This window comes from Erinaceus europaeus, chromosome 3 (assembly GCF_950295315.1).
Source record: "Erinaceus europaeus chromosome 3, mEriEur2.1, whole genome shotgun sequence".
Lineage (NCBI taxonomy): Eukaryota > Metazoa > Chordata > Mammalia > Eulipotyphla > Erinaceidae > Erinaceus > Erinaceus europaeus.
In genome coordinates this window covers 45,314,126-45,456,693 of record NC_080164.1, presented here as the reverse complement: position 1 = coordinate 45,456,693, position 142,568 = coordinate 45,314,126, and the positions used below count along the sequence as shown (strand labels likewise).

Here is a 142,568-nt window from a genome sequence, read left to right as displayed (position 1 = left end):
TTTATATATATTTATTTTTCCCTTCTTGTTGCCCTTGTTTTTTTCTATTGTAGTTATTATTTGTTGTTGATGTCATCATTGTTAAATAGGACAGAGAGAAATAGAGAAAAGAGGGGAAGACAGAGAGGGAGACAAAGATAGACACCTGCAGACCTGCTTCACCACCTGTGAAGCGACTCCCCTGCAGGTGGGGGGCCAGAGGCTCGAACTGACATCCTTACGATGGTCCTTGCGCTTTTTGCCACCTGCGCTTAACCCGCTGTGCTACCACCGACTCCCATCAGTTATATTTTAAATTATTAGTTCACGTACCCTAACACATCAGAAGATGAGTTATTTTATGTGTTATTTTCTTTTGAATAGTTGTTCTGCTCAGGTGTCTAGTTATTTAAGTCTATGAGCTCATATGACACCATACAATCATAATATTATTGATAATCTAAAATTATTATTATTATTATTATGAGAAAAATACAGACAGAGAGACCAAAGAACCACTCAGCTCTGACTCATGGTGATGCTGGGGATTGGACCTGAAACCCTGGAGCTGAGGGAATAAAAATCTTTTTGCATAACTATTATACTGACTCCCCTACCAACCCCATACAATTCTAACTGCTCCAACTGACAGTGAATTTGATGAATGCCTGAATGTCAAATACTTGTTTATGTCAGCGCTGTGAGCACAAAACAGTGAGAGAAGGAGCCCTAAGGATAAAACTTCAGGTAATCACCCATTTGTCCTTACCTCACCATACAGTTTCTTAAGTCAAGGACTCAACATAGATCCCAAGGAGAAGCAGGATTGGGAGGTCTTTCTGAACTGTGTCTCGCCAGCCCTGAGGATGTAGAAGATAAACGCATGAGGCCTGTCAGTTGCCAATGACTTTCTTCCAACTTCCCCAGAAAGATCTGCATTCTGCTCTAATCTAAGGCTTATGGAACAGTTTCCCAGAATCATGGAGTACACAATGGATGTCCCAAGGCAACAAGGCAAAAGCATGACAATCCAAATTAAAATAATTGTTTGTACAAAATTAGACTAATCCACTATAGACCAGAGCTGAGCAGTGCTCTGGTGTCTCTCTATCTCTGATTAAAAAATATTTGGTCGAGACCCTGGCTCCTCATCTGCAGGGGAGTCACTTCACAAGCGATGAAGCAGGTCTGCAGGTGTCTATAAAAATAATAATAATTATTATTATTATATATATATTTGGGCTGGGGAGATAGCATTATAGTTATGGAAAAAAACTCATACTGTACAGCAAACCATAACAAAGGGACTTTTCAAAGTTAACCCAATTAACAAATAAAGTGATGATAATATTAACTATCGATTGTCTTTTTGAACCCTAAGACAGCAGGAACCTCACATCTTCACTATAGAGCCCCTACTTCCCCCAGTCCTGGAACCCTTGGATAGGGCCCACTTTCCTGTATGCATCTCCCAATCCAAACCAAATATTGCATCCGCCGATCACAACCTAACCAAAGCAACGATTGCCACCTCAATATGCTTCACCTCAGACTGTATCCAGAGACTTCACGTGTGGAATGACAACCCTTCAACTTCATTACTCGGGTGAGACCTTTCCTTTTATAGTACACTCTAATTTCATCTCAGGTAGTTCACTTTCTAACAAAGTCCCATAATCTAGATATACACCAGTTTTTGTGAGAGAGAGCTTATGTGCACACGTATCCATAAACTACTGCAAAATATATACCTGAAAGCAGAAGTACACTAGAGTTTGCAGTGAGTACCTCCCTAACACTTCCTCTCCACTATTCCAAGCTTGGGATCCATGATTGCTCAACAAATTGTTTGGCTTCATATGTTAACTCTCTTTTCAATCACCAGGTTCCAGATGCCACCAGGATGCTGGCCAGGCTTCCCTGGATTGAAGACCCCACCAATGTGTCCTGGAGCTCAGCTTCCCCAGAGACACACCTTACTAGGGAAAGAGAGAGGCAGACTGGGAGTATGGACCGACCAGTCAACGCCCATGTTCAGCGGGGAAGCAATTACAGAAGCCAGACCTTCTACCTTCTGCAACCCTCAACGACCCTGGGTCCATGCTCCCAGAGGGCTAGAGAATGGGAAAGCTACCATGGGAGGGGGGGGATTATGGGGATTGGGTGGTGGGAATTGTGTGGAGTTGTACCCCTTCTACCTTATGTTTTTGTTCACTAATCCTTTCTTAAATAAAAAATTTAAAAAAAAACTCATATCTGAGGTTCTAAGGTCCCAGGTTCAATCCCCAACATTACCATATACCAGAGCTGAGCACTAAGTAAATAAAGCTAGACTGACTGACTACCTTCACCTTGTTACAGATTTTAATATCAAAGTTGTTAGGGGACGTTCCAGAATATTTCAGAATGCACAGGGCCCTGTTTTTTCTTATAACTCATTAGGGAAATAGTGATCTATAGTGCTCACTGCTGTCACGTGAGTACAATTTCTCATCTCCCTGTGATAGATGTCAGCGCAGCACTCCCATCACCAGCTGAAGGTGGTTCACTGGATTGCCAGTGCTGTCTCAGCTCCCTCCCACCCCAGAGTCCTAGGGTATGCAGTACACAATACCCAGTCCAAGTTTCAACCCGTGTTTTCCTTTTCTTTTTTTTAATTTTTTAATATTTTATTTATTTACTTATTTTCCCTTTTGTTGCCCTTGTTTATTTTATTGTTGTTGTAGTTATTATTGTTGTTGTTACTGATGTCATCATTGTTAAATAGGACAGAGAAATGGAGAAAGGAGGGGAAGACAGAGAGGGGGAGAGAAAGATAGACACCTGCAGACCTGCTTCACCACCTGTGAAGTGACTCTCCTGCAGGTGGGGAGCCGGGGGCTCAAACCGGGATCCTTACGCCGGTCCTTGGGCTTCACGCCACATGCACTTTACCCGCTGCGCTACCGCCGGACTCTTTTTCATTTTATTTTATTTTTTTTATTGTTATTTTTTTCTACCAGAGCACAGCTCAGATCTGGCTTATGGTGGTGCAGGGGATTGAGCCTGGCACTTTGAAGCCTCAGGAATAAGAATCTCTTTTCTTTTCTTTCTTTTTCTTTTTAATTTTTTAATATTTATTTATTTTCCCTTTTGTTATCCTTGTTTTTATTGTTGTTGTAGTTATTATTGTTGTAGTTATTGATGTCGTTGTCAGATAGGACAGAGAGAAATCGAGAGAGGAGGGGAAGACAGAGGGGGAGAGAAAGATACCTGCATACCTGCTTCACCGCCTATGAAGCGACTCCCCTGCAGGTGGGGAGCCAGGGGCTCGAACCAGGATCCTTATGCCGGTTCTTACTCTTCACGCCACGTGCACTTAACCCACTGCACTACCGCCCCACTCCCCGGGTCTCTTTTTATAACCATTATGCTATTTACCGGGATGCATTGGATCAACCTTCTAGTGGTGCATCCCGTGAGTACCCATTTATTGGGGAAACTGACGATCCTTCCTAGCCGACTGAATCCACATGGATCCCAGTCACTTTCTTTTTTTTTAATATTTATTTTATTTATTTATTCCCTTTTGTTGCCCTTGTTGTTTTATTGTTGTAGTTATTATTGTTGTTGTCGTTGTTGGATAGGACAGAGAGAAATGGAGAGAGGAGGGGAAGACAGAGAGGAGGAGAGAAAGATAGACGCCTGCAGACCTGCTTCACCGCCTGTGAAGCGACTCTCCTGCAGGTGGGGAGCCGGGGTTCGAACCGGGATCCTTATGCTGGTCCTTGTGCTTTGCGCCACCTGCGCTTAACCCGCTGCGCTACAGCCCGACTCCCAGTCACTTTCAAAGCCAGCAACAAGCAGACATCAGGCTCAACCTGACGCTGTTGACTGGCTACGGAAGAAGGGCAAACGCTAGAAGAAGAATGCTATTTACCCATGCCAAGAGTTTTCCTTTTTTTTTTTTTCTTTCTCCACCAGAGTTATCAGTGGGACTCTGTCACCTGTTTCTCACCAGTGGCCTGCGCTGGTTGGGGGCAACACGCCACCGCAGGGAAACCGGTGGTGTGGGTGAGCTCACAAGAAAGGCACAAACCTCCGGGTGTGCTTCAGAGACACAGCTCGTTTATTGTACGGCGGGCAGTTAATTAATATACTGTGGTTTAGGGAAGGGGAAGTAGTAGCGATCCAATCACAGAGCCACACCTCAGACCACCCCACATCATGCCGGTAGCATAAGACCATATATGTCCCTAACAGGCCACACTCTTAATCATGAGTTAAGGAACTTGTGATGAGGGAGTCTCCGCCCCCCAAGTCTGGAATCTAGGTGCTATCTTGGGTCCACATGGTCGAGAAGGGACTTGAGAAGGGACTCGCCTACAGCCTCTCTTGGGAAAGGCTCTGGGTCTACCCTCTCAAGACTCGATATAGAGATGATAGGCCTTGACCCAGAAGTGGGTGGGGGTGTCAATCTCTCCCACAGGACTCATTGATCCTAGCAACTTTGTTCTCTTTTTTTCACTGATGGAGGGTGACAGAGAGAGAAAGAAAGGGAGAGGGATGAAGATGAGTGATACCTGTAGCACTGCTCCACCATTCATGGTTATATAACCTGCATACCCTGTAGGTGAGGGCTGGGTGCTTGAACATGGGCCCTTGAGCGTGTCAGTGTATACATGCGCTCAACCAGGTGCACCATTCTAGCCATCTTTCCTTGTTTTTTTTTAATATTTATTTATTCTCTTTTGTTGCCTTTGTTGTTTTATTGTTGTAATTATTATTGTTGTTGTGATTGATGTCGTTGTTGTTGGACAGGACAAAGAGAAATGGAGAGAGGAGGGGAAGACAGAGAGGGGGAGAGAAAGACAGACACCTGCAGACCTGCTTCACTGCCTGTGAACCGGTATCCTTACTCCAGTCCTTGAGCTTTGCACCATATGTGCTTAACCTGCTGCGCTACCACCTGACTCCCCTTTCCTTGTTTCTTAATGCCCACCTACAGGGTCAGAGAGATAGCATAATGATTATAGAAAAAAAAAGTTTTACAAGAAGGTAAAGGTACTGAACAGTTGTGAGGAGGATAGCTAAGTAATTAGGACTGGGACAGAGAATTTAAGCTGTGGGGCTGGGCAGTGGCGTAACCAGTTAAGCGAACATGCCACCAGGCACAAGGACATGGTTCAAGACCCCACTCCCCACCTTCAGGAGGTCTGCTTAATGAGCACTGAAGCAGGTCTGCAGGTGTTTTTCTCTATCTTTCCTCCCTCTCAATTTCTCTCTGTCCTGCCAAATAAAAATAGAAAGGGGAGAGACAGAGAGAAAAAAAATTAAGCTGTCACACTTGATAACATTGTCACACTTGATTTTTAAGCCACATGACATTTTTAAGTTAATAAATCATCTCAAACACATGCACAAAGTGTCTCACCTTCAGGTTTTGGGAACCTGATGCCTTGATGAGTACAATATCATCTGTGGTATCTCAGTTTATTGAAAATCCCCCTCCAATTTCACAATTCATTTTTTAAAAAGCCACTTCCTACATTAATTTTCTCTTTCCATTACAACAAGAAGGTCTTCTCTCTCTTGCCTCTGAATTCTCAGCTCATGGGGATGGGGGGATGGGAAAACAAATGTAAGGTCCTAACTACTTTCAAAGCATAACTTCCCTGCTCAATCACTTATTTGACCTTAAGGAATGGTATTTTGTGTTGTAACAGGCCAAGTATCCAAAATGCCAAGTTCATTTTACATAATTTTCACTCACACAAGCCCTTATAAATATGCTCTGGTAGCCATTGTCCACCATAATCCTGGCCAGAGCACCAGGAGCCCGTGCTCAGATAAGTCAGTGGTCACAGGCCTTTTGGTCCAATATTGCACATAGAACAAACCTAAGAAACATAAACCAACTGTCCAACATGCCCAGGCTTAGGGTGAAAGCCACAGCTTTTGACTCCTTTCTGTGGCTGTTCTGGAGAATGATCCTCAGAGAAGGAGATCCTTCACATCAGACAGAACTGGGGGCTCAGGAAGGTCTGTCATCCTCCTGAGCATTAGGGGTCCCACCTCAACTTCTACCCTGACATGTCTCTTATTACTATGTTTATCTGTTTGATTGAAGGCAATGATTGCCCTTTATTTAAGCTGACATACATAGTACTGATTTCGTGAAAGACCTTATCTCTGGGAGCCCACCAAAATGTAGGATGGAGGGGCCAGGTGGTGGCGCAGCTGGTTTAACACACACATTACAGTGCACAAGGACCCTGGTTCAAGGCCCTGGTTCCCACCTGCAGGGGAAAAGCTTCACAAGTGGTGAAGCAGGGCTGCAGGTACCTCTCTGTCTTGCTCTCTTTCTCTCAATTTCTCTGTCTCTATCCAATAATAAATGAAATATATATATTTTTAAATGAAATGCAAGAGGGGTGCTCAAGAGAAAGACGGGTGCAGCCTGTACCAGATGCATGTCAGAACTGCCTCTTACATCTCTCTTCCTAAGAAATGCCCAGCTGGTGGGCTCCTATAGGCCTGTCAAACCACACTCCTCCTATGCCACTGGGTGCTCGCTAACCCTCCTTGTACATCTTTGTATTTCATAATCACATCTATTCTCTCCTTTGGCTCTCCCTGAATCGTTTGCGTGTGCGTGTGCCTGTGTGTGGCGCGAAGCCCAAGGACCGACATAAGGTTCCCGGTGCGAGCCCCCGGCTCCCCACCTGCAGGGGAGTTGCTTCACAAGCAGTGAAGCTGGTCTGCAGGTGTCTATCTTTCTCTCCCCCTCTCTGTCTTCCCGTCCTCTCTCCATTTCTCTTTGTCCTATCTAACAATGACGACATCAATAACAACAACAATAATAACTGCAACAATTTAAAAAGGGGCAACAAAAGGGAAAATAAATGAAATGTTTTAAAAATGGCCTCTAATCACTAAAAGGAGGATAGTGATGTCAAGCTGGGGGGAGGGGAGAGAAGGGAGCAGCTGGGATTTGGGGTTGCCACTGTCTACGACAGCAAAGTGGGTTTTTTTATTATCCTTGTACCCCTTGTTACTCCTGATTGATTTATCAGGATTACAGCATGCCCCATGGCGCTGGTCACAGCTGTCTGGGGTTTCAGTTCTGCCCCTCCCCACTTCCTCGGGAAGGACAAGCTAGAGACAGTGGGCTCCTGCTCTGCTTTACGAGAAATGGGAAGCGCTATCAGCTTCTGGGGCCTCGCCTCCCTTGCAGTCATTTCGCCATCCCCACCTCGGGTCCTTTCTCTGGACCCTGAGCCGCGAGAAAGGCAGGGGTGACTCCGAGCACTTGCCTAGCGCGCAGAGCGCATGCGCGAGGCAGTGGTCTTGGGCGAAGCCGGTTTGTGGCTGTAAGGTCGTGGCCGGCAGGGGGCAGCACGAGGCCGCTTCCCTGGAGATGGCGACAAGCTCGCGGTGCTGTGGATGCCTGAGAGTTGAGGGCAGAAGAGAAGCGCTGCCCAGGCGCCAGATAAAATTGGAGGAGCAGGGCTGTGGCGTTAGCTTGCAAGCCGGGCTCGTGTCCCAACACCCAGGACTGAGTCGTGTGATTGAGGAAACAGGCTTTTCCCTGAGACCGAAAGAATCTCAGGCCCAAGCTGAGGAGATAGATGCATAGTTGGTTATGCAAAAAAAAAAAAAAGTAATTTAAGTCCCATCTTTATCTAGTGGTTTGGGACAAGTTATCTATCAAGTCTGAGTCTGAGCACCTCTGTCTAAATGGGAGGAGCAGGGCCCACCTCACTAAGTCGTTATTGAGCTCAAAAGCACATGTCAGTGCTTAATAAGTCATAACCCACGCAAGGAAGGCATGAAGCTCTACCCCCAGAGCCACCTCTCAGACTCCCAGCACTTTTCTTTCTTTTTTTTTTTAAGTCATATATATTTTTCTTGTTGACCTTGGTTTTTTATTGTTGTTGTAGTTATTTTTGTTGTTGTTTATGTCATCGTTGTTGGATAGTACAGAGAGAAATCGAGAGAGGAGGGAAAGACAGGCGGGGGGAAGATAGACACCTGCAGACCTGCTTCACCTTCTGTTAAAGGATCCTACTGCAGGTGGGGAGCCGGGGCCTGGAACCGGATCCTTACTGGGGTCCTTGCACTGCGCATCACATGCGCTTAACCCGCGGGGCTACCGCCAGACTGCCCTTTCTTTCCTTCTTTCTTTCTTTCTTTTTAACAAACAGTTTTTAATGATTTTTTTAATTTATGTATTTATTCCCTTTTGTTGCCCTTGTTGTTTTATTGTTGTAGTTATTATTGTTGTTATTGATGGCGTCATTGTTGGATAGGACAGAGAGAAATGGAGAGAGGACGGGAAGACAGAGAGGGGGAGAGAAAGATAGACACCTGCAGACCTGCCTCACCGCTTGTGAAGCGGCTCCCCTGCAGGTGGGGAGCTGGGGGCTTGAACCAGGATCTTTATGTCAGTAGTTGCGCTTTGCAGCACCTGCACTTAACCCGCTGAACTACCACTCGACTCCCTCTTTCTTTTTTTTTTTTAATATATATTTTACTTATTTTAATGAGGGGAAAGAGAGATACACCAGAACACTGCTCAGCTTTGGTTTATGGTAGTGCTGAGGACTGAACCTGGGACCTCAGAGATGAAGATTTCTAAGTATTTTTGTATGATCTTTATGCTGCCTCCCCAGTCTCTCTGGTCTCCACAACCGACTTTAGTACGTTGCATGTGAATAGATACACTGTCTTCAACTGTGCATTTTAGCTTAAAGGCACCACTTCTAGGCATCTATCAAAAGAAATCCCACCATACATGCACAAATGTGCGTGATGATTGTGAGACCATTTCTTTGTACTAGTGAAACCTCTGAGAGCACCCCCGGTGCCCATGAGCAACAGAAACCAACTGTCTATGGATCAGCCAAGATGTGGACTTGCTGTGCAGCTGATAAAAAGGTTTCAGGGGGAAAGCAGTGGTGCACCTGGTTAAGCACACATATTACACTGTGTAAGGACCCAGGTTCAAGCCCCTGGTATCATTTTCCCACCTGCAGGGGGAAAGCTTCACCAGTGGTGAAGCAGGGCTGCAGGTGTCTCTCTCTCCCAACTCTCTGTCCTTTTTTTTTTTAATATTTATTTTATTTATTTCCTTTTTGTTGCCTTTGTTGGGGTTTTTTTTGTAGTTATTATTGTTATTGCTGTCATCATTGTTGGATAGGACAGAGAGACATGGAGAGAGGAGGGAAAGACAGAAAGGGGAGAGAAAGACAGACACCTGCAGACCTGCTTCACCGCCTGTGAAGTGACTCTTCTGCTGGTGGGGAGCCGGGGGCTTGAACCGGGATCCTTACACCAGTCCTTGGGCTTTGTACCACCTGCGCTTAACCCACTACGCTACTTCCTGACTCCCCTCTCTGTCCTTTTTTTAAAAAGATTTCCAGGAGCTAGGTGCCAATGCATCCAGTAGAGCACACATATGGCCATCTACAAAGACCTGGGCTCAGCTGAGTCAAAGGGATATATGCACCCCCATGTTCATAAGGGCTTTATTCACAATAGCAAAAACTTGGAAACAACCAAAATGCCTTCAACAGATGACTGGATAAAAATGTTATGGGACATAAAGTCATGGGATATTACTCAGCAATAAAAAGGTGATATTGTGTCCTTTGGGATAAAGTGGATGGGATTGGAGAAGAATATGCTTAGTGAAGCAAGTAAGGAGGTGAAGGACAACTACAGACTGGTTTCACTCATATGTGGAATATAGAGAACTGAACATTTCAATGAAGGGGGGTAGTCAACCCATATCTAAGACTGTGGGAGAACTACAGTGGTTACTTATTTGGCGTGGGGACAGGGACACAGACCTTCAGTGATGGGAGTGGTGAGAAAAAGAAAACTATACTATAAACCATTAACCCCTCAATAAAAAATAGATAGGTAGATAGATAGATAGATAAAAACAAAGAAAAAAACCTGGGTTTAAGGCCCCAGTCCCTACCTTCAGGGGGAAACTTCTTGAGCAATGACACAGTGCTGCAGGTATCTCTTTTTCTCTCTCCCTAACTCTCCTTCTCTCAATTTCTTTCTGTCCTATCAAATAAAATAATTAATTAATTATTTTTTAAAGAATAATATAATTTAAAAAACTATTTCCAATGCATTTTAACTGGAGAGAGGAAAGGAGTCATAGAGCAATATGAAGAATCAGGCGACACCAGCACTTGGGAAGATGCTGAAGATAGCTATTAATCAGAGATATGGGATTTTAACATTAAAAATATCCCTTGAGGGCAGGGGTAGTTAGCATAATGGTTATGCAAACAAGTTCTCATGTGTGAGGCTCCAAAGCCCCAGGTTCAATCCCCTCAGAGCTGAACAGTGCTCTGGTAAAAAAAAAAAAAGAAAGAAAGAAAGAAAGAAAGAAAGAAAAGAAAAGAAGAGGAAAATCCCCCGATACCTAGCAGACTGACAAAAATAATAAGAGTGGGCAATGCAAAGTAGAAGGGAGAGGAGGGGATGTAGAGATTCCAAAACTCCTGTGTGCTGCTGGTGAGTACAGAGTGAGCTGCCATTCTGGACAGTTAGCTGTCAATGTTTAGGCAAGTTACACGTTTTCACACCATGTGACTCAGAAATTAACATCTGGGTATAAATCCCAAAGGCAATACTCACAGGTGTGTAAGGAACCCTATAGGAGGATGTTCACTGTGACATTATTTGAAGTGACAGGGGAGACAAAACCACCTGCATGTCTTTCCCTGGCAGAGCAGACAATTAAGTGAGCTCACACCATGGAGAGTTAAATAGCATTCAGAAGCAACAGATTCACACAGAGTAACAAGGATGGGATACATATCCCATCTTGAAAAATGCAGCCAAATGCCATTAGCTGGGGTTCAGAAAGGTATCTGCACTAAGTACTGTTGTATCACAGTGACCCAGTGCTGGACCCAAGAAGGGAGACTCAGTGGCAAGGTGTTAGGTGTTTAAAACCCAACCAAGAAGGATCCCCACATCTGGGTGAGGGCAAGTAGAGATAAGAAAGCAATAGGAAATTGGTTACACATTGGAAGAACAGTCAGATAAGCATTTTGAGGACACTGGAGAGAAGGTAGTCACAAATACAGAAAAAGAGAGTGGGTATCGGTGCACCTGGTTGACATTACAGTACTCAAGGACTCAGGTTCAAGCCCCACCCCTGCCCCACCCCCACCCCACCCCCACCCCAGGTCCCCACCACAAGGGGGAAACTTCATGAGCAGTGAAACAATACTGTAAGTCTCTCTCTCTCTACCTCCCCCTTCCCTCTCGATTTCACTGTCTCTATTCAAAATAAATAAATAAATACAATACAATACAATACAACACAATATTTCTAAATACAGAAAAGAAAAAAAAAAACCACAAAGAGATCTGTGATGTTAGGCTGGAATTAAAAATTATTGGTGTGAACTCTCAGTTCTCACTAAATGTAAATGTGTATGATAGATATATACAGAGATTCCATGGTCCTGTCCAATAGAATGGTCTTATAACTGTGAATCCCAAAGGCAATAGTCATAGCTAGGACCTCAGCTTTAGTTCTAAATAACCTTGTCTACAAAAAGTATCAGAATTCCTTGGGGGAAGTGGGATTTGGAATTAGAGAATGGGAAGATACAAAGTGAAACTGAAGCTTGTTGGGCTAGAAGATAAGAAAATGTTCCAAAAAATCATGGAAATATGACAATAGGAAACAAGAATTTTTGACAAGGTACTAAGACAATTCTATTAGGAAAGAATAATCTTTTCAACAAAGAGTGCTAACATAACTGGATATCAACCCTTCCCTCACATATACACAAAAAGTAACTCAAAATGAATCAAAGACTTAAATTAAAATCTGAAGTCATAAACCTCTTAGGTAGGTTATCAAGATAACTCACCTGGATAGTCACGCACTGGAGGAAGTTTTGGTGCTCTGGTATCTCCCCCTCTCTCCCTGTCTCTAGGTCTCTGTCTCTGATGCTCCATCTGAAAAAAATTGGTTCAGAGTGGTGAAGTCTCAGTGACAATAACTAACTAAATAAATAAAGTTCTCAGATGAAAACATGGGGCCAGTGGAACAGCATAGTGGTTATGCAAGACAGTTTCATTCCTGAGCAGTGTTCTGGTCTTTCTGTTGCTCTCATTAAAGTAAAATAGGGAAGGGGGCAGATAAACTTAAAAACATTCTCCTAAGGAGGGGGGGAGGTGGAGTAGGGAGCCAATCATGAAAGATCCTGCTTTGGGTCAGTAAAATAACTCACCTGGCTAGTATACTTGCCTTGCCATGCGGCACCCAGGCTCAAGTTCAGCCCCACTGCACTGGAGGATGCTTCAGTGCTGTGATGTCTTTCCCTCTCCCTATCTGAAAAAGTCAGCCTGTAGAGGTGAAACTTCAGTCGAAAGAGAGAGAGAGAGAGAGGAAAGAAGGGGAAAGAGAGATCATGTTTTGTATGATTCCATTTATATGAAATGTCTAAGGTGGGCAAAGCTATACAGATATAAAATAGATTGATAGTTGCCAAGAATTTGGAGGGCCTGGGAGGGCTGGGAGTAAGTAGCTATATATTCTGAGATTTCTTTTTGGTATAATAAAATGTTCTAAAATTGATAGTAGGGATGGCTGTAGTTTTTTTTTAATTTTTTTATATTAATTTATTTTCCTTTTTGTCGCCCTTGCTGTTTTTTATTATTGTTGTAGTTATTGTTGTTGTTGTTATTGATGTCGTCGTTGCTGGATAGGACAGAGAGAAATGGAAAGAGGAGGGGAAGGCAGAGGGGGAGAGAAAGAGAGACACCTGCAGACCTGCTTCTGCTTCACCGCCTGTGAAGTGACTCCCCTGCAGGTGGGGAGCGCGCGGTGGGGGGGGGGGGTTCGAACCGGGATCCTTAGTCGGTCCTTGCGCTTTGTGCCACCTGTGCTTAACCTGCTGTGCTACCTCCTGGCTGTATAGTTCTATGAATCTACTAAAAAAAAGTCATTGAATTGTATACTTCAAACAGGTGAAGCATACATTATGTGAAGTATATCCTAATGAAGCTGTTATCAAAAAAGGACATAAGCTAACTCTAAGAAATTCTTCTGAAGGGCTGAGCAGTGGTGCATTTGGTAGAGCGCACAAGTTACCATGCACAGGAACCCAGGTTTAAGTCCCCACCTGCAGTGCCCCTTCTCTCTCAATTTCTCTGTCCAATCAAATATAAGAAAAAATAAAAATAAACTCTCTTAAGGGCTGTGAAGACATCTTAATGGTTATGCAAATTATTTTCATGCCTGAGGGTTTGAACTCTTAGGTTCATTCCTCAGCAACACCATAAATCAGAGCAGAGCAGTACTCTGAGAAAAGTAAATAAATAAATAAACTCTTCTGAGTGCATCTGACACAATTTACAAAGTAAATAATGACAGTAAAAGTAAAGTTGTAACAAACTGAATATAATAGAAATCCATGTGGCTTTTATTTTATGAAAAGCACTATATACAGTCCCAAATTCCTCATTAAACAGGAAGAAATGTAGTAACATTTGCTACTAAATGTAGAAACTTCACTGAAATGATCAGAGTTAACATCACCTGTATGAGCTCAATCAAAATCATGCCCCACCTGATAGGATACATGAGAAGAATTCAGTGTCACTTCAGTAATCTTCCTGCCAAACAAATATAAACTGAACTGAATCATTAATAAATATCAGACATACCCACACTGACAAACACACATAAATAATGGACCATGGAGATCAAGAACAGGAACTGTCACAGATTAAAGGAGACACATAATCTCAGCTAGACCCCTTTATTAGAGGAATATTGTCAGGACAATTATGGAAACTTAATGAGGTCTGAGGCATTGGTGGGGATAACATCAACTTTCTGTTATTGATGACTGCATTGTGACTATATGTAAGAATGTCCTTGTTTGTTGGTAGTGCCAAAATAAAACATGTCACTAATTAAGACTCCAGTGGATCCAGGGTAGGAACAGTGCCTGTTACTGCCCTTGACATTTTTCTATAAGTTTCAGATTGTTTAAAATAAGAAACCATAGTGTGTACAAAATAACCTGACCATATTCTTCAAAAACACCTACTTCAAAATTAAATGAAATAAAAATAAAGACGAAGGAAAAACTGATGAACTGTTTCAAACTGAAGGAGATAAACAAAACTTTGAAAACTAAACATACTAGTATTAAATTAGGTCCTGGATCAGTAAAATACATAAAGGAAATTACTGGGACAACTAGCAAATTTTAACACAATCTGAAGATTATAAATATCATTCTTTCAATGTTAAATTTCCCAAATTTAGATCATTGCACTGTGCTCATGTATTGATTGCACTATTAGAAAAGTCATGACAGATTTTTGCAACAAAAACATTAAAAAAGTACATCATGACAACCCAATAGTTAAAGAGTTTTCCTTCTTAGGGAAAACACATTGAGGTACTTGAGACAAAAGGACCTGGTATCTGGCACTTATTATAAAGTCTTTCATTAACAAGTTTACAAATGCATAAAGAATGATAAAGCAAACACAGCTAAAAAAAAACTGCATATAATAGACTTTCTTGAACTATTCTTGCAACCTTTCTGTAAATTATTTAAAATAAAGGGTTTTTTTTTCTTTTTTCTTTTTTTTTTTTTTGTTACGAGAGTAATTACTGAAGCTTGGTGCCTGATGACAGCTGCACTTTCTCATGGTCTTCTTTCTTTCTTTTTTGATAGAAGATGAGACAGAAAGAGACGGAGAAGTTGAGAGGAACAGAAAGCAGGATAGATTCCTGCAGCACTGCTCTACCATTCTTGAAACCCTTTCCCCCCACTGAAAGTGGAGATAAGGAGTTTGAAACCCGCTGTACCACCACCTGGTCCCTAAAAATAAAGTATTTAATGATATGAAATATGAAACACAATATACATGAACTTAAGACACAATGTATTTTCTGAGAGAATATAAACAAATATATATACATATATTTTTTTTAAACACAACCTAGTGATTTCTTTTTTGGATATGGAAGGAGCATGGGGTTATGTCAGTGATAGAGGATGGATTTTTTTTTTTAATTCTTTTAAGACGAGAGGAGCTGGGGAACAATTGTCAAATTTTTTATCTCATACATCTGAGAAACAAAGGTGGGGTAGGAGTAGAGGCAAGTATGAAAGGGAAAATAACAGGGGCTGGATGATACAACTGGTTAAGTGCACACATTACCATGCATAAGGACCCAGGTTCAAGCCCCTGATGCCTAACTGCAAGGGGAAAGTTTCATAAGGGGTGAAACACAGCTATGGGTGTCTTTCTGTCTCTCTCTCCCTGTCTCATCCTCCCTCTCAATTACTCTCTGTCCTATCAAATAAAATAAAGTTTAAATTTAAAAAAGAAAGGGAAAATATCAGATATGCACTGCTTCATGGTTTACCATTAGATGTGGGCACGGTTTGAACTATTTTGTGATATAAATATACTCATGTATTATTTTTTGCATTGTTTAACTAGAGGAGATGATGAACTATTCACATTATCTAGATGGCTATTAATGACAGTGGTATGGAATCAGGAAGTAGAGCTGCCTTAGGTTCATAAAAGAATCTAGACAAAGTGGTGTCTCTATCTCTGTGTCTCTCTAGCTCTCTCAGTTTAAAAGAGAGAAAGAGAGTCATATTTGTAGACTTGGGAGAAGGTCATAGTCTATTAAGGTTTTGAATGGTATTTTCCAGAGACAGAGAGTCATTGTTGCAGAGAGCATGTAAATAGTTTGCATATGCAACATTTTAACATTTTAGCATTAAGAAATGGGACTTGTCTACACTTCAGTCTGACAACAGAAATTTAATTAAAGATGTGTAAGCTCCTTTTCATTGAAACATTTAAAACAACAGTGTTTGTGTGAACGTGCTTCTACTAATAGAGTGACTGTTTTAGATTACGCCCTCCCTAATTCCTTTCTCCCCCAGCCTTTCTTTCTCCCCTTCTCTGGGAGTGCTGGTGGAGGGGAACCAATCTCTATAGACATTTCCTATGTTTGAAGACCTGCTCTCTACAATGCAACACCCAAGGTGACCCGAAAAAGATAGCCTGTGCAAATCACTTTATTTTTTAAGTAATTCTTTTTTGTTGTTACCAGAGCACTGTTCAGCTCTGGCTTATATGGTGCTGGTGATTGAATTTAGGACTTTGGAGCCTCAGGCATGAGAGTCCGTTTGCATGATCATTATGCTATCTACCCTCCGCAAGTAATTCTTTTTTATTATTATTATTGTTCTTTTCTTTCGTCTCCTTTTTTTTTTTTTTTTATTGCCACCAGGGTTATAGCTGGGGTTCGGTGCCTGCACTACGAATCCACTGCTCCCGGAGGCTATTTTCCCCCCTTTTGTTGCCCTTGTTATTTTATTGTTGTTGCGGTTGTTATTGTTGTTATTGTGGTTGTCATTGTTGGATAGGACAGAGAGAAATGGAGAGGGGAGGGGAGACAGAGTAGAGGAGAGAAAGATAAACATCTGCAGACCTACTTCACTGCCCGACTCTTTTTTTATTATTATTTTTAACCAGAGTACTGCTCAACAATCTGGCTTAGGGTAGTATGGGGAATTGAACCTGGGACTTTGGAGCCTCAGACTTAATTCTCTTTGCATAAACATTATCCTATCTCCCTTGCCAGAAAATGGCTTTAGAAAGCAGTTGAAAATACACTAAGAACAATGAAAATACCCCTATCCTGAAGAACCAGTAAAGAGCCTGCAGAAATAATTCTTCTCAAAGGTGAGAATTATATATTTGTAGATTGTTTTTCCTTCCTTTCTTTCTTTTATATTTTAAATATTTTTATTATATTTACTTATTTATTTATTCCCTTTTGTTGCCCTTGTTGTTCTTTATTGTTGTAGTTATTGTTGTTGTCGTTGTTGGATAGAACAGAGTGAAGAGGAGGGGGGGAAGACAGAGAGGGGGAGAGAAAGATAGACACTTACAGACCTGCTTCACTGCCTGTGAAGCAACCCCCTGTAGGTAGGGAGCCGGTGGCTCAAACCCAAATCCTTACACTGGTCCTTGGGTCCTTGCGCTGAGCTACAGCCTTTTTAAATAAAAAAAGACTACCTCTTTTTTATTTATTTATTTTTTAACAGAGCACTGCACAACTCTGGCTTATAGCCAGGATTGAACCTGGAACAGGAAGTTTCAGGCATGAAAGTCTGTTTACAGAACCATTATGCTATCTCCCTTTGTTAGAACTTGATTTTAATGCAACGAAAAAAAAAAGTTAAAAAAAAAACTAGACATGCCAGAACATCAAACAACTGAATATCAAAGTTGATGATACAGTCATCTAATAGAATATTACTCAGCCACTGAGAAGTGTGGTTATGAGAATCAGAAAACATGACATCTTTTCTTTCACTTTCTGCATAAGCAATATTTATTTGTATGACTTTTATCTTTTTACTTATTTTTTTACTGATTTAATAATGACCATATTATAAGAGGGGTACTATTCCACACAATTCCCAATACCAGCGATCTGTATCCCATCCCCTCCCTTTGAAATCTTTCCTATTCTTTATCCCTCTGGAACATGGACCCACGATCATTACGGGGTGCAGAAGGTGAGAGATCTGGCTTCTGTAATAGTTTCTTGGCTGGACATGGGCACTGAGTAGGGCTGTGGGGAGGTTGGGTTCCAGGACACAGCCCCTGCCTGGGGAAGTCAGGTTGGCGCACATGACACCATTTTTTATTATCACCAGGGTTATTGCTCAGTGTCAGTGTCTATACATTATGTATCCAACCGATCTGCAAGGCCATTATTTTTTTCTTTCTTTTTATTTTCATCTTCCTCCTCCTTCTACTCTCTCTCTCTCAGATAAAAACAGAGAAATTGAGAGAGAAGATTAGTTTTTCTTTTTTCCCCTTTCTCGTTTTTTATAGGGACAGAAATTAAGAGGGAAAGAAGGAAATAAACAGGGAGAAAGAGAAATATCTACAAAACTGCTTTACCATTTGTGAAGCTTCCTCCCCAGCGGCTCTCTGTACTCTACTAAAATGCATACTTATCGTAACCAAATGATGCAGACCACACATACGGGGGGGGGAGGGGGCTGAGTTTTTTAGCAAAAAAAGCATGGGTGAATTTAAGTGTAAACTGGTTTTTTTTTTCCTTCTTTTAATTATAGTATGGCTATTCCAACCGAATGAACAGTAGGGTCTGAGCGATAAGTAAGAGGAGTCTGGGCTTGATTTAAAACCATCTGAAAACTGAAAGACGTCTTTTCAGCTTGAAAATCCTTTGTAATGAAAGCTGCCAGCACCTTGATAAGCCAAATAGGTGCTGGAGGCCAGGTATAGGGTGCCCGGGGAATTCCAGAACAAGGCCCGGGTTCCCGGGATGGGCCTAGACTAGCTCGCAGGCCTCCTGGTCCGCTCCCCCAGGGCTCCGCACTCAGTAGAGGTCAAGGCTGGCAGACCCCGGGGGGCTGAGATTTCCCCAAGGATCTGGCCCTCCTAGAGACCTTTCCTGGAGAAGCCCGCACTCCCAACACCGAGCAGCCTGCCTGCAGGTCGAATTAAGGGGCTGGAGGGCGGGGGACTTGGAGAACTGGGTGGGGGTGGAGAAAACAACCCCGCGCGGGACCCGGCGCTTTGTTTCACCGCGCGGATGCACATACACACACACGCACAGGCACGCACGCCCGGGGGTCCCCGAGGCAATGGCGGGGGGCAACCAGGGGAGCTCGCTTGGCCTCCTCAAGCGGGTGCACCAGGCCGCACTGCCCTCCTCCCGGAGGACGCGAAGGCGAACGGCCCATGCCGGGAGAGGCTGCGAAGGTCTCCCGCCAGGGAGTGTCGCAACGTGGGGACTCGGGAGACCACGACGGGGGCGAAAGCGGGGCCACCCTCATCGGGCCCATCAGTTCAATGGGACTTGAGCTCACCCCCCCACCCCAAAGCAAGCGATTCCGAGAGTTGCTCCCTCCCTCCCCATCCTGCGCTTTCCCTGGCTTTGCTGTGCGCGGAGGCCCGGAGCTCTTTGGATAGAAAGAGCGACATTCAAGTGACATGGAAATGCTTCCTTATAATCTCATTCCCCGACGAGAAATTCCTGTGTGGGTCACAGAACGCCATACAAACCCTCACCACACTTCTTCGCTCCCCATCCTCCCAGCTCCCCCTCCACACAACCACCCTGCAGGGCTCAGAGGGTGCGGGTCGTGGTTATTTTACACCCGGCGGTGCGGCGCGACCACACTGCAGGCAGCAGAGGACTGCGCGGGCGGCAAGGCCGGCTCTCGGCCAGAAACTCCTCTGCACTGTGTTCTACGCAGTTTACTGAAATATATATATATTTCCATAAGAGATATCCTGCCGTGCCAGGAAGGGGGTGGAGCGGTGCTTGTTTCAAAGCAAGAAAAGAGGGAGAGTTTAGAATCTGACTGTAAAGAAGGGAACCGGGTTCCGGAGGTGCACACTCGCCAACGCGCAGCCCGAGCTCGGAGCTTCTGCTCTTTATTAAAACGGGACCCGCGCGGACGCCCGGGCCATCCCCAGCGCTCGCTGCCGGACCCCGAAGCCCCGGGTCGCAGGCGTCCTCTGTCCAGGTCCGCAAAGGCCTCGGCCTTCCCAGCGATTTCCGCCCTGGGGCCTCCGGCTGGGCTCTCCAGCCCCGCCGCGACCGCCTGTCCCCGCGTTCGTCCCGGGGCGGCCCGAAACCCGCCTCCACTCGGGACCTTGACCTCGCCGCCACACTTAGCTCTCCCTGACCTGCTTTTGAACCCGCTAATCCCGCCCCGAATTCTCGCCCCGCGGCGATCCTTCGCGCTGGCCCTGGCGGGCACACTAATTCCAGCTGACTCGCCGCCCCGCCTCTTCGCGTCTCCCGGCAAGGCTCCCACCAACAGCCCGCTTCTCCCCAGCCCAGGCGCGATGCTCTCGGGCCCTGTCTCTTGCATTATCTCCTTCCTTTGCATTACCTTACTCTAATTCCTTAAAAAAAAAAAAAAAAAAACTATCAGACACAAAAAGATCCAAAACGCAGGTAATACACATGTACACCTGGAGGTGCTGGGAGGTTGCAGCACAGAGCCAGGGTGGCTGCTGGTGATGTGACTTCATTCCGACTTTTAGGGGTAAGAGATTAAAGTCTGAGACTGAGGTGCACGTAGGGGCTTTTGCATTTGGGACTGAAAGTCTGGACAGCCACCTGTTTTTTTTATTTTATCTATTATTACTATTATTATTTACATTATTATATATATTTCCAGAGTACTGGTACGTTGGTGCTGGGAGTTGAACCACCTTTTGTGTTCTCCAACACGAAAGCCTTTTTTCATAATCATTATGCTGTCTCCTCAGTCCTATTTCTATAATAAGATTATAAGTATATAATTGTTCGCACTGTTTAGAGTCTCCCCAACCCTTACACACACACACACACACACACACACACACACACTTTTAAAAAAATAATAAAGCATCATTTGAAAAAGAAGACATTTGTGCATGGTATATTACACTCAAAAATGCAAATTTATACATACACAAACACCCCTAAGGCATCAGTCCACAGGCAGGTCCGCTTGCCTGTTTTCTTCAGTTCTGTTGACCAAACTCAATTCAAGGCAGCTTTGTGGCCCTTGGTTAATCACAGTATGCTGAGACTGCACATAAGAGTCTCGTTCAGAAGAATTATTTTCAGAGGCAGTTTTCCAGGGCTTAGTCAACAGCTGCTGGTATGTGTAGCTCCATAAACTATCAGGCGCAGCAGCCAGCCCATTGACTTGCTCGGAGACCTGGCCCCTGTAGGAAATTTGACTGTCCAAGGCAGGTTAACTGTCCCTGGGGCGAAGCCTCTCCTGCTGGGATCCAGGTCTGTTTGTTTCATCAGGTCTGGTACATAGTATTAGATGGATAAATATCTGTGAGGTACAGTTGACCATAAATATTTGCTGAGTGAAGGTTTCCAAAAAGTATACATCAGCTCCTGAAGAATCTTTCCCAGTAGGTAGAAATTCCAGGTGACATCTCTGGGTAAGGGGACAGGTCCCTGTGGGAAGAGTTGAGGAGTTCCCAGAATTCCCAGAGACCCAACAGTTACCCCAGTGCAGACTGCCAGGGACCTCTCACCATTCCATTTTCTTTTAAAATATTTACTTATTTACTTATTTATGCGAAGAGAGAACCAGAGTAGCACTGGAAATCAAACTTGGAATGTCATGCTTGAGAGTTTAACAATTTATTCACTGTGCCACCTCCCTCCTGGGCCACACCATTCGATTTCTATAGTCCTTGCCCAGAGGCAGAGAGTGGAGAATTCCTCCATTTGCCTAGTCAGAGCCTTGCACCTGGGTAACCTCTTTTCTACAGCGACTGTCAAACATGCAATGAACAGTCCTAGAGTGTCCTCTCTGCACCAGCCTAGCTCAGGGACATGGAAACCCCAACCAGAGGCCAAGCACACCACCAGAACCAGCATTCCAGGAGAATAGATGCCAAAGGATTGAATTTACTCAGTTTTTCCTTGTAGGGAGTTGGGGATGGGGAGGGCAGAAGACAGTGCCAGCTTATTTGGTGTGCAAAAAATAAATAGATAAGTGGGTAGGGAGAGCACCTACATGAAATTCCTATGCCCAACCTCCAGCCACACAAACTATCACTTCTTTTGTGTATATGTGTGTGTTGTAAGTGACTTGATAGTGATTCACCAGATTAGAAGATAACAAGGTTATCATTCCACACCAAACCCACCACCAAACTTCTGTGCCTCCACCCCCATGATAGCCAGCATAGTTCACCAAAGTCTTGGAGACAAGTTGGCTGTCTTTTTTTTTTTTTTTTGCAAGCTCATATGTTTCTATTTCCTATATTCCACATATAAGCAAAGCAATATAGTGGTTGTCTTTCACCTCCTTATTTACTCCACTAACCATAACCCAAGTCCAGTTCCATTCATTTTGTCCTGAAGGACACAATATCATCATTTTTTTTAAATCTTTTTTTATATTTATTTTATTTATTTATTCCCTTTTGTTGCCCTTGTTGTTTTATTGTTGTAGTTATTGTTGTTGTTGTTGTTGTTGTTGGATAGGACAGAGAGAAATGGAGAGAGGAGGGGAAGACAGAGAGGAGGAGAGAAAGACAGACACCTGCAGACCTGCTTCACCACCTGTGAAGCGACTCCCCTGCAGGTGGGGAGCCGGGGTTCGAACCGGGATCCTTATGCCGGTCCTTGTGCTTTGCGCCACCTGCGCTTAGCCCGCTGCACTACAGCCCGACTCCCCAATATCATCATTTTTTATTGCAAAGCAGTATTCTGTGGAGTATATATCCCATAACTCCCTTCCTTCTTTCTCTCTCTCTCTCTCTCTCTCTCTCTCTAGCTCTCTCTAGCTCTCTCTCTCTCTCTCTATTGCCTTCAGGGTTATCACTGGGGCTCAGTGCCTGCACTTTGAATCCACTGCTCCTGGTTGCCATTTTTTCGATTTTTGGGGTAGGACAGAGAGAAATTGAGAGGGGAGGGGAAGACCTGCTTCACTGCTTGTGAAGGGACACCCCTGCAGGTAGGGAGCCAGGGGCTTGAACTCAGATCCTTGTGCAGGTGCTTACACTTTATACTATGTGCACCACCCCCAGTCCCCCATAACTTCTTTTTTTAAAGTTTTTATTTTTATTTTATTATTATATTTATTTATTGTATAGAGATAGCCAAAAACCCCGGGGTGGGGGGGAAGATAGAGAGAAAGAGACACCTTCAGCACTACTTTACTACTCACAAAGCTTTCCCCCTGTAGGTGGGGATGAGGGCTCAAACCCAGGTCCTTGCATATGTAAAGTGAGCTCAACATGTGGGTGCACCAACACCTAGCCCCATCCCATAATGTCTTTATGCAGTCTCCTGTCATAGGCATTTAGGCTTGCTTCTATTCCTTGGCTTAAATAGTCACTTCTTGAGACTGTTGATCTCAACACCCAGAGGTGAGGACTTAGGACCTTGAATGTAAAGAGTTACTTCCAATGAAGCCAATACCAAAAGGAGCCTTTGTACACTGTAAGTCACTGTGAGCAAGCTCTTTGAGGCACAAGGTCTGCAAGGAAAATAGCACAGCCACCACTGATAGAAGCATGGAAATGGACTAGTATAATGGTTACACACACACACACACACACACACACACACACACACATACACGCCTTTTATGCCTGATGTACTAAAAAGGTCCCAAGTTCATTTCCCCACATTGTCATAAGGCAGAACTGATCAGTGCTCAGGAGAGAGGGGGGGAATGGAGAGTGAGAGAGAAGGAAGGGAAGAAAGATGGAGGGAGGAGGGAGGGAGGAAGAGAAAGAAGGGAGAGAAGAAAGGAGGGAGGGAAGGAAGGCAGGAAGGAAGGAAGGGAGGAAAGAGACACTCTACCATGCACAGGGGCCCCAAAACTCAAGCTGCCAACCTCCACATGGGAGCACCATACAAAGAGGAAGATTTGCCAGTGGTGGAGTGTGTTGTAGTGTCACTCCTCTCTGTGCCCCACCAGCCACTGCCAGCTAGCTCACTCTCTTTCTTTAAAAAGGAAAATAGGGAAAGAAGAAAAGAAGGAAGAAAGGATGGAAGGGAAGGAGGGAGAAAGAAAAGGAAACAGAAAAAGGAGAAAAGAAAAAAATGAAACAAAGCACCTCTCCAAACCTCTTCTAACAAACAACATTGGAAACCTAGTGACTCATTTCCATCCTGACACTCCACAAATCAAAAAGGTGAGTACAAATGACCAGAAAGCAGCTCCAGCTCTCTCTAGGGTGTCTGGTGAGAAGTGGAGGTGGGTGCCTGAGCAAGCAAGGTTCAGAACCCTTTCATTTTATGGGCAGTGGCTGCTTGTGTTGTTGTTGCTTCTGCATCCCTGAGTTGTGCCATCCCTGGACTGGGAAGGGGAGAGGTTGAGCTGGGGCTGGGAGGACAGAGGCAGGAAAAGCTGGGCAGTACCCTGAGCTGGGTGACAGAGACTAGCCTTGCTGACCAATATGGCTTTGGAGATATGGACAGTACAGGATAGAACTACAGACTCTTATCCTGTGGTTTGGGCAGCCAGTCATGTTTCTCCCACACCCTTACCCCTACTCCTTCCAAATCTAGACCAGAAAACCTACCCAGTCCCCTCTGACTTCATCAGCCCAGATCTTCCATATTATCCACTCACAGGAGGAAGGGGACCAGTTAGTGTTACCTGTGTGCTTTCTTCCTAATCTCTCCTGGGCCACTCTGTAAACATGCTCTCTCCCTCTCTGGTTTAGCCCCAAAATGGTACACATTCCTTCCTCCTGCATAAAATGCTCTACTCAAAATAGTTACCCTCATAGAAACTCTATAAGTTTGATATTAACATTACCTCCCCATTTAATAGGTGAGGCCACTGAGGCTTAGAGGTAACACAACCTATTAGCAATTGCCTATTAGCTGCCATATTGCCAGCTGAGCAATCCAAGCAAGGCATGCATCCACACTCCTACACAGATAAGGTGGAGATTACCCGAATGTCTATCAATAAGGAAAGGATAAATAAGTGTGGGGTGGTCATACAATAGAATTCTCATCATCCATACTAAGGAATGAAGTACTGATCTTTCTATGACACGTCTTGAAGCACTGCTAAGAGAAAGACATCAAACGTTGTCACCTATTCTTGCCTTTAGGTTCCTGATTATTAAACAATTTGTTCTGCTTTATATCTTTTTCAACCACCAATTTCCAGATGTTACCATGACACCAATCTGACTTCCCTGGGCAAAGGACCTCACCAATATGTCCTAGAACCTTGCCTCCCCAGAGCCAACCCCACTAGAGAAAGAGAAAAACCTGCTGGGAGTATGGATCGACCTGCCAAAGCCCATGTTCAGCAGAGAAGCAGTTATAGAAGCCAGACCTCCCACCTTCTGCACCCCATAATGATCCTGGGTCCATGCTCCCAGAGGGATAAAGAACAGGAAAGCTTTCAAGGGAAGGGATGGGATACAGAGTTCTGGTGGAGAGAATTGTATGGAATTTTACCCCTCTTAACCTATGGTATTATCAATATTTCCTTCTTATAAATACATTTTTTCAAATGTTGTCACTGGGGAGTCGGGCGGTAGCACAGCGGGTTTAGTGCAGGTGGCACAAGCAAGGACCAGTATAAGGATCCCGGTTCGAGCCCCCGGCTCTCCACCTGCAGGGTAGTCACTTCACAAGTGGTGAAGCAGGTCTGCAAGTATCTATCTTTCTCTCCCCCTCTCTGTCTATCCCTCCTCTCTCCATTTCTCTCTGTCCTATCCTATAACAACATCAATAATACCTACAACAATAAAACAACAAAGGCAACAAAAGGGAATAAATAAATAAATATATTTTTTAAAATGTTGTAATCTAGTACATGACTCCACAAACAGCAAACACCCAGACAGGTAAATAAATCCATGGAGATAGAGAGTAGATTGGTGGCATGAAGGGCCGAGAGACCTTGGGGAGATGGGGCATTGAGGATAATAGCTAGACATAGAGGTTTCTGTTGGTTTCTGTTGGTTTAGTGTCTACTTTAGTGATGATTTCTTTCTTTTCTTCCATTTTTTAAATGGAGGAAAGTACAAAATGCATCAATGCCAAAGAATGTTTTCCATACTCACTAACATATGGTGATTAATATAAATTTAAGAATATACAGATAAGCCTCAAAAAAAGATACTACGACGTTTCTTTCAACCTAAGATAACGGAAAGGCTCCTTATGTTTTGTATGTATGTCTGTGCATGTGCTATATATTTTAGTCAGTCTGTGAAAATACTAAAAATCATTACAGTACACACTGTGAATTGTGTGATACATGAATGAAGCTGCTACCCCAGTAATTTACACAGCTCTTTCTAGTCACAGACAGCCCACCTTCTGCAACTGGGTTCCTAAAGACTAGGTTTCTTTCTCCACAAAGGCTACCAGCTCCCTGAGAAGGCATGGTGGCCCTCAAGCTAAGTTCCCTCTCCAGCTGTGCTGTTGCTGTGCTGGGTTCGTGAGCCCCCTCCCCCCCACACACATACACACAGTAAGTAGAGTGAAGGAGAAAGAAGAGACTTCACCATGGCAGGATCCACGGCCAGCACCTGGACTTAAGTCCACACAGAAGCAGGATGGTCTCAGTTTACTCTTCTACAAAATGGGACACCTGAGTCTCCACACTAAAGACTGTTGTGTGACTATTTCCTGAAAGTTCAAGTCCAGCGCAGCTTCAAGTACTTAGTCATGTGTTTCTAGAAACAAAGGAAAGGTTAATTGATTTAAGGGAACATCCGGATTCCCTAGATCATCAGAATGTGCTATTTTGTTTGTTATGAAGAAAAATTTTAAAAGATTCTCTTAAGATTCTGGAGTCTCTTCTATAGTTTAAAGTATGAGCCTGGAAGGACAATTATTAAATGAAAGTAAAATTGGGCTCTCCTGACCCAGTTTGGAAAGAACTGAAAAGACAAAACAAGGAGCTCTTACTCTCTTTCACAATTAAATAATGTACACAGAGAGGGGGAGACAACACATGGTTATGCAAAAGATTTTCATACCTGAGACTCTGAAGTTCACTACCCAGCACCATGATAAGCCAGAGCTGAGCAGTGCTCTGGTAAATAAGTCAATAAATAGAAATGTATAGAGATAGAGCAAGTGTGAGGCCCTGAGTTATGTGTTATGTCCCGTGTGTGTGTGTGTGTGTGTGTGTGTGTGTGTGTGTCCTCCCCTGTCTTCCTTTATCTATCTTATTTAAAGTTATCTTTTTTTTTTGTATTTTTAATAGGACAGAGAGAAATCGAGAGAGGAGGGGAAGACAGAGAGGGGGAGAGAAGAATAGACACCTGCAGACCTGCTTTGCCACTTGTGAAGCAAACCCCCTGTAGGTGGGGAGCTGGGGGCTTGAATGTGATCCTAATGCTGGTCTTTGTTTCATGCCATGTGTGCTTAACCAGCTGCACCACCGCCTGGCGCCCTATTTAAAGTATTTTTAAGGAAAGGATGAAAAATAGTAAGGGCTTGTACAAGAGAATGAGAGAAGGAAGATGGGAAGAAAGGATGGAGAGAAACTGAAATGGATGCCCAAGGGGCCAGGTGGGAAGAAATGTGCAAGGGAGGGAGAAAGACCAGAGAACCAGAAGGTGAAAAGGAGACAAAAACAAAAGGCTAGGGTATAGAAATCATGGGGGCTGGGGATGGATGACAAGGAAGATTGACAGAAAACTACTAAGGGGACAAGGAGCTAGAAACCATGAAAGTTTGGGGATGGGAATTCTGTCTGGAGAAAAACAAACTAGAAGAATAGATGGCCAGAACCAGAGGCCCCACATCTTCCTCCAGGATTCTGGGGACACCCATCCCCTCCCTGGCTGCAGACTGGGACTCTAGTCTTGCCCAAGCAGCTGCTTCCTCTCTCATTTCCCTGTGATCTCTTCCCAGGAAAATCTTGTGTTCCAGGAGTGGAGTGAGTTTTGGGGATCAGGTTAGACATGTGTGCATTTGAGTCCAGTTGGGTATTGCTCCAGCCTGTTCATCCTCTGTAAGTTTTGCCCCCTAAGTTGCCCCCCACCCATCTTCCAGATCTCACCACTGCTTGCTTTCATTATCTACCCTGAGAAAGACAGACTGAAAGAGATAAAGACAGGCACCTGCAGATCTGTTTCCCCCTACAGGTGGGGAATGGGATTCAAACCTGGATCCTTGAGCATCATAACATGTGAGCTCAACTAGGTGTGTCACTGCCCAGCCCCCAAAACAACCAGTTTTCATTATCTGAATCACCTATGCTCCAGACACTCACTCCTACTTTCTTTCATCAGGTGATGCCTACTTCCCCCACTCTCATACTAGTTGAGGGGTTCCCAAGTAGGTCTCCCCCCAAAAAAAAAACACCTTTCAAATATCAGGATTCTGATGTGAATGTGGCTTGAAGTCATTCCTGTAACCAAGCACACATAATACTTAATTTCTCCAGAAGATTTAGCACCTTTGCCTCATCCCTTAGTGTTCAGAGTAGACCAAAGGCCCTAACAATAAAGGATAAGGCAAGGAATCAATCCAGACCTTCTGAGTCTCTAGACTCCAAGGGACACAAAAGAGAGAGGGCTAGTAGCCAAAGAGACAGAGAAACCCAGAGAACAATATGAAGGAAGCAGATGCCTTAAAAAGTGCCTAAAGCAGGTGCAAGATCCCTCCAGACTGTGCCAGAGCACCTGTAAGATACAGAAGAAAGAAAAAACAAACAGTAAGACACAGGGCTGCTCCCCCTCCCCGGAGGCTCAGGTTTTGGACACTAGAAGAGGACACTGAAGGTTCCTGTCAGAGCTGAGAGGCAGCAAGCCCAGGAAAGGGGAGGACAGGCTCCAGAACAAGGTCTAGGGAGCACCTGGGGTATCCCAGGATTTGCCCCCCTAATGTGCATCTTGACTCCCCTAGAACCAGCACAGACTGTACATTTCTGATCCTGGAGGGTGTGGAAGGGAGGAGTGCTATTTACTCATTGCAGCTTCAACATTGGATAAGCCAAGTCCACCCACCCTGAACCAACAAATGAGAAGTTTGAGTTCCGTTCCAGCAGAAAGACTAGAACAGGTTCATGGCAGGGGTGTGTGTGGGGGAGTGCTAACAAATCTATTGGAATGAGGGAGTTAGCATAGAGGCTGTTAGGCAAATAGATTTTCATGCCTGGGGCATCCAAGATCCCAGGTTCAGTCCTCAAATCACCATACGCCAGAGTTGAGCAGTGTTCTGGTAAAATAAATAAAGTGAAAATATAGACATAAAAAACAACTGGGGGCAGAGGTAGATAGCATAATGGCTATGCAGAGACTCACATGCCTGAGGCTCTAAAGTCCCAAGTTCAATCCACTGCACCACTATAAGCAGTGCTCTGGTTATAAAAAAAAAATTTTTTTTAAATAACCAACTGGAACTGGACAGTGATGGATGATGCAGCAGGGGAAGTCAGAGAGAGAGAGAGGACCAAGTCTCTTCCCCCAGCTCCAGCTGATCCTGGAAGAAACCCTCTTCAGGCCATCCTAAAGAGCATCTGAAATGACTGGTGCATCCACTGTGAGCTAAGGGACTGCACCAAGGGAATTCCTCACTGTGAGCCCCGTGTGGATTCCAGCCCAGGATGCAACAGATTGCAGCACTAGGCCCGCTCTTCTAGAAAAGCTACAGATTCTGGGAGAATTAGTATTAGAATTCTCGTGTCCTGGGAAGGAAACAGATACACCGAGAGATTCAATGAGGCATCTGACTTCCGTGCCCGGTGCCCAATCCCAAAGTCTGAATTTTGTCTACATTGAAGCCCGAACTGGGGGTCAGAATCACTGAGAAAGCAGCTTAGGTCATTATTCTCTCCCCCAATATGGTATCTCCCCTTTCACTCGCCCCCATCCTACAAAAGGTGGGAATGGAGCAGATGGGGAAATTGGGGACTTTCTGGGTTTGAGACAATCAGATCGGAATGACGGTGGAGGATGGGAAGAGTGTGTGGAGAAGCAGTTGCAGAACTCTGATCTCCAGTCCCACATGCAAGGGAATACGCACCAGGCGGATTCTGGGCTTCAGAGCTGAGCTTCTCGCTTTCCCAGAGCCGGCGCCCACACCTGCGGATGCTAGCACCCAACCAAGTGGCCACGACACATGCCTTCACCTCTTGGTCCCAGGCACAGACATGAGAGCAACTTTCCCCACCCAGTACCCGCGGGAGGGCGCCCAGCAGGCCTAGGTGGGAGTCCCGCACCCCCCCCCCCCAACGACCTGCAGTCATTGCCCTGACAATGAGTTCCTGGAGGGGCAGAAAGGCGAGGCTGCATGGGGTTTGAGTGCAGCCCAGGCTCGGGATCTGCCTACTGAGTTCTCCTCTAGGCCAGAGCCAGGGCGGGGCGCAGATGGCATTCAGCCCTGTCTATGGCGGCTAGCAGAATCCCAGGCGCGTATTCCTGGCCGGGCCTGAGAAGGGGAGAGCCAGGACTCCGCCTGAGCGAACCCCAAGAAGAGTGTGGGGAAAGGGGAAAGGCGCTGGTGTGTGCGTGGGGGGGCGGGGAAGAGGCTGGCCGCTTCCTCCCGGGCTCCCCCGCTGCGGGAGAAGGAGAGAAGGCCCCAGATTCCCCGCCAGGCTCCGGGCTTCTAGGGACTACGGGTCGGGTAGGGTCGCCGCCTCTCTCCCGGGTTAGCTCCACCTGCAACCCCCAGACACATCTCTGGACCCAGAAGAGTTACCCGCACAGAAAAGGCGCGGGGTTAGAACTGTAGACCCAAATCTGGGCTGGGCTGGGTTCAGCAGGTGCTGTTCCAGTGTCCTTTGAACTGTAACATGGGCCTTCCTACCAGAAGTCAGAGGAAGAACCAACCCCTGGTTGGGAAGGTTCTAATCAATGGGGTTACTTTCTGTTGGGAATGTTTCAATGCAAAAGTGCCTTGCTCAAATAATAAAAAGAATTAAACAGGGTTTGCATACCTAAGACCACAAAGATGCCAGGTTCAATTCCAGGCACAACTATGAGCCAGAGATGAGTGGTGATCTGGTGTATGTCCCTCGCTGGCTACTAAAATAAATAAATATGTTTTTAAATCACCAAATAGGACTGGACCACCTTAAGCCAGAGTGGAGCAGTATTCTGGTCTCTAACTCGTGTGTGTGTGTGTGTGTGTGTGTGTGTGTGTGTGTGTGTGTGCGCGCGTGTGTTTAGAGGGGAAGAGGAAATGCTGAGCAGAGTGCCCTAACTCTTCAGAGTGTCACTGAGGAGGCCAGAGCCCCCTGGACATCTGGGGGGAGGTATGATGATGGTGTTGCTGCCTACCACTACCACTGTTTCCTCTTTCACGCCGAGGCAGATGCGGGACCCCCCCCCCCCCCACTCTGCCTTACTGTCTAAGGCTCCCTGGCCTTGTTCGCCCAGGGGCGCCGCGCAGTCTGCGGTCTGCCCTGGAGAGTGTGCGCTCATCTCAGGGTATGGAGCTGAACCTCTGTCCCAGGGCCCGAACCCTTTCTCCACCATGCGCCGCAACCCCAGCAAAGCCAACCTCCGAGTTTTCTCTGCTCGGCGTCGTCGGGGTCGCCTTCCTGGAGCACTTGGATCATTGATCCCGCCGAAATCTCTGGGCCAAGGAGCGAGCCTCCCCGGGGACTGAGAGGGAAGGAAGGGCTGCGGCTGGAAGTTGGGGGAGGAGTTGACAAACCTTCGGCGAAAATGGGGAACGTTGCTCTGCGCCTGAGTGCGGCCCCCACTTAGCTGTGCCTGGTTCCGAGTGGGCCTGGGCCAAGGCTGGAAGCGCGGGGCTCTAGCCCAAACCCCTAGCTCAACCACCTAGCGCCCTGCTGGGAAGCAAGGAGCTCGGGTCTCTGGTCCAATCGGCGGGGAGGGGTGGAGCTGCGAGCGGGTAGGGGAGGGGCGGTGACCAGGGGCGGGGAGAGCGGGCCTAGTCCAGCTGGGGCGGGTCAGGCGGTGGCTCAGGCGGCGGCGGCGGCGGCGTCCGCGGCGGTGGCGAGGGCATGGGCGATGGGGGCGCGGAACGCGACCGCGGTCCTGCGCACCGAGAGTCTCGGGGCGGGCGCTGCAGGGACCGCGGCGGGCCGGACGATCCCGGCGTTGAAGCCCGCAGCCGCAGCCCGAAAGAAATTGCCGGGACCTCCGCCTCTAGCCCCGCGGGCACCAGGGACAGTGGCGCCGACAACGATGGGCAGCTGGGACGCGGCGAGGCGGACCACTGCCGCCGCATCCTGGTACGAGGTAAGCGGACAGCTGGTGGCCCTGGCCCACTAGTCCCCCCACCCTGCCCCTCCTCGGGCCTCCCACCTCCCCGTAGCCTTCCTCCCCAGTTCCTGTGTTCATTCATTCAGTCATCGCCCAGTCATTCGTTCCGCAAATGCTATTTGGAGCATCTATTGTGTGTTGGACACTGAGCCGAGTGCAGGGACAAAGCGGCCAAAGCCATTGAAGAGACCCGCATCTCACCGCCTCGCCGTCCTAGGACTCACCCACCGGCCCCTCGCCCCGGGCCCCGCCCAGCCAGTTACAACGCCCGGGGCCCAGGGGGAAGCGCGGTGCGAGAGCCGGGTCCCTGCGGCTTGGAGGCGAGCGCCAGCGTGCTCGGCTGGCTCTGGATGCGGGGGACCCGCGTACGGCACCGCTGGGGGAAAAGGCCGCGGCTCCCCGGCCTCCCGCCCAGCCGAGTGTCTAGTTCCCCGCGGCTCTGACTGCACCGGCTCCCACTTGCTGGTGGCGCCTGGCCCCAGCGCCTCTCTCCCCGCGCGGCCTGCGCTTGGCCGGGTCTCCACGCGCCTCGTCTTCCCACTGGCCCTTTGCCTTCTGCTCTTCTTTCCTGGTTATTTCTCTCCGCCGAGCTCTCCGTCACATCGGTCTTCCCTACCAGCTCCCCTCAACTCCTTTCTGCAGGACTAAGGCTCCCCGGACCCCCCAACTCCAACCTGAACTCAGTCTCCGGTCTCCAATTTCCCGGATTCAGCCCTCGTCGGAGAGATGAAAGAAGAAAGGGATTTACAGGGTCTTAGCTGGTTCCTAAACCTGAGGTCCGCTTCTCCCACCATCCGCAAGCTCTGGAGCCCAGACCCGGAGTCCCAGCATCCACAAGCCGCTCGTGGGTAGCGATTTACCTGGCCTTTTCTGCCGATTCGCTCGCACAGCTTCCACTATGCCCTGCTCCTGCCTTTACTGTCAAGCCGCGAGGCTTCGGGCTCCTACAACCTGAACAGGTATTCTGAGCTTCTTGGGAAGAAAGAGCCAACCGAGGTCACTCCAGAGAGAGGATCCCAAACTGAATTGGACTGCTCACACGCAGAATCGAACGAGGCCTGGGCCAACCCCAACTCTCTGCAGCCACTGGGTGCGGGTGGCTCCGGGAATCAGAAAACGGAGCGAGAGTAGCAGGTAAAGGTGGCCCAAAGTGAAGGTGGCAGGTGCATGGACCCTAATCTGCAAAAAGCACTCCTGAAATCCAGTGTAGCCTCCAAGAGAGGGGATACCCGCCGCTATTTTAAGGTGCAGGCCTTTGTCAGGTTATTTGTAATACTGTGTGTGTGTGTGTGTGTGTGTGTGTGTATAGTTGTGTTCTCAATCCTCTTGGGCACCTGAGGTTAAATTAGACCCCCACTCAGAAGTGCACCCAGGGGGTGCAAAGCATTAATAGCTAGGTTGGAGTTTATTAAAGATATCTGCAGGGCTTCCAGAAATGGATAAACAAGCCCCATAAGCCCAATACAGTCCCCGATTAAGGGCTTCCAATCCTTGCTTGTGACATTCATCACCTCACACCCCATCTGCGGTTAGGCATTTCCTTCTTCCTGGACGCCCATGAGTACTATGCTCACTTACCACCCCCTTGCTCTACTAACCCTCCATGTAAATTAAATTAATCTTGAAATATAGAGATGTTAGTTAAATACCTTTTTGATGTAGATTCCTAAATTTTACCTTACCTAAAAGCTAAGTCCGCTGAAGAGGGACCCACCCACACTAGCAATCCACAGTCATGTAGAGACAAACCCTGATTGTGTGTAGCAAAGTTTGCATTTACTGCTAGAAAGGTTATTTTTTAAATAAAAGCCACATAGAGATGTACAGTGACACGTTTACATCTGTACTGTGTAATTGGAACTATAATCTAGAAAACATACAGAATGCATTTATGCACTAACAAGAAATGAAGGGTAGGAAGAGCCATCATAAACCCCTGTGCTGTGATCCGGGAGGTGGCACAGTGATACAGCTTTGGACTCTCAAGCATGAGGTCCTGTGTTTGATCCCCGGCAGCACATGTGCCAGAGTGATGTCTGGTTCTTACTCTCTCCTCCTATCTTTCTCATTAATAAATAAATAAATAAAATCTTTTAAAAAATAATAGATCCCTGTGCCCTTTTCTCTTTAATGACAGGGAGGTTAGTAAGACCTGGAGAAAGATGTTATCTACTAATCCCTCCTCAGAGTCACCTGCATTTCTCTGGATCTATTGCAACCCAGAATAGAGTTGCTGACGAATGAGGGACCCTGGACAACTATGGGGACATCTAGTACCTTGGCCCTAGAACAATATTGTTCCAGACAAGTGGGAAAATACACTTTCCCCTTGCTATCCCAGGGCAATTCTCCCAAAGCACTTTTTGGGGAAAGCATAAAAAGGTGGAAGGGAGGTGTTTACCACTACAGTGGTGAGGCTGCTGGTAGATGAGGATGCTGGGAAAGAGACACAACTTCTCTGTCTTGCCCTACTCTGTTTTTTGTCCACTTTGTACTTGCTTGAGGGCACTGCCCCAGTATCACAGGTCTGCTGGTGGGAGTCCTACAGTACAAAGGAGTAAGAAGAAAGTTTGGGTGGTGGAATTAAGCAAATATAATTTAGAATATTGCTTACCATCCTTTGACCTTGAACCAGTTTCTTTGCCTTGCTATGGCTAGTCTCGTATGCAAAGAAATTCACAGCTCTTACCTTGAAGGGCTGTGCTAAGGGTCAGAAGTGAGGTCTGTGAAACCACAAACTCTCAGGAAGCTGCTATTGAAAGAAGAGAGGAGGGGAGAGCGGGTTGTGATTATGGCAATAGATTCATTCCTGAGGTTCCAAAGCCCTATCTTCTATCTCCTGTAACACCAAAAACAAGAGCTGAGCAGTGCTCTGATTAAAGAAAGAAAGGAAGAAAGAAAGAAGAGAAAAGAAAAGAGGGGGGCAGGTGGTGGCACATCTCATAAGAGCACATGTTACGATGCACTAGGATCAGGTTCAAGTCTCTGGTCCCCACCTGCAGGGGGAAGCTTCACCAGAGGTGAAGTAGTATTGCAGGTGTCTTCCCTTTCTCTCTCTATCTCTGTCTCCCCTTCTGCTATCTCTATCAACAAAAGAAAAAATAAATAAGAGAGAGTTCAGCGGTATCTTCAAATCACTTCTGGCAGGTGGGGCTGTGTACCTCCTTCCACAAGCCTTTTCCCCATTCACCCCCCCCCCACACACACACACATCTCCTTTCTGCCCTGGGCTGGGAGACAGAACATGGAGGTGAGCAGCCAAGGAGGAGCTGATGAGAAGAGGACCAGCCCATTTTGAAAGTCTCATGGTATGGTCCTTCCCTGTCCCCTCAGAGGAACCCTCGGTCCACCAATGACTCAAGTTTCTGGCTGTCTCTATGAAATGCCACTGGGCAGGAAGCCAATGAGTCTGATTTTGCTGCATCCCCCAACTCAAAATGGAGGCCGCTTCATGCCACACAGAGACACAAGCAAGGCCACCCAGATGTCAGACATGTGTTCAGAGTACACCCTGCTCACCCACAGAGCACAAGACCTAGGCTCCCACAAAGATCACAGGACCTTGCCCTGGGCCTCACACTCCCTCATAAACAGCCCCTTGCCGGGGGCATAGAGATTCTTTTGTTTCATATTTGAAAAGAACACCAACCCAATGGCAGGAGACAGAAGGAAAAGGCAACCCCCCCACCCCTGTCATCATCGCTCCAAGGTCTCTCCCTAAGACACACCCCAGGATTCAGTGGGATAACTTACCACACAAATTTTCTATGACCTCACCATTTTGGCTTGCACCCAAACACCCAGATGCACCTACTGGATTTCCAAATCAACCACACTCAACAGGCCACACGGATAGAGCCAGAACTGACCATCAGCCTGCAGCTTCTACAGTCCCCACTCACCCCAAGCAGTCCCTCCAGCTTGCAGGTTTCAACACCTCATCCATTCAGGCTGCACTCACTGCTTGGACTGTGGTGAATCAGATCCCAGAGCCAGAGAGCACCCCAGCATTGGAATTCTGACCCTGCTCTCAGTCTGGCTTTGCATGTTTCTGACTACAAACAAGAAGACAGGATAACTGTGCTCTGTGTGATGCCTTGGCAAAGAGAATGGCTGCTCACTCATGCACAGGAGCTCAGTTGAGAGCTTTGTTGGATGAATGCATGGAGGACTTGTAGAAGCTGGACAATTTCCCCTGTCGGTGTGTCTGTGTGTTGGGGGGAGGAGTGGGGGCATTGAACTTAATGGGATCCAGCCCCTTGGAGCACCTATGGGCACTGCTAGACCCTCGCCTTCCAGAATCAGGCATATCTGCATCCCTATAAACACAAGGTGGACCTGCACTAGTACTCCCAGACCTGGGCCGAGGCAGTTTCTGGGTTAGAGCTGGGAGTGGCCTATGGGGCAGATTCCCACCCTCCTTCTAGATCTGGGTGCAGCTCCCACTGGAGCATGCTCACCTTCTACTGGGATTTCCAGCAATCACTGGAGCCAGAACCATGCAGGCCTTGTCACACAGGTCGGTGGAGCACCACTACACACATAGAGATGGCTTCACGGCAGATGTTTGGTTGGAATGAGTACGGTGTCGTGGTGTCGTGAGTTCCTGTTGTTTGGGCTCTGGATCTACAATAGAACCGGAGAAAGCCTCAACCTCCGAGTCTGTTAATACATGCATTTATCCCAGAACCAGCCCACGAAGTGACAGCAGAAACATCTGAATAGATGATACAGGATATTACCATATGGTATTTATATATTTTCCATTTAACTTTTGGAGTTGGCGGTGGGGAAAGGGGCATTAGATTTCTTTATAAATTTTATGTGATTGATTGGTTTTATGTTTTTCCTTTGTTGTTGTTTGTTTGTTTGGGGGTGCTTATTTGGTTTTATGTTTTGTTTTGCCTGGGAGAACCCACATTCTCATTAGAGACTATGTAGTTCCCTCTCATTTTTGGTCTTTATTTTTGCCTTTAGATGCATGCCCTCCCCCAACCTCCACCACCCCATGCACACACAGAAGCAGACCAGCAGCCAAATGTGTCTTGTTTGAAGTGTCCAACTTCATTTTCAGAGAATTGTGCCTCTTGCGTTTTCATGTGATGTTTGTCTCTCCAGGTTGAGCACAAGTGCTCGATTTATACTTGCTGCCAGAGCATTGCATACACGCACGTGCACACACACACCCCTCCAGAGTTGGAGCTTCCAGGTCTCCCTCAGGTGATGACAGGGTGTGCCCTTCCTTCAGAGCTTGAAGTGGTAAATGGCTAGAAGGGAGGATGTGGGTCTCCGCGTGGTATGTGTCCTTGGCCTGTGTGTTCTGGCAACAAATATATTTGAAACTGAGCTGGTTTTGCACTAACTGTAGGGAATGAAGATGTCACTGACTCTGGTTAGCACTAAGCCAGTTTTACAGTTTTGTCCCTATTTGCTCAATTCCTTTGCCAACTCTTTCAGTGGTGGCAGGGTGGGGAGGGTATGTGTATGAAGTTGCCTTCTATTTTATTTGCATAATATGAAACAAAGACTGGCCTGACTCTCCCTGGAGAGTACATAGCTGGTAGCTGAGCATTGGTTCATTTTGCTGGGTTCTATATCCCAGCTTGATAAACTAATGGGGCACCCACCCACCTACTAAAATGAGAGGTTGGTTGAGGGGGTCTCCACCAGGCACTGAAATGGATAGGAAAAGGTGGCAGCACCAGAGTCAGCTGTCTGGACTATAAAGCTGAAGAGTGGGCAGAGGGAGAAAGCCAAGAGTGCAGGGGTGAGGGTGAAGGAGAGACTGTCGTTGGTTCCTCTGCAAAGGCCTCTCTGGAACCATCTCTCTGGCCTTTCCCCACTCACTGACCGATTAATTCCATGAGCATCAATGAGCACCTACTATATGCCTGAACAACCCAGTTGGGGCTGAAGAACAAGGACTTCGGAGGCTGTTAAGTTCAAAGGAAGCAGCTTTCCAAAACCGGGTGCTTTTGACCTACACTCCTATTGTTAAGCAGGAGGCTGTCAAAGCACTCACCCAATCCACTTGATCCCCCAAGTGTGCTCTTAGCACACAATAGGCACTCGGTAAGTACTTAGCGAATGAATGGAAGGTGACAAAATCATCAGCATTGTTTATTTCACAATGCATCGGTGACACCCTTTCCTAGGAGATAGTCTGTTCCAGAAAGATGACTTTTTTTTTTTACATTACAAAGTCATTCCTAATATAAAATAGTGATGATGCCAGGACACAGAATAATTATTAAAATGCAGAGTTGACATCACTATGATTTTGTGCAAGCCACTGTTTGGAGAACTAATGAAATACAAAGTCTTAAAACCCTCAAATGTATTTCACTGTATTCATTGTATTTCATTTTTTTTAATTTTAATTTAATTGCCACCAGGTTTATTGCTGGGGCTTTATGCCTAAACAACAAATCCACTACTCCCGGTGGTGGCCATTCTCTCTCTCTCTCTTTCTCTCTCTCTCTCCCTCTCTCTCCTTCTTTATCTTTTATTTGGTAGGACAGAGAAATTCAAAGGAGAGGAAAAGAAAGGCACACACTTGCAGACCTGTTTCACCAGTTGTGAAGCTTCCCTCCTGCAGGTGTGGACGGGGACTTGAACCTGGGTTCTTAAGCACTCAACCTGTAACCTGTGCACTCAACCTGGTACACCACCTTGCAGGCCCTCCCAGTGTTCCTTTTACCATTTAGCTGGATCCCCAGGACTGCCTAGAAGCTGGGCCTAGCAGGAATTTGGGGGTCAAGGGTGAGGGGTGTAGGACCCTCACTGAAGTCACAATTTGTTCTACCTTTTGCTTTTCTGGAGCACACAAAAGCTACCTGCCCAGCTTCCCACCTAGGAGGAACCCTGCCCCCCACCCCCCAGGGGTGGAAGTTAAACATACTCAACGCAGACTGGTAGAGAGGATTTACATTCAAAAAGAATTGTAATCCATGCTAAACAAACAAACAAACAAACAAACCTTTGGTGTCAGTTTCCAGAAATAGTCACCTCCCTAAATGTTGATGTCCTTTTTGGAGTTTTCCCCCAGGCTCCAATACAAATGTTAACAATGGTTAATTAGCAACCCCCCCACCCTTTTAAATTTCTTTTAAATTAATAGGTAGGCATCATCTGTTGGACTCATGTCACTGTATTCTGTAACTGTAAAATATTCCTTTGGCTGGAGAGAGCCAGATTCCCCCAACTTTTGAAAGGGCATTCTGATTAATTTTATCTAATATAAATTCTAAAATACACTTTGAAAGGTACAGGTCTTTGCACACTTGTTTTTTGTTTTCATGGAATAAATTCCTGGCAGTCCGAAGATTTACACACCGGGGGGCTGCGTTCATGGCTGCCCTGGGAGACGCCCTGTACTCGGTATGCCCCCACCCCTCAAAAAAAAAAAAAGATTAAAAAAAAAAAAAAGGCTTACACACCAAAATTGTTAAATGTGCTTTTGTTAATTGTGAAATCAGCATTTAATCCATATGATTCAAACATCAAAAATAAATGCAGTTCTTGTTTTAAATACACAGTGAAAAATCTCCTATCCCTGTCCTTAGTTTTCCAACTTCCCCTTGCTCAGAGCTAACCATTTTTATTGCTTTCTAGTATGTTCTTTCAGATTATTTTATGCTTTGCAAGTCAGTGTACTCATGTTCTTTTTCTTGCTTTTTATTTTCACTCATATAGCAGCATTTCTTTTCTTTCTTTCTTCCTTCCTTTCTCTTTTTCTTTCATTTTTCTGTCAGAGCACTCACTGTTCAGCTAGCTCTGGCTTATGGTGGTTCGGGATTGAACCTGTGAGCTCATAGCTTCTGGCATAATAGTCTTATGCATAACTATTATGCTATTTCCCTGGCCCTTAATATAGTTTTGTTACCTTTTATTTTCACTAGCCAATGTATTCTGGGGTGTCAAGGACAACAGCAACTACTTCTCCCCCCCCACACACTTCTTCTTCTGTACAGATGTACAGTATTTCATTTATATGGCTTGGATGGACTCTACCTGTATATTATGTAACTCATGCCCTATTAGTATACGTTTAGCTTTTTTTTTCTTCTTCTTTGTTATCATGATAGACAGTGTGCAAAAAAATTTTTTTCTTTGGTCATTTTCACATGTATAGGTAAGGAAAATTCCTAAAACTCAATCCGTGAGTCTCAGGGAGTCTGTTTATAATTTGAAAGGTAAACTGAAGTGCCCTCCCTCCATTAGATGGCAGCCCTGTCCAGCAATGCCTGAGTATTTGTTTCTCCACATCTTACCATCACATTTATATTCTGTAGCTTGATAATTCTGCCAACTTGTGCTTTGGCATAAAACTGTTCAGCCGTTTATAACCAGCCTAGCTTTGCTCTCTCCCCACAGTAGATGATTCATACTGTTTTTACTTTTACCAATTTTCAGGATGATAAGTGAGATCTCATTGGCATTTTAGTTGTTGTTTTCTCTGTTAGTGAAGATGAACAGACTTTCATATTTATTGGGTAGTTTTATTTCTTCTCCTATTACCTATTTTTATTTGGCCAATTTTAATTTTCAAATATCCCCTTGCTTACAGATTGGCAAATGCTATGTAGATATAGTTACTATTCCATATTGATGTTTCGAATGTATGCTATAAAGTTTGAGTTCATAATAGATCTTAATTTTCATGCCTTTTATTTCCTGAAGTATAAAATATTCTTCTAATTATAAAGACGATCCATACTGCTTGATATTTTGAAAGTGAAAGTAAAAAGTTCTTCCAATCCTTGTTCCCAAAAAAGAGAACAAAAAATGTCACCTAACTTTCCATAGTAATTGAAAATAACATAATTATGAAAGCTATAAATTAGAGACGAGATCAGGCATGTTCAGGGTGGTATGGCCATAAACTAAAGCTATAAATTACAAAAGTGGACTTCTGCAAATGCTTTGTTCATTTAATTAACATTTATGTAACTCTGTTTATCTTGAACTACCTCATTCTTTTCAGCAGTTTTTTAGCATTGCATTATGCAGATGTACTATAATTAATTTAGCCTGTTGTCTATTGGTGAATATTAAATCTGCTTCCAAGTTTTTATTGTTGTGGTGATGGTGATGGCATTTTTTTCTTTTATTACATCAATGCCCCAGTAAGCATCTTCCATCCTAATTTGAAGATATTTTTAAAAGAATATTTATCTTATTTATTTATTTTCATTTACCAGAGCACTGCTCAGCTCTGGCTTATGGTGGTGTGGGGGATTGAACCTGGGACTTTGAAGCCTCAGGCATGACAGTCTGTTTGCATAACCATTATGCTGTCTACCCTCCACCTTGAAGAGATGTTTTTTAAAAGTCTCATTTTTAAAAAAGATTTTATTTATTTATTTATTAATGAGAAACATAGGAGGAGAGAGAAAGAGCCAAACATCACTCTGGTACATGTGCTGCTGGGGATTGAACTCAGGACCTCATGCTTGAGAGTCCGATGCTTTATCCACTGTACCACCTCCCGGACCACTAAAAGCCTCATTTTATGAGACAATATGAGACATGTGGGTCATTTTATTGTTGTTAATTTCTTGGTTATGATAACAGTCTTGTGGTTGTTTATTAAAAGGGGTCAAACTTTTTAGAGTTCGTACAGAAAAATTTGTGAATGAAATAATTTTACATCTAGTATTTGTTTAAAATGATAATGTCTCAGAAGAAATTATTGTTTCTGAGCTATAATCATTGAAATCGGGATAGATATATCAGGACCCATTATACTATTTTCTCATTCTGCATACTTGAAAGTTCTCGTAATAAAATATTTAAAATGTAAACATGACTTCATATATATATTTGGCATAAGTATAATTATACGATAAATTTCTAGAAGTGAAACCTTAAAATCTAAACACATACACTTAAAAGTGTATTTAGTGGTCCAGGAGGTGGTACAGTGGATAAAGTTGCTGGGATAGCCTGAGGGTACTTCTTCCCGAACAAGTGCTCTCTGGGTTGGAGAGAACTCAACTGGAGCCAATCTAGGCTGCTGCATGGGAGAGGGATCAGGAACTTATGCCAGGCTAACGTAGCAGGAGATACACTCTGGAACTCTAGAAGCAGGAAAGCAATTCCAAGTGTGTTTACTCAGAAAAGCAGCTTGTATATCTACTAGCCAAGTAGGGTGGAAACAGGATGTGACATAGGAGGGTGGAGCAAAAAGAGATTGGTGAAAATCAGGGTATGGCGCATCCCGTGAGTACCCATTCATTGCGGAAACTGACGATCCTTCCTAGCCGACTGAATCCACATGGATCCCAGTCACTTTCAAAGCCAGCAACAAGCTCATGACAGCTTTCAACCTGACCTGTTGACTGGCTACTGAAAAAGGGCAAACGCTAGAAGAAGAAGAAGGGTGTGGCAAGGAGAGGGGGCGGAGCAAAAGAGAGTATGAACCAACAGGATTAAACCAATGCCCTGGAAGCAGGTCAGTGCTTAGTTAACAGTGGTTTATATAAATAGAATACAGTGTTAAGCAGGGGATATTAAACCAATGAAACAGAAGGGGTTTTAGAAGCAGAATTAGAAGCATAACAACATAAAGTGTTGGATTCTCAAGCTCTGAGGTCCCCAGTTCAAATCCCGGCAGCACATATACCTGAGTGATGTCTGGTTCTTTCTCTCCTCCTGTCTCTCTCATTAATAAATAAGTAAAATATATATTTTTTAAAAGTGTTATTTAAAAGTGATTTTTATGCTAAAATGCACTATTACATTATATTCCCAGCAACTAAATGGAAATGTATTTTCTCATCAACTAGAATATACTTGATCTTTTAGAATGAAATATATATTTTTTAATTTTTTAATATTTATTTATTCCCTTATGTTGCCCTTGTTGTTTTATTGTTGTGGTTATTATTGTTGTCATCATTGTTGGATTGGACAGAGAGAAATGGAAAGAGGAGGGGAAGACAGAGAGGGAGAGAGAAAGATAGACACCTGTAGACTTGCTTCACCACTTGTGAAGCGACTCCCCTACAGGAAGGGAGCCGGGGGCTCGAAACCGGGATCCTTATGCCGGTCCTTGCGCCTTGTGGCTTGCACCACTTGCGCTTAACCAAAATGAAATATATATTTTTAAATATTTATTTATTCCCTTTTGTTGCCCTTGTTGTTTTTTTTATTGTTGTTGTAGTTATTATTTTTGTTGTTATTGATGTTGTCACTGTTAAGATAGGACAGAGAGAAATGGAGAGAGGAGGGGAAGACAGAGAAGGGGAGAGAAAGATAGACACCTGCAGACCTGCTTCACCGCTTATGAAGTGACTCCCCTGCAGGTGGGGAGCAGGGGGCTCAAACCAGAATTCTTCTGCTGCTCTTTCACTTTGTGCCACCTGTGCTTAACCTGCTGTGCTACCACCCAACTCCCAGAATGAAATATTTTTAAAGAAATATTAATTTGGGCAGGGGAGATTCAAAATGGCTAAGCAAAAGACTTTCATGCCTGAGGCTCCGAGGTGCCAGGTTCAATCCCCCACACTACCACCAATAAGCACGTCTTTGATGAGAGAAATACAAATTAAAACTATGGTGAGATATCATCTCACACTTGAGAGAAAGGCTTATGTCAACAAACCAGGAAATAACAGGTATTGGAGAGGTTGTGCAGAAAAGGAAACTCTGTTTCACTGCTGGTGAAAATGCAAACTGGTACAGTCCCTTTGGAAGACTGTATGGAGAGTCCTTAAATAAAAATGGAAGTAACTTATGGCCCAGCATTTATCTTAGGCATTTATCTAGTAGATACTCAATCACTAATTAGAAGGGACATATGCACCCCTATGTTCATAGCTGCATTATTCACAACAGCCAAAGAGTGGAAGCAACCTAAATGTTCATCATCAGATGACTGGCTAAAGATGTTATGGGATATACATTCCATGGAATACTACTATGCAATCAGAAATATAGTATTGTATCCTTTTGGACAAAATGGATGAAACTGGAAGTGATTATGCTTAGCGAAATAAGAGGAGAAAGAGAACTACCAGATGGTTTCACTTATATGTGGAATCTACAGATATGATTTACATGAACTTGCCAAAACCAAAAAAAAAAAATCAAACCAAATAGATGCAAGCAAACTGTTAGTAAGACTTATAAGAACTATGGTGGTTATCTTTGGGAGGTGGGAGCGTGGGGATACAAAACTTTGGTGGTGGGTGTGATGTGGAACTATCCATTGTAATCTTACAATCTTGTAACAAACTATTAGTAACAGATACAATTAAAACAAAATAATAGCAGGAGTGGAGTGAGAGAGATCCGGAGCATCACTCTAGTACATTCAGTGGTAGGGACTAAAATTGAGACCTTATTCTTTTTTTTATATATATATATAATATTTTATTTTATTTATTTATTCCCTTTTGTTGCCCTTGTTCTTTTATTGTTGTAGTTATTATTGTTGTTGTCGTTGTTGGATAGGACAGAGAGAAATGGAGAGAGATGGGGAAGACAGAGAGGAGGAGAGAAAGATAGACACCTGCAGACCTGCTTCACCGCCTGTGAAGCGACTCCCCTGCAGGTGGGGAGCCGGGGTTCGAACCGGAATCCTTATGCCGGTCTTTGTGCTTTGCGCCACCTGCGCTTAATCTGCTGTGCTACAGCCCGACTCCCCAGACCTTATTCTTAAAAGTCCAATGCTTTATCTACTGCATCACCTCCAGGACCACAAGAGTGCATTCTTTTTCAAATTAAAAAAAACTTCTTTTATTAGTGTTTTATTTACTAGTGAAGTTAAGCATATTTTCATATTTCCTTTCTTGTGAACATTTTCTTTTTTTTGTCTTTTGTTTTTCTCTTACAGTTATAAACAATATTTAAGACATTTCACTAATGGTTTGTTTTGTTTTCTTAGGGTTATAAATGGTATTTACATATAGAAGAAATTATGGTTTTTTATTTTTATTTATTAATGAGAAAGATAGGAGGAGAGAGTCAGACGTCACTCTGGTACATGTGCGCTGGGACCGAACTCAGGACCTCATGCTTGAGAGTCCAGCACTTTATCCACTGTGCCACCTCCCAGACCACTGATTTTTTTTCTGTCATGTGCTGAAAACATCCCCAGATCATTTTCATTTTTTAAAGAATGTTTTTTTGTAATATTTTATTTATTTTAATGAGAGAGAGAGAGAGAAAGACACCGAGAGAAAGACCAGAGCACTGCTCAGATCTGGCTTAAGATGGTACTGGGGATTAAATTTGGGACCTCAGAGTCTCAGTCATGAAAGTCTTTTACAGAACCATTATGCTGTCTCCCCAGCCCTTTTTTCGTTTTTTTTTTTAAATTTTTCTGCTTTGGGTTTTTTATTTGTTTATTTTTATTTTTTTTTCTTAATGTAGCTATAGGGAATGAATTCAGAGCTTCCTACATCCCTTATGTCACTGTTGAGAGCATCTCAGGTCCATTTTTCTTTTTTTTAGAAAGTGGGGGAGAGAACCTCAGCACTACTGCATCATCCATGATTCATGTAAATCTCAGGGTGCTGTTCATGGTGTTCCTACATAGTGCTGAGACTCAGACCCAGGGGCTGGTGCATGGTGAGGCAAGCTATCTCCCAGCCCCTGAACTTAAATTTAAATTCTTTTTTTAAAAAATCTTTATTTATTTGGTTGGATAGAGACAAAAATTGAGAGGGAAGGGGGTGATAAAGAGGGAGAGAGACAGAGAGACACCTGCAGCACTGCTTCACCACTTGTGAAGATTTTCCCCTGCAGGTGGGGGCCAGGGGCTCGAACCTGGGTCCTTGCACACTGTAACATGTGTGCTCAACCAGGTGCGACACCACCTGGCCCCTTCAAATTCTTTTTTTTTTTTATCTTTATTTATTATCACTTAGAGACAGAGAAATTTAGATGGGAGAGGGAGATAGAGAAGGAGAGAGGCAGAGAGACACCTGCAGCCCTGCTTCACCACTCACGAAGCTTTCCTCCTGCAGGTGGGGACCAGGGGCTTAAACCTGGGTCCTTGCGCACTGTAATGTGTGCTCTTAACCAGGTGCATCACCACCTGGCCCCAAATTATTTTTTTTAAATATTTATTTATTTATTTATTTATTCCCTTTTGTTGCCCTTGTTGTAGTTATTATTGTTGTTATTGATGTCGTCGTTGTTAGATAGGACAGAGAGAAATCAAGAGAGGAGGGGAAGACATAGAGGGGGAGAGAAGGATATATCTGACACCTGCAGACCTGCTTCACCACCTGTGAAGCGACTCCCCTGCAGATGGGGTGCCGGGGGCTCAGACCAAGATCCTTACACCCGTCCTTTGCACTTCGCACCATGTTATTTTGCTCATTTCTTTATCCACAGATCCTAGAAGTGTTTGATACATACCAGGTGCTTATTAAATATAGTGAATGGTTGATTAAATACAGTGCTTTTATTTCCATAAATGGCATTGTGCTATACATTATCGTTATTATTATTCTAAAATTTATTTTCTTTCAGTTGATGTAAATCCACATAGATATTGCTCATTCTTTCCAATTGCTACATGTGATTTTAGGAAAAAAGAGCAGAAAGTGCACTAAAACGTGTTCAACCACTTCCCTTGTGGGGAGCATTGAGGATGCTTTCAGTTTTGCAGTATTTGGAACAATGCTGCAGCAAATGTCTACATCTACTTTGAAGCACAAAAGCCTGTGCTTTTCTAGATCAATACCTACTAAAATAAAATTACTAGGGCAAATATTATATGCATCTTTAATCTTGATAAACGCAACCGTAAACTGCTGTGACAATATATGGTCACTGTCAGTGAGTGGGAGTACTGATTCCCCTACTTGCCTTATTAACCATCAACTAATGTCTTTCCAATCTTATGGAAGAGAAATGATTATCCATTATTGCTTGAACTCACATTATCCTGATTACTGTGGCCTGAGCTCATCTTTTCATGTTTATTAACTATTTGGATATCTTTTTCTGTGAATAGCCCAACTAAATTACTTCACCATTTTTACTACTAGACTACTTTCCATTTAAGAATAATTTATTGTTGCATTTTATATGTTCTCGATGTTATTTGCCACTTTAAAATTATTTAATTTTTTTTTATTTATTGAGAGGAAAGGGGAAGATAGAGAGGGAGCAAGAAAGAGAAATCTGCAGGTCGCTTCAATACTTAAGAAGCTTTCCTCCTGCAGGTGGGAATCAGAGGTTTGAACCTGGGTTCTTGCACATGGCAATGTGTACACTCTACCAGGTGCCTCGCTGTTCAGCCCCTTATTTGCCTTTCTGGAAAGTATTTTCTGTGATCCGGGGGCGGGGAGAGGGTGTTGTTCAGTAATCCTGCACAGGACTTGTATGAATGAGGTCCTGAGTTTGATCCTCAGCATCAGAAAAACCAGAGTGATGTTCTTGTATCCCCCCCCTCCCCTTTAAAATTTTACCTGGAGTAGGTAGAGTTCTGGACTTGAAAACACAAGCCTCTCAGTTTGATACCTAGCATTGTATATGTCAGAATGCTGCTCTGGTTCATTCTCTTTCTTAATAAATAAAGATCCTCCTCCCCCTTTCTGACTGTCTACAAGCGCATTAAAGTCAGGAGGAAGATGGCCTACCTGCACGCTGTCCGAGGGGCATTTATGATGGGCGGGTGTTTGACCTGACCACGCCCCCCCACTAGGCTCCACCCGGTTTCTCCCACCTGACCCAACCCACCTGTGAGGAACCTCCATCAGTCAGGATTTAGCCTGTCAGGCACCCAATGGAAGAGGGAGTCCGCTCTGCCAGCAAGCACATCGTGGCGCCCCCTGGAGGCCGCTCTAATATCACATCCTTGAGTTAAGTAGCTCCTCCCCAAAAGAGAAGGGCGGAAGCCAAGAAGAGATTTTTTTTTTAACTTTTTTTTTTATATTTATTTTATTTATTTTTCCCTTTTGTTGCCCTTGTTGGAAGAGATTGTTTTGAACCCAAAATGGTACACCGATATTTAAGAAGGAAAACGAATCCGAACAGTTGCGATTGAAAGAATCAATAAGTCTTAAGCCTTATGTTTCTCCAATGTTACGCTCGCTTGCCTAGCTTTACGAATATTGCTTTGTTTTCTGTTTATGCATAGCCTTGATTTGCCGCCCATCTCCATGCATACAATCAGGCCACTAAGGTAAGAGTCTGCTGTATAGTGTTGAGAGCGTGTGTAGTGCTGCATCTTATGACAAGGGGACCGACAAAGCTGGGATGTCAGGAAAACGAGCAAAAGGGACGAAATTACTTTTGGTGGGAGCCCAGAGTAAGGCAGAGGCTCTGCTCACAGGGCTGGCGGTCCGGTGTGTGGTGGGGGGAGGTGGACGGGCGAGTGAGCAGAGGGGGTCTTGTGTCTTGTGCTGGTGAAGTGTGTTTATTTCCATGGATAATGCCCGCAAGTCTGCCAAGAAGACAGGTGGTCTTGGAGTTCCGAGTCTTGTCACATCCCCTCCTAGGAGACTATTCCTTCCAATGTTTTATTAAAACACCAAAAACCCAAAACAAAATAAATAAATAAATATCCCTTCCCCTCTTGATTTCTCTCTGTCTCTATCCAGTAAATAAATGAAATATTTTATTATCATTTTTTAATCCTTATTTATTTATTTATTTATTTGATAGAAACAGCCAGAAATTGAGAGGAAGGGGAGTGTAGAGAGGGAGAGACAGAGAGACACCTACAGCCCTGCTTCACCACTTATGAAGCTTTCCTCCTGCCGTGGGGATATATAAAATATTTTTAAAATAATGAAATATCACGGTCCAGGAGGCAGCATGGTGGATAAAGCGTTAGACTCTCAAGCCTGAGTGCAATCCCCAGCAGCATATGTACCAGAATGATATCTAGTTCTTTCTCGCTCTCCTATCTTTCTCATGAATGAATAAATAAAATCTTTTTAAAAAAAAAAAAAAGGATGAAATATCTTTAAATGATGACTTGAAGATCTGGTACACGATGGTGGAAAAGGACCTAAGTTGGGGGGAGAGTATTTTGCAGATACTTATCATGATGAGATGAGAATGTGTACCTATATGTCAACAACTGTACTATAAACCATTAATGGGGGCCATGTGGTGGTGACACACCTGGTTAAGCGCATACATTACAGTGTGCAAGGATCTGGGTTCAAGCCCCTGGTCCCCACCAACAGGGGGAAGCTTCACAAGTGGTGAAGCAGGGCTGCAGATGTCTCTTTTTCTCTTTCCCTCTCCATGTCCCCCTTCCTCTCAATTTCTGACTCTCTATCAAATAAATAAAGATTAAAAAACTATTAAACCCCATATATATACAGAGCATCACACCAGCATGTGCCTTGAACTGGGACTTTACCTATGTAAGTCCTACACTGTAGCCACTGAACCACTTCTTCAGTCATTAGAATGCTTCTCCTCATAAATTCAACTTACTATAAATACATGTGAGTTTACTTATGTACTTTTTATTTCTTATCACCAGGGTTTCACTGCTCCTGGCCAACTGTTTCAAGAGAGGGAACAACTGCAGAACTGAGACTTCCAGGGACCAGATGGTGGCGCACATGTTGAGGATGCACAAGGACCTGGGTTTAAGCCCCCTGCGGGGGGAAAGCTTTGCAAGTAGTGAAGCAGGGCTGTGTCTCTCTGTCTCACTCTCTCTCTATCTCCCCCTTCCCTCTTAGCTTCTGGCTGTCTCTATTTAATAAATAATTAATTAATTTAATTATTAAATAATTAATTTTAAATAAATAAAGACAAATATATATATATGAACTGAGGCTTCCTCCCATGCACGTGTGTACCAGTGACTCGGACCTGAGTTGTGCACATGGCAAAACAGGCACCTTACCAAGTGAGCTATCTCACCTGTCAGAGACCCTTGAATCCTTCTCTGTGTCTGTCATACAACAGGTATTCAGTGAGTGTTTGCTGATTGAGTCAGCAAATGCTTTGGCCCAAAATCAAGCCTGGCAGTAATGCCAGCTATCACAAATAAATGTGAGCAGCCATGGCCACTAATGCTTCTGACCATGCTGCAAACTCTCCCAAGAGTGTTGTTTCTGAGAGGATTTTATAATTTATTTTTATTTGTGATTAATAGCTGGTTACAATATTTTAAAAATATTTTTGCTCTTTTAGTTTTCTATTACCTTTTATTTATTTATTGGATAGAGACAGCCAGAAATTGAGAGAGGGGGGAGATAAAGAGAGATAGAGACAGAGAGAGAGACACCTGAAACATAGTTTTACCACACATAAAGCTTTCCACCTACAGGTGGGAACCGGGGGCTTGAACCTAGGTCCTTGTGCATTGTAACATGTGTGCCACCATCCATGCCCCTGGTTATAATATTTTAATATTACAGTGTTGGTATGCTTCTAATTCTACTTCTAAAAACCTCTTCTGTTTCATTTGGTTTAATCCCCCCTGCTTAACACTATTCTATTTACATAACCACTTCATTCTATTTACATAACCGCTGTTAACAAGCACCACCCTCCCTCCAGGGCATTGGTGGTTCAGTGGTAGAATTCTTGCCTGCTCCGCCCCCTCTCCTTGTCATACCCTGATTTTCACCAGTCACTTTTCTCTCCACCCTCTCTGCATCGCATCCTGTTCCCACCCTACTGGGCTAGTATATTTATAAGGACAAGATTGTAGTTTTAGTTTAGCTTAGCTTGGTATAGATTTCGCTGCGTCCTGCATGAATAAAGAGATACTGCGTACAACCCAGCCATGAGTCCCGGGTCATCTGTTACCCACCTGTGAAGCCAGCCTGGCGAAAACAACATATGGCGCCTACAACGTGGGACCGGACCTGCGCAACTCCCAGATAAGTGAAGACTTTGCCTACCTATGCACTATGGTCTTCTCTTCTGAATACGAAGAGGTTTGCCAAAGCCCCTACTGTTTCATCATGAGACAGTTACTCTGTCTCTGGAACATTTTGCTCTGGGCCACACTTTGTTTCCCTGACCGGGAACTTTGGTTTCTTGTGACCCTAATCATAGAGCTTGGGAGATGCACTGAGATTTCTCCTTGGACTTTCTGGATTCCCTCTCCCATGTTTCCTGAAGAAAAGGACTACATTTTGCTCTGGGCCACAATTTGGTTCTTTATGACCGTGATCGTAGACCTTGGGATATGCATGGGGATTTCCCCTGGGACTTTCTGGACTTCTCGCATGTTTCCCATGGAGAAGGTCTACTCTAATTTGAGGAGCGTTCTCCAGTACCCTGGTAGTCCCCAAGAATGGAGACACGTGGTTAGTTCTACTCTCCTGATTGGATTCTTTCTTCGATGGGAAGACACTTTTAAAAGTAGATGCCTGAAACAGTACAGCAGGAACAGTCAGAAGCACCCTAAATGGAATTTTGAAGAGCTTTTTGGACTAGGATGCCCTCCGGGGACTCATGATACTACATGGTGAGATCTGCATAATCTGGTTCAAGTTGCGTTTAGTAAGAGAGTGATTTGAATGACTGAATTTTTGCTTGACATTGACTTAAAAAAAAAAAAAGCTAGACACAGCCATGATTTCTAGAGACATCCAAAAACAATACAAAAAATTGTTTTTTCCCTCCTTTGATTTCTTTTTTTATGTCTTGGCATAAATCTGAAATGTTTAATCCTGAAACGGTATGAGTTATGGGTGGGGCAGATAGTGCAATGATTATGTTAATTATTCTCATGCCTGAGGCTTCTACCGTGGTTCTTCTGTTTACCTTTCCACATTTTATTGAGTTTAAACTGTTTAAACAATCCTTAAAATCATACTAGAAAGGACTTCCAATTATAATGGAGTTATCAATTATAGTAAACTTTTAATCTGTTACAAGTTTTGTTTGACAAGTAAGTGAATTTCTGCTGTCAAGTCTTCACATGAAAAAGCATCTACTCAAATGGAATTCCCAGAAATCCATTTGGACCCCTGTTCTCTGACATTGCCCACAAGATGGAATGACTACAACACACCCCCGGAAACCAATGATGTGACCTGGCACGACCTGAAGAAACAGATTCACAGACTCCAAAGCTCACTCTCTACAGAAAAGCAGAATTCTGGTGGCCGACATTTCCCATTGAGACAAACATGCAGCGTTTCATCTCTTGGCATTTTCTTCTGTGGTCAGCTACTTTGGACTGACACCTCCATCGGACCTTCTGGTACACTCTGCTGTGTTTCTCAAAGACTAACTTCAGCCAGTTGCCTTGAGACTTTATAGGCCATGTTCCCTTGCCTGCAGGCTCTGCCCCCAGAGTCAGAAAACTTCCCCTCTTTATTAGGTTATGCCCACAGAGGTAGGAAACGCCTTTTGAGGCAAGAGATGCCCCCAGAGGCATGAAGCGCTCCCAGAGGCAAGAAATACCCTTTCACCTGTTAGGCCTTGCCCTTTGAGGCAAGAAACGTTCCCCTTGGCATCACACTGGTTATTGCTGCTCGTCTATTTTGTTTTCCATGTCTTATGCCAGTTCTTTTGAAAACGCCTGTACGATATAGGTTTCTGTTCACCCCACAATCCTGATACTATGGCCATTAGTTAAAAAGAAAGGGGGAATTGTTGGTATGCTTCTAATTCTACTTCTAAAAACCTCTTCTGTTTCATTTGGTTTAATCCCCCCTGCTTAACACTATTCTATTTACATAACCACTGCATTCTATTTACATAACCTCTGTTAACAAGCACCACCCTCCCTCCAGGGCATTGGTGGTTCAGTGGTAGAATTCTTGCCTGCTCCGCCCCCTCTCCTTGTCATACCCTGATTTTCACCAGTCACTTTTCTCTCCACCCTCTCTACATCACATCCTGTTTACACCCTACTTGGCAAGTATATATAAAGACAGCATTGTTAGTTAGTTTAGTTTAGCTTAGCTTGGTATAGATTTCGCTGCATCCTGCATGAATAAAGAGATACTGCGTGCAACCCAGCCATGAGTCCTGGGTCGTCTGTTACCCGCCCGTGAAGCCAGCCCAGCAAAAACAACATTACAGTGTATATAACTCCACACTGTACCCACCACCAAAAGTTCTGTGTCCCTGTGGGAAGGTGTCTTGATCTGCACTGCTTGAATTGATAAACTTTTCTTTCTTTTCTTTTCTTCCTTCCTTCCTTCTTTCCTCCCTTCTTTCTTTAATCTTTTTTTTTAAGATTTATTTTATTTTTGTGGTCCAGGAGGTGGCACAGTAGATAAAGTACTGGAATTTCAAGCATGAAGTCCCAAGTTCAATCCCTAGAAGCACAGGTACCAGAGTGATGTCTGGTTCTTTCTCTCTTTCCTATCTTTCTCATTAATAAATAAAATATTTTTCAAAAGATTTATCTTTTTTATTTTTACATTTTATTAGGAGATTAATGACTTGCAGTACAGTTATTGACTCATGGATACCATCCCTCATCTCCCACAAGTATCTAGAAAGCACTCTCATAGGTCATTTTATACCATCATGCACCACGACTCTAAAGCCCTCACAGCACATTCTCTTCCCTCCTTTCCCAGACTCCTTTGCTTTGGTGAAATATACCAAACCCAGTCCAAGTTTCACTTTGTATTTTCCCTTTCTGTTCTTGTTTTTATTTTTATTTTATTTATTTATTTATTATTAGACATAGACAGAGAGAAATTGAGGGGAGGGAGATATAGGTAGGGAAAGAGACAGAGAGATACTTGCAATCCTTCTTCACCACTCATGAAACTTTCTCCCTACAGGTGGGAACCAGGGGCTTGAACTTGAATCCTTGAGCATTGTAATGTGTGTGTTTAACCAGATGTGCCACCACCTGGCCCTTTTGGTTCTTTTTTTTTTTTTTTTAAGTCTTGCCTATGAGTGAGATCATCCATATTCAGCCTTCTCCTTTAGGCTTATTACACTTAACATGATTCCTTTAAGCTCCATCCAAGATGAAGCAAAGAGGACTTCATTTTTTTTAACTGATGAGTAGTATTCCATTGTGTGTATATATTATCACAACTTGTTTAGCCACTCACTCACCTGTTGTTGGACTCCTGGATTGTGTCCAAGTTTAGGCTATTACAAATTGTGTTGCTGGGCCCCACATAGGACCCTGCCCTCAACTTGGATCAACAATGGTAGAGAATGTTCCATCCTCCGAAGGGAGGATGGACAACGTACTCTATGCTACACCTGAGGAAGATGGGTCGATATTGGGGCAGCTTGGAATGTCCTACTCATGACCACAGGATGTGAGCTCAGATCTACAGGGATGCAGAGATCACACAGGCTCCTAAGCTAAATATGGGCCAGAGACCAAATCAAATTGATAGGGTTTACAGTCAACAATATTTATACCCCTCCTCCATATTAGGGAGCTACTCTCTTCCCTGATCAAGCTTTCTGGTACTTTTTACAGCCATGACATCACCTCCCCAGACAGTAACTTGGATCCACATGCATATCAGATTTCAGGCTCAGAGAAAAAAAAAAAAACAGTATAGCTACAGGCCCTTTGAAATATAACTAAAATCTGCCTACTAGCTATATACAAAATGGAGGAACCCCCAACACTTCATCTGTACTATTCCAGCCTTTAGGTCCATGATTGGTCAACACTGTGTTTGGCTTTGTATGTTAACTCTCTTTGCAGCCACCAGGTTCCAGATGCCAGCATGATGCCGACCAGACTTCCCAGGACAGACAACACCACCAATGCATCCTGGAGCTCTGCTTCCCCAGAGCCCCACCCCACTAGGGAAAGAGAGAGGCAGACTGGGAGTATGGATTGACCAGTCAACGCCCATATTCCACAGGGAAGCAATTACAGAAGCCAGACCTTCCACCTTCTGCATCCCACAATGACCTTGGGTCCATACTCCCAGAGGGATAAAGAATAGGAAAGCTATCAGGGGAGGGGATGGGATGAGGAGTTCTGGTGGTAGGAATTGTGTGGAGTTGTACCCTTCTTATACTATGGTTTTGTTAATGTCTCCTTTTTAAAATAAATTTTAAAAAGTAAAAAAAAAAACAAATTGTGCTGTTATGAACACAGATCTTTTCAGATAGTTGTGGTGTTTCCTATGGGCACATGCCCAAGTTTGTTTTTTTGTTTGTTTGTTTGTTAATGGAAGAGGGGGAGGAGAACCAGAGCAGTGCTCTGACATTTGTGATGTCACGGATTGACCTCAGGGTCTCATACTTGGGAATCTAGTACCAGAATCAATATATCTCCTATTGACATTGTTCTCTCTGTGATGGTAAATTACTGTTCAACTAGCTTCACTGTTATCAATGGCACATGCTGGGAGCAATCTGGCAAATGCTGCAGAATATAATGTTGCATACTTTCCTGCTCTGATTTTGCAAATCAAATCATATAATGATTATTTTGAGTATCAGAGTGTGTGATTTAAATATGTATTGTTCTGTTTGTCACCAGGAATATTTGTGGTTTTTTAAAATTTTTTTTTATATTTATTTATTCTCTTTTGTTGCCCTTGTTGTTTTTATTGTTGTTGTAGTTATTTTGTTGTTGTTGTTGATGTTGTTGTTGTTGGATAGGACAGAGAGAAAAGGAGAGAGGAGGGGGAGAGAAAGATAGACACCTGCAGGCCTGCTTCACTGCCTGTGAAGCGACTCCCCTGCAGGTGGGGAGCCAGAGGCTCGAACCGAACCAGGATCCTTACTCTGGTCCTTGCGTTGTGCGCCACGTGCGCTTAACCCACTGCGCTACCACCCGACTCCCAGAATCTTTGTTTTTATACCATCAATGAAAAGGAAGCAAATCTGGAAAACAGCAAAGGAAGTCAGGAAATCAGGCACTATTTCACTTATCTGAAAGAGAAGAGGAAAAAGAAAGGGCACCTGGAAATAGAAATAGATGTAGGTATGACTTAAAAAGGAAGTGAAGGCCAGACCACAGGTGGAAATATATATATATATATATATATATATATATATATATATATATATATATATATATGGCAGGGGAGATAACATAATGGTTATGCAAACAGTCTATCATGCCTGAGGCTTCCAAGTCCCAGGTTCAATTCCCCAAACCACTATAAGCCAGAGCTGAGCAGTGCTCTGAAAAAAAATATATAGATATAGATATAGACAGATATAAAGTCAATCTATATCTGTGACCTTTGGAGAACTACTACAGTTTCCACTAGAAGTGGATTGTATGGAAAGATACCCCTATTATATGAAAATTTTATAAATCACTAATAAAACAAATAATAAGAACAACTATGGATGGTTTTTGCCTTTCAGCCAAAACCATATGTATAATATATGAAATCAAGATGGAGATACAGAGAGAAAGAGAGAGAGAGAGAGACCTGTAGCACTGCCTCACCACTTAAGAAGATTTCCTCCTGCAGGAGGGAACTGGGGACTTGAATCTAGGTTCTTGTGCTTTATAGAATTGAGTGTGCCATCCCCAGCCCCATATATGCTTATGCTGAACACTTTGTTGCTGTCACCAAGTCTTTAAGTGGGAATATATGCTGAATGTGGGCTTCAAGCTTTTTGACATCTAAGTGGGATAAAAAGAAAAAAGAGAGAGAGACTGTGCACAGCAGGCCTTAGCAAGTTGGTATAGTGGCAGTGGACCTTGGTTCCTCCTAGGCAGTCTAACCCCCCAAATTGTCTTCTACCCCACACCATCTAGCCTTTTCACAAACCCCAAGAAGGTCTGTGAACAGACTTCTGACCCATGATGTGCCCCCTATGCCCCTCACACACACACAAAGAGGACTTAGGACCTGCCTTTAGAACATGAGTCTACTAAGCCCTACCTGACTGACCGCATTCAGGCCCCTTTTCCTCTGCACTTGGAGAATTCATGTATCATTTCTATGTGTCCTTATTCTCCTGAGGAAACAGATTTCTAGCTGGGTCAGAGGAGCTCCTTTTTGTCCAGGCCAAGATGACAGAACCGACATCTGTGCTGAGGCCCCTGCACTTCTATATATCCATTAGATGCAATGCACTGCATTGGATTGTTAAGAAGAGAGTGAGCAACCTGTTAGAGGTCACAGAGTGGGGTCTAGGCCTGGAGATCTCCCCACTCCATCATACTGCTTCCTATTAAAATGCATGTTGGGGTGACCTAGGAAGTGGCTCAGTGAATAAAGTATTGGACTCTCAAGTATGAGGTGCTGAGTTCAATCCCTGGCATCACCTTGTGTCAGAATGGTACTCTGGTTCTCTTTCTCATTAATAAACAAATAAATGAGGTGGGAAGTAGTGCACCCAGTCAAGTACACATTGCCATGCATAAGGACCCAGACTCAAGGCCCTGGTTCCTATCTGCAGAAGGAAAGCTTTATGATCAGTAGAGCAGGGCTGCAGATGTCTCTTTCTCTTCCTTTCTCTATCTCCCCCTGCCCTCTCAATTTCTCCCTGTCATATCAAATAAAAGAAAGGAAGGACTGGGGAAGATAGCATAGTGGTAATGCAAATAGACTTTCATGCCTGAGGCACCAAAGGTCTCAGGTTCAATTCCCAGCACCACCATAAACCAGAGCAGTGCTCTCTGGTAAGGAAAAAGAATGAGAAGAAAGAGAAAAAGGAGAAGAAGAAATTAAAGTATATATATATATTTTTAAACCCTCTGAACTGCAACAAGTAAAATAAACTGGGAGTCGGACGGTAGCACAGCAGATTAAGTGCAGGTGGCACAAAAGTACAAGGACCGGGTAAGGATCATGGTTCGAGCCCCCGGCTCCCCACCTGCAAAGGAGTCGCTTCACAGGCAGTGAAGCAAGTCTGCAGGTGTCTGTCTTTCTCTCCCCTTCTTTATCATCCCCTCCTCTCTCCATTTCTCTCCGTCCTACCCAACAAAGACGACATCAACAACAACAGCAATAATAATAACTACAACAATAAAACAACAAGGGCAACAAAAGGGATTAAATAAATAAAAATATTTTAAAGTAAAATAAATTAAATTAATTAATTAAAAAAATAAAAGCTTGTTGGTAGCCTAACTCCTTGATAGTTAGCTAACAACCTGCCTTATTTTGTGGCTCCCCTAGATGCCAAAGGGACCATCCGGGAAATTGTCCTTCCTAAGGGCCTGGACCTGGACCGGCCCAAGAGGACCCGAACATCCTTCACAGCTGAGCAGTTGTACCGCCTGGAGATGGAGTTCCAGCGCTGCCAGTATGTGGTGGGCCGGGAGCGCACTGAGCTGGCCCGCCAGCTAAACCTTTCTGAGACCCAGGTAAGAGAGCAGGTCAGGAGGCTCTGGGAACCTTGCTCTGGGAACTCCTTGGGGCACAAGGCTCAGCTTTGAAGGAGTTTTGACATGTATTGGGGTGAGTAGCAGGCAAACAAGAGGCCATCAGTATGGTGCCAGGAGAGATGCAGATTCTTAGGACCGGGAGAAGGAAAATGGGAGGGGGAGGTGGGAATTCAGGACTCATCAGGTGTATTGCATGGAATGTTGGGAAGAAGACAGAGAAATAAGAAGGGGGCCACATAAGATGCAGCAAGTGGAGAGGAAGATACTGGTGGAGAGGAGTCTGCAGGAAGGGATGGCAAGGGGTTGGATTGGTAAGAACAGATTCAGGGCAGAGGTAAGACATTGTAAATTATTGATAGATTCAGGGCCCTCATTTACTTTTTTTTTTTTTCCTCCCAGAGGAGCTCTGGCTTATGGTGGTGCTGGGGATTGAACCTGAGACCTCTGGTGCCTCAGGCATGAAAGTCTTTTTGCATAACCACGATGCTGTCTCCTCAGCCCTAATTAACTCTGAGACCTTTGTTCCTTTTCCTTTCACTACCCTCAGACTTTTCCTAGCATCAGAGAGTCAGAAAGAAAAGGTCTGAACACCCTCTTCACTCAAGAAAACATTTAAAAGACGAAAAGTTTATTTGATCTGAAGAGAGACCAGAGTATAGGGCTTAGCATTAAAAAACACTTTTTAAAAAAGTATCTTTGTTTATTGGATAGAGAAATTTAAAGGGAAGGGGGAAACAGCGAGGGAGAGAGAAAGACATCTGCAGTACTGCTTCACCACTTATAAAGCTTTCCCCCTGTAAGTCGGGACCAGGGACTCAAACATGGGTCCTTGCACATTGTAACATGTGCACCACCACTGACCCCCTCCCCATTTTTGTTCCCACCAGGGTTTGATGTCTACATGACTCCACTGTTCCTGGTGGCTATTTCTTTGACAGAGGGTGAGAAACAGAGATAGAGAAATAGGGAGAAAGAAACGAAGAGACCTACAGCACTGTTGCCCTGCTCCTAGAGCGTCCCCCCACTGCAGGTGAAGACCAAGGACTTGAACCCATCTCCTTACACACAGTAACAATGTATGCTTTACAGGGTAAGCCACCATCCAGTCCCAGGCTTAGCATTTTAACGCAGGAAAACACCTGTCAGTTCATCACCTACTCCACGTGGACGGAGGTATTTCAAGATGGTGATGATGATGATATGTATTTGATACACATATAAGCCAAGGCACTGATCTAAGTGCTTTGCATCTGCTAACTCAATAGTTCTTACATACCTTTTATTTATTTATTTATTATTGGATACAGACATAGAGAACTTGAGAAGGGAGGAGGAGATAGTGAGTGAGAGAGACACCTGCAGCACTGCTTCATCACCTGTGAAGTTTCCCCCCTCCAAGTAGGGACCAGTGGCTTAAACCTGGGTCCTTGTGCATTGTAAAGTGTATGCTTAACTGGTTTCACCACTGCCTGGCCCCTATTAACTCAATAGTTCTTCCAGACAATCCTATGTTGTTGATACCTGTGTCTATTCCATTTTACAAATGAGGCAAGGTTATGTCCAAGGTTAGACAACTAGTAAATTCCAGAGCTGAACAGCCATCTTGTATCTTGTCAAAGAATAACTCAAACGATGCTGAGGTTAGCCACAGCTCTAGCAGTTCAATCTCATACAATCAGTAAGTTAACCCAAGCAACAGCCCAAGTAGAGTCTTTACAGGGCAGAGGAGAGGAGGGAGAATGTGAGGAAGCACAGTCTGGGAGAACATGCTTGCTTCCTGGGGAGGGTGAGAGAGTGTGGGCGGCATCCCCTGGCACCACAACAGCCTCCCTCTCTGGGGACATCTCCCTCACCCCCACCCTTCCCCCAGTCTTACAATATAACAAATAATGTAAGGCCTACCTAATATGTATTGAGAGCATCCTGTATACTGGGCGCTGCTCCGTGCTCCTTCTCATTTAATCCTCACCAACACTTTGTGGGCTAAGGTTTTCCGTCTGACACCAAATATGTGGTTTTTTCCAACACCAAAAGCAGCCAACGGTGTCCAACAATGCATTCAATTCAGTTCTAACACCAACTCCTGAAATTAGCACAGACCTTATCTTCCAGTTTAAGGGCTCAGTTCCATGGGACAGTCCCCCATTAGATGTCAGTTGCAAGTCCAAGGATCAGCCATACTGCTGACCAATGATAACCAATAATATCTGTGACCCTTGAGATTGTACAGTGGCCAGAGTAGTGGACTTGCAAGCATGAAGTCCCAAGTTTGATCCCTGGCATTGCAAATGTCAGAGATGATATTCTGGTTCTCTCTCCCCTCCTTCATAAATAAACACATCTTTTCAAGATTTAATTATTTAAAGAGAGAATGAGAAGAGAGACCAGAGCCTTGGTCTAGTCATATATGTTGACAAAGCTTAAACCTGGAGACTAAAGTTTGCAAAGCATTCACTCTACCTGTGGAACTGTCTCCCTAGTCACTGTTCTTTCTTTCTCTTTTTTTCTCTCTCTCTTTCTTTCTTTCTTTTTCCAGAGCACTGCTCAGCTCTGGTCTATGGTGGTACAGGGAATTGAACCTGGGACTTAGGAACCTCAGGCATGAGAGTCTCCTTGAATAACCATTATGCTATCCACCCCTGCCTACCACTGTTATTTCTGCTTTAAAGAGAATGAAAGTGGAAAGCACTATTAAATTAAATTAAATTAAATTAAATTAAATTAAATAACTTGCTTAAAAATGTATTGGCCCTAGGAACCCTCCTGCACTGCTGGTGGCAATGTCAATTGGTTCAGCCTCTGTGGAGAACAGTCTGGAGAATTCTCAGAAGGCTAGAAATGGATCTACCCTATGACCCTGCAATTCCTCTCCTGGGGATAGATCCTAAGGAACCCAACACACCCATTCAAAAAGATCTGTGTACACATATGTTCTTGGCAGCACAATTTGTAATAGCCAAATCCTGGAAGCAACCCAGGTATCCAACCACAGATGAGTGGCTGAGCAAGTTGTGGTATATATACACAATGGAATACTACTCAGCTGTAAAAAATGGTGACTTCACCGTTTTCAGCTGATCTTGGATGGACCTTGAAAAAATAATGTTGAGTGAAATAAGTCAGAAACAGAAGGTTGAATATGGGATGATCTCACTATCAGGCAAAAGTTGAAAAACAAGATCAGAAAAGAAAACACAAGTAGAACCTGAAATGGAATTGGCATATTGCACCCAAGTAGAAGACTCTGGGGTGGGTGGGTGGGGAGAGTACAGGTCCATGAAGGATGATAAATGACATAGTGGGGGTTGTATTGTTAAATAGGAAACTGGGGAATGTTATGCATGGACAAACTATTGTATTTACTGTTGAATGTAAAACATGAATTCCCCAATAAAGAAATAAATTTTTAAAAAAATGTATTGGCCCAGAGGGTGGCTCAGTGGCAGAGCACAGGACTTGAATGCATGAGGTCCTGAGTCTGACCCCTTTTTTTTTCCCTCCAGGGTTATCACTGGGGCTCAGTGCTACAAATCCACTGCTCTTGGCAGCCATCTTTCCCCCCGTTGTTATTATTGAATAGGACAGAGAGAAACTGAGAGAGGAGGGGAAGACAGAGGGGAGAGAGAAACATAGACACCTGCAGACCTGCTTCACCACTTGTGAAGCAAACCCCCTGCAGGTGGGGAGCCGGGGGCTTGAACCGGGATCCTCGCACTGGTCCTTTCACTTCTATCTATGTGTTCTTAACCTGGTGCACTACTGGCCCCCCTGAGTTTGATTCTTCATACCAAATATACCAGAGTGATACTCTGGCTGCCACACTCCTTGTCTCTCAGTAAATAATTCTTTTTTCTTTTTTTCAGATATAGGAAGAGAGACAGAAAGGGAGAGAAAGAGAGTCACCACAGCATGGCTCATAAGGCTTCCCCTTTGTGTTGCATACTCAAGTGGTGGCCAGGGGCCCAAACGCAGGTCCTTGTGCATGGCAAAGTGTACAGTCTACTGGGTGAGCTATCTCTCAGGACCCTTCAAGAAAATTTGTTTATTTGTGTTTATTGCCACCATGGTTATCACTGGGGCTCGGTACAGCCACGACAAATCCACTGCTGGTAGCCTTTTAATTTTTTTTTTTTTTCTGTTTTATTTGCCAGGACAGAGAGACATTGAGAGGGGAGGGAGACACATAGAGGAAGAGAGAAAGATAGACATCCGCAAACCAGATTTACCACTTGTGAAGCTTTCACCCTACAGGTGGGGAATGTAGACTCGAACCCAGGTCCTTGTACATGATAATGAGTGCATTCAACCGGGTGTACCACCACCTGGCCCCTCTTTTTTTTTTTTTTTTAAATCAATTTAGTGGCCAGGAAAATAGCTCAGCTGGTGGAGCACAGGACTTACATGCCTGGGACTCTTAGTTTAACCCTCTCCCCAGATGGCACTGGAATGGTGCTCTGGCCTTCCTTTTGTGAAACTTGATCTCATATTAAATAAATAAATAATGAAATAGTAGGGTCTTTCTGACTTATCTGAAAGCCTTGACCAAAGCTCTTCTGTGGAAAACAACAAGAGACTGATTCAAGTCTGCTTAGGTAATAGATAAACTCATAGAGGATTAAAAAGGAGTGACAGCATCTTGTAGAAATCCAAGAACAGACCTCCCAGGAGAGAACAAAAGATGGAGGTACATATACCTGCGTGTACATGTAACATGTACATGCCCATCTGGCTGCGGAGGAAAGATGAGAGGCAACTCTGTAACTTCCTTACATGATGGAACTGGGGAGCTTTTCCAGGGCCAGCTGAAAGTAATCAACCAAGCCCCAGTCATACTGACAGGATGAAGACTTAGCTTGGATAAAAACAGCTCAGCGTTTCAGCAACTGTCCTGAGCTCCACACCCATTGCCTCAGCTAGATGATTTCTTCTAGAACAGAGTTTGTTTGTTTTTGGTTTTGTTTTTCTGCCAAGGAAGGTTTGGATATTCACAACACCATCTGTGGACCATACAAAGTTATCAACTTAAAAACTAGCATGTAGTGGTCCAGGAGGTGGCGCAGTGACTAAAGTATTAGACTCTCAAGCATGAGGACCTGAGTTCGATCCCTGGCAGCACATGTACCAGAATGATACCTGGTTCTTTCTCTCTCTCCTATCTTTCTCATGAATAAATAAATAAAATCCAAGCTTTGCACAGTGGCAGTATCGTAGCCAATGAGGTTTATCTGAGGCACGATTATTGCAAATTAAATAAAATCTTTTAAAAATTTTTAAAAATTAGCATGTAATATTGCTATGAAAAAAAAAAAGCTCCTAGATTTATTGAATGTTGAGTCCTGCTTGCAACTGCTTTGGCAGGACCAGACCAAATGATGCTCTCCTTTTCCAGCATTGAACAATAGGACCTATGGTCCAGGGGATGGCACAGTGGATAAAGCACTGGACTTTCAAGCATGAGGTCCTGAGTTCAATCCCCGGCAGTACATGTACCAGAGTGATGTTTGGTTCTTTCTTTCTCTCTTTTTCTCTTTCCCGACCTCCCTTCCTCTTCCCTCCTCCTGTCTTTCTCATTAATAAATAAGTAAAATATTAAAAAAAAAAGGACCCCAAGGTTCTTTTCAGCCCCTCCCTCTTCCCTCCTTCCCCAGTCTTTTGCTTTGGTACAATACCCCATGCCCAGTGCAAGTTTCACTTTGTGGTCTCCCTCTCTGTCCCTATTTCTTTATATTTTATTTTATTTATTTATTCCCTTTTGTTGCCTTTGTTGTTGTAGTTATATTGTTGTTGTTTTATGTCATCATTGTTGGATAGGACAGAGAGAAATGGAGAGAGAAGGGCAAGACAGAGAGAGGGAGAGATAGACACCTGCAGACCTGCTTCACCGCTTGTGAAGCGTCTCCCCTGCAGGTGGGGAGCCGGGGGCTCAAACCAGGATCCTTATGCAGGTCCTTGCGCTTTGCGACACCTGCGCTTCACCCGCTGCACTACCGCCTGACTCCCTCTGTCCCTATTTCTTAAGTCCCACCTATAGGTGATATCATTCAGTATTTGTTCTTCTCTTTTTGGCTTATTTCACTTAACATGTTGTCTTCAAGTTCCATTCAACATGCGGCAAAGTAGATGGATTTCTCATAATTCTTAACAGCTGAGTGCATATATACCATAATTTTCTTAGCCACTTTTCTGGGTTGTTTCTAAGTTTTGGCTATTACAAATTGTTCTACTATGAACACTGGTGTATTTGATAGGTGTTTTTTTTTAAAGATTTTATTTATTTATTAATGAGAAAGATAGGAGGAGAGAGAAAGAATCAGACATCACTCTGGTACATGTGCTGCCAGAGATCGAACTAAGGACCTCATGCTTGAAAGTCCAAAGCTTTATCACTGAGCCACCTCCGGGACCACATTTGATAAGTGTTTTTTTTTTTATTTATTTTATTTTATTTTATTTATTTATTCCCTTTTGTTGCCCGGGGGCTCGAACCGGGATCCTGACGCCGGTCCTTGAGCTTAGCGCCACCTGCGCTTAACCCGCTGTGCTACAGCCCAACTCCCTTCATAAGTGTTTTTTTTTTTTTTTTTTTTGTGAATTATTTTTAATATTTATTTATTCATTCCCTTTTGTTGCCCTTGTTGTTTTATTGTTTTTTTTAATTTTTTTATTTAAGAAAGGATTAATTAACAAAACCATAGGGTAGGAGGGGTACAACTCCACACAATTCCCACCACCCAATCTCCATATCCCACCCCCTCCCCCGATAGCTTTCCCATTCTCTATCCCTCTGGGAGCATGGACCCAGGGTCATTGTGGGTTGCAGAAGGTAGAAGGTCTGGCTTCTGTAATTGCTTCCCCGCTGAACATGGGCGTTGACTGGTCGGTCCATACTCCCAGTCTGCCTCTCTCTTTCCCTAGTAGGGTGGGTCTCTGGGGAAGCTGAGCTCCAGGACATATTGGCGGGGTCTTCAATCCAGGGAAGTCTGGCTGGCATCCTGATGACACCTGGAACCTGGTGACTGAAAAGAGAGTTAACATACAAAGCCAAACAAATTGTTGAGCAATCATGGACCCAAAGCTTGGAAAAGTGGAGAGGAAGTATTAGGGAGGTACTCACTGCAAACTCTAGTGTACTTCTGCTTTCTTACTTTGGTGCCATACTCCAAACTCAATTTCTGTTTTGCGTTTCTACTTCTTTTTTATTTTTTTTCCATGCATAACATTCCCCAGATTCCCATTTAACAATACAACCCCCACTATTTAATTCATCATTTTTCATGGACCTGTATTCTCCCCACCCACCCCAGAGTCTTTTACTTTGGTGTAATACTCCAATTCCATTTCAGGTTCGACTTGTGTTTTCTTTTCTAATCTTGTTTTTCAACTTCGGCCTGAGAGTGAGATCATCCCGTATTCATCCTTCTGTTTCTGACTTATTTCACTCAACATGATTTTTTCAAGGTCCATCCAAGATCGGCTGAAAACGGTGAAGTCACCATTTTTTACAGCTGAGTAGTATTCCATTGTGTATATAGACCACAACTTGCTCAGCCACTCATCTGTTGTTGGACACCTGGGTTGCTTCCAGGTTTTGGCTATTACAAATTGTGCTGCCAAGAACATATGTGTACACAGATCTTTTTGGATGGATGTGTTGGGTTCCTTAGTCCAGGAGGTGGCGCAGTGGCTAAGGCACTAGACTCTCATTCATAAGTGTTTTTATCTCCTTCCCCCAGGATAGAAATTTTTTGGTTATAGGAAGGTCTTTTTCTAGCATTCCATGAAATCTCCACAAGGGTTGAACCAACTTACATTCAAGCAATGGGCAAGGTGGGACTTCTTTATGGAACATTGGGATTCTAGAAGCAACAAACATAAAAGGGTTTTTCATCTTGCCCATTGCTTCCTTCAGCTAGACTCTGTAGTCCCCTTCATGACCACCTCTCATTGATATCGGTCACCTTCAAGCCCCACCTCTTCAAAGAATTTGTGTTAGTCACTCCATACAAAAGTTAGCTGTGGCCCCTTGGAGCAGTGTCCCTCACAAACTGTTATCTGTCCACAACAACTTAAATGTAGAAATAGAGGTACTGGGGGAAGTTCCACTACTGTGGTGTTTCTTTGTATGAATAAACAAGTGTCCTGGGAGTGGGGAAATTGCACATGTGTGAGGCCCCAGTTCCATATAAATAACTAAGTGAGTAAGTAAATAAGATGTATGTACCATTTTCTCTAGTACAATTGTCCATTGAACAATCTGGGAACAAGGGACATGAGCACCCTGTGCAATTGAAACTCTGCCTATAAGTTCTTCTTCTCCTTCTTCTCCTCCTTCTTCTCCTCCTCCTTCTCCTTCTCCTTCTTCTCCTTCTCCTCCTCCTCCTCCTCCTTCTTCTCCTTCTCTTCCTCCTCCTCCTTCTCCTTCTCTTCCTCCTCCTCCTTCTTCTCCTTCTCCTTCTCCTCCTCCTTCTTCTTTTCCTTCTCCTTCTCCTCCTTCTTTTCCTTCTCCTTCTCCTCCTCCTCCTTCTCCTCCTCCTCCTTCTTCTTCTTCTCCTCCTCCTCCTTCTTCTTTTTTAATTCATACCACTTTTTAAATTTTATCTTCCCCCCCTTTTTTACCTTCTTTTTTTTTACTTTAAAAATTTTATCTGAATGGCAGGACATGGAGAAATTGAGAGAGGAAAAGGAGATAGAAGGAAAGAAAGAAAGAAAGAAAGAAAGAAAGAAAGAAAAGAAGGAAAGAGAGATACCTATAACAAGGCTTCACTGTTGATGAAGCTTCCTCCTCCCTTCAGGTAAGGAGTAGGAATTTGAACTTAAGTCCTTGTACATGGTAAGGTATATGCTCAACCAGGTACACCACCATCTGCCCTGTTGTTTTCCCCGGGCTGGCTTCACAGGCGGGTAACAGACAACCAGGGACTCATGGTTGAGCTGTAGGCAGTATCTCTTTATTCATGCAGGACGCAGCGCAATCTATACCAAGCTAAGCTAAACTAATAAACTACAAACAATCTTGTCCTTATAAATATACTAGCCCAGTAGGGTGGGAACAGGATGCGATGCAGAGAGGGTGGAGAGAAAAGTGACTGGTGAAAATCAGGGTATGACAAGGAGAGGGGGCGGAGCAGGCAAGAATTCTACCACTGAACCACCGATGCCCTGGAGGGAGGGTGGTGCTTGTTAACAGAGGTTATGTAAATAGAATGAAGTGGTTATGTAAATAGAATGCAGTGTTAAGCAGGGGGGATTAAACTAATGAAACAGAAGGGGTTTTTAGAAGCATACCAACAATTCCCCCTTTCTTTTTAACTAATGGCCATAGTATCAGGATTGTGGGGTGAACAGAAACCTATATCGTACAGGCGTTTTCAAAAGAACTGGCATAAGACATGGAAAACAAAATAGGCAAGCAGCAATAACCAGTGTGATGCCAAGGGGAATGTTTCTTGCCTCAAAGGGCAAGGCCTAGCAGGTGAAAGGGTATTTCTTGCCTCTGGGAGTGCTTCACGCCTCTGGGGGCATCTCTTGCCTCAAAGGGTGTTTCCTACCTCTGTGGGCATAACCTAATAAGGAGGGGAAGTTTTCTGACTCTGGGGGCAGAGCCTGCAGGCAAGGAGACATGGTCTATAAAGTCTCAAGGCAATTGACTGAAGTTAGTCTTTGAGAAACACAGCAGCGTGTACCAGTAAGTCCGATGGAGGTGTCAGTCCAAAGTAGCTGACCACAGAAGAAAATGCCAAGGGATGAAACGCTGCACGTCTGTCTCGATGGAGAATGTCGGCCACCAGAATTTTGCTTTTCTGTAGAGAGTGAGCTTTGGAGTCTGTGAATCTGTTTCTTCAGGTCGTGCCAGGTCACATCATTGGTTTCTGGGGGTGTGTAGTAGTCATTCCATCTTGTGGGCGATGTCAGAGAACAGGATCCAAATGGATTTCCAGGAATTCCATTTGAGTAGATGCTTTTTCAGGTGAAGACTTGACAGCAGAAATTCACTTACTTGTCAAACAAAACTTGTAGCAGATTAAAAGTTTACTATAATTGATAACTCCATTATAATTGGAAGTCCTTTCTAGTATGATTTTAAGGTTGTTTAAACAGTTTGAACTCAATAAAATGTGGAAAGGTAAACAGAAGAACCACGGTTAGAAGCCTCAGGCATGAGAATAATTAACATAATCATTGCATTATCTGCCCCACCCATAACTCATACTGTTTCAGGATTAAACGTTTCAGATTTATGCCAAGACGTAAAAAAAGGAATCAAAGGAGGAAAAAACAATTTTTTGGATTATTTCTGGATGTCTCTAGAAATCATGGCTGCATCTAGCATTTTTTTTAAGTCAATGTCAAACAAAAATTCAGTCATTCAAATCACTCTCTTATGAAACAGATCTTACCATGTAGCATCAAGAGTCCCCAGAGGGCGTCCTAATCCAAAAAGCTCTTCAAAATTCCATTTAGGGTGCTTCTGACTGTTCCTGCTGGATTGCTTCAGGCATCTACTTTTCCCATCGAAGGAAGAATCCAATCAGGAGAGTAGAACTAACCACGTGTCTCCATTCTTGGGGACTGCCAGGGTACTGGAGAACGCTCCTCAAATTAGAGTAGTCCTTCTCCATGGGAAACATGCAAGAAGAAGTCCAGAAAGTCCCAGGGGAAATCCCCATGCATATCCCAAGGTCTATGATCATGGTCATAAAGAACCAAATTGTGGCCCAGAGCAAAATGTAGTCCTTTTCTTCAGGAAACATGGGAGAGGGAATCCAGAAAGTCCAAGGAGAAATCTCCATGCATCTCCCAAGCTCTATGATTAGGGTCACAAGAAACCAAAGTTCCCGGTCAGGGAAACAAAGTGTGGCCCAGAGCAAAATGTTCCAGAGACAGAGTAAATGTCTCATGATGAAACAGTAGAGGCTTTGGCAAACCTCTTCATAAGTAGAAGAGAAGACCATAGTGCATAGGTAGGCAAAGTCTTCACTTATCTGGGAGTTGCGCAGGTCCGGTCCCACATTGTAGGCGCCATATGTTGTTTTTGCCGGGCTGGCTTCACGGGCGGGTAACAGACGACCCGGGACTCATGGCTGAGTTGTACGCAGTATCTCTTTATTCATGCAGGATGCAGCGCAATCTATACCAAGCTAAGCTAAACTAATAAAGTACAAACAATCTTGTCCTTATAAATATACTAGCCCAGTAGGGTGGAAACAGGATGCGATGCAGAGAGGGTGGAGAGAAAAGTGACTGGTGAAAATCAGGGTATGACAAGGAGAGGGGGCGGAGCAGGCAAGAATTCTACTGCTGAACCACTGATGCCCTGGAGGGAGGGTGGTGCTTGTTAACAGCGGTTATGTAAATAGAATGTAGTGGTTATGTAAATAGAATGCAGTGTTAAGCAGGGGGGATTAAACTAATGAAACAGAAGGGGTTTTTAGAAGCATACCAACACACCACCATCTGCCCCTCTGCTTAGAATTTCTTATTTGGTAAAAGATTGAGAAAGAAGGGGACAGATGGTGGTGAACCTGGTTAAGCGCATACATTACAGTGTGCAAGGACCCAGGTTCAACCCCCTGGTCCCCACCTGCAGGGGGAAAGCTTCACTAGTGGTGAAGCAGGGCTACAGGTGTCTCTCTGTCTCTCTCTATCTCCCCTCTCAATTTCTGTCTCTATCCAATAATAAATAAATAAATAAGTAACTTTTTTTTTTTTTACCAGAACTGTTTAGTTCTGGCTTATGGTGGTGCAGGGGATTGAACCTGGATGTTGGAGTCTCAGGCATGAGAGTCTGTTTGCATAACCATTATGCTATCTACCCTCTGCCCATAAGTAACCTTTAAAAAAGATTGAGAAAGAGAGGGATAATGAATCATTCTTGGTACATTTGATGCCAGGAACTTAATTCATAGCCTCATGTCCTTAGGTCCAATACTTGATCCACTGCACCACCTCTTAGGCTGCCTATAGGCTTCATGTAATTTCTGATTCCTCCAAAACTTAACCATTAACAATAACCTGTCTTGACCAGGAAGTCTTTTTAGAAAAAGGATGAGAGACAGAGAGGCAGAAAGAAAACAAGGAGAAAGAGACAGGAGAAACACCACAACACTGCTCCACCACTTGTGAAGCTTTCTCCTCTACCCCCATGATGCCTCTGTGTGGTGTCCAGAGCATAGAACCAGGTCCTTGCACATGGCAAAGCACAGGTGAGCTATTTCCCTGCCCCCTCTTATGTAGTTTAAATAATAAAATAAATCATGGGCACTGCTTTGTCCTCAGCTTTGAGTCTGTAGTCACGGAACATCTCTGGATCCTGCCACCTCTTCCTGCCCTTGACATCCCATTGAGAAGCCCAGCTGGGATGCCAGAGTGAAAGGGTGCTGCTGAAAGATTATGGCAGGGGAATGAGAGACCCTGAGTGGCACATCTAGTAGAGTGCTCATGTTACCAAGGGCAAGGACCTAGGTTCAAGCCCTGGTGTGTGTGGGGGGGGCATTTCATGAATGGTGGAGTAATGCTGCAGGTGAATCTCCCTCCCTTCTTCCATATTTTCCCTTCCCTCTAAGTTTCTGTCTCAGGAAGGAAGGAAGGAAGGAAGGGAGGGAGGAATGGAAGGGGGGTAATGCAGGGGGATGGACAAATTGGGTGAGTTTCAAAGGCAGTGTGGGGGCCAAGACAGAAACAGAAGACCAGGCATGAGGGGAAGGCACGAGTCAAGAGGTCTGTGTGCCTTCAAACTCCAGTGTCCCACTGCCAAGGTGTGGGCCCACAGTTGCCCAAAGCCAGCTTAGCTGTGGAGGGGGAGATTCCTGATTTGGGAGGCAGGGGGCCATTTGTCAGGGCCTCCAGAGCAGGCTGTTTGTGAGAAACCATTAATAAGGACTGCTCTTCTCCCTACCCCACCCTTGCACTCATGCCCTACTCTCCTTTCTCCTGTCACCTCCCCACCCCCTTGCCTGTCTACTCTGCCCGCCCTCCACCCCAAGGTGAAAGTCTGGTTCCAGAATCGCCGCACCAAGCAGAAGAAAGACCAGAGCCGAGACTTGGAGAAGCGGGAATCCTCCTCTGCCTCCAAGGCCTTCGCCACGTCCAACATCCTGCGGCTGCTGGAGCAAGGCCGGCTGCTGTCGGTGCCTCGGGCGCCCAGCCTCCTGGCTCTCATCCCTGGCCCGCCCGGCCTGCCCGCCCACAGGGCCACCTCCCTGGGAGACCCCAGGACCTCTTCCCCGTGCCTCAACCCGCTAGGCGCCGCCTCCGGGTCCCCCCCGCTGCCGCCCCTGCCACCGCCCGCTCTCTGCCTCTCCACTGGCCCACTCCGGGACCTGCCCGCCGGCTACGAACTGGGCTCCTCGGCCTTTGAACCCTATAGCCGGCTGGAGCGGAGAGAAGTCAGCCCCTGCGACCAGAAAGCTGACGCTTGAGCTCCACCCGTGTGTGACACCGAGTCCCCAGCACAGCACCGCTCCCACCCTGAGTAGGCCCCCAGAGGAGGGGGGTAACCTCCAGCCCTGCCCCCGGTCCCCAGCTCAGAGACCAGATGACCTTGGTCCTGCAGACTGTGTGTGAGTGCAGTGGGCGTGTGTGCCTCTCACTGAAATAAAAAGAAAACAATGACAAGGTGGGAAACAAGAGTCCCCACACAGGGCACCACCGCCGCCCCCCAACTCCTCCTACAGCATCTCCCTGATGGGAAGGGGAACAGGTTAGGATGAACTGAACAGACCTCTAATGGTTGAGGGTGGAAACTGGGGCCATGTTCACAGGAATGGGTGAGGGGAGAGCAGTGGATGCCCAGATGTGGGTCAAAAAGCACCTAGCTGAAGGGTTGGGATACAACATAATGGTTCTGCAAACAACTTTCATTCCTGAGCCTCCAAAAACCACCTAGCTCCCTCTCCTATAAGAACTCCTCCTACCCAAAGGCTGATGGATGGTGCACCTGGTTGAGAGTATATGTTGCCATGTGCAAGGACTGAAGTTCAAGCATGCAGCCCCCACCTGCCGGGGGAAGCTTCACTAGCTATGAAATAGTGCTGCAGCTCTCTCTGTCTCCCTCTCTATTCTCTCTCTCTCTCTCTCTCTCTCTCACACACACACACATTTCTCTGTCCTATAAAATACAAATGAAAGAGAAGGGGGCAAAAGAAAAGAGAAAAAAAATGGCCACCAGGAGCAGTGGATTTGTAATTCAGCCACTGAGTCCCAGTGAGAGCCCTGGTGACAGTTGATATAATAATAATAGAAAGAGAAAGAAAGAAAAAAAGAACTATCCAGGCGTCAAGATCCTCAGTGACAAAATCCATGCTTTCATTGGTTATGCATCACTTTTCACAAGCTCTACTTAGTTTTATTTGTTCATTATTTTTGGTATTGGGTGGAATATGCGAGAACCATGTTACCACAGAGCTGCATCTCTGGGCCAACAAGCTCCTATTTCAAACACAAAAATCCTTGGGAAGGGGAAGCCTTAAGCTCTTTGAGAGGCTGGAAAATGAAAGGTGAGAAGGGCCAGAGAGAGGCCCATCGCCATACTGAAACATTTTTTTTGTTTGTTTAAAGATTTTATTTACTTATTAATGAGAAAGATAGGAGGAGAGAGAAAGAACCAGACATTACTCTGGTACATGTGCTGCGGGGGATTGAACTCAGGACCTCATGCTTGAGAGTCCAATGCTTTATCCACTACGCCATCTCCTGGACCACACTGAAACAATTAAAAAAATTTTTTTTTAATATTTATTTATTTATTCTCTTTTTGTTGCTCTTGTTTTTTATTGTTGAAGTTATTAATATTGCTTTTATTGATGCCATCGTTGTTGGATAGGACAGAGAGAAATGGAGAGAGGATGGGAAGACAGAGAGGGAGAGAAAAAGATAGACACCGGCAGACTTGCTTCACCACTTGTGAAATGACTCCCCTGCAGGTGGGAAGCCAGGGACTTGAACCAGGATCCTTATACCGGTCCTTGCGCTTTGTGCCACCTGCGCTTAACCCAGCAATTTTTTTTTTTTTTTAACACTCAGCTGTGGCTTGTGGTGGTTCAAAGCCACAGGAATGGAATTCTTTTGTATAACCATTTTACTATATCCCTCCCACCCCCACCCTGAAACAAGTTTTTAAAACTTATTTTTTGCTCACCTGTCACTTTTAGTTAACTGCATTTTGCAATAAATGCAGATTTATAGGAAGTTGCCAAGACAGCCTAGAGAATTCCTTGCAGCCTTGATTTAGCATCTTCCTTAGCTGGAGTGTAATATCCAAACCAGTTATCACTGTGACATGTGTAGTTCCTTGTCACTTTATCACCCAGGCAGGATTCAAAGAATCACTACCACATTTAAGATCAGAACTGCTGATCGCCACAGAGATCTCTCTGGCACACATCCTACACAGTCACGCCCATCCAAGAATTCTTTGAATGGAGAATTAATGAGCAAGGCTGCACAAATTTGATCTGGGTCCTCTGGCTGGAGGGTGTGGACTGAGGTTTCCACTCTGGGGGGTAGAAAGGCCAGCTTACACTGTTCCTCTCTGCTCTGGGAACACACATATTTGTTTTCAAACTGGCTTCCACGCTCTGGGAAACATACTTGGTTTCAAATGGGTTGTTATGAATCATCCAGAATGAGTCAGGGATACAATGTCTTCTTCCTCTTTCCCTCTACCCTGGATCAAGTCTTTCCAGGTCAAGCCTTATGGAGTTTGAATAAATGAATGAATTTGAGAATCTGAGACAGGGTCCTAAGATCTCATAGGGAGAAGGTTTCTTTCTTTTCTTCCTTTCTTTATTGCCATCAGGGTTATATCTTGGGCTCAATGCCTGCATGACAAATCCACCACTCCTATGTCCATTTATTTTTATTTTTGATAGGGACAAAAGTTAAGAGGGGAATGGGGAGATAGACACCCGCAGTACTACTTCACTGTTTATGAAGTTTCCCCTCTGTAGGTGAGGGCTGGGGACTTGAACCTGGGTTCTTTCACAGTGTAACATTTGCACTCAACTGAATGCATTATCACCTAGGCCCAAGAGATGTTTTCAGTATTGTGATGTGAGATAGAAAGGATTAAGGACACCACATTTAAAAGTGACAGACTCAGATCTTGGAGGCTCACAACTAAATACCTGTGACAAATGAGTTCTCTCCAAAAGGGAATGACAAAGAAAATGACCTGACATATGGTGAACATCCAATGGTTGGAGGATTCTGGGAAGGCTTCCTGTTGGCATTGGTGGTGAAGTTGACTCAGATCTGTGGGGCCTTGCTCACAATTCATGTTCTTTGAAAGAACCCTCTTGGGTAGGTGTGGCTACTGTAGGGGGTAGTTGGGGGACATCTTTGTTATGCTAAGCAATTTTGGCTCATAATTGGCCCCAGGATAGTTCTCAATAGATGTCAAAATAAATAAATTAATTAAAAGATGAAGACAAAGGTTGGCAAAATACTAAGTTGTTGGACAAGTCATGACACTTTTTTGTTTTGTTTACCAGAGAGCACTGCTCAGCTCTGGCTTATGGTAGTGTAGGGGATTGAACCTGAGACTTTGGAACCACAGGCATGAGAGTCTCTTTGCATAACCATTATGCTATCTACCCCTGCCCTTGTTCCACAATTTTGCATAGAAAAATACATCATAAGGATCAGCATAAGGATCCCGGTTCAAGCCCCCCATTGGAGTCTACAGCTCCCCACCTGCAGGAAGGTCGCTTCACAAGCAGCAAAGCAGGTCTGCAGGTATCTGTCTTTCTCTCCCCTTCTCTATCTTCCCCTCCTCTCTTCATTTCTCTCTGTCCTATCCAACAACAACAGTAGCAATAACAATAATAACAAGGGCAATACAATGGGAAAAAATGGCCTCCAGGAGCAGTGGGTTCGAAGTGCAGGCACTGAACCCCAGTGATAACCTCAGATGCAAAAAGAAAAAAAAATACAGCATGACTTTTCCAACAGCCCAGTAGCTCACGTGGACAGTACAGCTGCTTTGCTGTGGCTTGAGCACTGGAGGATGCTTCAGTAATGTGATGTCTTTCCCTCTGTCTCTGCCTATTCTATCTCTTCTCTCAAAAAGTCAGCCCAATGATAAAGGCCTGATGATTATTAAAAAAGAAAAATGATGATGATGAAATTGTTCAGGAGAAAAAGTACTCAGGATGGGCAGGGTGAGGGGTGCAGAGTGAGAGCAGATTAAGGGACAAGACTTGAGAACAGTCTCCCATTGCAGAAGGCCAGGAGTTGCTATGAGGAATGGGGCTTGTAGGACCCCAAGTCCCAGGAGGAGGACTGATTCACAGTGGCTCCAGGTAGGGCCAAGAATAGCCCAGGACAGGGGTGAGAACAACCTCACCCCGCCCCCAAGCCCTCTCCTAGTAGCCTCCGCCCCTTCCATATCCGGAAGAGCCCAGCACTGGTTTCCCTGTTTACAGTCAACTCCACTGGGAGGCTGGTGAAGAGAGGGGAGGGCGGCTCTCTCTGGTTTCAGCTGGGCCTGAGGTCTTGGACTTGTCACCAGCTGACGGGGCACTCGGTTTCCAGCACACCACCTCGTCATGGCCACGAAGGTGGACAGTAGGCCCGGGGGGCTCCCTGGCAGTGGCTGCGACCTAGGCACAGCCCGAGAGCACATGCAGGCGGTCACCCGGAACTACATTACCCACCCCCGAATCAGTGAGTACAACCACCATGGGTGGGGTTGGGATGGGCTGCTGGGTCCCAGGCCCTGCTCTGTAATTTCAGGAGAAGAGAAAAAACTGAGGGTTGGAGGGACCTAGAAAGTACAGGACCTGATAGATGATGTAGTGGGTGGATTGGACTAGACTCCACCTCTGGGACTGGAAGGTGGGTGTCTCCAACCCAGGTGGCTCCAGAGGAAGCGGGCAGGGGATCAGCCATGGAACTGGCCTGTCATCACTCATCCTACAGTAGACCCCAAGTCCAGAGAGAGCTCCCAACATGTGTGTGTGTGCCTTGCATGCGTGCACGCACAAAGGTGTGTGTGTGTGTGTGTGTGTGTGTGTGTGTGTGTGTAGTCTGTGAGTGTTCCTATGAGCACACTCAGCAGGAGGAAATGTGCTATCATGTTGGGGTGCAAGACAGCATGTGCATGAAGTGTGTGTGACACTGTGTGTCAAATCAGTGGGTGTGGACCCTATGATTGTTCTGGGGGAAGGTGTCTGTGTGTGTGGCTGAGAGAGTGTGTCCCACTGTGTCCACTGCATGCTGGTGAAGAGAGTGTGGGTGCATGTGTGTGTGCTTGGGTGATATCATATGTCAGTGTGTGAACATTTGGGGATGGAAACTTGTAAGAAGTTGTGTACCCACAGTGGAAGAGCACCCTAATAGGCTTTATTTTGGGAATGGGGTGGGGGGTGGGAAGGGGAACCTTAGTTTTATCTTAACATGGGCAAGCCAAATCCAGACCTCTGGGGCAAAGCCCCAACCTGCAGCCCCACCCCTCCCCCTCCTCTCCTTGTGCAAGGACACGCTCTGGCCCGGTGAATTCTCAAATTCACAAATAATCCCTGCACCTAGCCTACTGGAGTAAACCGGCTTGGCCAGCACCAGCTAAGTAGAACCAGAGGCTGCTAACCAGACAGGCGGTGGGGGAAATTGTGTGCACAGCTGCCCACTCCCCCTCTGAAGCCATGGGATCCAGGGGTGCAGGGGTGGGGAGTCTGAGGGGACAGTTGAGAAGTGGGTCTGCATTGGGGGCCTTCACCCACAGAGAAGAACAAGCACTGAGTGGGGGGGGGGGGCAAAGCCCCAGGCAGGCATTCCAGGGCAGGTACATTCCAGCTCTTGAAGATCTGAAAGCCTGTGGTGGAGTTTTATCTAGGAGGCCCTGTGGGTCTTAGTTCTGCAGGTGAGGATGTCCCCTTGAGGAAAGCTGGAGTCACCCCGACCCAGAAATGTGCAGTGAGTGACTTGGTTTCAGCGCACAGTCCTCCAGCCTTGATTGGTCAGACCCTGGTGAAGGTAACCCTCTCCTACCCTTGGATGTGGGTCTAAGGGCCTGACCTACTTGTTCTACTTCCAACCTTCCAACTCTATGGAATGTGCCCTCCCCTCCCAAGAACCCTTCAGGGCACAACCTTGCCCCAGGGTCCCTACAGCCGCTCCCTCCCAGCCCCAGCCCTCATTTATAGTCAGTGTGCCCTGGCACTGGGGGTACCCTATGGGTTTGGCCCAGGTTGGAACCCAGGAGCTGCAGTGTCTGGTGTTGCTATTGCCTGTGGTCCCTACTTAGCAAATAGATTTATACCCAAAGCTGCCCCAGAGATGGGGGTCATCACAGGGAGAGCAGCAAAGGTGGGCGCGAGGAATAACATCATTGCAAGACTGGCCAGCTCCTCATGGGGCGCGAGCGCTTCCACACTACGATCATCATCTCTGGCATTATGCTATTCCACTGCAGAATACTGTGCCCCAGTATGGTTCCGTAGCCCCCATGTCCACTTGGTCGATTCCAAATTATATTCCTCCATGAGGATAATTTCTGGAACCATCCGTTCCACCCCGGTTCCATGGCTGCCAGTTCTTAGCAACATCGCCCCGCCAGATATTCATCGGGATGCGGCATCATCTAAATTCATTTCCCACGTCTACGCTTGACCGGACCTGCCAATATACGCGGATATCTTCGCCCACCCTGTCCAATGCTTGACGTCTCGTCACCCAATCTGGTCCCCTACGCCTACACTGAACTTCTCTGTTCCAGACTCTTGGAAACAGAGTTGGCAGTCAGCTGAAGTAAAGAACAAACACCTCATCACAGACCCCTGCAAGCGTCAACCCGGCTTTGACCTAGCACGTTATGATTGAGCCCTCCTCAATCGCTATCAAACAGGCCATGGCCGGTGCGCCGCTATGTTCCATCGCTGGGGAGCCAGAGACAACCCGAACTGCCCCTGCGGCTACAGACAGACTATGACCCACATAGTCAACGACTGCCACCTCTCCAGATTCAAAGGAGGTCTCGAAACTTTACATCAGGCTCAACCTGACGCTGTTGACTGGCTACGGAAGAAGGGCAAACGCTAGAAGAAGAACAGGGAGGGCCCCCTTTGTACTTAAAAGAAGTATTTATTCATATATGAGAGAGATAGGAGGAAGAGGAGGAGGAGAGAACCAGAACATCACTCTGGCACATGTGATGCTGGGGAATCAAACCCAGGACCTCATGCTTGAAAGTCCAACACTTTATCCACTGTGTCACCTCCTGGACCACAAGCCCCTCTGTTCTTGTCTGAATGCATTAAAGATGTCTCTGCAGTGACCACAGCCACCACTTTTGCCTTGCTGAAGGCCAGGGCACACACAGCCAGCTCTTGCCCAGCTCTGGTACCCTCTGTCCCCAGGCAGGTGGGCTTGCTGCCCCCCCCATTCCCTGTCTTTCTTCTCTGGTGCCTAAGTGATTTCTCTCTTGGGGGTATGTGGACAAGGGCAACCCCTACCCCCAACTGCCACCCTCTGTCTAATTTCTATGGAGGGAGGGGAAGGTCTGTAAGTACTTAAGGACAAGAGGACATTGTAAGGAGACTGAAAAGGTCTAAACAGAGAACTGGGGAGGAGAGAAGGCCTAGGGACTGGACAGCTAGCTCCCAAGCTCAGCTCAGCCATGGGTGTGTGTGTGTGGGGGGGGGGTGAATACCAGAGGCTTCCTGTAAGAGGTGGACTAGCCAGAACCTGAGGTAAAATGGTAACGAGGGATGGGCCAATAAGGAGGGGCTGGCATAGATTCCAGATAGGAAGCCAACCCCGGCAATATCCACACTGGGAAAGAAGGGGCTCCTTTGGTTACGAAAAAAACACTTTCATGCCTGGGGTTCCAAAGTCTCAGGTTCAATCCCCAGCACCACCATATGCCAGAGTTGATCAGTGCTCGGGTTAAAAAAGAAAAGAAAATGAAGGAGGCTCCTTTGTTTCTCTTAGATAGAATTGTTCCCCAGAGAGGAAATGGCTTTTTTTCCAAGCGAGGAATAGAAAATGCTGGGGGAGGGGGTGCGGTGCAGGGAAGGAGGGGGTGCAGTGGAAGCCAGTTAGGCCTGACCCTAGGGCGGGTCAGGGCCCCCTGGGGACTGAGTGCCAAACCGCTGACTTCGCCGCCCGCGCGCCTTGGTTTCCTCTGCTCAAAGGCCAGGGAGGTTACCCCGAGGGGCTCCCCACCGCGGGGCCCCGCCTGATTCTAAGGGCCCGCGGCTGCCCGCCCTGCCTCCCTCCCTAATCCCTCCAGGAGGAGGTGCGGGACCCGCTGCCCTGGGCCTGCCCCCGCTCGCCCCCCGGACGCTGCAGGTGTGGCGGGGTGGCCCTAATTAGCGGAGCCCCGCTGCGTTTTTGACAGCGAGGGCGGCGGGGTGGGGGGAGCGCGGGGCCTCGGCCACAGTGCAACCCCAAGTGTCAGCTAGCACAATGAACTGGGGCCGGCAGGGCGGCTCGAGGGAGTGTCTGCAAAGTCTCCCGGGAACCTTTTTATTCTTTTACCAGAGCCTTTTTATTCTTTTACTTTTTACTTTTTTATTATTTTATTTTTATTCTTATTTTAACCTTTTTATTCTTTTACTCAGCTCTAGCTTATGGTGGGTGCTGCAGGGGATTGAATCTGGGACATTGGAGGTTAGGACATGACAGTCTGTTTACATAACCATTATGCTACCCCCCCCCATGGCCCTTTTAGATACACACACACACACACACACACACACACACACACACACACACACACACACACACGCGCGCGCGCGCGCGCGCGCTTCCTCCAGTGCAATAGGGGATGGACTTGAATCTGCTTTGTGCACAGGGCAGAGCAGCGCACTATACAAGTTAGCTATTTTGCCGCCCTCTTCTGGGAAGTCCTGTTGAGGGTCCAGCCTCCTGCCTCTGCACAACACCCCACCCTTCGGGTCTCCAGGGTCAGGGTCCTGATTCCCAGATGCAACAGGAAACTCATGTCCTGGACTAAGTTCTGGGCCTTGATCTGTCAGTCCAGGCTAGGACACAATCAGAACAGGGAGGGGATGCAAATGAAAATCATCAGACAAGATCACCTGGGAGGCTCAGCCACCAAACTGGCAGTGTCTAAACCAGATGCTTCTGTAAGAGGAACAAGCCAGTCTGCCAGGGGAGGGACAGCCCTAGTCTGAGGGGAGGGATGTGTGGTCCTAGGAACAAACTGGGGAGCAAGGTGGCCTCAAAGTAGGGGCAGCTTTGTAGAGGAGAGAGGACCCTGGTAGCTGCAGGGGTCAGTTGAGGGCAGGGCCCTGAAGGGTGTGATAACAGCCAAATGCAAAACCTAAAGGACTAAGCTTCAGCACAGCCATGTTCATGAAGCTCACCTGAAGCCAGGGCTTTGCCAGCTGGAGTGTGCATGTGTGTGTGTGTGTGTGGGGGGGGGGTTACATAGAACCGAGAAGCTGCCAGCCCAGAGGCCCAGTTTGTTGGAAGAGAGGGAGCACCAGCCCTTCACTGAGGGGACCCTTCCTCCATGGGAGCCTGAGGGCTGGGGATGTGGAAGGAAATCCACCCCCCCCACACACACACACACACATGCACAGTCTGTAACTTTGAAGGCAGGGAGATAGGGGAGGTTCCCTACTCCAGCCTCCAGAAGAATTTATTGATACCTCATACCACCTACCATCCCGTAGATTTCCTACAGTCTGTAAGCTTGGAAGAGTTTTGCTAAAATCCCTGCAAAGATTACCTTGCTCAGAGTGTCTAATACCAGTCAGGATGAAAAGGACAGAAAAAGACAAGGGGTCTAGCCACTGCCACCCTGAACTGGGATTGGGGGTATGAGCAGGGCAATGCCCCCCTTGTTGTCAGGTGCCTGAGCCCAGGCTTTCCAGATGTGTGGGGGTGGGTTGGGAGCCAGTGAGACTTCTCATGGGAGCTCAGCATACTGTGAGCCTGGGCCAGGCCTTCACCTCTCTGTACCCCTTTCTCCTTAGAGTGACCAGTGACCTCACAGGAACCCCTACTACACTGCCTCCACAGACACCCTCATCTCAGCTGCCACACTAACCACTGGCCAGTCAACAAGCCCCAAGCAAGGGCTATATTCCCGATCCCAGGGCCCCTCATCTAACTCCTTAGGGAATCCAAAGTGGGTTTCCCTCATGCCCCCCTGCTTCCAACAGACTCCACAACATTGGAATCAGGAAGTATTTCTTGATATGTAACCCAGTCTCTCCCTATTCATGAGCCTCCTCAGCCACCAGGGCTGGGTCATTCTTCCTCCTTCCTTATTGCTGTTTTTCCTCCTCCACTGAGCACCCAGTGGGCCCCGGAAGTCCAGAAGCTTCTCTGTTGGGACCTCTGCAGGATCTGGTGGGGGTGGTGGGGGGCCACCCCCCCAACTTCTGTCAGCTCCAGCCCCTGCCCCCCAAATGCTCAATCACTATGTGGATGAAGGAAAGTGTGGTTCCAGTGTGGGGCTGGATGGCGTGACAGTTTTTGATCATAACTGGGGGGCAGAAGCTTTTGAAAAGTGTTTTTGAAGAGACCAGGTAGAGGCATACCTGATAGCACATGTTATCAAGAATGAGGACAAGAATGTTAACAAGAACAAGAATGAGTCCTAGCTAGCCCCGGCCCTACCCACAGTGGGGACACTTTATGAGCCATGGAGCAATGTAGCAAGACTCTTGCTCTTACTCTCACTCTCTCTGTCCCCTTCTATTACTGTCTCTATCAGAAAAGAAGAAGTAAAAAAGAGAGAAAGGAAATGTCTTGAGTCAGAGAGGGCTGAGGCCTGAGAGAGAGCCGTCTATCCAAAGAGGTGCAAATCTCCTTGGGAGAGGGAAGGGGAGGGGAAGGGAGAGAGAAAAGGCGGGCCAGGAGGGTCTCTGCAGCCATGACCCTCCCCCTGCCCCAGTCTCCTGCAGGTGTCCAGGGCAGCAGGGGGCCCTGTGGGCAGGGGCATGACCCTTACAGCATTGGTGGCTAGCCCTGTCATAGCTAATGACCCTGACAGCCTGGCTGGGGAGGGGGTAGGGACAGATGGTGTGTAGAAGGGGAAGGCAGGGGAGGCGTGTGTGTGTGTGTGTGTGTGTGTGTGTGTGTGTGTGTGTGTGTGTATCTGGGTGTGTGACCCTCACTCACTCCAACCCCCCTCCAGCCTACAGGACTGTGTGCAGTGTCAATGGACCCCTGGTGGTGCTGGACCAAGTCAAGGTAAGACTCCCCAGAGACCAAGGCCAGAGCCCAGGGGGTCCCCATCCTGTCCAGTCCCATCACAGGATTCCTTCTAAATTACTGTCCCCTGGATGGTCCCTATGGATCTGCCCCTCTGCATTCTAATCCCTTGTCACTCTTTCGCAGCTGTACCCCAGTCACCAGAGGCTCCCTCTTGCTGCCTTGTCAAAACCTGCTTCAACCAGCAAGTGCAGAACTGTGGAGCCCAGACTGGGGCACAGGGTCTCTGCCTCCCTGAAGCTCCTCTGTTACAGGTCTTTTTTGCAAGGTGCAGGAGGAGCTATCCTTAGCTTGGTGGTTTTCAGGGCCTCTGGAATAGCTGAGCTGGGAGCCAGCAGAGTGGTGGGAGGTAAAATGGCTTCATGAAGGAAAAAGGGGTGTGAGGAAGTGGGGGTGGGATGGGGACCACAGACGTACAAAATCGCCCTACTGCTCCCCTCTGTAACCTGTCCCATCTTTTCCCATTCTCAATTCAGTAAACCAGAACTCTGAGTGCCTCCTCTTCTTGGCCCTCTGCCTGTCAGTGCCCATGTTCTGTCAGCAATCCTGCCCCGACTCTACTCCCCACACCCACATCTTTTCCAGTCATGGCCTGTGGGCCCCAGCCTGGTTCTCTCCCCTCCTCTCCTGCTCTGCAGACTCACAGGCCCGAACCCTTCACTTCCCACAGTGAACTCAGGGCTCCATTATTGCACAGGCCCTGAGTTCTCTGAGGGCTCCTGCCTTTTTCCTCTCAAGTCCTATTCCTTACCCTTGTCTCTGCATGGAGCTGGCATCTCAGTTACCTCTCCCCTATCCTCTTCTTCTGACCCATCCCCAGGGTTAGCTGCATGACCACACTCTCCTGGAGCCTTCCTCCCACCCCCCTGGGCGGTGGCCCCATCTCTGCTCTCTGCCCTGCATTGTCTTGGTGGCATCCCTCCAGGTATTTGGTCACTAGCTGCTCATATTTTGAGACTCCAAAGTCCCAGGTTCAATCTCCCATACCACCATTAGCCAGAGCTGAGCAGTGCTCTGGTAATAAAATATATATATTGGGGGCTGAACAGTGGCACACTCAGTTAAATACACATATCACCATGTGTAAAGACCCAGTTTCAAGCTCCAGAACCCCACCTTCAAGGCGGAAGCTTCACAACTGGTGAAGCAGTACTGCAGGTCCCTATCTCTTTCTCTCTCTCTACCTATAACCTCCTCCCCTTTCAATTTTTCTCTGTCCTATCAAAGAAAGAAATGAAGAAAGGAGGAGAGGAGAGGAGAGGAGAGGAGAGGAGAGGAGAGGAAAGGAGAGGAGAGGAGAGGAAAGGAAAGGGATGGAAAGGAAAGGAAAGGAAAGGAAAAGAAAGGAAAGGAAAGGAAAGGAAAGGAAAGGAAAGGAAAGGAAAGGAAAGGAAAGGAAAGGAAAGGTAGCTGTTGGGAGCAGTGGATTCATAGTGCAGGCACCAAATCACATCAATAACCCTGGTGGCAATAAAAAATATTTATATATAAGAGAGAACCAGAGCATCACTCTGGCATATTTGATGCCAGAAATGGACATTGGGACCTTGTGCCTGCAAGCCTGAAGCTCTTTTTATTTATTTTTTTTATTTAAGAAAGGATTAATTAACAAAACCATAGGGCAGGAGGGGTACAACTCCACACAATTCCCACCACCCAATCTCCATATCCCACCCCCTCCCCTGATAGCTTTCCCATTCTCTATCCCTCTGGGAGCATGGACCCAGGGTCATTGTGGGTTGCAGAAGGTGGAAGGTCTGGCTTCTATAATTGCTTTCCCGCTGAACATGGGCGTTGACTGGTCAGTCCATATTCCCAGTCTGCCTGTCTCTTTCCCTAGTAGGGTGGGTCTCTGGGGAAGCTGAGCTCCAGGACACATTAGTGGGGTCTTCAATCCAGGGAAGCCTGGCCAGCATCCTGATGGCATCTGGAACCTGGTCACTGAAAAGAGAGTTAACATATGAAGCCAAACAAATTGAGCAATCATGGACCCAAAGCTTGGAATAGTGGAGAGGAAGTGTTAGGGGGGTACTCACTGCAAACTCTAGTGTACTTCTGCTTTCAGGTATATATTTTGCAGTAGTTTATGGATACGTGTGAACATATGCTCTCTCTCACAGAAATTGGTGTATATCTAGGTTTTGGGACTTAGTTAGAAAGTGAACCACCTGAGATGAAATTAGAGTATACTATGAAAGGAAATGTCTCACCCGAGTAATGAAGCTGAAGGGTTGTCATTCCACACGTGAAGTCTCTGGACACAGTCTGAAGTGAAGCATGTTGAGGTGGCAATAGTTGCGTTGGTTAGGTTGTGATCGGCGGATGCAATATTATTTGATATGGATTGGGAGAGGCATACTGGAAAGTGGGCCCTATCCAAGGGTTCCAGGACTGGGGGAAGTAGGGGCTCTATAGTGGAGATGTAAGGTTCCTGCTGTCTTAGGGTTCAAAAAGACAATCGATAGTTAATGTTATCATCACATTATTTGGTAATTGGGTTAACTTTGAAAAGTCCTTTTGTTATGGTTTACTGTACAGTACCCAGTATCTTGTACATAGCTGTGCTATTGGATGAAGCTCTATTTTTGTCTACCTCTTGAAAGGTTTATATGTGGGGGAGAGGGAGTCTTTAACACTGAACTCCCAGAGCCCCATTCTGTAATTTTATTGAATATCTAATCTAGGCCATAATAAAGGCTCAGTTTGTTCAGAGGTGGGGTGAATTAGAAATGTGATGAATGAATAAATGTTAGCATGACTAAATCAGCACCTGTTGACACCTGAGCCAGCTGTAGTAAGACCCATTCGTTGCTGTAATTGATCCCAAGTCCATGTGGACATCACCATATGACCATGACTATCAAGGACAAGCCAAAGGAGGCCTGACAAAGCTCTGTGTGTATGCCCTGGGGTTAGATAGCTTGACTCAGATTTTATTTATCTATTTATTTGTTTGTTTTTACCAGAACACTGCTCAGCTCGTTTTGGTAGTGCTGGGGACTGAACCAGGGAGCTCAGAGTCTCAGGCATTAAAGTCTTTTTGCAGAACTCTATCTCCTCAACCCCTAACTCGCATTTCTTGAGTCAGACTAAACCCAGTTCCACCCCACCCTTTCCTGGAATTACCTGTCAATTCTAGAACTGCACACCAGCACCTCCTAGAACTTAGCAGAAATATAGATTCTTGGCTTTCCCCTAGACTGACAGATTGGGATAGATGGAGCTCAGAGGTCCATTTTTATATATTGTTCTGGTGATCTGATGCTCCCTGAAGCTCAAGAACTTTCTATCTGGGATTGTAAACCAATTTCCCCAGATATTAAAGAATAACAGGGTTGTTTTAAAGATTATATCAGATAAATGTGCCATTAATATTTCCCCCTTGGGGGGCTGGGCAGTAGCACGCCTAGTAAAGCACATATATTACCATGTGCAATGACATGTTCGAGACCCCGGTCCCCACCTGCAGGGGGGGAAGGTTCATGAGCTATGAAATATGAAGCTCTTGTGTTCAGGGAGGTGGCATAGTGGATAAGACATCGGACTCTCAAGCATGAGGTCCTGAGTTCAATTCCCAGCAGCACATGTACCAGAGTGATGTCTGGCTCTTTCTCTCTCTTCCTATGTTTCTCATTAATAAATAAATAAAAATCTTAAAAAAAAAAAAAAAAGTATGAAGCTCCACTGCAGACATCTTTCTCTTTCCCTCTTTATCCACCCTCACTCTCAATTTCTCTTTGTATCTATAATAAAAGGTAAGGGGGAAATGGCTGCAAGGAGCAGTGGATTCATTGTGCAGTCACCAAGCCCCAGTGATCACCTTAGTGGCAGTAAATTAATAACAACAAGAACAACAATTTTCCCTTTGAGAACAGTTGGCAGGAACTCTGCCTGGAATATAGAAATATCAATATGTTTGCCATCTTCTGCCCTTTGCCCACCTCCACGGATATGCAGGACCAGTGTGTATGAAGAGCCAGCGCCCACGCAGACATTCATTTTCTCAACTCTAAAGAGGGTTGGACTGAGAAATGGCATAGATGCCTGAAACTGAGACTCTCAACCATTGAAAGAACAGGCTCACTGGGTGATGGAGGCACCAGAGGAAACCAGATGTTTCAGGGAGAAAAAAAAAAAACAGATTTTATAGTTACACACATTAAGGAGATAGAGAAGCTATCTCTCTGAGTCCCCTCCACTGTCAACTCCCCTTTTCCGCCTTTTGGGGAAAGGTGCAAGATGCCACAATCCTGTCTCCACAGTACCACCTTCTGGCCATATGGGTAATTACAGCTGCCTCGGGTCAAATGTTTGAAGTGGTTCAGTCTTAAGCCAGGGAATGAGGGCCTTGAAATTGTAAGAGAAACTTTGAAGGTTTATGTGCAAGTACACTTACACTCTTTTGAGGGGAGCCTCCACAGTGTCATTTAATTGTCCAGGGTCTATGACCTTGCTTTCTCAAGTGGAAAAATGACTTTCTTGGATCATTAAAAATCGACATCACAGGCTCTATCTCACAAAAGTACACTCACACACTTGCCCAGCCACACTCACAGACAATCATGGAAGGCTATGTGAGCAGTGAAGAGAGTTTGGCGTCTGCCACCCATCTTCCCAGGATATTTTAGAGAGATTTCACTAGAGTAGAGCTTCTCAAACTTGGTACCAGAGTTCGATGGAGGCGTTCTCTTTCTTCCTTCTCTTTTTTAAAAAATATATATTTTAATTTATTACTGAGGAATATAGGAGGGGAGAGAGAAAGAAAGAACCAGACATTCACTCTGGTATATGTGCTGCCAGGGATTGAACTCAGGACCTCATGAGTGAGAGTCCAGTGCTTTTATCCACTGCGCCACCTCCCAGACCACTTTCCTTCCCTCGTTTTCTTTTTAATATTTATTTATTTTCCCTTTTGTTGCCCTTGTTGTCCTTCCCTTTTTTACTTTAATTTTTTATTTCTTTATTGGGGGATTAATGGTTTACAGTTAACAATAAAATACAATAGTTTGTACATATATAACAGGGGTTTTTTTGTTTTTTACCAGAGCACTGATCATCTCCAGTTTATGGTGGTTGGGGGAATTGAACCTGGGACTTGTAGCCTCAGGCATGAAAGTCTCTTTACATAACCATTATGCTATCTACACCCACCCACGCTGAAGGCACTATTTGGGTCCCATCCCAAACTTCTGACTCCAGAAGTCTGAGTGGAGGCCCGAGGACATGCATTTCTAGCAAGTTCCCTGATGGTGCTGCTGGGCTGGATACCACATTTTAAGCACCACTGCTTTAGAGCACCTTCAGACTCCTGTTCAGATTCACTCCAGAACTGATCTAAGACTTCGAGTTAGCACTCACTCACCTTGCCCAGATTTGCCTCCAAGTATCTGTGACTAACACCCACACCTCAACTCATAACCAAAAAGATCTCAAAGCTATATGCGTTGGCTCTAAAGACAATTTCCAGAGGCATCCCAAAGCCACCTTGGACACTGTCTGGAGAGACCTTCCACAAGTCCCATCAAACCTGCTAAGACCTTTCCAGTCAGGGATTTGCCCAACCATTCACCTTGGAAGCGAAAAACTTAGTGGGATCTCCAGCAGAGGAGGTGGAAGTGGGAGGTGCTGGCCTCTCTTCCAGAAGCCCTCTCAGCAGCAACCAGTGAAAGCCGACAGGATAGAGCTTGCTTATCATGTAGGTGGGAAATAGGTTGCCTTTGAGTATAAGTTCATTGTTGCACGGTGTAGTTCTCCAGTGCACTTCTTACTTGAGCTCTCTGGCTAAACCCCCCCTCCCCCCCCCACAAATAACCAACACACTTAAAGCCTGGAGTGCTCTTCCTAAAACACTCTAGACTACATGCTTCATGGCTGGGTGTGCTGATTCTGGTAGTTCTTCCACTTATCTGGTTGTAATCTCTCTGATACTTTCTTTTATGGTAAATAAAGATAATAAAATTTTTTAAAAAGAGAAATCTTATGCAGGTACAAACTATTGTATTTACTGGCGACTGTAAAACATTAATCCCCCAATAAAGGAAAAAATGTTTAAAGTAATCTAAGGTGGAACATTTTTGTCCTGTACATATAGTTATATGTCTTAAAATATAGTTGTAATAACTGTGAATGTCCTCAGGACCAGGGAGAGAGCTCAGTTGGCAGAGTATGGGGCTGTTAGGCCTGAGGTTTCCTTTCTGACCTCCAGCTACCACATATCAAAATTGTGTTTTGTCTTGTCTCTCTTTCACAAGACTCTACCTGATAGTAAATGAATAAAATTAACCTTTGGGCTGGATGATAACCCACCAGGAAGGTCATATGCCTTGTCTTGTGCACAACTCAAGTTCAACCTCCAGTATCAAATGGGAGTTACTATGGCACTCAGGGGAGCTCTGGTGCTGAGTTGTCTCTCAATCTAAAATAAAAAGAAGGAAGCAGGTGACCTAGGAGCAGTGAAACCGCATGCGTGAGGTCTGGCTCTGCCAGTAGATGGTCAAGGGGCACAGAACTTTGTCAGAATATATGGCGACGTGGTCCGGGAGGTGGCGCGCAGTGGATAAAGCATTAGACTCTCAAGCATGAGGTCCTGAGTTCAATCCCCAGCAGCACATGTACCAGAGTGATTTCTAGGTTTTTCTCTGTCCTCCTATGTTTCTCATTAATAAATAAATAAAATCTTTAAAAAATTAAAAAAAAAAAGAATGTATGGTGACTTAACATTAACCAGGTATGGTTGTGAAATTATACTCTTGAAATGTTTTTTTTTTTTTTTTTTTGCCTCCAGGGTTATTGCTGGGGCTCGGTGTCTGCACCATGCATCCACTCCTCCTGGAGGCTGTTTTTTTTTCCCCTTTTATTGCCCTTTTTTTTTTAAAATCATTATTGTGGTTATTAGTTATTACTGATGTCATTGTTGTTGGATAGGACAGAGATAAATGGAGAGAGAAGGGGAAGACAGAGAGGAGGAGAGAAAGATAGACACCTGCAGACCTGCTTCACCACTTGTGAAATGACCCCCCCTGCAGGTAGGGAGCTGGGGGCTCAAACCAGGACCCTTATTGCCGATCTTTGCACTTCACACTATGTGCTCTTAACCCACTGCCCAACCCACTTGAAATCTTTTAATTTGGGGGTGGAGTAGATAGCATAATGGTTATGCAAAGCATCTCTCATGCCTGAGGCTCCAAAGGCCCAGGTTCATACCCCCCCCCCCCCCCCCCCCGCACCACCATAAGCTAGAGCTGAGCAGTGCTCTGGTAAAGAGAGAGAAAAAGAAGTTTTTTAATTTTGTAAAACTCTGTTACTAATAAAAATGAGCAAGAAAGAAAAAGATACATGAAACAAATAATCAGTGAAAAAAAATCCTCTTGACTTATAATCTTACTTTTTTTTTCATTCTCTACTACTTTAAGTTCATTTTCAGAAATTTCATCTTTCAGGGACACACACTGAGTCACCTTCTCTCCACTTATTTTCTCTTATTCTCCCTCATACACATAAAAATCCTATTAAAACGATTGCTTTTTATCACCTCATTTTTATTAAGCCCATTGCCTGACTTATCCTGGGTCCTTTGCTGGCCTTTGCTTTGTCCAGAAATTTTGCTCCTGAGGTTAGAAATCTTCTATCAGCTCCACAAACCAGACCAGTGCTGGGGAAATAACTCGGTTTCTAAGACCCCCGTGGTCCTTGCTCATGGGCTCCCTCTAGCGGCTGAGAAATCAAAGACAGAGGCGCCTCTTGTCTGACCTTAGAGCATTTTAGCACAATAAGCCCTGGGCTCCCTAGGCCCTCACTCCACAAGGTCTAAAGGGTGATATTTGGGGGAGTCTGAGACAGCTTTCCTACATTACAATAGGCTATAACATGAATGTGCTGTGATTTATTGGAAGTGTCCATTGTGGATACACAGGCATTTTCAGGTTTTGCTAATATATATTTTGGTGCCTTTGTTGCTATAGAATATATCGCCTAGAGTGGAATTGTTAGTTCAAAATATTTATTTATCTTTTACCAGAGCAGTCTCAGATCTGGCTTATGGTTGTACTAGGATTGAATCTAAGATATTTGATGCCTCAGGCATAAAAGTCTTTTTTGCATAACCATTACACTGTCTCCCCAGCCCCTATATATTTTTTTAAATTTTTATTTACAAAATGGAAATATTGACAAGACTATAGGATAAGAGAGGCACATTTCCACACAATGCCCCTATATTTTTAATTGGATTTAAGCTAATAATGATTTAGATCAATATTATTTGCCAAGTAACATTAGAATTCCCATTCTTTTTTTTTTTTTTTTTTGTCTCCAGGGTTATCACTGGGGCTCGGTGCCTGCACTATGAATCCAGTGCTCCTGGAGGCTATTTTTTTCCGTTTGTTACCCTTGTTTATCATTGTTGTTGTTGTTGTTGTTATTGTCATTTTGTCATTGTTGTTGGATAGGACAGAGAGAAATCGAGAGAGGACAGGAAGACAGAGAAGAGGAGAAAAAGATAGACACCTGCAGACCTGCTTCACTGCTTGCAAAGTAACACCCCTGCAGGTGGGGAGGCGGGGGCTCGAACCGGGATCCTTAGCCAGTCCGTGTGCTTTGCGCCATGTGCGCTTAACCCACTGAACTACTGCCTAGCCCCCAGAATTCCCATTCTTACCAACCATATACAAGAGGACTCACCCCTCAACATCATCAGGCCACCTCTGAAAGTTTGGCTATATAACAGATGAACATTTAGGACTGTCTTATCTTCATTTACATTCCTCTGATGACTGGGGGAGTTGAGTAACTCTTTGACTAGCTTTTCATTTCTTTTTAAAAAATACTTTTATTTATTTATTTATTCCCTTTTGTTGCCCTTGTTGTTTTATTGTTACAGTTATCATTGATATCGTTGTTGTTGGATAGGACAGAGAGAAATGCAGAGAGGAGGGGGAGAGAAAGATAGACACCTGCAGATTTGCTTCACCACTTGTGAAGCGACCCCCCTGTAGGTGAGGAGCTGGGGGCTTGAACCAGAATCCTTATGCTGGTCCTTGTGCTTTGCACCTCCTGTGCTTAACTGCTGTGTCCGACTCCCCTAGCTTTTCATTTCTTGCTCAGTGCAATTTGTACTTATGGGCTTTGTGCATACTGAGTTGTGGGAACTCTTTATTTGTTCACATTTATAATATCCTTGCCATGTGGAAATTCTAAATGTTTCTTTTTAAAAATATTTATTTATTTCCTTTTATTGCCCTTGTTGCTAAATGTTTCTATAATCAAATATTCAATTTGAGGGGGAAAATGATTTATCAATTGATAGCAAGAGAGAGAGGGAACCAGAGCATCAGTCTGACACATGCTCTGCTGGAGTCAAACTCAAGACTTAATACATGCAAATCTTCCACTCTGCCACCTCCCAAGCCACTCTATTTTTTTTTGATGTTTATTATGTATTTATTTAATCATACCAGAGAACTGCTCAGCTCTGACTTATGGTGGTGCCGGGGACTGAAGCCAGATTCCTTTTAAATTGATAAGAACATACTGTGCTTTATCTTAGCCAAAAGGAGAAGTGATTGCTGGGCTCTTCATTCCTTTCTTCTTTTTGTTTTGTTTTTCTTTTTTTAATTTGTATTATCTTTATTTATTGGATAGAGACAGAGAGAAATTGAGAGGAGTGGGGAGAGAGGAAGAGGGGCAGAGAGACACCTGCAGCACTACTTCACCACTTGTGAAGCTTCCCCCCTCCGCAGGCGGGGACTGGGGGGCTTGAACTCGGGTTCTTGTACACTGCAACCTGTGTGCTCAACCAGGTGCACCACCACCTGGCCCCACTCTTCATTTCTGAGGTTCGAGAGGGCAACAAGTGAATCAATCCCACCTGCATAAATAGAAAAAATACTGGGGACACCTGGGAGCCAAGGAGAGCACTTTGCCAGTGTGTCCACTTTTAGTCTCTAGGGGGTAGAAAAGAGGACATTTTCCAAAGTCCTAACAGCTCCGACAATTTATAGTTGTGACAAGACCCTGGGCTCCAGCTAATGATTTCACGTTATCTCACTTCTTCACTCACAGAAGTCCTATGAAGTAGGTATTATCATCCCCATTTTATTTAACCATTTGACTTTGTTATTTATTCTTTTCTTTATTTATTATGTGTGAGAAAGGAAAGAGAACACTGGAGAGAGAAGTAGAAGGCCAGTGAAGGGAAAAGAAGGAAAGGGAAATAATGGACCAGTGCTCCATTAGGCTCTGGCATAAAGTGGTGCTGGGGACTGGACCTGAAGCCTCTGGGCCCTCAGGCATACACAGCGGTGCTCTCACAGGTTGGAATGTCTCCCTGGCTCTTATTTTTATTTTTATTTTATTTTTAAAAAAATTTTATTTATTTATTCCCTTTGGTTGCCCTTGTTGTTTTATTATTGTAGTTATTACTGTTGTCGTTGTTGTTGGATAGGACAGAGAGAAATGGAGAGAGGAGGGGAAGACAGAGAGGAGGAGAGAAAGATAGACACCTTCAGACCTGCTTCACCGCCTGTGAAGCGACTCCCCTGCAGGTGGGGAGCCAGGGGGCTTGAACTGGGATCCTTACGCTGGTCCTTGTGCTTTGTGCCACGTGCACTTAACCCGCTGCACTACCGCCTGACTCCCCCTGGCTCTTATTCTTATTTTAAGAGAATTAGTATGAGGTGTGATCTGTCAGGTGGCACAGTGGATAGCGCCTTGAACTCTCAAGCATGATGTCCTGAGTTCTATCCCCGCATCACATGTGCCAGAGTGATGCCCTAGTTCTCTCTTTCTTGGAAGTAAGTAAATATGTTTTTCAAAATTAAAAAATTTTTTTATCTTATTTTATATTTATTTATTTACTTACTTAGTCATTCCTCTAGGGTTATTGCTGGGGCTTGGTGCTCCTGGAGGCTGTTTTTCCCTTTTTGTTGCCCTGGTTGTTTTATTGTTGTGCTTATTATTGTTGTTGTTATTGATGTCATTGTCGTTGGATAAGACAGAGAAAATCGAGGGGGGGGAGAGAAAGACAGACACCTGCAAATCTTCTTCACCACTTATGAAGCAACCCCCCTGCAGGTGGGGAGCCGAGGCCTCGAACTGGGATCCTTACTCTGGTCTTTGCGCTTCGTGCCATGTGTAATTAACCCGATGCGCTACTGTCAGACCACCATGAAGATTTTTTTTTTTTCCTCCTCCAGGGTTATTGCTGGGCTGGGTGCCTGCACCATGAATCCACCGCTCCTGGAGGCCATTTTTCCCCCCCTTTTGTTGCCCTTGTTGTAGCTTCGTTGTGGTTATTATTATTGCCCTTGTTGACACAATTCGTTGTTGGATAGGACAGAGAGAAATGGAGAGAGGAGGGGAAGACAGAGAAGGGGAGAGAAAGATAGACACCTGCAGACCTGCTTCACCGCCTGTGAAGCGACTCCCCTGCTGGTGGGTAGCCGGGGGCTCTAACCGGGATCCTTACGCCGGTCCCTGCGCTTTGCGCCACATGCGCTTAACCCACTGCGCCACCGCCCGACCCCCCATAAAGAATTTTTAATGAAAGAAACCAGAGCATTGAGAGGCCAAGCAGTGGTTCACCTGGTAAAGTTCACACATTACAGTGCGCAAGGACCCAGGTTCAAGACCATGGTCCCCACCTGCCGAGGGAAAGCTTCACGAGTGGTGAAGTAAGGCTGTAGGTGTCTCTCTGTCTCTTTCCTCTATCTCCCCCTCCCTTCTCTATTTCTTTCTGTCTCTATACAGTAGTAAAATAAATAAAGATTAAAAAAAAGAAGAAAGAAACCAAAGCACTGCTCTTCCCTGCAGTGCCAGAGACTGAGCCCAGGGTCTTTTGCAATGTAAGGTAGCTGTTCTACCACTGAGCTATGTTTGTGGTCTACAGTACTCCCATCTTAAAGATGAGAAAAAAACAAGTATTGGAGTCATTGAATAACTTCCACAAAGTCATGGTTTCTCAGAATCAGTACTTCAGTTCTTCCCCCTGCTGTCCCTAGTCTACAGCCAGTGCTCCTAATCTAACCTATATATATTCCCTCCTCAACAGAATTCAAACTCCCCACTTCCCAGCCCGTTGAGCTCATTTCCAAGACAGTCTGAGTCCAAGAGGAGAGCAGGAAAATGGGGCTGGATCAGGAAGGGTGGGAAAGGACCGGGACACCTACCTCTGGTCTCACTGTGCTCTGGGCTGCTCGCCCCTCTGCCAGTTTGCCCAGTATGCTGAGATCGTCAACTTCACCCTCCCTGATGGGACTCGGAGGAGCGGGCAGGTGCTGGAGGTGGCCGGAACCAAGGCAATTGTTCAGGTATGTTAACAAGACACTAGTGGGGTAAATGAGTGAACTGCAAAGTCCCCATATGGCCTCCTAAGCTTTTATGCCCCCGAGAGCGCCTTGCCCGTTGGAGAAGCTAACCACCTACCTCCACAGGTGTTCGAAGGAACCTCTGGGATCGACGCCCAGAAGACAACCTGCGAGTTCACTGGGGATATCCTACGGACTCCAGTGTCAGAGGACATGCTGGGTGAGGCGCAGGGAGTGCCATGGCGGGTGCCATCTGTCCTCCCAGCCTGGCTTCCCAGAGTGCTGAGCACACAGCTTTTGTTTTATTTATCTTTTTGTTTGTTTGTGTATCGGACAGGGCAGAGAGACACTGAGAGGGAAGGAGGAGATAAGCATGGAAAAAGGGGGGGCACCTGCAGCTCTTCTTCACCCCTTGTGCAGCTTTACCTCTGTAGGTGGGGACTGGGGGTTTGAGCCTGAGCTCTTGTGCACGGTAATGTGTGCGCTCATCCAGGTGCACCACCACCGGGCCCTCTTAGCTCAATGCTTTGTTTAAAGGCCGATTCACATGTCTGCCGCCCAGTTAGGTCTGTGATCAGGGGTTGTGCCTTCTGCCCTTGGCTCCCGCCCACCCCAACACACATGGGGTGCTCTTTTAATAAGGAAGAGGGGCTAAATAAACAAGAAGCACAGTGGGGAGCCATCTATTTGGAGTCAGGCTGAAATGGACTGCACGCGCCCTGTGTCTCCCCAAGCCTGCCACCTTTGGTTCTCTCCCCTTTCCAGCCCTGACACACATTAGTGCCTCCTTGACTTGGGCCAAGATCTTATTTATAAAATTTCTTTCCCTGGAGGTAAGTTCCCCCCCTCCCCAAGACAAAGCACTGTTGCTAGCTCTCTGGGGGCCATTAGGGGGGAGAAGCAAGGGAACTCAGCTTGTGGGGGTGCTGCTGGGGGGATGGCATCAGAGACATTGGCTCCTCCAGTTTTCTAACACCCTTATCTACCCCAGGTCGGATCTTCAATGGCTCTGGCAAACCTATTGACAAGGGGCCAGCGGTCATGGCGGAAGACTTCCTAGACATCAATGGTGAGTGATGGGGGCTCTGTATAGCTTCTTGGACCCACATACACACTATCTGTCCTACTTCTGCCACCTCACCCTAGAGGGTTCTGTTCCACACACACCCGCCAGAGTTCCCTCCCAGGAAAGAATCCATGTGAAGTGGAGCAGCAAAGGCCTCTCTGACCCCAAATCTACCACAGAGCCTGACATACTGGCTACCCACCCTTTTATTTTTTAATTTTCTTTTGTTAAATTTTATCTTTTATTTATTCTATTTTGATAGGACAGAGGAAAACTGAGGGAGGTGATAGAGAGGGAAAGAGAGTGGTCCAGGCTGGGGAGTCGGGCGGTAGCGCAGCGGTTTAAGCTCACGTGGCACAAAGCGCAAGGACCGACCGGCATAAGGATCCCGGTTGGAGTCCCTGGCTCCCCACCTGCTTCACCCCCAAGCGGTGAAGCAGGTCAGCAGGTGTCTATTTTTCCTCCCCCTCTGTCTTCCCCTCCTCTCTCCATTTCTCTCTGTCCTATCCAACGACAACAATAATAACTACAACAATAAAACAACAAGGGCAACAAAAGGCAATAAATAAATAAATAAATATTAAAAAGCATTTTAAAAAAAAAGAAAGAAAGTGGTCTAGGAGATGGTGCAGTGGATAAAGCATTGGACTCTCAAGCATGGGGTCCGAAGTTCCATCTGCAGCAGCACATGTACCAAAGTGATGTCTGGTTCTTCCTCTTCCTCCTCCTATCTTTCTCACTAATAAATAAAAAAGAGAGGGGAAGGAGAAAGAGGGACACCTGCAGCACTGACTCATCTTCCTCCAGGATGTGGGGACCAGAAGATTGAAGCCCATTTCTTCTGTGTAGTAACATGTGTGCTCAATAGGGTGCACCACCGCCTGGCCCTATCCACCAGCATTTTACACCAGTTCCTTATTTTATTTTATTTTTTATTTATAAAATGGAAACACTGAGAAGACCATAGGATAGGAGGGGTACAATTCCACACAATTCCCACCACCAGAACTCCATATGCCATTTCCTTCCCTGATAGCTTTCCTATTCTTTTTTTAATATGATTTTATAATTTTAAAAAAATATTTATTTTCCCTTTTGTTGCCCTTGTTATTTTTCATTGTTGTTGTAGTTATTATTATTGTTGTTATTGTTGGACAGGACAGGGAGAAATGGATAGAGGAGGGGAAGACAGAGGGGGGAGAGAAAGATAGACACCTGCAGACCTGCTTCACTGCCTGTGAAGCGACTCCCCTGCAGGTAGGGAGCCAGAGGCTCAAACCAGGATCCTTAAGCCGGTCCTTGCGCTCTGCACTCAACCTGCTGCACTACCGCCTAACTCCCAGCTTTCCTATTCTTTAACCCTCTGGGAGTATACATCTCTTCGTAGAGCTCAGGCAGGCCCCAGAAGCAGGACTCTCTTCTCTTCCAGTCCCCTACCTGTGACCCTAAGGGTTGGCTGGAACGTCTGCCCTTTCCAGGCCTGTTTAAGCAGGAGTCCGCCCAGAGTCCTCTGACATGGTGGTTGAGTGGAGACAGTGCTGGCCCATGTCACATAGCCCAAGGAAGCCCTGGGCTGGGTCTGCAGCTACTCAAATGCACAAAATTTCATCTCCAAACCATACTGCAGGGCCTAGTAGCCTGTGTGGTTGAATTCCCACGGTTAGAATATTTCCTCCACTGCAGAAAGCCCCTAATGAGTGCTGCTCCAAGGCCATAGCAGGACAGGGGTGGGGGTGTGTGGATGGACTTGATCCCTGGAACCTGGGTACACATCTCCCTCACCACCCCCAACCCAGGCCAGCCCATCAACCCTCACGACCGCATCTACCCAGAAGAGATGATCCAGACGGGCATCTCTCCCATTGATGTCATGAACAGCATTGCTCGTGGCCAGAAGATCCCCATATTCTCAGCTGCAGGGCTCCCCCACAATGAGGTGAGGCCTTTGGGGATTCGGGGGCTAAGGGTCTAACCAGGGGTGCCGGTGGGCCAGTAAGGAGGGACTTTCAGGTCATGGCCAAGCAGGCGGGAGACTTGAACTGGGGTCACCAACGTCAAGTCTGGCAGCTCTCCTCTGACAGCCTGGGGACTCAGAGCTGCAGTGGTCCCTCCAGTGTCCCCAGGTCTTCAAGTTTGTGTGAGTGAGCAGCACTCACTGGCTCAGGAGAGAACCTAGTGGCAGCCCAGGGCTAAAAGTCCCACTCACCTACGTTCCTAGAGGCCATTTTTTCCATTTTCTTTTATACGATAGGACGGAGAGGAACTGAGAGAGATGGGGAAGTCAGAGAGGGGGAAAGAAAGATGGACACTTGCAGACCTGCTTCACTGCTTTTGAAACGACCCCCACCCCTGCAGGTGGGGAGCCGGGGGCCCGAACCAGGATCTTTGTGTGGGTCTTTGCGCGTCATACTATGTGCGCTTAACCTGATGCATTACTGTTGGCTCCATGACCATCCACTGCTCTTTATACTGACCCTGAACCCAGGGGATCCCTCCTGCCAGCCCATGGCCATCCCTGCCTACCCTTGCCACCAGGATTCAATAGCTGCTATGAATATATCTGAATTTATTGCAATAAGAAAGAAAGACACAGGTAGAGAGACCAGAGCATTGTTCAGCTCTGGCTTATGGTGGTGTTGGGGATTGAACCTAGGACCTCAGAGCCTCAGGCATGAAAGTCTTTTGCAGAACCATTATACTGTGTTCCCAGAAGGGACAGGCTTTCTATTGCTAAATACTCCCCTTGACCATGCCCTTCCTGACCACCCCCAGATGTGCCCCCAGCACATGCATGGAAGATCTTAGAAGTCTGGGGCATCTGTATGCCCAGATCCCCCCTCCAGCCCTGACAGGCTGCAGGAAAGCAAAGGGTGGGGCTCTGCAGTTGGAGAAGCCAAACTACCCCAATCTAGTGTTGAGGCAGCTGTTCTCTGCTGCTTGTCCTCCTGCCCTTGTAATGGGTACCCTGGCCCTTCAATTCCTCATGGGGTACCCCCACCACCACCAATGAGGCTGTAGGCTCTGAGCCACCCTTTCACTTTCTAGCCTCCTGCTGGAAGAGGGACTGGGGATTGCTCTGTCTGTTCTCCTTAGTGGTGCTCAGCGGGATGGGCTCTGACATCTTGCCTCCCCACTACTCCCCCACCCCCAGATTGCTGCCCAGATCTGCCGTCAGGCTGGGCTGGTGAAGAAGTCAAAGGCTGTGCTGGATTACCATGATGACAACTTCGCCATCGTCTTTGCAGCTATGGGGGTAAGGGGGACTGGGGAGGTACTGGCGAGTCCTGAGCTCAGTGGGCAGGTAGCCTTGCCCCCCCTCCCACACCCACTGACAGGGCCCAGCCTGGTGGTGGAAGCAAAAGCAAGGCTAAGTGGTGGTGGTGGTGAGGGGGGACTCAGGACTAGGACCATGTGTCCCTCCAGCATCACAAAGGCCATGATAGTTGCAAGATGAGTCCAGTGTGGCCTGGAGGAAGGGGGAGCCTGGGAATTTAGGGAGACTGGCCAGTTTAGGGAAGGGGAGGCAGAAGACCCATAGGCAGAGCAGGCATGGCACTAGGAAGAAGTCTGCACTTCCCTCTGGTACTCTGCGGAGTCCTCCATGAGACTGGGCAGTAAGCCCAGCCCTGGGTTCTTTTTTTTTTTAATGTTTTTTTAAATTTTATTATTTACTATTGGGTAAAGATAGAAATTGAGAGGGTTGGGGGAGATATAGAGGGAGAGAGACAGAAAGATACCTGCAGCCCTGCTTCAACATTTGTGAAGCTTTTCCCCTGCAGGTGGGAACCAGGGGCTTGAACTCAGATCCTTGGGCACTGTAGTGTTGCGCTTAACCAGGTGCACCACCATCTGGCTCCACAGCCCTGGGTTCTCAATCCCTACGGGTGCTCGGTAACCAGGGTGCCTCCACCCTCAGTGACTGACAGCCAGTCAGTAGACTTGACTGAAAAGCAATGGGAGGAACCAGAGTCCCTGGGCTGAGGTCCCGGAACGCCACCTCCAGCCTTCTCTACTGTGCACAGGTGAACATGGAGACAGCCAGGTTCTTCAAATCTGACTTCGAGCAGAATGGCACCATGGGAAACGTCTGCCTCTTCCTGAACCTGGCCAATGACCCCACGTGAGCCCTCCCTGATACTGTCCTTGTCCCTGCCCAAGAACCAGACTGTCAGGGCTCAAGGACACCTTCAGAATGACAGGCATGAGCTGGGAGAACAGCCCCTCATTGTGCAGGGAAACTGAGGCTGGATAAGGGCTGAGTTTAGCTCACAAGAGAGACAGAGAAGCTGGACCATGATTCTGCTGTCACCCTGCACCCCCTCACATACACCTTTCTTTCCTTTCTTTCCTTTGTTTTTAGCATTTATTCCCTTTTGTTGCCCTTGTTGTTTTATTGTTGTTATTGATGTCGTTGTTGTTGGATAGGACAGAGAGAAATGGAGATAGGAGGGGAAGACAGGGAGAGGGTGGGAATGATAGACACCTGCAGACCTGCTTCATCGCTTGTGAAGTGACTCCCCTGCAGGTGAGGAGCCAGGGGCTTAAACCGGGATCTTTACAATGGTCTTTGTGCTTCGAGCCACCTGCACTTAACCTACTGTACTACCATCCAATTCCCCACACACCTTTCATCACACCTACATAGTCACCACTAAAAAGACACTGTCCTAAACCTTTCTCTTACAAAATTGCTATTTTATTTTATGATTTTTGTTGTTAGTGATTTAAGAGTGTTTTTCAGGGGTATAGATTCATAAGTCTCTCTCTCTGTCTCTCTTTTTCTCCCACCCTCCTTCTTTCTCTCTCTGTGCATAATTCACCTCATCCATCACCAGAGTCTTTCAGACACCGAGCCCCATCACACCATAGTGCTCATAAACTATGAGAGATACTTTGGCTACTATTTTTTGTTCCAATCTCATTTGCTTTAATTACTTATAGCCCACAAATGAGAAAAAAAAAAACCCAGTGGCTATTTTTTTTTAAGATTTTATTTATTTATTCATGAGAAAGACAGGAGGAGAGAGAGAAAGAACCAGACATCACACTGGTACATGTGCTGCTGGGGACTGAACTCAGGACCTCATGCTTTAGGGTCCAGTGCTTTATTCACTGCGCCACCTCCCAGACCAGTCTAGTAGCTATTTCTCATGTCTCATTTCACTCAGTATAATCATTTACAGTTCCATCCATTTTGCTTCAAATGATACAATATCATTTTTAACTACAGACTACTATTCCACTGAGTTTTAACCTACAACTTTTTTAAAAAAGATTTTATTTATTTATTCATGAGAAAGAGAGGAGAAAGAACCAGACGTCACTTTGGTACATGTGCTGCCAGAGATTGAACTTGGGACCTCATGCTTAACAGTTCAATGCTTTAACCACTACACCACCTCCAGACCACCTTACGGCTTCTTTATTCTGTCATCTGCTAATGAATGTTTAGGTTGATTCCATATTTTGGCTATTGTGAATAATGTAGCTGGGGAGGTGCATACATCCTTATGAATATTCTCATATCCCTTGAACATATGCCTAGGAGTGGTATTTCGGGATTATAAGGCATTTCCATTCTCTCTTTTTTTTTAAAGATTCTTTTTTTTTAATATTTATTTTATTTATTTATTCCCTTTTGTTGCCCTTGTTGTTTTATTGTTGTTGTCATTGTTGGATAGGACAGAGAGAAATGGAGAGAGGAGGGGAAGACAGAGAGCAGGAGAGAAAGATAGACACCTGCACACCTGCTTCACCACCTGTGAAGCGACTCCCCTGCAGGTGGGGAGCCGGGGTTCGAACCGGGATCCTTATGCCGGTCCTTGTACTTTGCGCCACCTGCGCTTAACCCGCTGCGCTACAGCCCGACTCCCGGCATTTCCATTCTTATTTAAGAACTCTCCATTATACTGATTTTTTTTTCGATATAGAGACAGGGAGAAACTCGTAAGAGAAGAGGGAGATAGAGATGAAGAGAGAATAGTACTACGCTCAAGAACCCGCACTAGAAGCCCAGTTCAAGTTTCCAGCTCCCCATCCGGAGGGGGGTCGCTTCACAAGTGGTGAAGCAGGTCTTCGGGGGTCTATTTTTCTCTCTCTCTCTCTATCTTCCTCTCCTCTATCAATTTTTCTCTGTACTATCCAAAAAATAGAAAAGAAAAAAATGGCCACAGGAGCAGTGGGTGTGTAGGGCAGGCACTGAGCCCCAATGAAAACCCTGGAGGGAAAGAAAGAAAGAAAGAAAGAAAGGAAGAAAGGGAGCCAAGAAAGGAAGAAACAAAGAGAGAAAAAGAAACCTGCAGCACTGTTTTACCACTTGTGAAGCTTCCTTGATGCAGGTGGGGACTAGGTGTTTGAACCCAGGTCCTGTGCACTGTAATGTGTGCACTCTACTGGTTGTATCGCCACCTATCCCCTTCCATACTGATTTACAAAATGGGTTAAGCACAGATAGTATAAAGTGTAAGGACCACTCAAGGATCCCAGTTCGAGCCCCTGGCTCCCCACCTGCAAGGGTGGGGGTCACTTCACAAGTGGTGAAACAATACTGCAGGTATCTATCTTTCTCTCTTCCTCTCTATCTTCCCCTCTCCACTCAATTTCTTTCTGTCCTATCAAAAAAAAAAAAAAATGGCCATAGGAGCAGTGAATTCGTAGTGCAAGTACCAAGCCCCGTCGATAACTCAAGGGGAGCGGGGAGACTGCACTAGTTTGTGTTTCCATCAACAGAGTTCCAGTTTATCCACATGGTGGCCTAATTTCTTTTTCTGCAACTTCTGCAAACTGCTATTTTATTTATAATTAAAAATTTGTCTATTCATGAAGAGAGCAGGCAAAGAGGAGGTGAAGGTGAAGGAGAATTCTCGCAGGAGGAGGAGGGAGAGGCAGAGCATCACTTTGGCACTTGCAGTGCCGGGGAACAAACCCTGGACCTTAGACTTAACAGCCCAATGGCTCATGTACTTCAAGACCTCCCAGGCTGCAAAACTGCTATTTTAGAGAATGGGAAAAAATTGCTATTTTAAAAGTTTAAGAAAATGATGATTTAAATTTGGGGTCAGGTGGATGGGAAATTCTAAAAGATTGTCCTGGGTATTGAGGCCACTCCAAAAATTAAGCAAGTGAATTCTGGAGGATGCAATGACATCTCTAAAGGAAAGACTCCCTATCTCCCCACCCCCGCACCAAAAAGAGAGAGAGAGAGAGCACATACACAGAGGCACAGAGCCAGTGGCCCTCTTAGTGCACTAGGCAGTGCATCAGTCTCATAATCAGAGGCACAGAGCCCAGGAACTAGAAGCTCTGGGGGCTGGAGAAGGGTTGTTCAATGGAGAGGAGCTACTGAGGCAGGCAAGCTAGTGTTCTGGGCAGCAGTGACAAGGATCCTGAGGACACAGAGTGAGAGAGCCCTAGCTGGCTTGAGTTGGGGAGTCCTAGGGGAGAACAGAGAGCTAAAGCGGAAGCTTCATTCAGCCCCACTCAGCTGTGCCTCGTCCATCACTTCTGCCATGAGGGCAGGGCCTCTGTATAAGACACTCCCTGCCCCAACGACCTGGCTGTCACAGGGCTGCCTGCCTCAGTATCTGTCCCCATTTCCAAGAAGGGAGGCAGTTGTGCACCCCGGGAACTGCAGCTTTAATCGGACTCAAGGTGCAGGGATGGGTTGTATGTACTTAGACATCTGCCAGCTCACCTTCCAGCCAGCCCAGGCCTGTGGGCTCTAAACACTGACTGTACCCCCAGAATTGAGCGGATCATCACTCCACGCCTGGCGCTGACTACGGCTGAGTTCCTCGCCTACCAATGTGAGAAGCACGTGCTGGTCATATTGACTGACATGAGCTCCTACGCAGAGGCCTTGAGAGAGGTAAGGTGGCTGAGCTCAGTGTCATCTCACTTCCTGGCCCCACATTTTTCACACAGGTGCTGAGCCTCCCTCTCACCCCTTTCCTCATCTCTGTGCCCATGGGTATTGCAGGTCTCAGCTGCCAGAGAAGAGGTGCCTGGGCGCCGAGGCTTCCCTGGGTACATGTACACAGACCTGGCCACCATCTACGAGCGTGCAGGCCGAGTGGAGGGTCGGGGCGGCTCCATCACCCAGATCCCCATCCTCACCATGCCTAATGATGGTGAGCCTCTCACGGCACCCTCTGCTGGCAGCACCCCCTTCACACCTGGGCAATGCAGGCACTTGTGTGTCTCTGCACAGACTGGGTGGTTCTGTTCCTTCTGGGTGCGGAACCAGCCCTCTCCTCACTCCCATCCACCCTACCACCCCCAGGAGGCGGCCCTGAGTGAGTAGACATCTGGGTCCCATCCACACTAAGGCCAGGACCTTCCTTTGTAGATATCACCCATCCCATCCCGGACCTGACAGGCTTCATCACAGAGGGACAGATCTACGTGGATAGACAGCTGCATAACAGACAGGTAATACCTGGCCCTTCCACTTCCTGAGAGGTTCCAGATTTCATCCCTGGCACCACCAACAGTCAGGCTGGGTGATGCTGTCTCTGGTTTATTTTTTAAAATATATTTTATCAGAGAGAGAGATGTCAGAGCACTTATTGCTCACCTCTAGTTTATAGTGGTATGGGGGGGTGAGCTTGGGACATTGAAATCGTAGTATAAGTCTTTTTGCATAACCACTGTACTATCTCCCCAATCCCTCTGTGTTTTTGGTTTTTTCTTTTTCAAGCAGTCTTTTTCCCTCCCTTCATTTCAATCTCCTTTCTCTGGATTTATTTCTCTCTTCATTTTATATATTTATTTATTTATTTTCCCTTTTTTTAATTGTTGTTGTAGTTATTGTTGTTATTGATGTTGTTGTTAGATAGGACAGAGAGAAATGGACAGAGGAGGGGAAGACAGAGAGGGGGAGAGAAAGAGAGACACCTGCACACCTGCTTCACCACCTGTGAAGCAACTCCCCTGCAGGTAGGAAGCCAGGGAACTCGAACCGGGATCCTTACACAGGTCCTTGTACTTTGTGCCATCTGCGCTTAACCCACTGCGCTACCGCCCGACTCCCCTCTATTTTTTTTTTTATCATCTTTATATATTTATTGGATAGATACAGCCAGAAATTGAGAAGAAGGGGGAGATAGGGAGAGAGACAGAGAGACAGCTGCAGCCCTGCTTAACCATTTATGAAGCTTTCCCCTCCGGCAGGTCAGGACTCGGGGCTTGAGCCTGGGTCCTCATGCATTGTAACATATGCACTCAATCAGCCCCCGGATTTATTTCTTTTAGAGAAAGAGAGCCCAGAGCACTGCTCACTCTGGCATATGGTGGTGTCAGAAACCAGAGACCTCAGAGCCTCAGACACAATAGTCCTTTGCGTAACCACTATGCTGTCTCCAGGCCCATGAACTAATGTCGTGTCACCTCCCTCCTCTAGGACATGTGCAGACACCTGCTACCCAAGCCCTAGAATGTGTAGGAGACAGAGGAGGGGGGCTCTCTAGGAGGATGCAGGAGGGAAAGGGAAAAGGAGAGACAGGAAGGTTGCTACTCTCTCCCTCTCCTTTCCCTAGATCTACCCCCCCATCAACGTGCTCCCTTCCTTGTCTCGGCTGATGAAGTCAGCCATCGGGGAGGGCATGACCAGAAAGGACCACGGAGATGTCTCCAACCAGCTGGTAAGAAGGAGAGGGCTCAGGCACTGGTCGGGAAGCTGATTAGAGGCTGGAGGTTCAAGCTCCCATCTGTACTATAAACTTTTCTCCTGGCAAAATGTCCTTCCACATTGAGAAAGTTGTGGTCTGTATACACAATGGACCACTACCCAGCTATTAAAAACGATGAATTCAGCTTCACTTCATCTTGGATGGAGCTTGAAGAAAACATGTTGAGTGAGAGAAGTCAGAAAGAGAAGGATGAGACAGAAGTTGAGAAATATGAACAGAGAGGGAAAACACAAAGCAGAATTTGCCATTGGTGGTTCAGTGGTAGAATTCTCGCCTGCCACAAAGCAGAATTTGGACTGAGTTTGGTGTATTGCACCAAAGTAAAAGGCTCTGGGCGTGGGGGTGGGGGAGCGGGAGATGAATGGGTGGTGGTGGTGGTGGCCACAGCCGCGGCTTCAGGCCATGTTGCATGATGGTGGATGAGGACCTACTGAGGGTGAGAATGTTTTTGCAGAAAATTGAGAAATTTTACACCTGTGCCAACAATTGTATTTACTGTAAACCACTAATTCCCCCAATTAAAACAAAATTCCTCCCACAAACAGGGGGTGAGAGCTTGGGGGGGCAGTGGGGGAGGGAACACTGAAGCCGTGCCCACGCCCCCCCCCCCACCCCCGCCCCCGCTCTCTGCCCAGTACGCTTGCTACGCCATCGGGAAGGACGTGCAGGCCATGAAGGCGGTGGTGGGCGAGGAGGCGCTCACCTCGGAGGACTTGTTGTACCTGGAATTCCTGCAGAAATTCGAGAAGAACTTCATCAATCAGGGTGAGCGCAGCAGCGGGGTGGGTCGGGAAGGAACCTCCCTGCCCACCCCGCCACCTCTCCCCTGACGTCCAACTGTGCCCCCAGGCCCCTATGAGAACCGCTCGGTGTTCGAGTCTCTGGATCTGGGCTGGAAGCTGCTGCGCATCTTCCCCAAGGAGATGCTGAAGCGCATCCCGCAGAGCGTGATCGAAGAGTTCTACTCCCGCGAGGGGGCGCCGCAGGACCCGGTGTCGGACACCGCGCTCTAGCAGCTCACAGCCTGGCTCAGAGCGGACTCCGCCCCGCGCCCGCCTCCTACACACTGAACCAGCCCTTCTGCCCCCACCCTCTGTCCACCCCCCACAATTACGGCGGTGGGGATTCCTTCGCTCCACCCCTCTCCCTGAATTCCCAACACTGGAAAAAGAACAGGAAGCTAAGCTTGTATTGTCTTGCTTTGACCAAAGCATCTTTATTAAAAAAATAATAATAATTAAATAAAAAGTAACCCAGATGAAGAATCTTTTCTTTTTTAAGTTTTATTTTCCCTTTTGTTGCCCTTTTTTTTTGTTGTTGTTGTTGTAGTTATCATTGCTGTTATTTATGTCTTCGTTGTTGGATAGGACAGAGAGAAATGGAGAGAGGAGGGGAAGACAGAGAGGAAGAGAGAAAGAAAGGGGAGAGAAAGTAAGGGGAGAGAAAGAAAGGGGAGAGAAGGAGAGGAGAGAAGGAGAGACACCTGCAGACCTGCTTCACCGACTGTGAAGCGACTTCCCTGCAGGTGGAGAGCCGGGGGCTTGAACCGGGATCCTTATGCCTGTCGTTGAGCTTCGCGCCACTTGTGCTTAACCCGCTGTGCTACCGAAGAATTTCTTTTTTTTTTTAAATATATATTTTTAATATTTATTTTTATTTATTTATTCCCTTTTGTTGCCCTTGTTGTTTTATTGTTGTAGTTATTATTGTCATTGTTGTTGGATAGGACAGAGAGAAATGGAGAGAGGAGGGGAAGACAGAGAGAGGGAGAGAAGGATAGACACCTGCAGACCTGTTTCACCGCTTGTGAAGCGACACCCCTGCAGGTGGGGAGCCAGGGCTTGAACCAGGATCCTTATGCGGGTCCTTGTGCTTAGCGCCACCTGCGCTTAACCCGCTGCGCTACAGCCCGACTCCCCGAAGAATTTCTTTTACACGAAGGCAAGATGGGCAAAATATCAAAAAGTGTTAAGAGCTGGGGGTGATGGATAGATGAAGTTCATTAAATTATTAGCACCACTTTAAAAGGTGGGGATGAGGTGGGGTGGTAGGACGGTAGCGCAGCGGGTTAAGCTCACATTGCACAAAGTGCGAGGACTGGAGTAAAGACCCCAGTTCTAGCCCCCTGCTCCCCACCTGCAGGGGGTTCGCTTCACAAGCGGTGAAGCAGGTCTGCAGGGGTCTCTCCTCTCCCCTTCTCTGGCTTCCCCTCCTCCTCGATTTCTCTCTGTCCTATCCAACAACAATGACAATAATAATAACAACGATTCTTCTAGCGTTTGCCCTTCTTCCGTAGCCAGTCAACAGCGTCAGGTTGAGCCTGATGTAAAGTTTCGAGACCTCCTTTGAATCTGGAGAGGTGGCAGTCGTTGACTATGTGGGTCATAGTCTGTCTGGAGCCGCAGGGGCAGTTCGGGTCGTCCCCAGCGGTGGAACATAGCGGGCCATAACAACGATAAACAAGGGCAGCAAAAGTGAAAAAAAAAAAAAGCCTCCAAGTCCAGTGGATTCATAGTGCAGGCACCAAGCCCCAGTAATAATCCTGGAAGTAAAAGTTAATTAATTAATTAATTAAAAATAAAAGCAGGGGCGAGGTTTGGACAGGGGAGGGAGGGGCATGGGCACACCTAATAGAACACACACATCATAGTGTGCAAGGACCTGGTTCAAGCCCCCAGTCCCCTGGGAGCTTCACAAGTGGTGAAACAATGCTGCAAGTGTCTCTCTGTGCTCCTATTTTCGTCTCCCCTCTCAATTTCTGCCTCTATCCTAAATAGTGTGTGTGTGCTTTTCATATGGTTGTGTAGTGTCTAGAGTGCTGGACTTAACAAGGAGAGGTCCAGTGTTCCTTCCCCAGCAGCACATGTGCTACAGTGATGCTCTGGTTCTCTCTCTTTCCCTTTTGTTAATAAATTAGAGGAGGGGGGAAGCCACAATGGTCCAGAAGGTGACACATAGGTAAAGCAAAGGGCAATGCAAGTGTGGGGTCCTGAGTTTGATATTCAAGGACAAATGTGCCAGAGTGATGGTCCTCACTATCTCTTTCTCTCTCTTTCTCTCTCTCCCCTCCCTTATTAAAGAAATACATCTTTTAGGGGGCAGGTGAGGGTGCACCTGGTTAAGCGCTCATGTTACAGTGGCCAAGGCACTAGGTTCAATCCCCTGGCCCCCACCTGCAGGGGGAAAGCTTCATGTGTGGTGAAGCAGGGCTACAAGTGTCTCTCTCCCCCTCTATCTCATCCCCTCTGTTTCTGTCTCCAATAATAAGTAAAAGAAATAAATCTTTTTTAAAAGCTACAGTTGTGGGGTCAGGCAGTGGTGCACCATGTTGAGCACATGTTACCATGTGCAAGGACCTGGGTTCAAGCCCCCTATGCCTACCTACAGGGGCAAGCAGTGAAGCAGTGCTGCAGGGGTCTCTCTATCTCCCTTTCTAGCTCCTCTTTACCTCTTGATTTCTTCCTATAAGTAAAAAAAAAAAAAAAAATGTTTAAAGCCCAGTTGTTCCTTAACATCTGACAGTAGAGTTTCTCTTAAGGAGGAGTTATCCTTAAGAAATATTTTGGATTGGGAGTTGGGTGGTAGCGCAGCGGGTTAAGCGCACGTGGTGCAACGTGCAAGGACCCACGTAAAGATCCCAGTTTGAGCCCACAGCTCCCCACCTGCAGGGGAGTCGCTTCACAGTCGGTGAAGCAGGTGTGCAGGTGTCTATCTTTCTCTCCCCCTCTCTGTCTTCCCCTCCTCTCTCCATTTCTCTCTGTCCTATCCAACAACAACGACATCAATAACAACAATAAAACAAGGATAACAAAAGGGAATAAATTAATATTAAAAAAAAGAAATATTTTGGATCAAGAGTTCACCAGGTGGAGGAGTAGCTGGTTTGAGGAGTACCAGGTTTGAGCCCTGGCATCACAGAAGAGTAGGGGACAAGGTACGGAGTCAGGGAAAGCTCTGGTTCTGTGGTGTCTCTCCTCTGTCCCTCTCTGATTGTAAAGGCAGCCTGGGAACAATGATAAATTTGTCAGATGGATATATGTGTTCATTTCTCTTGGGCCTTTATCTAGGTGTGAATTTATTGAGGACCAGGTGGTAACAGTTTAGTCTGCTGAGGAACAGTCAGACTAGAAAGCCACTTCTAAAATGCTTACACCAAAGTAATACAGCTCAACAAAGAAGAAAAAAGAACCCAGTAAAAAAGTGGGCAGAAGATACGAACGGATGGTTCTCTAAAGAAGAGATGCACATGGCCCACAGATGTGTGGAAATCCCCCAGTTTAGTCATCATTAGAGAAATGCAGATCAAAACCTGACATGTGTGAGAATGGGCTCTTTAAATAAAACAGAGAAGGTAAGTGTTGCAGCAGATGTGGAGAGAGAGGAACTCTACATTGCTGGTGGGGGTGCATATTGGTGCAGCCATTATGGAGAACAGTATGGAGAATCCTTAAACAAATACAAATGCCAATGCCATATGATCCAGCAATTCCACTCCTAGGCATATACCTGAAAGACATAATAATATCACTGATTTGAAGGGGTATATGCACTCTTATCTTCATAGCAGTTTTAGTCGCAATAGTGAAAACCTGGAAACAACCAAAATGCCCTTCAACAGATGTCTGGAGAGAAAACATACGAGCCCTACACCTACAGACATCTAATCTGATAAAGGTGCCCAGACTATTAAAAGGGGAAAGGAGAGTCTCTTCAACAAATGGTGTTGGAAAAATTGGTAGAACAGGGATCCTTATGCCGGTCCTTGTGCTTTAACCCACTGCACTACTGCCCAACTCCCCCATATAAAGTTTAAAGGCACCTTCAATATACAAATCAAATTACAACGAAGACTAAAAAAAATAAACCAATGGGACTACACCAAATTAAAAAGCTTCTGCACAGCAAAAGAAAACACCACCCAAACAAAAAGAACTCCCACAGAATGAGAGAAGATCTCTATATGCCATACATCAGACAAGAGGATAATAACCAAAATATATAAAGACCTAAACTCAGCAACAAGAAAACAAATGACCTCATCCAAAATGGAGAGAGGATATGAACAGAATATTCACCAAAGAAGAGATCCAAAAGGCCAAAAAAAATGCTCCAAGTCATTGATAGAAAAATGCAAATAAAGACAATAATGAGATGCCACTTCACTCCTGTTGAGAATGTCATACATCAAAAGAGAGAGCAACAAATGCTAGAGAGGTTATAGGGACAAAAGAACTCTCTTGCACTGCTGATGGGAATGTAAATTGGTCTAACCCCAGTCTGGAGAACTCTCAGAAGGCTAGAAGTTGACCTACCTATGACCTTGCAATTCCTCTCCTGGGGATATATCCTAATGAACCAAACACAACCACCAAAAAAGACTTGTGTATACCTGTTCACAGCAGCTCAATGTGTAATAGCCAAAACCTTCGGAAGCAACCCAGGTGTCCAACAAGAGATGAGTGGCTAAGAAAGTAGTGGTGTATATTGATAATGGAATACTACTCAGCTATTAAAAATGATTTCACCTTCTTCACTTCATCTTGGATGGAGCTTGAAGGAATCGTGTTAAATGAGAGAAGTCATAAAGAAAAGGGTAAATATGGGATGATTTCACTCATAGATAAAAGGTGAAAAACAAGAACAGAAGGGAAAATACAAAGCAGAACTTGGACTGGAGTTAGTGTATGGCACCAAAGTGAAAAAGTGTGGGGTGGGGAGGAGGGTTCAGGTCCTGGAACTTGATGGCAGAGGACCACCTAGTGGGAGTTGAATTGCTACGTGGAAAACTGGGAAATGTTATGCATGTACAAACTACTGTATTTTATTGTCTACTATAAACCATTAATCCCAATAAAAAAATTTAAGTTATGGAACATATACTCAACAGAGTATATTGATGAATCATAATTCAGCAATAATAAAGATGATATTATGTCCTTTGGGATAAAGTAGATGGAATTGGAGAATATTGTGCTCAGTGAAGCAAGTAAGGAGGTGAAGGACTACAGACTGGTTTCACTCATATGCAGAAAATAGAGAATTGAACATAACAAATGTGAAAAAGCAAAATGTCAACTTATGTCTGGGACTGTGGGAGAACTATAATGGTTATCTATGGGGGTGGGGACATGGATCTTTGGTGATGGGAGTAGTGAAAAAACTATAAATAGGGAGTCAGGCGGTAGCACAGCAGGTTAAGTACAGGTGGCACAAAGCACAAGGACCGGCCTAAGGATCCCAGTTAGAGCCCCCGGCTCCCCACTTGCAGGGGAGTCGCTTCACAGGCGGTGAAGCAGGTCTGCAGGTGTCTATCTTTCTCTCCTCCTCTCTGTCTTCCCCTCCTCTCTCCATTTTCTCTCTGTCCTATCCAACAATGACAACAACAATAATAACAACAACAATAAAACAACAAGGGCAGCAAAAGGGAATAAGTAAATATTTTAAAAAACTATAAATAAATAAAGATATTATATATGTGTGTGCCTACACCGTTTTTCATTCCCACCAGCAGTGTAGGAGGGTTTCAAGTTCTCCACATCATCAACAACACATTATCTTTTTTTTTTACCCCCCGCCCCAGGGCTATTGCCAGGGCTCGGTGCCTGCACCACGAATCCACTGCTCCTGGAGACCATTTTTTCCTCTTTTGTTGTCCTTGTTGTTCCATCATTGTTGTGGTTATTATTGTTGTTGTTGCTGTCATTGGATAGGACAGAGAGAAATGGAGAGAGGAGGGGAAGACAGAGGGGGAGAGAAAGATAGACACCTGCAGACCTGCTTTGCCACCTGTGAAGTGATTCCCCTGCAGGTGGGGAGCCAGGGGCTTGAACCAGGATCCTTATGCCTGTCCTTGTGCTTCGCGCCACGTGCGCATAACCTGCTGTGCTACCGCGCAACTCCCCACATTATCCTTTTTATTATAATCATTCAAGTGGCTGTGAAATGATATCTCTTCATGGTTTTGATTTGCATTTCCCTGATATTTAGTGCACATCTTCTCATTTACTTGTTGGAGAAATGTCTATTCAGATTCTTTACCCATTTTCATTGGGTTGTCTTTTTAAATTATTTATTTATTTATTTATTCCCTTTTGTTGCCCTTGTTGTTTATTGCTATGGTTATTGTTGTTGTTACTGATGTCATTGTTGTTGGATAGGACAGAGAGAAGAGGGGAAAACAGAGGGGGAGAAAAAGAAATCCTTACGCTGGTCCTTGCACTTTGCTCTACCTGCGCTTAACGCACTGCGTTACCACCCAACTCCTGTGTATTCAGTTCTTATAATGCTTTTAATTGAAACAATTATTTTTCTTGGGTAAGTACTTATTCTGAAAGAGCTTAAAGAGCACCACACAGATCTGGTGTGTTTGATGCTGGGACCAGAATCTGGGAGTGCATATGTGTAAGTCCTGTGCTCAGCCACTGGGCAGTCCATCTCCCAGGCCCAGATGTTAAATTTTTTAGACTATGGAGCACTGTTTGAATCTGCCTGCTTTTCTGGCATAGAGACTGTGCTAACCTCTACGTCACTGCAATTTTAGTATATGTACTACCAAAACAAAAACTAATTTTTTTATTTTAATGATGTCTAGTTTATGAATTTTTCTTTTCATAACATATGAACCCACACTAATTTATGGTCACAGACATTTTTAGTCTTAACTCTTACATTTCAAGTCCTTATCCTGTGACAAGTTTTGTTATGGTGGAAGATGCATGTTTCAAAGTAGATCTCAAGCCAGGCTGCACATGAGAATCACTTAATGACTGTTAGAAAATACCAATGATCAGACAAAAGAGCAGATTTATTAATCAATCTCTAGGCATAAATTCTTGTCACTAGTATTGTCTTCCCCAAGTGATTGTAACGCATGGCCCAACCCATGGTACAGAGATTGCAAGACACTTCTGGGTGGGATGAGTCAGAAAGAGAGAGATGAATATTGAAGGACCTCACTGTAGGTGGAACTCTGAAGACAGAGTCAGAGGGGGAAGAACACAGGGTGAACACAGAAGTGTACTGCACCAAAGCAAGGGACTCTGGGGAAGGGGGTTGAAGGGGTGGGGGGTTTGGTGTCCTAGGATGGGAGTGAGAGTATTTTGCAGACACCTGTCATACAGAGCTGGAAGATTTTGCCCATGTGTAGACAACTATACTGTAAACCATTAATCCCCAATAAAATGAACATTTAAAAAGTCAAGGTAGACTACCTTCTCCACCACCAAATTATCAAATCATAATTTCTGTTGCTAGTGGTGCTTCCAGTAGTGTCTCTTGAAACCACAGCAAACTCAGAAATAGCAAGTACTCACTCCACTGCTGGTTCTCACAGCCCGTACCCCGTCCCTCTGGGTGAAATAGGAACTGTTGTTTCCATTCTGCTGGTGCAGAAACTGAGACACAGCTCAGGTCATTTGCCCAAAGTTAGATGGCTGATGTGCAGTGCACCTACTCCATAAATGACAATGAAAAAATGGATGGAGGGCAGTTTGGAAACATCAACCAAAAAAAAAGAAGAGGGCAGTGGGGAGGAGGAGGGGGAGGAGAAGTTGTTGAAGGAGCAGAGGCGCGAGCTGTTGTCTTCTGCAGTGCTTTATACTCACAACAGGTTCATTATGACGTCCACTGGGCAATGAATGGTTGCGTCGTAATGTGTCTTCGGTGTGTGGTACCGGCAGTGGAAATGAGTTCATGTTATGCTGGTCAATGGAAAAGATACAAAAATTCTATATCCACTGCCTGTACATATTATCTTAGTAGACAGTGATTTCTGTGGGGGTTTTGTTTTCATGTCCTCGGTGTACTCCTGTTAGGATTTTGTTTTGTTTTGTAATCAGCACTTGAACCTAAATGCACAAAATGACTTCATCGTGATGCTGCAAGTCCACGAAGAGAGGGGGTGTGGGCGAGCCTCCAGAGGCTCCAGGAAATGGACCCACGGAAAGGCCTCGGAGCACAGAATGAGCTGGAGGCCCGCAGGCCCAGCGGGAGGCAGCCGGGGCGAGGCGTTCAAGCACCCCTCAGTGGGCGCGGGGGGCGCAAAGGGGAGCCTCCAAACCATCGCCAACAGGCTCCTGGAGAGAGGCCTTCCTGGGCCCTCAGGATCAACCCTCCGGATCCCGCCTCCAGACTCAGCGCGCCCTTCCTGCATTAGCGCCAAACACTCCCAGGACAAGCACGAGTGGGAACATAGCACTAGTTACGGCGGCAGTTACGAGCTGTTCGCGGCCGCCCGGGGCAATCTGGAGTGGCTGCGGTACTGCCTGAAGCGGCACCGTTCGGCAATCCTTGCTGATGACAAGGTAGGGCCTGGGGTGCTGGGGTGTGGGCTCCGCACATGGTCACCTGGGACCATCTGACACTGGGGCACCTAGAGGTGGCCTCTTCTGTGTTATCTTCCTACCTCACACTCACTCCCACCGTGGGCAGGCCATTTGTGGGTAGAGGGGAGTAGCTGAACCCATATATGGGGGAAGGGGGTTGAGCTTTTTGCAGTTTTTTTTTGGGGGGGTGGGGGCGGGGGAGTGCATAAAGAATAGGTTAACCCTAAGCAAATATTATTAGAATGCTGGGGAGATAGCATAATGGTTATGCAAAAAGATTTTAGTGACTGAAACTCAAGACATCCCAGGCTCAAGCCTCAGCACCACAATATGCCAGAAGTGAGCAGTGATCTTGTAAAAAGGTAAAAGAAAGGGGGCTGAGCGGTAGCGCAGCGGGTTAAGCACACATGGCACAAAGCGCAAGGACCCCCGTAAGGATCCCTCTAGCCCCTGCCGGGGAGTCGCTTCACTGCTCTACAGGTGTCTTTCTCTCGCCCTCTCTATCTTCCCCTCCTCTCTCCATTGCTCTCTGTCCTATCCAACAACGACAGCAATAACAACAATAATAACAATAATAAATAACAAGGGCAACAAAAGGAAAAAAAATAGCCTCCAGGAGCAGTAGATTCGTAGTGCAGGCACCGAGCCACAGTAATAATCCTGTAGACCAAAAAAAAAAAAAGAATAGGAAAACTATCAAGGGAGGGGATGCAATACGGAGATCTGGTGGTGGGAATTGTGTGGAGTTGTACCCCTCTTATCCTATGGTTTTGTCAATGTTTCCTTTTTATAAATAAAAAATAAAAAAGGTAAAAGAAAAGGAAAACATATAACACACACACACACACACACACACACCCCGATACCCATTATAGAGCCTGGAACCCCAGTCCTTCTCAACCACCTCCTAACCCCAGTCTGCCTCTCCCCTACAGGGTTTCACTGCCATCCACTTTGCTGCCCAAGGTACCAACCTTTCCTGCCTGCAGGCCTTGGTGGAGGAGTACAAATTCCCAGTGGACCTGCCCACCAACAGTGGCCACACGCCTCTGCACCTTACCATCCAAAAGAACAAGGCCACGACCCTGGCCTGCATGAACTATCTGATTAAGAAAGGAGCTGATGTCAACTTGTGAGTCCAGGACACATCTGAAGAGTGACTTGATGGCCAGGCAGATCCAGGTGGCATAGGCAGGGGGGCAATGAGTGCTGAGTCCCACAGAAAGCAGCCAGTGGGGGCCAGGCTAAGCACACACATTACAGTGCGCAAGGATCCGGATTCAAGCCCCTGGTACCCACCTACACGGGGAAAGCTTCACAAGTGGTGAAGCAGGTCTGCAGGTGTCTCTCTGTCTCTCTCCTGCACTATCTACCCCTCCCCTCACAATTTCTCTCTGTCTCTATTAAAAATAAAGATTAAATAATAATAATAATAATAAATAAAGCAGCCAGTGAGCCCACCTGGTACAGCAGGTGCCTTGGGAGATGCTAGGCTCAGTTCACATCCCAACCATGTCACTCACTAGCAAAGGTCTTTACCTGCAGGCCTTGGTGGAGGAGTACAAATTCCCAGTGGACCTGCCCACCAGTAGCGGCCATACGCCTCTGCACCAGTCCATCTATAATACCAGTTCCTTGTTCCAAAGCAGGGGCTGGGAATTAATTGATCTGGGATGTGTGTGATATGACCATTGCTTTTTTAAAAAATGTTATTATTTATTTATTTTGGGTAGAGACAGAAATTGAGAGGGAAGGGGGAAGAAAGAGCTAGGAGAGACCCCTGCCGAAAGAAACCGAGGGCTCGCACCCTGGTCCTTGCACACTGTAATGTGTGTGCTCAACCGCCCAGCTTCATGACCGTTGCTTTGGAAGTTGTAAAAGAACTCTGCCTGCCCTCCACCCCATATTAACAAAAACATGTAACAAAATTTGGGAATGGTTATCTGTCTCCAACTGACATCTGGGAGGATGACGTACCTAATCACATGAGACCATTGTGGTAATTGGGAGAACACATGCAAAATGCCTGGGTGGCATATAGTAGGAAACTGCATTCATTCACAAAAGTTTTACCGAGCACTCACTCGTGCGCTGAATGCTGAGCCAGAGCTGAAGAATACAGCAGTGAATACACAGAGCTGATTTGTGTGCTGGGGCTGACAGAGGCTGAGTAGTGAATCTGACAGTAAATTAGCAAACTAACAAGAGAATAAGACATTAGTGTGGTATGCTGCTAGGAAGGGAATCATCAAGGTGGTGATGTGGGGAGCTGAGGGGGGAAAGGGGAATGGAAGGGACAGTCAGTCACCCCTAAGGAGGTGATGTTTAAGTTGCAACCTGAAGACTGGGAAAAAGCCAGTCATGCAAAGTCAGAAAAGTGTTCCAGGCCAAGGGAACAGCACGTGCAAAGACCATGCATTGGGAAAGAATGGGGCAAGGTCATGCAGGCCCAGAGGGCCATGGCCAGGCATGGAAGAGTGGAGGCAGGAGGGTGGTTTAAATCATCCATTGATTTCAAAGTGGATGTGTTCAGTCAGTGCTCGCTGAGCTCCCACTCACTGGGATTTCCTTCTGGCAGTTCTTAACTATCACATACTCTCCACAGTCAGGCTTGTACTAGTCATTTAGTTCAAACTCTCTTCCTATAGTTAAGTACATTGAGTACATTTAGTTGTATTAACGGACACGGCCAGAGTCACTCAGTTGGCAGGTGACAGAGACGGCCTGGAAAGCCGGCTGACCCAACTACCTCACAGGCCAACACCCTTTGTCCTTCCTGTCTACTCTCTTCCCTGCTGCGGGGCCCTCCACAGTCTGACAAACAATGGCTCCACACCCCTGCACCTGGCAGCCCGGGAGGGTCTGCTGAGCTGTGTGAAGGTCCTTGTGCAGAATGGTGCCAATGTCCATGCCCAAGATGCCATGGGCTGCAAGCCCATCGATTACTGCAAAATATGGAACTACCGCTCCTGTGCCAGGTAAGGGCATGAGAACTACACTCACTCAGCCTGCCACCCTCCCCCTTCTCCCAGCCCTTCTTCTAGCCCCTTAACCACAGGTTAGCCTGTCAGAGGAACACCCCAGGAACCACATGATAAATCAGCCAAAAAGGTGTCTTTCACAGAGTATTGTTCTCTTTGCAGGACCTTCCAAAGGGCCTTCCCCCGTGGGTTTAGCTTGGTCTTCTGCCCAGCCTTGAGGCCTCTGGCTCCTTTGTGGAAGGGTATCAGTCAGACCAACACTTTTTTTTCTCACCTCTAAGGGATTAGAAATCCTGAGAAACCCTGCACAGTGGGTTGTGGAAGCTCAGTTACTGGGGATGACACACTCCCACCTTGACACCAGGTTCTTGAAGGATGCCATGTGGAAACGGGACAAGAAGGACTATGACTGTGAGATGCAGAAACTGAAGAAGCTCAAGGGCCAGCTGGCCCTCATGGAAGAGAGCTACCTGATTGAGTATCAGGTAAGAGCTCTGCCGGGGCAGGATATGAGCCAGGCATTAGCAGAGCCTGGTGTGGTTACAGGAGTGACTAAAATCAACTGCACCCAGAAAGAGTTCCCTCTCCCACTCCTCTGACTGAAATCTCACCCTTACAAGCCATGCCTTTGGATCAAGACTCTTAGCATTAGAAAACAAATACAGCTTAAATTGATAGGTATCTGTGGAGCCTCTCCTCACACACTGCCTCTTCTGGGTGAAGAGGACTCTCTAGAGAGATCCAGGTCCTGCCTATATTGGGGCTCATGTGGGTTAAAAGAAAAAAGCTACCATTTCTCCCAGCAAACACTGAGCATTCACTGCCTGAGAGGCACCAGCTAGATCAGATCGGAGGCTCCAAAGACAGAGGAGATGTGGTCCCCGCAAGGAGCTAGTTTGGCAGGGGAGGTGGGTTACATTCCCAGAGAGGACAGGGGCATGCAGGAAGGTGTAAGAGTAATAACTCTTTTTTAAAAAATATATTTTATTTTATTTTAGGCCTCCAGGGTTATTTTTGGGGCTCGGTACCTGCACTATGAATCCACTGCCCCTGGAGGCTATTTTTTCCCTTTTGTTGCCCTTGTTGTTTATTGTTGTTTTTATTGCTGTCGTTGTTGTTGGATAGGACAGAGAGAAATCGAGAGGGGAGGGGAAGACAGGGGGCGAAAAAGATAGACACTTGCAGAACTGCTTCACCACTTGTGAAGGGACTCCCTCTGCAGGTGGGGAGCCGGAGGTTCAAACTGGGATTCTGGGGCTGGTCCCTGTGCTTCCCGCCATGTGGGCTTAACCCGTTGTGCTACCGGCTCAGCTCCCCAGATTAGTAACTCTTATGCTTACAAGGAGTCTTTACAGAAAGGCGGAAGTTACCCATGTGAAAAAGTAGGGAAGGAGGGCTGGAGAGATATCATAAATGGTTATGCAAAAAACAAAAACAACAACAAAAAAAACTTCCATGCCTGAGACTCTTTAAGTTTCAATACCCAGTATCACCATAAACCAAAGCTGAGCTGTACTCTAGCTTGCCCCCTCTCTCCACTAAGGAAGGGAGGAAGGAAGGAAGGAGAGAGAGAGAAAAAAAGTAAGAAAAAAGTAAAGAATGGCCAACCAGAAAGAAGGAACAGACAGGGTAAATATCATAATAGTTATTCAGAGACTCTCATGCCTGAGGCTCCAAAACTCCAGGTTCAACCCCCCCACCCACCCCCCACCACCATAAGTCCAAACTGAGCAATGCTCTGGTAAAAATCAATAGACAGCCCTGTGGAAAGGCAAAGTCACATGGGAGCCTGATGTACACAATGAGAAGTGCAAATTCAGTACAATCGGGAGGAGATGTGAGTTGGAGACTAACAAGCTGGAGATCTGGCAGAAACCCAGGTCAATGATAGGCTGGCTGGGGAAGGAAAGGGCAATAATGGCCAATTTTAAGTAGGTATATTTACATACTAGAAAACCCAGAAGAATGTTGGGAAGCCCCAGTGCATGCAGAAGTGAGAGGGCTTCCACATTTTAGCCAGTATTCCAGCTCTGCTCCAGCTGCATCTCTCTCCAGCTTTCTCTCTCCACCCTGTTCTGTATCGCCCAGTTCAGTCACACATGTGTCCATCTGTTCCTGCAGCTCTAAACTCTCCTAGAAACCCCTCACAGACCTCCCCCCACGTCATCTCAATAGGATCATGTCTCCATTCTTGTTCCAATCTCTGCAGCTGAAGGAGAGCCATATGCTCACTGACTTAGGTCTGGGGCAAGGCTGATGGAATTATCTTGATTGGCTAAGCCTGAGCAAAATCTACCTCCATACTGGGTCAATCTCCACACCACCTGACTACTTAGCATTGGTCTGGAAGTGAGACAATTAGGCAAAGGGGTGGGAAGGGGGAGGTTCTGTGACAAGTTTAAGATTGAATTCTAGTAGAGGCAAGGTCAGAGAACTAGTCCCAATCATCACCACCCAGCCCAGAGACAGTTAGCTTTTCCATTCTACCCTCACCCCAAGACTCTTCAGTGTCACCACTTCTAAGAAGTCTGTCCAGATTACCTCCACCCAGTTCCAGACCTGTTTTTTTTTTTTTTTTTTTTTTTTTTTTTTGTGTGTGTGTGTGTGTGTGTGTGTGTGTGTGTGTGTGTGTTTTCCTTCTGGGCTCAAGAATGCAGTTGGTACTTCTCATTTTTTCTCGGGGAAGGACCTATCTCCATTATCAGAGTAGAGGGCTCCTTTGAGGGTGATTAGAGGCTTGTCTCCTCAAGACTCAACCTTAGGCAGGGACTGTGTCTCCTGTCAGGTAGGGAGCCTCACATGGGAAGAAGCTGTATTACCATTTGATTAGAAGAGGTTCTGTCTGCCTCATCTAACCGGGTCCAGGTGCTCACTTTGGGCAACGTGTGCCCCTTGGGAAGGAGTTTCTCCCATCAGACTCAGGTCCTCCATGACAGTATCTGGTCCATTGGGCCTAAATTGTCACCAGGGTTACTCTGGGAGGCAGGGCCTCCTTTCACAGCTCTCTGACTGGCCTGTACCCCCTGACATTGCAGAAAGAGCACCAGATTCTGAGAGCAAACGAGCTCAAGAGGTGGCTCCACCAAAAGTTGCTGCAGAGCAAGGAGCAAAAGCCTGGTGGCTCAGCCAGGGGCCTCCCCTTCTCCAGAAGCCCCAAGCACCAGGGACTGTTCCCTCCCAAGAGCTTCTACCCATCCCCAGAGGCCTGCCTGGGAAAGCGACAATCCCTGCTGCAGTCCTTGGTGAAGCCCAAGCTCATCTACACCAGTCCCTCCATCAGGCTGCTCAGGCAGCAGAAACTGTGGAATTTCAGTCACAACCCAGCCAGGCCCCCCGTCACCCAGATTGGTTACCCGCAGAATATCAGTCTGGGTGTGCATCCAGACCCGAGCAGGGAGGATGACCTCTGTAACTTCCTGGAGGTGAAGTCCAGCAGGCAGAAGGGTGTGGTGCTGCATACAACAACAGGCGACCAGGTGGAGCCTCTGCCCAGGCTGCCTTTTGAGGTGATAATCCCAGTGCTCTGCCCTTCCGTGAAGCCTTACAGGATGAAGGTGCCCAGGGGCCTTTGCTCAATCAGCATGAAGAACATAGCTCACAAGCGTCACTGCAGTGGGAAGACCTTCTGGACTGACACTCTGGCCATGAACCTTCGCGAGACATTTGATGAAACTTTCCTGGCAGCCTTAAGAGCGCATCAAGAGCTCCCTGCTCTGCCCTCTCAAACCTCCTCATAAACTTATTGTGGCACCCTCTGGCTGAAGACTGAGGTGTTGTTTCATGTTGCAGGTGGAGAAAGGTCAAGAGGGGAGTCCCCAACAAAAGCCCTGATCCCAGGTTTCCATTATCTCCACATGGAGACCTTCTGGACTCACCAGGAAACAGCAATCAGTTTCCATCCTGGGACCCTCACATTGCTTGTTTATGATTTATTTATTGGATAGGGACAGAAATAGGAAAGGAGGAGGAGGTAGGGAGATACACTGGAGTACTGCTTCACCAATCATGAAGCTCCCCCCAGTAGGTAGGGGCCAGGGACTTGAACCCAGGTTCTTGAGCATAGTAACATGTGCTCAAGTGGGTGCACCACTTTCTGGCCCCAGGCCCCTCACACTGTAAAAGTGACATTTTGATACCACTACTACCCCTCCCACCGGCCCCCACTAGCTCTCATGGGACAAGGCTTCTTCCTTCCAGGATAGAAGGACCACAAAGAAATCCAGCCTCTTGGGAGTTGGGCAGCAGCGCAGAGGGTTAAATGCAAGTGGAGCAAAGCACAAGGACGTAAGGATCCGGGTTTGAGCCCCTGGCTCCCCACCTGCAGGGGAGTCGCTTCACAGGTGGTGAAGCAGGTCTGCAGGTGTCTATCTTTCTCTCCCCATCTCTGTCTTCCCCTCCTCTCTCCATTTCTGTCCTATCCAACAACAACAACAATAATAACCACAATGACAAAACAACAAGGGCAACAAAAGGGGAAAAAATGGTCTCCAGGAGCAGTGGATTCATGGTGCAGGCACCAAGCCCTGACAATAACCCTGGAGGCAAAAAAAAAAAAAAAAAAAGCAATCCAGCCTCTTGCTCAGGTTAAGTCCTTCCTGCTGCAGGTTGTAAGCTACACTCTTCACTGCCAGACCGCAGACTGTGATGTGCCACTCTGGCATCTCATTCCTGTTATCACAGGCTGCTGCCCTCCATTCTCAGCTGCACTGGAGTTCTGCACTTCAAGGACACACAGGTGGTATATCCAAGACAAGGGAGGACATGAGACAATGGAAGCACACTACTTTCCCCAGGAAGCTCTCCTGGATCCCCCACTCCCCCCTGTACACACCACTACAGATGTTAAACAAACATTTATTGAATGTTTTCATTGTGCCAGGCACCAAGCCAGGCACGGCTGATACAAAAACTGGACAGTCCCTGCCCTCAAGGAGCTTACAGTCTAGAGAGCAGATAAACCAGTAAGCAGGCAAATAAGCCCAGAGTGATCTGTGAAGGGTGTGCGGGCAAGAGGAGAAATTCAAAGCTCCATGAAAGAAGTAAAATCTAAGGTGTGAATGGAATATACCCATTGAACTGAGGGAGGGAGATCAAAATGACATCTTGGGACCCAAGGACCTGGGGCTCACAGTACAAGGTGGAAGGTAATGAAGTTGGGGGGGAGGGTTTAGATAGCATAATGGTTATGTAGAGATTCTCATGCCTGAGGCTCCAAAGTCCCAGGTTCAATCCCCCACACCATCATAAACCAGAGCTGAACAGAAACAAAAAATAAATAAATAAATAAAAAGTAATGAGGCCAGAGAGGAGAGGAGAAAGCAAGACATCAGGAGTCTCACAAGCCATGTTAATGGGTTTGGACTTTATCCTGAGAGCAATAGGGAACCACGGAAGGTTGTAGATGAGGAAGTTACTTGGTCAGCTCTGCACCTTGGACAACTCTGGGGAGAGTTAGGGGATAGGGAAGTAGGAGGCTGTCATAATAATTAGGTGAAAGTTGATGACAGTAGAAGTGGCTGAAATCAGAGATGCTAAAAGGTAAACCTAACTGGTTTCAGAGACAATGTTGCGGGGGGGGGGGGTGTAAAAAGAGGAAGCAGTCTTAGAACGCAGGTCTTGGTCTGGCTCTTAGGTACACAATAGGGACAGGCTTGCAGGGGGCAGCAAAACAAGTGCCATTTGGGCCAGGAGTTGTCTGTTGCACCCTAGAGGTGGCAGAATTGTGGCTCAGAAGCACAGGAGGAATGTTAGAAGTGGAGGGCGACTCCAACCCTTCACCAGAGTCCTCGAAGCTATCAGCCCAATTGGGGTGCTTCACGCAGCCTGTGATGAAACCCTGAGATGCCCCGCGGTGCACGGGGTGAGTGGAAAAGCCTGTGTGGGACACGGGGAGGAGTAATGAGACTTGATGCTGTAGAGCTCCAGTAAGATAGGACAAGGGTCCTCTGGGTTTAACATGGAAAGGACACAGGCAACCCTGGAAGAGCTGGCCTGGTAATGAGGGTGACAACACCCTTCCTCCAGAACCCTCTCTCTCTCCGTTGCCTGCATAGGACAGAAGATCTGGTGATCTTCCCAGCAAGAGAAGACCAAAATGTACTGTGTTACCCAGCAAGAGGAAAAGGCTGGCAGTTTTATTTAAGACAACAGAAAATACTAAAGTCAAGGAAATAAAGAGTTACTTGGGACTCAAGGCAGGATGTGGAGGAAAGGTTTTTGAGCACAGAGTTCTTCCCAGTGGTCTTCCGTGGTGTGCAGTGCCCCTACACCTGCCAGCCTCGCTCTGAGATACAGGGTATGACCAGTAATGGCTCTCCTGGGGGCTTCATTCTGGTATGTACTGCGAGGTACTTTCAAGGCACTGTAGTTGGAGCACAAGGTCAACAAAAGTCTGTGCCTGGGACACAGGCCTCCTCCTCCTCCGAGGGCTGAGGTCAGCTCCCCAGGAGCCAAGAGCAGACAGCATCCCTTGCATGCCCTTATAGTGACAAACGGCTTGGCCTAGCAGTCCCACTTCAAAGCCAGGCTATGGCTCAGGATGCCTAGAAGCCAACTTTTTTTTTTCCTTGAGCTGAGATACAATTCTGCCAGAAACCACTCCTTTCCCCTGGGGGGAAGCCTTACAAACAGAATACTTAGATGTTCTTTTGACGACCTGACCCAGTTTTCAACTATCTACCCTCAGCTTTAAGTTGTGGAGCTATGGGCAAAGAAGAAATGGGAGAAAAGGAAGGGGCAGTAGAAAGGCTGCCTTCACCCCCACTCCTGACCAGACTCAATTCAACTCTGGCTCCTACCCGGTAAGGGCCACCAGAGAAGTCCCTTCAGAAGGGCAAGATCCAGACCCAGACCCAGACAAGGAGTCCTTGGAACAGAACAGCCAGTCAGTCTAGTCCAGGGCAGTCAGTCGGCAGGAGGTACGGCAGATGAACTTTCAGGGCATTAAGGCAAACTGTGCCACCTAGAATCTTTATTCAAATGGGAATCAGCACTTGGACAGAAATCACAGTTCAACAGCAAAAACTCTTTCTTCTGGAAGTGCCAAGCCACAGGCCCTCCCCATAACCACTTTCACAAAGAACTTGTCACTGTCTGCTCTCTGACTTTCTGGCCCTGCCCTGCCATCCCAGCTGAGCCAGGATCTCCTGAGCCACCCAGGACGGGGGCAGGGAAAGCCACAGGGAGCTCAGCTTCCGCCCAGCCAGGTAGACCATGGCTCCCTGGCTGCTCAGGCTCTACCACTCTCCCTGGTGTCCTGAGGCTGCAGCCTTATGCAGCATCAGATGGGAGTCAAGCTGAGTCCCCCAAGATGGTGGGATGGGGGCTCTGGGAAGAGTCCAGGGAAGGAGGGTCAGGGCTGGGAAAAGGCGCCTTTTAGGCTCTTAGTCCCTGATGGTACTCCTGCATCCTTTCCCCAGAGGGGTCAGTACATCTTCTGACGACTTGGTAGAATTGCCTCTTTGATGAAGGAGAAGACAACCAGGATCCCTAAGCGTTTGCCCCGCTTGCCTTTGGTGAAGTAATTGGAGACCACGTCATCTGTAGAGACATAGGCAGACAGATGAGTGAGTATGTATCTGAAACAGAACACACCTCAGCTCACCCAGACCCCAAATGTCTTCCTCACAGGCCTGGGCTCAAGCTCCCCCTGGCCTTGATGATGCCTTCCCACTGTGACCCCCAGGAGTCCCTTCTCACCTCCTTGCTGCATGGTGGAAGGCAAGACGTTCTCCCCAGCCGACAGTGACACAAAGAACGCAAACGGGATTATCCACAGACAGAAGGTGAAATAGGCCAGGACCTATTTGTAACAAGAGACACTGAGGAGGGGGTGTCCCTAGACGCACCATACGTGGGCCAGAGGTGGCCAAGGCACTTCTCTAGGATTAGAGAAATGGTCAAGGGTGCAGAGAAGGTCCACCCTAGTTCTGAGACTGACAGGACATGCTCAGGGATGGAGATCACTCAGTGGGACGAGGTGGAAGCTAAAGATGACTAAACGTGGCAAAATCCCTCAATCTGGTGACCTGTATAAGCAGGAGGAGGCAGATAGAGTGACTAACGCATACTTCTTCCCTAGGGCTCCAAACTAGTGGAGCAGACCGGGGAGAGGTCTGAGAGGAGACTGTCTTGGCAAGTCCCTGGGTGACCCAGGCTTCAGGACTTAGCCCACTCTCCCCTGCAGGCTCTCTGTTAAACAAGATCATCCCGTGTCCCTTCTCGGCTGCAGGGTGACTGGTTGGGGAAGAGCACCCAGAGCACCCAGGGGAAGAGTCATGGCCCCCCAACATCAGCCAAATGTATATTTACTTCTCCACACTACTTTCTAAAATTACCTACAATAAACTGCTTGGCGCATGTTATCCCTGAGCAGGTTGCCTGAAACTGTAACTGAGTTTACAACGCAAGTCATGTGAACCCTTTTTAGGTAGCCTTCTCTGTAAAGAGCTTCAAATACTGAACAATTCTTACCTCTGAGAAAGGATAGTATTCCTCTGCAAAAAACTGAAATGCTAGGTAGTGATTCACCACCACTAACCCTGTGGAAAAAAATGAGAGTCAGTTTGGGGGGAATAACATAAAGCTGGACTTTCAACACTCTAAATGGCCCTGAGAGGCGGGAGCCCTGAATGTCCTGCCTTTAAACCCAACTCAGAGAATGGCTTGGTGCTGAGTACTGGCTTCCTCTAGAACCCAGCTTCCTAGCTGTTAAAACTGGAGTTGTACCGGATTCAAGCCCCGAGTCCCTATTTGAGGGGAGGAAACTCCATGAGTGCTGAATCAGTGTTACAGGTGTCTCTCTCTTTCCCTCTCTAACTCTCCCTTCCTCCTCAATTTCTCTCTGTCCTACAAAAATAAAACAATTTTTAAAATAAAGGCAAAAAGTGGCCACCAGGAGCAGTGGATACACCATGAAGGCACCGAATCCCAGTAATAACACTGGTGACAATGAGAAAAAGAGGGGATGAGGTGGAGGGGGAGAGGTGTACTGCAGAGGGCACTGATGAGTGAAATTAGAAGCCATATAAAACTGTGAGTGCTCTAAAAAGGAGACTCCAGTGTTATGCAGTCCAAAGCCTCGTGAGAGTTAGCCTGATTTCTGATGGACATGAGTCCTGAGATCAGCTCTCCCTTAGTGGAGGTGAAGGAAGTCACAGTGTGCAGATCACAGACTCCAAACAGGGCAGAACAGAGGCTCGCACTCTTCAGGAACAAAAGGGCTTGCTCTCCTAGGCACGGTGGGTACAAAGTTAGGGTTCCTCAAAAGTTTGAAGTGAGGGGTCCTTTCTCTTCTTGCCCTAGATCTGAACTCATATGTTCTCGACCCAGTTCCTGGAGGGAAAGGCAGACGTCTCACAGATGCTGGGAGAGCACAGGCACCCAAGTCAAGGTGAAAGGCTGACATTGGAGCAAAACACTTCCTAAACCGAGTTGGGCAGTAGCGCAGCGGGTTAAACACACATTTAAGCACAAGGACCGGCCTAAGGATCCCAGTTCAAGCCCCCGGCTCTCCACCTGTGGGGGGGGGGTCACTTCACAAGTGGTGAAGCAGGTCTGCAGGTGTCTATCTTTCTCTTCCCCTCTCTGTCTTCCCCTCCTCTCTCCATTTCTCCCTGTCCTATCCAACAATGACATCAACAACAACAATAACTACAACAATAAAAAAACAACAAGGGCAACAAAAGGGAATAAATATTTAAAAACACCCCCTAAACCAAACACCCCTCATCTACATCTCATGGCCAACTGCCATGTCTCTTTTCTCCTCTACTGAGGCAAGGACGGGAGGTCTGCCCTGCCACCATCCCCCAGGGCTCAGGGTGCCGGAACATAGCAAGGCACCTAATGCCCCAAGATCTTGCAGAAAAACTCTCCCCAGCATCTGAAGGGCAGGTGAAGAAGTGTCAAAGGTTTTTTTTTTTTTTTTTTTGGGGGGGGGATGGAGGAGGGCTACTGTAGAGAGGGCTGGGAGACGGCCTTCCACCTGGGAAGACGCAGAGAGGGGAACCCCAGGGAAGGACACCCTATACCAACCCCTGCTGAACAGACTCTTGGGTGAAGTCATACCACAACTCTAATGAAGAAGCAATTCACACCTTCCAAGTATCTTCTCCCAGATTCTCCCACAGAAACAGAAAAGTAGCTCCGACAACCCCACCCCCACCTCTAATTACAGCTGATATATATATATATATTTGCTCCAGGGGTATCGCTGGGGCTCGGTTCCTGCACCACAAATCCACTGCTCCTGGAAGCTATTTTTTCCCCTTTTTGTTGCCCTTGTTGTTTATCATTGCTATTATCATTATTGTTGTCAGTAGTATTGTTGTTGCATAGGATAGAGAGAAATGGAGAGAGGAGGGGAAGACAAAGAAAGAGAGAGAAAGACACCTGCAGACCTGCTTCACTGCTTGTGAAGCAACCCCCCTGAAGGTGGGGAGCCGGGGCCTCAAACCCAGATGCTTAGGCCAGTCCTTGCACTTCACGCCACGTGCGCTTAACCCGGTGCCCCAGCTGATATTCTAAGCAAAGGCTAGGAAGACCAGTGATGGCTAATGGGAGAAAAGGCAACCTCATTTCGGAACCTTTTCCACAAATCTACTGAGGCACAGTCAAATCTCCTAAGCATCACCTTTGAAAGACAGAGAGGCAGAGGAGACAGCATAATGGTTGTGCAAACAGATTTCATGCCTGAGGCTCCAAGGTCCTAGGTTCAATCCCCCACACCACCATAAGCCACAGCTGAGCAATAGTCTGGTAAGGGGAAGGGAGGGAGGGGGGAAGGGAGGGAGGGAGGGAGAAGAAGGAGGCTTACATCCAGACTAGGGCAAAGTGGTCCAGTGATGGGCAAAGGCAGGAAGACCAAGGCCCTCCAAATACATTTGTCAGCCCCAAGGCAGCTGTTTGTGGGGGACCCAGAGCCTAAGGCTCCAGTCTTAATCATGGCTTTGGGCCAGAAGACTGGACAAGGAGCTGCCTACCCTGGGCTTCTCCTAGTCAAACAGTTGCTAAGGCATCAGAATTACTCAGACAGTCACCTCTTCTCTCTTCTCAAATTCTTCTTCAAATTTCCCTCCAAGGGAAAGCCTTCCTGCTGAGTATCCCACCCCCACCCCATTATTCCAACAAATTCTAGTCACAAGAGCCAAAGTCTGCTCTGGGTTCCTCGAAAGAGAGAGAGCTCCCACCTTCCCAATGATCCAGAGGGCCTAGGGAGCTTATCTCTTCCCCATGTCCTCCTCAGTGCTCCAACTAAGCAAGGCATAGCTAACCACCTCTGCCACGGCCTCCCCAACTCTGTCCCCTCTCACCGCAAGACAGGATGAAATTTGGCGAGGTCAGCATGATGAAGGGGAAGGTCTGCAGGAGGCCAAAGTAGACGAGGTTGGTGAAGAGGCCCATGCCAATCATGAAGGTGGGGAAGCGTTCAAAAACGTAGAGGCCAATCAGCACAGCTGTGGAGAACTGAAACAACCAGAGGCACACAGTAAAGGAAGCCTCTTCCAGGCTGTCTTCCCAGACTCACTAATCCCTATGCTTCAGAATCTGGCCTCCGCAACCAGACTTCCAGTTCCCATCTGTTTGTTTTTTTACGCCCAAGCCAAGGTTTCACACATGTATGAGTTCACCTCTCCTGGACAGGGTTACTCATTCAGAGAGGGAGAGAAACCATAGCAGTGGAGCTCCGTGCTCTCTCTCCATGTGGTGGTGGGGACTGAACCTGAGCTGAGCATATAGCAAAGTAGGCATCCTGTTTTGTTTTGTTTTTAAGGCCATTTCTCAAAGTTTTTGACAACTACCCTCAGCATGCTTGCATGTGTGTGCACAGACACACACCAAAAAAGTTTTACACAATAATCATAACACGTACAAACATGTAAGGTCAAGGTTCAAATTTTAATTCTATCCTTTTATATTCTTTTTTTTTTTTTTTTTGAGAAAATGCTGACCATGACCCACAGTGATGCTTATACAACCCTGTGATGAATCATGAACAGAGGCTGAAAAACACCGTTCTGAAGGGCTTATCATTGCCAGTACTTAACAAAACAGCACTTGCCTGAATGCAGGTCTAGTTTCTAAACCCACACCCAGAGTCTGCTCCTCACCCAATGCTGAGAGCTATGGTCTGTTGTCTATTCCCAAAATGGAAGTGGCTGTTGGCACCAGGAGACTTAAAAGGCACTGGACTCCTCCTGCCCAAATGTGCCCTCATTCCCACTTGAAGCCTTTCTTTTCTTCCTTCCTTTCTTTAAACAGCTATCCCCAGCAGCTGCTTCTGTAGCTTTGACATTTATGGCAAGGACTGTGCCTCTAGGAAGTCTTCCATAAGATCTGAGAAGAGCAAGGTCTAGGCCAAGAAAGACATCTCCATCTTATAACAAGTCACTTGAAATTAGAAAGAGTGTACTGGGGAGTTGGTGGGGACGCAGCTGGCTGAGCGCATGCACACGTTACAGTGCGCAAGGACCGAGGTCCAAGCCCCCGGTCCCCACCTGCAGAGGGAAAGCTTTGCGAGTGGTGAAGCAGGGCTGCAGGGGTCTCTCTGTCTCTCTCCCTCTCCCTACTACCCCCTTCCCTCTCAATTTTTGGCTGTCTCTACCCAACAAATAAAGGTAACTAAAAAAAAAAAAAAAAAAAAAGGTGTACTGGAGCCAGGTGGTGGCACTGCTGGATAAATGCACACATTATAATGTGCATGGACCTGGGTTCAAGATCCCAGTCCCCACCTGCACAGGGGAAACTTCAAAAGCAGTGAAACAGTGATATAGGTATCTCTCTCTCTCCCTCTCTCTCAATTCCTTTGTCTCTATCCAGAACAAATAAAGTATACTAAGTACTCAAAAATTACACTTGACCTTTCTCTCTGTTGGGGACCTGGAAAGACATTTCAATGTCAGAGCACAGGACCTGTATGACTGAGGTCCCAGAAGCTCATTATTATGACCGCCCCCCAGGAAAAAATTAAGTTAAACATTGTTGTCAAGTGCTCTAAGTGCTATGAGCAGTACAGGAGCTAGCAACAATGAGACACAACCCAGCAAAGACAAAGCCATGGTCCTGTCAGTGGAGTGTGCAGTGAAGTGATGCCACTTGGAGAAGGACAGGGCAGGCCTGGGCCCAGAAGAACCTGGGCCCACCTAGGGACAGGGCCTAGTGTTCTCGGGAAACAGTAGGCTAGAGGTCTCATCCATGACAAGCTTCCCCCAACTGAAGCAGGACAAATGAGGGAGATCCTGGAGGAAGTTGTCACTTACCCAGATCATGTATTTTATGATCCTGCTGGTGGCCACTGTGTATTCTTCTATCAGTTCTGCCAGGTAATAGAGTCCAGCGGCTGGGGGGCCAAGGGAGAGGGGCAAGCAGAGAGCACATGACTCTGGGTCACTCCCACCACCCTCGCCGGCCCTCGGCCCTCGTGCAGCTGGGGCTAAGCTCAAGCAAACCCTTCGAGGGCCCCAGAAGGTAAGGAACAAACCCAACCACCCACGTGTTAGGCCCCTTGCAACTCCCCCAGCCCCACCCCAAGTCTAAGGATGTAAAACTTTGCAAGTAAAGGCAGAGTTCATGAAAGTGAAAGGGAAGCCTGCAATGCTCAGGTCAGGCTCCCAAGACAGGGAGTGCCTCGGCACAATGGTAAACTCAGGTCAGGCAAGGTGCACTCATTCACTCATTCGTTCATTCATTCATTCATTCATCAAGAAGCCTCTTCTGAGCCCCCCACCAATATTGGGCCAGCTGCGGCTCCTTCCCTGACCCAGCTTTCAGCAAGGGCGGGCGGTGGGCAGGGGTCGGGGCGGGCCTGGTGACCGCATGCCAGCGAGACCAGCGCTGCTCTACAGAGTGCAGGCGCTGGAGGGCTCCCTGGAGGAGGCGCGCTTCTTCAGGGAGATCAGGCACATTTAGCCAGAAAGGAAAACGTGTGTGACCACAGCACGCGGGAAGTTATGAAGGGCCGGAGGCGAAAGGGCGGCGGTCTCGGGCCGGGTGGGGGAGAAAGACAGTCGAGGCCCCAGGCTGGGTGCAGCGCTCAGGCCGCCGGCCTCTCCCGGCAGTGGCGGGGCTGCGGGGTCGGAGGTCAGAGGTCAGGGAGCGGGGATATGCCACGTCAGAGATCTCGGCCCGGCGTCCCCCGGGTCTCTCGGGAGAATCAGAGCGGCCACCCCCGGCGAGCAGAGCAGGGTCGCGCACTCTCACCGACGGCCAGCGTGATGAAGGCCACCTGGATGAAGAGCGACAGCCAACTCAGCACGTACATGAACCACATGGCGCCGCCCGTCCCGCCCGCCCCGCGACAGCCGGGACGGGCCTGCGCGCTTGGGCTTGGGCGACACGGAGCCGCCGCTGCCGCCGCCGCCGCGCCGCGTCCCAGCCCCGCGTACGGTCGGTCGGATGGCCGTGCGCCGCCGCCGAGAGGAGCCCGGCCCGAGCGCCGCCTTCAAGTCTATTTGGACCAGCGCCGCCTGTCGGAGAGGAGGGCTCACTGTCAGTGCCCCGTGCGGCTGGGCGCTCGTGGACCCACCGGCTCCCCTGATGTCTGCTGTGGGCCATGTCCACATGGTCCTCAGGAGCCAGGACGCGGCGTCTGAACTGGGGTTCGGACTGCAGTGCCCCGCCAGCTGGAGGGGGAGAGAAAATGCACGGCAGAGGATCTTTCCCCTGCAACCTTCGCCAGAAATCTCCAATGCAGGGTTGCTCAACAGGGTTTTCGCTTGCAACCGCAGTCAAGTGCCTAATGTGTGTCACACACTGTGGGTGCTAAAGGCCAGACTGTACGTTTCAAGATGGACTTAGAGCCGACGATGTAGATAGAGGCTGGGACCAAGAAACGTTACCTTGTCCCAGCCCACACACCCTAGAAAACGGGCAGCGCAGGAGTTGGGCCGCCAAGGAATAGTCATTCTCAGGCTCAAGCCTCCCTCTAAGCTGAGTTCCTTTGGGAGTACTTTCTTTCTATCTTTCTTTCTCTCTCTCTCTCTCTCTCTCTTTCTTTTTTATGATTTTTAAAAATATTTATTTATTTTCTTTTTGTTGCGCTTGTTTTTCATTGTTGTAGTTGTCGTCGTTATTAGGACAGAGAGAAATGGAGAGCAGAGGGCAAAACAGAGAGGGGGAGAGAAAGATAGACACCTGCAGACCTGCTTCACCTCCTGTGAAACGAACCCCCTGCAGGTGGGGAGCCGGGGGCTCGAACCTGGATCCTTACTCCGGTCCTTGCGCTTTGCACCACTTGCACTCAACCTGCTGCGCTATCGCCCGACTCTCGGGAGTATTTTCTACATCGTTTTGGCTCCAACAGATGGAAGTACGGGGGCACTAGCTGCTCCTCGGGGACTGAATGCATTTCGGACATTGGGGAGGGGCCTTTCGAATGGGGCAGCCATCTAGTGGCCAAGATGGGCATGCACAATAAAGTGAGTCCAAGGAAGTCTGACATGCTTTTCATCCCAGAGTATTTTTTTTAATGCATAAAAATAAGTAAATGTTTCTTTAAAGGTTAAGTATGGGATCATCGGGAGTCGGGCGGCAGCGCAGCAGGTAAAGTGCAAGCACCCGTGTAAGGATCCCGGTTCGAGCCCCCGGCTCCCCACCTGCAGGGAGTCTGCTGGTGTCTCATTCTCTCCCCTCTCTGTCTTCCCTGCCTGTCTCCATTTCTCTCTGTCCTGTCCAACACCAACAACAATAATAACTACAACAATAAAACAAGGGCAACAAAAGGGAATAAATAAATAAATATTTTAATATATATATATATATATATATATATTAAAAGTATGGGATCATCATAGAATTTAGCAGTCCCATCCCTGGATATTTACTCCAAAGTATTGGAAGTAGGGTCTCAAGGAGATATATATTTTTAATTAATTTATTTATTTTTCCTTTTGTTGCCCTTGTTTTTTTAAATTGTAGTTATTATTGTTGTTGTTATTGATGTCACCAGTGTTAGATAGAACAGAGAGAAATGGAGAGAGAAGGGAAAGACAGAGAAGGGGGGAGAAAGACACCTGCAGACCTGCTTCACCGCCTGGGAAGCGACGCCCCTGCAGGTGGGGAGCCAGGGGCTCCAACCGGGATCTTTATGCTAGTCCTGGTGCTTCGCACCACGTGCGCTTAACCTGTTGCGCTACCACCCGACTCCCCAAAGATATATATATTTAATTTTTTATATTTATTTATTTATTTTCCCTTTTGTTGCCCTTGTTGTCAAAGAGATATTTTTATGCTATAGCACTATATTCACAATAGTGAGAAGGTAAAAATAATCCAATTATCCATCAGTGGAGGGTGGGTGGATAAGCAATCTGTGGTGTACATATGCTATGGAATCTTTTTTGTTTTTATAAAATAATCCTTTCCTATTTTTTTTTTTGCCTCCAGGGTTATTGCTGGGCTCAGTGCCTGCACCATGAATCCACTGCTCCTGGAGGCCATTTTCCCCCCATTTGTTGCCCTTGTTGTTGTAGCCTTGTTGTGGTTATTATTGTTGTTGTTGATGTTGTTCGTTGATGTCGTCATTGTTGGATAGGACTGAGAGAAATGGAGAGAGGAGGGGAAGACAGAGAGGGGGAGAGAAAGATAGACACCTGCAGACCTGCTTCACTGCCTGTGAAGCGAACCCCCTGCAGGTGGGGAGCCGGGGGCTGGAACCGGGATCCTTGAGCTGGTCCTTGTGCTTTGTACGACGTGCGCTTAACCTGCTGCACTACTGCCCCAACAAAGAATATTTTTTTAAATTAAAAAATAGTTATCAAAGTATTTTTATAAAACAAAATGTGTGATATAGTAACATACACACTTCTTTATTAATGCTTAACATAACCAGATTTTTTATTCTGGGTAGAGACAGAGAGAAATTTGGAGGAAAGGGGAGATAAAGTGAGAGACCTGCAGCACTGCTTCACCACTCCTGAAGTTTCCCCACTGTAAGTGGGAACCAGGGACTTGAACCCAGGTCCTTATGCATTGAAATATGAGTGCGGGAGTCGGGCTGTAGCGCAGCGGGTTAAGCGCAGGTGGCGCAAAGCACAAGGACTGGCATAAGGATCCCGGTTCGAACCCCGGCTCCCCACCTGCAAGGGGAGTTGCTTCACAGGTGGTGAAGCAGGTCTGCAGGTGTCTATCTTTCTCTCCTCCTCTCTGTCTTCCCCTCCTCTCTCCATTTCTCTCTGTCCTATCCAACAACGACAACAACAATAATAACTACAACAATAAAACAACAAGGGCAACAAAAGGGAATAAATAAATAAAATAAATATTAAAAAAAAAAAGAAATATGAGTGCTCTACCAGCTGCACCACCACCCTTCTTCCGTTAAAAAAAAATCTAATGACTTTCTATCTATGACATAAATCTATATATTTATTCTCTGACCCCAGTTGCTGACACTAAAGCTCTTGCAATTTTCTTTTCTTTTTATTTAAATATTTATTTATTTTCCCTTTTGTTGCCCTTGTTGTTTTTCATTGTTGTTGTAGTTATTACTGTCATTGTTGTTGGATAGGGCAGAGAGAAATGGAGGGGGGGGGAGACAGAAAGGGGGAGAGAAAGACAGACACCTGCAGACCTGCTTCACTGCCCGTAAGGGGATTCCCCTGCAGGTGGGGAGTGGGGGCTTGAACTGGGATCCTTGCTCCTGGAGGCCATCCCCCCTTTTTTATTGCCCTTGTTGTTTATCATTGTTGTTCTTGGATAGGACAGAGAGAAATTGAAAGAGGAGGGGAAGACTGAGAGAGGGAGAGAAAGACAGACACCTGCAGACCTGCTTTACCGCTTGTGAAGCAACCCCCCTGAAGGTGGGGAGCCGGGGGCTCGAATCAGGATCACTTCACCAGTCCTTGTGCTTCGCTCCACATGCCTTAACCCACTGAGCTACCTCCGACTCCCTTTTCTTTGCTTTTTAACTCTTGTAATTTTCTTAGTGATGGAGATGACTGAAGTTTTTTACCTGAAGTTCCTCAATCTCTTGGAATCTCCTGGGTGATAGGAGAATCTCCAAACAAGCTCTCAAGAATGCTTTGCATACTCTGAGGTTCCAGGTTCAATCCCCAGCACCACCAAAAGCCAGAGCTGAGCAGTGCTCTGGTGTCTCCTTTTTCTATACCACTCCTATTAAATAAATAAATAAATAAATAGATAGATAGATAAATATGAAAACATTAATAAAAGGATGTTTTGTATAAAGCGTACACACTTAAGTGTGTTTTTTAATGTCACTATATCAGAGAATTCCTTATGGAAAAAAGTGGGGCAGGGCAGGCTGTAGCACAGCGGGTTAAGCACACATGGTCCAAAGCGTAAGGACTGCCGAAGTGATCCTGATTTGAGCCCCCGGCTCCCCACCTCCAGTGGGGGTCGCTTCACAAGCGGTAAAGCAGGTCTGCAGGTGTCTGTCTTTCTCTCCCCCTCTCTGTCTTCCCCTCCTCTTTCGATTTCTCTCTGTCCTATCCAACAACAATGATAAACAACAAGGGCAACGAAAAAGGGGGGATGGCCTCCAGGAGCAATGGATTCATAGTGCAGGCACTGAGCCCCAGTAATAATCTTGGAGACAAAAAGAAAAAGTAGGATGGGGCTGGGAAGATGGCATAATAATTATGCAAAAAACAATTTCCTGAGGCTCTGAGGTCCCAGGTTCAATCCACATCACCACCTTAAGCCTGAGCTGAGCAGTGCCATGGTAGGAAGGGAGGAAAGAAGAAAGGGCAAAAAGAAAAGGAAGGGGAGAAAGAGTCTGTACATGTATTGCTTTGTCCAGAATGTCTCCAGAAGGATTCATGAAGACATGATGACTCTGCCAGTCTCCTGGGAAAAGAAGGCGGAGCTCAGCAGCAGACAAGGCCCTTCATGGCCTTAGGCCAGTGCCCACCCAATCCTGCATCTTAGAGGAGAGCCATCACTCCCCCCTTGTAGTTTGAAATACAGAAAGTCATGGCATGTCTAGGAGTCACTGATACACAGTTAGGAAAAGAAAAGAGGAGAAAAGAAAAGAAAAGAAACTGAACTTGAAAGAAGAGAAACAGTTATCTCTTTTGACAATAAGCCAAAAATACAGACTGTATAGACTCCACCTGCTGGTTAAGGAAGTATTCTAGAACCAATGTCCATTTCCACATGGCCAGGTGAGAAATACCTGAAAAATACTGAAAGAGAATACCTTTTCTTTTCTTTTTTTTTTAAAGATTTTATCTACTATTATTATTTTTTATTTATTCCCTTTTGTTGCTCTTATTTTATTGTTGTAGTTATTGATGTATTTGTTGTTGGATAGGACAGAGAGAAATGGAGAGAGGAGGGGAAGACAGAGAGGGGGAGAGAAAGATAGACACCTGCAGACCTGCTTAGAGCGCCTGTGAAGGGACTCCCCTGCAGGTGGGGAGCCAGGGCTCGAACCAGGATCTGGTTCTTGCGCTTTGCGCCATGTACGCTTAACCCGCTGCGCTACCGCCCAACTCCCAAAAATACCTTTCCTAACAGGTACAGATACGGTTCAGCTAGTCCATACTCTGCCCCCAGTCTCCTCCTCCTGCTCTTTCAGACTTTTCTTTGTGGCAGCAGATCTGTCACCCCCCTGTGTTCTATGTGGTCAGTCAGACATTCACTAAAGGGACACAAACTTGAAGAGGCTGAGGGGTTGCTGCTTCCTCTTTGGAGGCTGCAGAAAGAGGAAGTGTGAGGCTCCTCAAATCCAAACCCAGCCACATGGAGCTCTACTTAGCAGGTATAGCTTGCCTGGCATTCTCCTGTATTCAGACATAAGGAACTGAGAGGGTCTGAGGCAAGCCAGGGTTAACTTCCCAAGATAGAAGCTAAAGAGTAATTCTCAAACTGAATAAGAAGAAGCAGTTAGAGGCAACCTTCCCCCTCTCCTCAGCACAGATGAGATTTTTCTGCTAAAAGTAATCAACTTGACCTTGGTGAGCTGCCAGTGAATCCTCTAGCCCTTGTGCTGGAAGGGTCAGTTAGCAACCCCAGCCGATAAATAAAACAAAGTGTGCTACCTTCCTGTAGAAAGGAAAACTGACTTTTTAATCTTGTTGCTATGGCTTGCTATGAGAAAAGAAAAGATAACCGTATAAAAGCAAAACCCCACAGTGTTCCAGGCCCAGGGTTTGGATACAAATGTGCTGGGGACATAATAAACACTTTGCCCTATTTGAAAGCCTCAGTGTGTTTCATCTCCCTACCTGAGAATCCCAGTAGGTCCTTTGTCTTCTTTGTTTATTTATTTATTTATTTATTTATTTATTTATTATTATTATTAACCAAAGCACTGTTCAGCTCTGGCTTATGGTAGTGCTGGGGATTGAATCTGGGTATTTAGGATCAGGCATGAAAGTCATTTTTTATGACCACTAGACTACGACGGTCCTCTCTCTCTCTTGATTTTATTAAATAATAATGGAGAGAGAATGCAGGGAAAGAGGTAAAAGAAAAAGAGAGAGGAAACCATTGCATCACTATGGTATACACAACACCAGGGATCAAATCTCACACACTTCAGCCAGACCATTGTTCCTTCTCTTTCTCTGGTCTTAGTGCCTGACACCTGAGATAGACTCCCAGCAACTTCCTGCTAACCCTGCCCCTCCTCTCCACTTGACAAACTTCTGTTCCTTTCCCAAGACCCTGTTCAGCCATTTCCCAAAGAGGCTGTGAAGGGATGCCTCCTTTACCTAGTTCCTGAGCCTAGCACAAGGCCTGACCTGGAGAAATGTTGGCAGTGGACAAAAAGCCATCCTCACTGCAGACAGCTTCTGCTGAGTCACACTGTATCTCTTGGAAGAGTGGCTCTTGCAAGAAGGTGGTGGTGGTGAGCTGGGGGTGGGATCTGAGAGGCAGTCTGCATGGAGTATGTGACTCCTAGCCATTAACATGTCACCTTGTGAGTTCACATGTGGCTGACAGCAAAGAAAGCAGATAGACAGTGGTAAGCAGGCCCAGGCAGGCATGTGAGGAGAGCACTGTCCAAAGAATGACTGAGGTCTTCCACCTTGCAGCCTTTCTCATCCTACCTGCTTCCCACCCTTGAGTTTTAAGTCTGTCTTTCTTTCTTTTTTTTTCTTCTCCCTCTTCCTTTCTCTTTTCTTTTTGATCCCTTTAGTTCTAGTTACTATAACACAGGGAAGTCCTTTTTAAAAAATATTTTTACTTATTTATTCTGAATAGAGACAGAGAGAGAATTTGAGAAGGGTGGGGGATAGAGAGGGAAAGAGACAGAGAGACACCTGCAGACCTGCTTCACTCTCCCCTGCAGGTGGGAAGCCGAGGGCTCAAACCGGGATCCTTACACCAGTCCTTGCACTTTGTGCTACCTGCACTTAACCCACTGTGCTACCTCCCAACTCCCAACACAGGGAAGTCCTAACTTTCCAGGGGAAGAAGTGTCGAGCTCTGTGAACGCTCACCTGTAGTTCATTCCCCACTTGACCCACAATGGGCTGTGGCTGCATCATGGTGCAGCCCTGTTGGACGGTCCTCAGTCCTGGCTGTACAAGCTAAGAGCCTCACACCAAGCAAACAAAACTCTCTGAGCTGCATCCGGGTGGCAGTGGGTTTCCAGGTTATTCATTTGGGCAGTGAAATAGCCCACTTGGATGGTGCACTGCTTTGCCATGTGCACAACCCAGAGTTGGTCTTACTACATAGAAGGAAACTAAGGTCTCTTTCACTCTCTTTTTTTCACTATCTTAAAAAAACAACAACAATATTTATACACCTTTCCCATATTTGGGAGCTTCTCTCTTCCCAGATCCAGCTTTCTGGTCCTTTTTCCAGCCATGAAATCGTCTCCCCAGACAATAACTAGGATCCACCTGCATATCAGATTTCAGGCTCAGGGGAAAAAAACAAACTTGTATAGCCACAGGCCCTTTGGAATATAATTAAAATATGACTACTAGCTATCTACAGAATGGAGACCCCCAAAAACTCTTTATCTGCACCACTCCAGCCTTTAGGTTCATGATTAGTCAACAACTTGTTTGGCTTTATATGTTAACTCACTTCTCAGCCACCAGGTTTCAGATGCCAGCATGATGCCAACCAGACTTCCCGGTACAGACAGCCCCACCAGTGTGTCCTGGAGCTCTGATTCCCCAAATCCCTTCCCCACTGGGGAAAGAGAGAGACAGGCTGGGAGTATGGATTGACCTGTCAATGTCCATGTTCAGCAGGGAAGCAATTACAGAAGCCAGACCTTCCACCTTCTGCATCCCACAATGACCTTGGGTCCATACTCCCAGAGGGATAAAGAATAGGAAAGATATCGGGAGGAAATGGGATACGGAATTCTGGTGGTGGGAATTGTGTGGAGTTGTACCCCTCTTATCCTATGGTTTTGTCAGTGTTTCCTTTTTATAATTTAAAAAAAATCAAGTTCCCTCTTTGCACGTGATCCAGGACCCACTCTGCCACCTCCTCCCAGGCACAGCTTCAGAGGCACTGGCAGTGAATGGAGCTGCACATCTGGCACACCCTGTCTTGCCAGTCTCCCTTCTTCGCTCCCTTATTTCCTTCCCCCATTCCTCCCTTCCAGAATTTCTTTGTTTTATTTTTATTAGTGATTTATTATTGATTTGAAAACTTTTAAGGGGTATAACTGTAATAGGGATGTAATTCCATACAGTTCTCACCGCCAGAGTTCTGTGTCCCATCCCCTCCATCGCAAATTTCCCTATTGTTTATCCCTCTGGGAGTATGGACCAAAATTCTTTCTGGGGTACAGAAGGTGGGAGTTCTGAATTCTGTAATTGCTTTTCTGCTGGACACAGGCATTGGCTCGTCGATCTGTACCCCCAGCCTGTTTTTATAGTTTCCTAGCTGGGTGAGGCTCTGGAGAGGTGAGACTTAGGGACACACTGGTGAGATCATCTACCCAGGGAATTCAGGGTGGAACCATAGTCACTCCTGCAACTTGGTGTCTGAAGGCAGTAAGATATAATGTAGGATAAAAAATTTAATAAAGGGAGTCGGGCGGTGGCGCAGTGGGTTAAGCGCATGTGGCGAAAAGCGCAGGGACCAGCGTAAGGATCCCGGTTCGAGCCCCCGGCTCCCCACCTGCAGGGGAGTCGCTTCACAGGCGGTGAAGCAGGTCTGCAGGTGTCTATCTTTCTCTCCCCTTCTCTGTCTTCCCCTCCTCTCTCCATTTCTCTCTGTCCTATCCAACAACAAATTGCGTCAACAAGGGCAATAATGATAACCACAACGAGGCTACAACAAGGGCAACAAAAGGGGGAAAAAATGGCCTCCAGGAGCGGTGGATTCATGGTGCAGGCACCAAGCCCAGCAATAACCCTGGAGGAGGGAAAAAAATTAATAAAAAGGAACCAAAAAGTGGGAGTAGAGTAGATGAGGATAGAGATCTAGGCTCTCCATAAGTCAACACCTGGCCTCCACAGCCAGTCTGTGAGACCCATGTCTGCCTTCTCTGAGCCTGGCCAAACCCTAGACACAGAAGTCATGCATGGAGAGGGCAGTGGCACTCCTGACAGAGAATACATGTAACATGCTCAAGAACACAGTTTCAAGCCCCCAGTCCCTACCTGCAAGGGGGTTAGCTTTACAAGTGAAGCAGTGCTGCAGATGCTCATCTTTCTCTCTTCATTTCTACCTCCCCTTCCTCTCTCAATTTATCTCTGAAAAAAATGGTGGAGGGGGTTAGAAAGAAAGAGAGATAGAGGGTAAGAGCAAGCTGCCAGGAGTGGTGTATTTATTGTATAAGCACCAAATCCCAGCAATAACACTGGTAGCAATAAAAAGGAGGAGGAGGATAAAGAGAAAAAAGAGAAGGAGAAGAAAGGAAGGAAAAAAGAAGAACAGAGAAAGGAAAATCTGGTGTGTTGCATCAAAGCAAAGAATTTTGGGGAATGAAGGGAGGGAGGGGAGGGAGGAGGCCAAGCTGTGGGAAGGCTTTGGCGTCCTGGTACATGATAGTGGAAAAGACTTAACTTGGGGGTGAGAGTGTTTTGCAGACACCTACCATGGAAAATTGTACCCACTTGTCATCAGCTATACTGTAAACCATTAACTACCCCATAAAAGAGGAGGAGGAGGAGGAAGAGTGGAACACACCTTCCACTCTGAGGGACCTGTCATCAGGAAGGTGCTGAGGGATCCAGGTGAGCTGTGCATAGGTGTCTCTCACACAGACACAACTGTGGCAAATGGAGGAGAGGCTGCAAACCTGGCTTTTCCCAAAACCTACAGACCCAGGAGAGAGGGCTGAGCTACCTCCCCATTCTCCTCTACCTTTCCATTCAGGTGGAAAGAGCTGGGCTCCAATCCCAGGTTAGTCCTCTGTGAGGGCCCTAACCACTGGGACTTTGGGTCTTTGTGAAATGGGTACAGCCTCTCCTACAGAGCACTGTGCTGCTCCTCATTGTGTCCCTGATACCTGGAGACCTAGACTAGAAGCACAGTTCAGGGCTCAGGAGGCAGGCAGGTGAATATCCTGACACCCAAAAGGGGACGGGGAAAATAGCTTCCAAAACCCGCAGTGCTGAACGAGCCCCTGGTGGCTTTATGGGATGCTGACAAAGCCTGGAGTGTGAAACCGCAGCCAGAGATCAGTGAGAGGCCAGAATCCACCCATGACTGGCTTTTGGGCCAACAATCTGACCCTACAGCAGCGGGAGTGAATGTGTGGATAATGAAAGTGAAGTTAAGTGCAAATTTACACCAACAAACAGCATCAGAAATGCCCCTCCCGAGAGCTGCCCGAGTCTCCCCAAGGTCCCCAGTGCAGCTGTGATGAGAACAGAACAGGCAGCTTCCCCTCAGAGAGCTTGAGGGGCCAGCTAGGGAATAGGGTGTTACAGAGGCTGACAGGCGACAAAAGTCGAGACACTCATGCACTCACACCCAGAAAGGCACTCGACACACACACACAGGCCCCCACATCGCCTGCACGTGCAGGGACAGCTGAGCAACCCACCAACAGACCGATGGGCCCAGAGACACATGGGGGAATCCTCAGACTTGGGCACCACCTGGTAGGTAATAGATTGACCGAGCTGGCAAAATAAACACGTGTACAAGCACACACACACACACACACACACACACACAC

General features: G+C 46.3%; 4 protein-coding genes and 1 pseudogene across 5 annotated transcripts; 4 read left to right on the top strand and 1 right to left on the bottom strand.

Annotated features, from left to right (window-relative positions):
* The first annotated feature begins 31,487 nt into the window (after nucleotides 1–31,487).
* On the top strand, nucleotides 31,488–71,490 carry VAX2 (ventral anterior homeobox 2). The gene is made up of 3 exons (XM_007523695.2): nucleotides 31,488–31,725; nucleotides 57,738–57,925; nucleotides 70,930–71,490. The coding sequence occupies exons 1-3, from the start codon at nucleotides 31,488–31,490 to the stop codon at nucleotides 71,362–71,364; spliced, it is 861 nt and encodes a 286-aa protein (XP_007523757.2). The 3' UTR covers nucleotides 71,365–71,490.
* LOC132537798 (U4 spliceosomal RNA) lies at nucleotides 63,132–63,234 on the top strand (annotated as a pseudogene).
* Nucleotides 71,491–75,363: 3,873 nt separating the features above from the next.
* Nucleotides 75,364–106,450, top strand: ATP6V1B1 (ATPase H+ transporting V1 subunit B1). Its single transcript, XM_007523670.3, has 14 exons — nucleotides 75,364–75,610; nucleotides 82,059–82,114; nucleotides 94,342–94,440; nucleotides 94,564–94,657; nucleotides 95,429–95,506; nucleotides 97,300–97,439; nucleotides 98,655–98,756; nucleotides 99,526–99,623; nucleotides 103,247–103,370; nucleotides 103,482–103,632; nucleotides 103,851–103,933; nucleotides 105,040–105,144; nucleotides 105,828–105,957; nucleotides 106,042–106,450. The coding sequence occupies exons 1-14, from the start codon at nucleotides 75,493–75,495 to the stop codon at nucleotides 106,203–106,205; spliced, it is 1,542 nt and encodes a 513-aa protein (XP_007523732.2). The 5' UTR covers nucleotides 75,364–75,492; the 3' UTR covers nucleotides 106,206–106,450.
* A 7,425-nt stretch (nucleotides 106,451–113,875) lies between these two features.
* On the top strand, nucleotides 113,876–121,253 carry ANKRD53 (ankyrin repeat domain 53). The gene is made up of 5 exons (XM_007523696.2): nucleotides 113,876–114,494; nucleotides 115,451–115,647; nucleotides 117,329–117,493; nucleotides 117,861–117,981; nucleotides 120,532–121,253. The coding sequence occupies exons 1-5, from the start codon at nucleotides 114,066–114,068 to the stop codon at nucleotides 121,231–121,233; spliced, it is 1,614 nt and encodes a 537-aa protein (XP_007523758.2). The 5' UTR covers nucleotides 113,876–114,065; the 3' UTR covers nucleotides 121,234–121,253.
* A 3,193-nt stretch (nucleotides 121,254–124,446) lies between these two features.
* On the bottom strand, nucleotides 124,447–132,064 carry TEX261 (testis expressed 261). 2 transcript variants are annotated; one of them, XM_060187122.1, is made up of 6 exons: nucleotides 131,755–132,064; nucleotides 130,756–130,835; nucleotides 128,809–128,962; nucleotides 125,969–126,036; nucleotides 125,195–125,297; nucleotides 124,447–125,035 (listed from the first exon to the last, which is right to left on the bottom strand). In XM_060187122.1, exons 1-6 carry the CDS (start codon nucleotides 132,047–132,049, stop codon nucleotides 124,920–124,922), a joined length of 816 nt encoding a protein of 271 aa, XP_060043105.1. In that variant the 5' UTR covers nucleotides 132,050–132,064; the 3' UTR covers nucleotides 124,447–124,919. The 2 variants fall into 2 exon arrangements, with proteins under 2 accessions (XP_060043105.1, XP_007523733.1); XM_007523671.3 differs by having other exon boundaries at nucleotides 131,696–131,896.
* Nucleotides 132,065–142,568: the final 10,504 nt, after the last annotated feature.

What these genes read in the sequence shown, in the direction of transcription:
- ATP6V1B1 (XM_007523670.3), top strand. Translation starts at nt 75,493, where the DNA reads ATGGCCACGAAGGTGGACAGTAGGCCCGGGGGGCTCCCTGGCAGTGGC. An exon ending in GAACCAAGGCAATTGTTCAG is followed by an intron (nt 94,441 to 94,563) that starts GTATGTTAACAA and finishes CTACCTCCACAG; the next exon opens with GTGTTCGAAGGAACCTCTGG. An exon ending in ACGCAGAGGCCTTGAGAGAG is followed by an intron (nt 103,371 to 103,481) that starts GTAAGGTGGCTG and finishes TGGGTATTGCAG; the next exon opens with GTCTCAGCTGCCAGAGAAGA.
- VAX2 (XM_007523695.2), top strand. Translation starts at nt 31,488, where the DNA reads ATGGGCGATGGGGGCGCGGAACGCGACCGCGGTCCTGCGCACCGAGAG. An exon ending in CCGCCGCATCCTGGTACGAG is followed by an intron (nt 31,726 to 57,737) that starts GTAAGCGGACAG and finishes TGGCTCCCCTAG; the next exon opens with ATGCCAAAGGGACCATCCGG. An exon ending in TAAACCTTTCTGAGACCCAG is followed by an intron (nt 57,926 to 70,929) that starts GTAAGAGAGCAG and finishes CTCCACCCCAAG; the next exon opens with GTGAAAGTCTGGTTCCAGAA.
- TEX261 (XM_060187122.1), bottom strand. Translation starts at nt 132,049, where the DNA reads ATGGCCCACAGCAGACATCAGGGGAGCCGGTGGGTCCACGAGCGCCCA. An exon ending in AAATTTCATCCTGTCTTGCG is followed by an intron (nt 126,037 to 128,808) that starts GTGAGAGGGGAC and finishes TTTTTTCCACAG; the next exon opens with GGTTAGTGGTGGTGAATCAC. An exon ending in TTCCACCATGCAGCAAGGAG is followed by an intron (nt 125,036 to 125,194) that starts GTGAGAAGGGAC and finishes ATGTCTCTACAG; the next exon opens with ATGACGTGGTCTCCAATTAC.
- ANKRD53 (XM_007523696.2), top strand. Translation starts at nt 114,066, where the DNA reads ATGCTGCAAGTCCACGAAGAGAGGGGGTGTGGGCGAGCCTCCAGAGGC. An exon ending in AAAGGAGCTGATGTCAACTT is followed by an intron (nt 115,648 to 117,328) that starts GTGAGTCCAGGA and finishes GGCCCTCCACAG; the next exon opens with TCTGACAAACAATGGCTCCA. An exon ending in GCTACCTGATTGAGTATCAG is followed by an intron (nt 117,982 to 120,531) that starts GTAAGAGCTCTG and finishes CTGACATTGCAG; the next exon opens with AAAGAGCACCAGATTCTGAG.